The 137,012-nt window shown below is 54.2% G+C and overlaps 6 protein-coding genes, 1 long non-coding RNA gene and 2 other non-coding genes across 18 annotated transcripts; 3 read left to right on the top strand and 6 right to left on the bottom strand.

Moving 5' to 3' along the window:
- The first annotated feature begins 30,632 nt into the window (after window positions 1–30,632).
- On the top strand, window positions 30,633–49,118 carry EGFL7 (EGF like domain multiple 7). 6 transcript variants are annotated; one of them, XM_075771989.1, is made up of 11 exons: window positions 30,653–30,818; window positions 35,547–35,615; window positions 36,084–36,318; window positions 40,921–41,106; window positions 42,829–42,951; window positions 43,191–43,303; window positions 44,022–44,117; window positions 45,575–45,739; window positions 46,623–46,687; window positions 47,041–47,203; window positions 48,789–49,118. In XM_075771989.1, exons 4-11 carry the CDS (start codon window positions 41,027–41,029, stop codon window positions 48,809–48,811), a joined length of 828 nt encoding a protein of 275 aa, XP_075628104.1. In that variant the 5' UTR covers window positions 30,653–30,818; window positions 35,547–35,615; window positions 36,084–36,318; window positions 40,921–41,026; the 3' UTR covers window positions 48,812–49,118. The 6 variants fall into 6 exon arrangements, with proteins under 6 accessions (XP_075628106.1, XP_075628105.1, XP_075628104.1 ...); XM_075771990.1 differs by lacking the exon at window positions 36,084–36,318 and having other exon boundaries at window positions 30,652–30,818; XM_075771991.1 differs by lacking the exons at window positions 35,547–35,615; window positions 36,084–36,318 and having other exon boundaries at window positions 30,633–30,818.
- Window positions 49,119–50,356: 1,238 nt separating this feature from the next.
- Window positions 50,357–60,201, bottom strand: AGPAT2 (1-acylglycerol-3-phosphate O-acyltransferase 2). The gene is made up of 6 exons (XM_075771995.1): window positions 59,909–60,201; window positions 55,699–55,832; window positions 54,999–55,174; window positions 54,715–54,810; window positions 52,962–53,034; window positions 50,357–52,506 (listed from the first exon to the last, which is right to left on the bottom strand). Exons 1-6 carry the CDS (start codon window positions 60,094–60,096, stop codon window positions 52,355–52,357), a joined length of 819 nt encoding a protein of 272 aa, XP_075628110.1. The 5' UTR covers window positions 60,097–60,201; the 3' UTR covers window positions 50,357–52,354.
- A 12,045-nt stretch (window positions 60,202–72,246) lies between these two features.
- Window positions 72,247–81,779, top strand: DIPK1B (divergent protein kinase domain 1B). 2 transcript variants are annotated; one of them, XM_075772050.1, is made up of 5 exons: window positions 72,248–72,488; window positions 75,367–75,501; window positions 77,701–77,808; window positions 77,990–78,166; window positions 78,471–81,779. In XM_075772050.1, exons 1-5 carry the CDS (start codon window positions 72,426–72,428, stop codon window positions 79,281–79,283), a joined length of 1,296 nt encoding a protein of 431 aa, XP_075628165.1. In that variant the 5' UTR covers window positions 72,248–72,425; the 3' UTR covers window positions 79,284–81,779. The 2 variants fall into 2 exon arrangements, with proteins under 2 accessions (XP_075628166.1, XP_075628165.1); XM_075772051.1 differs by lacking the exon at window positions 75,367–75,501 and having other exon boundaries at window positions 72,247–72,488.
- A 58-nt stretch (window positions 81,780–81,837) lies between these two features.
- Window positions 81,838–87,141, bottom strand: LOC142604609 (uncharacterized). Its single transcript, XR_012838461.1, has 6 exons — window positions 86,866–87,141; window positions 86,596–86,651; window positions 85,734–85,783; window positions 84,520–84,565; window positions 82,129–82,265; window positions 81,838–81,923 (listed from the first exon to the last, which is right to left on the bottom strand). It is a non-coding gene; the product is annotated as an uncharacterized LOC142604609 (long non-coding RNA).
- Window positions 85,556–85,689, bottom strand: LOC142604679 (small nucleolar RNA SNORA17). Its single transcript, XR_012838528.1, has one exon. It is a non-coding gene; the product is annotated as a small nucleolar RNA SNORA17 (small nucleolar RNA).
- On the bottom strand, window positions 86,271–86,403 carry LOC142604678 (small nucleolar RNA SNORA17). Its single transcript, XR_012838527.1, has one exon. It is a non-coding gene; the product is annotated as a small nucleolar RNA SNORA17 (small nucleolar RNA).
- Window positions 87,142–87,792: 651 nt separating the features above from the next.
- On the bottom strand, window positions 87,793–89,676 carry MRPS2 (mitochondrial ribosomal protein S2). 3 transcript variants are annotated; one of them, XM_075772903.1, is made up of 4 exons: window positions 89,569–89,676; window positions 89,437–89,493; window positions 89,080–89,209; window positions 87,793–88,722 (listed from the first exon to the last, which is right to left on the bottom strand). In XM_075772903.1, exons 1-4 carry the CDS (start codon window positions 89,594–89,596, stop codon window positions 88,179–88,181), a joined length of 759 nt encoding a protein of 252 aa, XP_075629018.1. In that variant the 5' UTR covers window positions 89,597–89,676; the 3' UTR covers window positions 87,793–88,178. The 3 variants fall into 3 exon arrangements, with proteins under 3 accessions (XP_075629018.1, XP_075629019.1, XP_075629017.1); XM_075772904.1 differs by having other exon boundaries at window positions 89,437–89,490; window positions 89,569–89,655; XM_075772902.1 differs by having other exon boundaries at window positions 89,437–89,611.
- A 24-nt stretch (window positions 89,677–89,700) lies between these two features.
- PIERCE1 (piercer of microtubule wall 1) lies at window positions 89,701–91,624 on the top strand. Its single transcript, XM_075772905.1, has 3 exons — window positions 89,701–89,900; window positions 89,983–90,061; window positions 90,294–91,624. The coding sequence occupies exons 1-3, from the start codon at window positions 89,788–89,790 to the stop codon at window positions 90,477–90,479; spliced, it is 378 nt and encodes a 125-aa protein (XP_075629020.1). The 5' UTR covers window positions 89,701–89,787; the 3' UTR covers window positions 90,480–91,624.
- A 3,205-nt stretch (window positions 91,625–94,829) lies between these two features.
- Window positions 94,830–104,159, bottom strand: PPP1R26 (protein phosphatase 1 regulatory subunit 26). 2 transcript variants are annotated; one of them, XM_075772901.1, is made up of 2 exons: window positions 103,947–104,159; window positions 94,830–101,185 (listed from the first exon to the last, which is right to left on the bottom strand). In XM_075772901.1, exon 2 carries the CDS (start codon window positions 101,122–101,124, stop codon window positions 97,069–97,071), a length of 4,056 nt encoding a protein of 1,351 aa, XP_075629016.1. In that variant the 5' UTR covers window positions 101,125–101,185; window positions 103,947–104,159; the 3' UTR covers window positions 94,830–97,068. The 2 variants fall into 2 exon arrangements, with proteins under 2 accessions (XP_075629016.1, XP_075629015.1); XM_075772900.1 differs by lacking the exon at window positions 103,947–104,159 and adding an exon at window positions 103,726–103,823.
- Window positions 104,160–137,012: the final 32,853 nt, after the last annotated feature.

Here is a 137,012-nt window from a genome sequence, read left to right as displayed (position 1 = left end):
ACGGGTGATTCCTAGCCATGATCTGGAGTGTGGGAAAAGCGCAATCGCTGCAAACAATCAGAGGCAAAGCCAGCAGCAGCACGCAGCGAGCCAGCGAGGAATTCGGAGGCACATTCCAGCGGGGATGACAGAGGAGGGGCCGGGAGCTGGGCCGGGAATGCAAAAAAAGCATGCTCCGATTTGTTTGGGTTTTTCTCCCTCTCTGCAGAGCCGTCATGTCCCGCTTGGCTTTCGAGTAAAGCCACTGGGTGCTGCAAGCGGGTGGCACAGCAGGGAGCTGGGACGCCGCGAGTCCCGACTGGGCACAGCGCTACCCTGCTGCCAGCGGGGACCTGCCGGGACCGGGGTCAAGGGCAGCTCTGCCTTCCCCTCCCACCCCACAACCGGGATCTGGGCCACAGGGACCTGGCTCCACCGACGGTGTGTGGCCGTACTCTTCTGGCACCAAGTGCTGCCCGGATGGCACTAAGGGCCATGGCCAATAACCCGTGTGCCAGGAGCCGCCCACGTAGCTCAGCACCCGTGCACCAGCACGTATGGCAGTGCTGGCATGTTCTCCTCCTACCAGGGCTGCTGAATTTGGGCACGCTGCTTCCCCACTTGTGCCTCGGTCTCTCCTTAAGTGCAATGAAAAAACGCATCTCTGCACCTCCGAGACCGACAAGGCTTTGCCTTGGAAGGGGTCAGCTCTGGGCATGGGGACATGTCCGTGTGCATCCCCTGCCCGCTGCAGGCAGCGCAGGCAGGAGTGCTGGCATGCAGGAGCCATGGTGGCTGCCAGCCTGGCGTCACCACAGGCCAGGGGAGCACGTCCCCTGCACGCGCTGCCGAGGGGCTGCAGCACAGCCTGCGACCTTGCAGCTCCCTCCCTCCCCTCCCAGCGGCTCCTCCCGGCTCTTCCTGACCCACTTTCAGCATTGCACAATTAAAGCAAAAGCAAAATGGAGCAGGGGGAGGGGACACTGGCATGGCTGCCAACACAGTGTGCGGTGACCGGCAGCACACAGCCCGCAGGTGGCTGCTGCGTGGCGTGGGGCAGGGCACGGTCGTGGGGCAGGAGAGTGGGTGGTGCTGGGTGCTGCTCAGGCACAGAGACCTGGGGTGGCATGGTTTTCTCTTGCCCACCCCCTGAGTGGGACACATTCAAGGCTGCGGCTGCCCCAGAGAGCCCTGCGTGCCAGTGGTCACCCACAGCCCCACTCGTTGCTGGTGTCCACTCACTCTCCTGGAGAGGGAAGGTGTGGGGCAGAGCCAGAGGGCCAAGGGGGGGACAGGGGTTTGGTGGGAGGTCTCGGCTCCTCCAACTCACAAATTCACAGCCACCTCTGCCTCCTTGGTGCCCGTCTTCATCCCACCCCACCGGCGACCTCCTCCCTTGCACACACAAGTGCCCGGTGGGCAGAGGCTCCTTCAGAGCCACAAGCGAGGGATAATTGCTAGAGTGTGCGGGGTGCCCTGTGCCATATTTCACTCATTGCTGCAGGCAGAGCAGCCATCCGGGAGCTAAAAGCATTCAATTGTTCACTGATGCTTTTCTTTGAAGCCCTCATTCATCCTCCAAGGTCTGTATTGATTGGGGACTCCAGGAAAGCATCTGCCCTTCTCTGCCTTCATCAATGACTTTCCCACATTAATCCACCTCTTCCCTTGATAACCACACTAATTACTCTCAGCTAAGTTGACTCTGGCAGGTCACTGGAGGCTGGGAAGAGCAACCTGTTCTGAGGCCTGGCTGTGCCTTAAAGCTGCAGATCTGTCCAGTAAGGGGCCCCAGTACTGGAAAGAACTGGCCAAACTGGGAACATGAACACCCTGGCATGGGTCTGACTGCGGGGCAGCAGTTCAGTGGGGGCCATACTGGGGATGTCTGCTGCTGAGAGAGGTGTTTGCTTTCCAGTTTTGAGGCTTGCGTACCTCCCAGGGAATCACTGATGATTTTGCATGGATGGAGACCCCGGACCCTGCCCATCCGCACTCCCTGCCTGCATCTGCCCAGGCCTGGGGGTTCAGCACAGTGAAGGGCTTTCCTCTGTTGTGATGCAGGGTGTTTTAGACCCCCATGGGAGGTTCACACCCTTCAACCTGGGGTGGTCTAGGCATGAAATGAGATCTTTTCACTTCTCCACCTGGCTTTCCTTGGAAAGAACAGGAGGGACGCAGTTCTCTGACCTCCTCTCTGCTCTCAGCCATGGTCAGGCTGTGCTGCGGCTCAGGAGCAGCCCCGCAGGAAGGAGCTGTGCAGGGAGAAGCCTGGATGGGCTCTGAGGGCCTGATGGCCATAGCGCACGTGCCGAATGTCCTGCTGGAGGCCTTCCACGCTCACACCGCTCCCAGGACGGTGAGAGATGTCTCACTGTCACTGCTGCATTGCAGTAGGCAGCTCCCAAAGGCTTCCAGAAGACATGGCAGGTGCAGAGGGAAATCCACGGAAGAGATGATCCCAGTTAGGCGACCTGGTTAAGCAATGCAGAACCTGCTCTCATTGGGAATTAATGCAGGAGAGAATGGCCCGACCCATGAACCCAGAGCAGCAGAGGTCAGAAATGTGCCAAAAAGTGATCTGTTTAAGGGGGTGTGAAAGCCTGAGGACAGGAATTGGCTCAACAGCTGGCAAAATGGGAAGGACTGGGACAAACAAAACTTAGACACCTCAAGGGAGAGACCATTTTAGCCCTGACTCATCTGGGATCAGCTTGGCAGCTGTAGGACCAGCCCATACCACTTTTCAGGGTTATGTCACATATCCACTGGCTTTCTGAGGCAGGTTGACTTCACTTTCCACAACATTTTGCTTGTTTAAAATTTAGTGAATTAAAAAATATGTCAGTCTGGCAAGAGGTGGGAGGTGTTTTATCCCGCCACGTGAGTCTGCTCATGACCCAGAAGATACCAGCTTTCTGCTTTAGGGCTCCCTCAGGATCCTTCTTGTATTTTCTAACTCAGCCTGTCTTTCTGTCTCTCTCCAACTGAGAGTTCTTTGCTTGCAACTTTAATGTTGGGCAACTCAGTGGCTAGCAGATGAGCATGGCCCATGCTGGTAAGTGAGGTTATACAAATTCCCTGGGATTCGTCTAAGGAATTTGTGCTGCTTCTTACCTGGTAGCAAAAGTAGCTCTTCAGGGTGCCGGAGACTCAGATTCATGGGTAGAAGAGAGAGATCAAAAGTAAACTTACAGGAGGGAAGGTGACTCTGTATACATGGGAGGAGTGTGCTGGAACCATCCTGAAGACAACATGGTTGCTGAGGTGTTGACCAGCAGGAATGGTCCCATAAGGTGAGGATGCAGCGAGCAGAAAAAGAAGAGCCTCCAGCTTCAGTAGGTGAGGTACATCACGTCTTTATTTACTCATGGATGATTGAAACATGGACTTCTCTTCTCCATCCCTGTGTGCCATCTGCTGTCCTGAGTGATGGCGGTAACACCTCATACCTGGTTAAATACCCATGGGTGGGGTCTCATGCAGGTGGATGAGTGGTGCTGGACCACCAGGTCCCACGGACATGCTGCTGACCTGCTTTGTCCCCCACGGAGCTGCAGGAGTCAGGGGAGCCATGCCAGCTCGGCGTGCCCCAGCCCTTCTCAGTGAGGACAATGGCGGCTGATGAGGCCCCAGCCGAGCCACAGTTGCCCATGGTCTCCCTGCAAGACACTGTTAGCAAGAGCCCCTCGCTCCTGGCCCTGTGCAGGTGGCTGCGGGGCTGGGGAGTGGCGGCAGGGCCTGGGGACGGTGACCGCCCTCCTCCATGCCGCCACCTGCCATGAAGCTGCCAGCCCATGTCCCTCCCACCATGGCTTCATGCGAAGCCCTCCTTCTCTGGCACCACTTGTGCACTCAAGCTGGGCTGAGAGTGAGGAGTCTGGTGGGCAGGATGGCCCCACATGTCTTCCTCTTCCTCGGGGTGGCTGCAGTCTCTGCAGGACGCGCATCCCAGCCTCATCCCAGCCTCTTCCCCCACGGCGGGAGAGTGGCCTCCATGGCGGCCTCCAACGACGCCTGTGGGACGCGGGGTGCCAGGGGAGCACAGGGGCTGTGCTGGGGACCCTCCAGCAGCCCTGTGTGACCAGGGGTCCCCCAGGTTGGACCCCGCCAGGCACTGGCAGCCATTTCTGAGCCGGCGCCGCCATCTAGTGACATGCAGCCCGGCTGCCCCCACTCCCATGGCAGGTCCCCAGGGTGGGTGGTGGCCCCATCCCTGTCCCCACCGGCCCCTGAGGGGGGGAAATGAGGGGCTGGAGGGGCAGAGCCAGAGCTGGGTGTGGGCAAGCTGGAGCAGGCTCCCCTGCATGCTGAGCGCCTTTTTGGGGTGAGGCAGTGTAGAAACACCAAAGTGCGAAAGAGTGTTGGGTTATTTATTTACAAAATTCCTCACAGGACTTTAGAGAGGAACCTGCCCCAATCCGAGGGCCTGGCTGCAGAAACCAGCCGCAGAGCCATCGCTCTCCCCTGGGTAAACCGGGGTGTCCCCAGCCCCTGCCTGAGCCCTGTTTCCTGGGGTGCGTGGGAACCCCACGCCCCATGGTGGGGACCTGACTGGGCGCCCTGGCTGCCCCCCTCAATGCCATCTGCAACCATGACAGGACAAGCCCAGGACAATCCTGAAGGAAGGTCCTGACTACAGATGCCCAAAGCAAGGGGCTCGGCCCCGGCCCCGCACCCGGTCAGCCCAGAGCCACCTGTGGCGACCACCAAACCTTGCCTGCCTCAGCCTCGGCAGCCCAAAGCCTTCCCACCCCACACTGCTCCTTCACCGCATTCATGGCCGTCATTACATCTTAAACCCCTCCGTAGCGTCCTCTTTCTGCCTCCATCTCTGAAAAGCGAACAAAGGCACTGGCCATCCCGCTGGCTGCAGGAGGGGGCACGGGCTGGCCCGTCTCTTGTCCCTCCTCCATTTTACTCCCGCTGGCTGCTGAGAAAAGGGATTCAGCCGTGCCCACCGCATGTGAAAAGCTCCCGCCTGCCTTGTGTTTTATGAAGGAAAATCTCCTTGGGACAGCAGCCAAACGTTCCCAGCCTCCTGCTGGGTGTTTCAGACGGGCGCGCTGGAGGATGCAAGGGCATGGCGGTCCTGCGGCTGTGGGAGGAGAGCAGGGGGGACGGGGATGGGAGCTGCTGGGCTCTGCGAAAGCCACCGTCAGATTGTGCTGGAGGATGATACAAGGAGGTCACTGCCTTGGTCGGGTGGCCAGAGCCTGCTCTGTCTCTGCTGCCTCCAGAGAGGGAGTTTCACTGTCGGGCTGGGGATGCTGAGCTCCGTTTACATCCCTTGGTAAAGGACATGGAAAGATGGGGTCCGGCTGTGTCTGCTGTGACCCAGGCACCGGCTGTGCCACTGCAGGCTGGGCAGCATCCCGTGTCCCTGCCATGAGACAGTCTCTGCAGTGCAAGGAGGCTGGCTTTGCCGGTCCCTCTCCCGGCTGGATTTTCTCCTTTATTATCCGCACACCTTTCCTCTCCTTTTCCTTTCTCTTTCCTCCTGGTCTTCTCCCCACACACACCTCCAGCACCTCTCCCGGACCACACAGCCCCATGATTTAGAGACCTTTCAGACCCAGACACTATTTCAAAGGCAGCCAAGAGGCCCCCAGGGCTCCAACCCGCCAAATCAAACTCAAATTTGCAGCTTATATGCAAACATAATGTATGTGGACGCGGGGGCTCTGCTGGCACACAGAACAAATAAACAGAAACACATGGCTGAGCCTGGAAAAGCAATAACTTCAGCTGCGGCTGAGAGCTGGGGTTTGTGAGAGCTCTTTAACCAGCAGCACCCAAAGTGAATTAATTACACCCAACTGCAGCTCCAACGGGCACTGCCGGGCCGTGAGGTCCCAGGCCCGTGTCGGCAGCAGGGCTGCACTGGAGGGCTCAGGGGGAGAAATGGGGGGGAAACAGATGTTTCTACTCTGTAGCTGAACCAAAAACCGCAAGGACAAAGTCAGACAGGCTCAGGCCCAAAGAAAGCGTCTCTGCCATGTTTCCTTTCTGGTTCATTCTACAAATGTGCTCCACATGAAATTAAAACCTTCCTTTCTTTCTTGGGGGCCATTTAATATTCTTTAAAGGCTTTTTCTCTTTCTTTTTAGGCTGGGACCAATTTCTCAGGGAAAATGCCGCTACCCAAAAGCACGTTTCATATCTGAAAATGTTGAAACAAAACATTTAGCAGCTCCAGAATTAAACTTTTTATTGGCAAGCCCTGGTGCAAAGTGTTTCAATGTTTTTATTGCATCCATCCCCCTTCCCCTTTCTCTGTGAAGCTGGTGCCTCAATTTGACCCACATAAGCAGAGAGCTTCACTCATTTTCAAACTTCGAATGTCTTATTTGTAAAACCAAGGAAACCTCTGCTCTTAAACCATTCGGCTCCTGCTAGCGTGGCTCTCCCACTCCACCTTCCTGTCGCCTGGAGATGCTGCTCCTCCTTGCTTTATACATTTTCTCCTCTGAAGAAGTTTCCTGAAATGTGTTTCTGAGGTTTAAAACAATGTCAAAAAAAAAAAAAAAGCCTCTGGAGCCCCAGCAGTGTCCCTGCTGCCTTTTGCAGCCCATCTGCTGTGGGGTGCAACCCCGAGGTGGGGACCCAGCCGTGCAGCGGTGGCAGGGGCCGAGCAGCCCCGCAGCAGCTCAGGACATTCCCCGCAGAGCCATCTCCTGCCTGCCCTGTTCCCAGGGGCGATGGGATACACTGATTTTTGTGCACTAAAGCACATCCCATTTCCAGACACTTTCGTCCCTCCAAAGCAGACAGAGTGAAGGAGGGAAAACCTCCTCCCAGCAGCTATCTCCCTTCCTCCCTGCCGCCTCTCCTTCCGGAGAGCGGTGGCATGTGAAGGGTAGCTCCCAGCCCCTGCGCTCCCTCCCTCCAGGTCCCCTTGGTGGTTGGCATCGAGAGTTGAGACACGTGCTTTTCTGTTGGAGGTCTTGGATGCAAACAGCCCTAACAAGTGCGTGAGCAGCCACGGTGGGGTGTGCTTTTCCTTCCTAAGCGTGCTGGGAGAGAGCGGGTGCAGGCAGACACAGCAGCACGTACAGGCAGCTCCTTTCCGCCCAAGGAACTGCACATCTATCTCTCCTCTTCCCAACTCTTGGTCTTGCTTCCTCCTCCTCCTCATCACATCATGATCTATATTTAGTCCCAGACGCTGGAAACCCTTTTGCACGACTCCTGCGGAGCGCCTGGCAGGATCAGGGCTGGGATTTCTTATGGTAATTCTTTGGGCTGGGAACACCCTGTCCGGTATTAATAACAAATAATGAGAGCGGTTCCTGGAGCACAAGATAATTGTCCCTACCACGCTGAGGGCTTCATTAAAGGTCTGCCTCCACGTGAACAAGTAGGCTGTAGCTGGTGCAGCCGATGAGAATGATCCAAGGAAAACCTCCCATGGCCACCGGAGGAGGGCAGAAGGAGGCAGGGGGATCGGGGCCCCGCCAAGTCACTTGGGGTCTCCTCTGATCAGCCTGTGTGTCCCAGCTTCGTGTCTGAGCTCCTGCGTGGCCCTGGGGACGCAGCTGGCCTGGCGTGACAGGCGGCTCTCAGCTGTCACGTAGTGCTGTCCCGAGCACGGCTCGCAGAGGGCTGGGGCTGCAACCTCTGCCCCCTCGTCCTATGGCTTCGGGGTACCCGGCCCTCTGCCCAGCCCCTCCTTTCCAGGGATGCTTTTGGAAAGTGCCTTTTCCCACACCACTCACTCACACCAGGGACAGAAGAAAAGGGAGATAAGGAGTTGCCCGGGACGGCTCCCTTTCCCCCCTCCACATCAAAGCCCTGCGTTTATCGCCAGGTCCCGGCTGGGTGCGGGGCTGCTCGATGGCTCCTTTTGGACACGTTGGGAGGGGAAGGGTCAGGGTCTGTCTCGCCTGGCGACTTGGCCGAGGTCTGTGGTTTAACCACTGAGCAGCACTGCCTGCGGCCCTGGTTTTTTTTTAAACCGTTTTTATAACCGCTCTGCCCCCCAGGTCCCCTTGAGGGACCGCGGACAGCCAGGCACCCGCTGCTGGGGTCCCATTGCCCTGCGGCGACGAGCCAGGGCGAGAAGGGAACTGTGGCTCCAGGCAAGGCTGTGGTTATAAGCGAAGCTCTTTCCTCCTTGATGTAAGATGGGCTCGTGTGCGGACCTGGGGGCCTCCAGCTCCAGCGGCCCCTCCAGCAGCAGGGAGATGGATGGGTTCGGTGTAGAGAGGAGGCGGCAGGGGAGAGTTCAGCACATTCGGGAGGATGAAGCACAGCGGGGGTTAAAAGTCAACCTCTTTCCCCCTCCCAGCTCCTCTGGGTCAGGGGGAACTTTCCAAGGTTATCAGCTGGGGTCAGGCACTGGGAGGAAAGTGATGAGAGGCTGGGGGGACCTGGGGCACCAGGGTGGCCATGCCCGCCGGGTACGGGGGCTCAGCCCAGCTCAGCGAGAGCCACCCCTCCGACCTGGCTGCTGCCCACGATGGCGCACGGCGAGACAACAGCGAGAACTCGGGGTACAGTTACTGTAACAGACATCCTTACGCTGCTCCCCGAGAGCTGCCTGTGAGAGGGCACACACAAATTCACAGCTATAGAAATAACTGATGGGGGGAACCAAACCTCCCAGCTGGAGGAAGCAGGACAGCAAAGAAGACCCAGGGCTCTGTGCAGTCCGTGTTGCCAGTGGGCTCCCAGCACCGTTGGTGGGGACCTGGCCCCGTTGTGCACGATGCTGTACAAATGTCATCGAGGCACAACTTGTGCCTTGAGTCCTTTGCATCCTGCCCAATTTTTTGCACCACAGCCAATCAGCCGAGCTCTGGGGGAAGCTCTGTGGAGCCCTCTTGGCTTGGTGGGTGTGAGATGAGGCCCAGACTCCGCTGCAGTTGCCCTGTTTTGATGTTGTTAATGCGACAAGTTGAATTAATTAAGTGCATTTGGAGAAGGCTCTGGCGTTCCTCCCCTTTTCAAGGGTTTTTACTTCAAAGGCAGGCAAATGATGAGAGCATCTCCCTCCCTGAAGTGCCTTGGCATATCATGTCAAGGCAGCCCTTCTCTGCTGACCCCAGCCCTCGGACACGTCCTGCCCTCCCACGGCCAGAGATGAACAGCCACAGCGGAGCCATGACTTCTGTCCTCGGTGGGTGTGGGTGTGTGTGGCGGGCGGCTTGGGCCCCTTGCAGCTGACAGCCTTGGGAAGATGCTTCAGGATTTTCAGGAGCGTCAAAATTGTTTCTATGCAGGTGGCTACCAGATTTGATGTCTAGACCCCAACAGCCATGTCGGAAACATGCCTGGAGCTCATCTGCTTCCCACGTGGGTGCTCCCCATCGCCTGCTGTCCCCCCAGCTCTGTCCCAACACAGCCAGTGAAACGCAGCCCGTGAAACTTTCTCCGAAGAGCTCGACCCGCCGGCTGTAACATGCGAGCCTGGAAACTTCAGGAGAATAAACTGGCTTTTTTTAAAGCCCCCAAGAGACTGAGGAGATGTTTCACACTCCTGCTGGGTTTGTCCTCTCAATGGTTTTGAGTGTTTGGTAGCAAAATAAAGCTGTTCCAGGGCTCCCTTTGCATCTGTTTCCTTTGCCTGTATATCTTTCAGAGTCTCTTGCACCAGTTTGCTGATTTTGTGACGATGGCCTTCAAAGCCCCTCCGGAGAGGACGGCAGCAGTGAGAGGAGCACTCACTCTCATCTGCAAACAGCAAAAGGGTTTCAGAGCTGGGGGAAGCGCTACTCTTCATATCAAAATATCACCTGGGAGCATTGCCCCATGGCCATGGAGACAGCCCTGCTCCAAGGAGCCTCCAGTCTCCCCGGGGAAAAGGCAGATCATGGCTCACCCGGAGAGACGGAGGCATGCAGCAGGGACGCGTGTCCTTGCTGGCCCCTCATGCAGCCTCTTGGACATCAGGGCCAATGTGTTACCAATGCATTGCCCTCCTCCGTGCCCCAGGATGGACAAGAATTGGCTTATCCCTGACATTCAACAGCAGCCAGTGTGTTAGCAGGTCACTTTAAACTGCACAAAGGCAGTGGCAGTTATCGATGGAGGGTCCCTGGGCTGTGATGCAGCATCCCTTCACTGGGGTCTGCACCCTGGCAGCATTGTGTGGCAGATTTGATATTAAAGGTACAGAAAAGTAAAAAGCAAAAGTACGAACAGGGAGTGCACAGCTCTCCCCTCCCTTCCCTGGGGAGTTAACTCCTTATCTAGCCCCACTCCCGTTTCCTTCTGGGATAAACCAGGAACGGGCGGATTTGGTTTCCTTCACTTTGCTATTGATGTGGCCAACCCAGACCTCCCTGCAGTGCTGCCGCCATGGGCAGATGGGGAAGAGCCTCCAAATCTTCTCTCCAGGGTGGTTTGTAAATCAGCTGTACTGCGGGGCCACGGCTGCCATGCCGGCATGGGAGCGCTCTGGAAAATTCACTTACCAGGGCCTCTTCATCTAAAGAAAAGTGGAGGCACCGGGGGTCCAATTACAATGTATTTAACATTTTTGAGCTCAGTGGGGCCTCGCTGTCTCAAAACCGGGTCATGCAATCAGCCCGAAGCTGCAATGTCAAACTGGCTCAAGGATTAAGTGTGTTGTAACCGGAGCCGTGAGCCCGGCGCGCTGGGAGGGGGAGACTTTTATCTGGCTGTGATTGCAACGTGGGAGCAGGGGTGATCTCTGCCGACCTGCGCTTTGCAAAGTGCTCAGCCATGTGTGGTCGGATGGCGTTTCGGAGAGTTGGCCGGCGCATTTGTGAGGCAGCGTGTCCTCGCATCTGCTTTGTGGGAGCTGAGCCCTTTTGCAGAGCTGTTGACGATGTCTCTGAAGCACGGTCTGGTGCTGCCAGGTGGTCTGCCCGAGCACTGTTGGGTTAAGAACAGATCTGTGCTTTGGCCCCAGAATAAATGGTTGTCACAGTCTCTCTTTGCAAGAATGGTCACAAGCCCTGGGTCTGCTCGGTACGGGCCGAGGAGTGGTACCCGCTGCCCTTGTACGTCCCCCTCCCCAGAGCCCTGCGCACGTTTCTTGCTCTCTGGCTTGTCCTCATTGCAGCAATGTGTGTGTGGGGAGTTTCCTGGGCTGAAGTCAGAATTGTCTGAATTGCTTGTGGAGGGATTTCTGACTTTTGATACTCCTTTAGTAGACAGAAAATGAAACAAAACCAGCTCCGAGATGTCACGTCAACTCAAGAAAAGGAGTGAAAAAAACCATCACTTTGAGTTGACCAACATTTACCTTACACTTTGAAATCTTGAAAAGTTACGATAGCATCATTTCCTAGCAGGGATGGGAGGTGGTGCCTCTCCGAAGGAGGTGAAAGGCAGCGACCTGCCCTGGCTGGGACGTTTCCTCAGACACGTGCATCCATGAAGGTTTGCACAGCCCAGGGCGGGAGTTGGGGAGAGCTGCTTTCCTCTGCTGTCTCAGAAATCCCGCCTTTCTCTGCGCCATGTTTTGGGAAGCCGAGTCTCCTTGCCTGTGCGATGGGGGATTATGTGCTAGAAAGGGAGTTTGGAGCCAGTAGTGGAGAAAGCCCTTCCACGTGTGCAGGGAAGGCAACAAGCCCTGAGCTTTGGTGGACCTGGCTCTGTCTGCTAGAGCCAACCAGGAGATCGAGCTGCAGTCGTGGGGAAGTGCAAGTGAGAAGACAACACTGTTGTCTTGCTCGGAGAGGGAAGAAAAAAGGGTTTGAATCAAAGGCTCAGCTTTGCTTTTCTGTGCTGGGCTTTGCTTTGTTCTGTGGCTCTGCTTTTCCCCTCGGCTATCAGATCCTCTCCCCAGAGGAAGCTGGCAGCCGTGCCTGCTCCAGAGGCCTCGCGCGGCTATTGTGTCTGCGCAGATGGACAAACAAACAGGCCGCGGGCTCGGGGCGCACGGGGCAGCCCCCTAACCCAGCCCTGCACGCCTCGGGCTGGGGGGGCGGTTTGTCGCATCCTTTCTAGCACCGGTCCCCGGGGTCAAGGACTGCGGGGAAGCGTGATCCGTTGTAGCAGGAAAACAGGAAACAGCGCTGGTGGCAGGAATTTGTTTCATTTAGCGTTTCACGTCCCGGGGAGGCGTGGGGCTGAGGCTCGTTGCATCACGCTGCTGGAGGCCGGGTCTCGAGCAGCCACGCACCGGGCAGCCCTTGTCCTCCTTCATTACCTAAGGTGTCTTTGCAGGGAGTCACCCTGATGTACCTATGTCCAACTCCGCTGGGGTCGGGACACCATGGGCGCCACTGGGGAATGGGTTAGGATGTATCCAAGCCCATTGCATGTCCCGCTCCTCCACCTCCAATATAAACGTGTCCTGCTGAGGCTGATGCAGGGTGGGTGCATGATTTGGCCCTTGCCCCATTCTGTGTCCCCCATCTGCCTGGGGGTCCCCAGGTGCCCCAGCTGATCACAGGGATGAGGGGCTGCAAACTAGACCTTTGCTAGTCCAGACACCCCATGCAGTGCAGACTGGCTCCCTCATTGCGTGCTGAAGGGGGAAAGGCCAGGGATCACTCATGGCCAGTGGCCACAGTGCCGTGATGGGGAGCCGCACATGGCCGGGTCCAGTGGGATGCCCTGTGTTATCTGTACTCAAACATCTGCTCTGCACCGTTACACCAGTGTTTACTCTGTAAAGACATGCTGTGGCAGCCGCACGGTTTGCTCCAGGACGCCTTCCTGTGCCGCGGGTGCTTGAAATCCCCGTTGCTGCCGGGCCGCTGTGGTGGGAAGTGCCAGGGCTGGATTTCTGGTTCCCAGCTCTGAATCGCTACCTGTGGACGTGTCAGCCTGTTCTGTGGCTAGCTGCATCTGGAGGAGTGGTGCCCACTTGGAGAACTGCCTGGGCCCGCGTGGCCCCTCGGAGCCAAGCACTGGCCCCGCTGCTCACGCAGAGCGGCCGTGGCCTCACCGGGGCTGCTGGGCAGCCACCGCCCCGAGGTCCGGAAAGCCCTGCCTTTACCCGCTGATAATCTGCCAAACTGCCAAGTGGCCCTTGGATAAACCGTATTTGTGTTCCTGGGGAAACAATGCTGCTTGTATTGTTTAGGGCTGAAATAGTGTCCTGGAGAGCCTCGGAGTCCTTGGAAAGCTCTGTCTTTCTATAAATATAGAGGCAGCTGGGCAGGGGGACTAGAGCTTGTGACGGTCAGGAGAAGGAAGGTTTCTGCCCATCTCCAGGTTGTGTCACACGCTTGACGTCCTGGGTCATCTGGACCGCAGGGAGCCATGGCCAAGGTGCCGGTTTAGCATCCTTTGCACGTGGCCAGACCCAGGTTAGCCGAGCGAGGGCTGTGCCTGCCCGGGAGGACCGTTGTGGGGCTCCTGGTTGCGACCTGCACAGCTCTCTGTGTGCACACAACGGCGGGCACACGCACACGCGCCCCGCTCCCGGCCCCGCTCGCACCGGCTCCCGTTTCCTCCCTGAGGCGGCCACAGCAGGCGGGATTAGTGATTTATTAATGAAGCGGAGTGACTGTGCCGCTGGGGCGTGCCAGGCGGAAATGTCTGCTCGGAGAGATTGGATAACCCTCTGGCCTGTTTCCCTTCGCAGCCTTCAAACGGCTGCAGCTCCCAGAAGCACCATATCCTTTTCCTCTCGCTGCCGGCTCCCTCCCTCCCTGGGGCAGCCCGGCTGCCACGGAAGGCAGAGGGGGGGATGCAGGGACATCCTCGCTCAGCCCTGGGGGGGCAAAACCCCACGGTCGGAGCTGCTCAGGGAAAGGACAGGTTGATGAGCTGGTTCATGAAGTGATGTGCAGGGTGATGTGAGCCCTCCCTCATGTACCCGTGGGGTGTGGGGGTCCCACCGCCCCCACCAGCCTTTCTCTGGGCCCCGTGTCTGTGCCCACATCATCTGGACTCGGGTTGCTTTAGGGGATGTGGGGAACGGCTTTGCTCGTGGGCTGGGTGGCAGCTAATTCAGACTCACAGGTAAGGTTTCAAAAGGAAAGGTGCAAAGCACAGTGCTGCTTTTGATAGAGTTTCTCGGGGGGAATAATTTAATTTAGTGTGTCCTCTGCGGCATGCATCTGCTCTGGGTTCATAAGCATTTGCACAAACATCCTGAAGCCAGTCAAAACCAAACTGCATGGACAGTTTTTGCAGCCTTCCAACCTGGGAGACCTGAGCTTTGCTTTGCACCCACAAACCTCAAAACCCAGACTCTGCACAAGGGATTCAGAAGGCGGTTAAATGTTCCCTGAAGCCCTTGTCTGAGTGTACGGCCCTGGCCCATACAGAGGAGGGCAGGACCTGTGCTCAATCTTGAGTTTAGTGCCTGAGCAGTGGCACCAGTTACAGGATCATTTTTTGTTATTTGGTTGCCAAAAGATCCGTAATTGGTTTACTATAATAATTGGTGATAATAGATATTGCCATTCCAGTTGCTCTAGGAATAAAGCTGTGTTTAACTCTGGGGAACACTAAAAGTAAACAACCAGGGAAGAACTAGCTCCACGAGCAATCGCTCTTGGGCTGAAATCTTGCCTGGGAAAACTGCAGCTGAGAGCAAATATTTATGGCTGAACGGTAAACGCCTGTGAGGAAGGCTTCTATAGCGGGAGCCGCTGGTTGTCCGTGCTGTGCCAGCACATGCTCTGCCGGGTGGGCTCTGGGCTGCGTACACCAGGACCTGTCTGCAAGGTGCTTAGGCCTCCGCTTGATGATAAACATAGAAAGGTCTTGTTCTAACAAAGATCCATCACTTGGGGTTTCCAGGCGTGGAGAGCCGGTGGCCAGCAGCAATGCAGTGTGTCCCCAGCGTGGCCATAACCCTGGGCCGTGGAGCGTGGAAGGAATGTGTGTGCACCTGCACACACGCACAGAGCCCATGCATCCCGCCGCAGCTACGCTACAGCCCACAGCCGGCTCCTGCCCACCTCTGTCAGCACAAACTGCTTCCAGGAAACAGGCTGGGAGAGGAAACAAGCACTAATGAAGAATCCCTTGGTGAAAAATGTGTTTCTACAACCGTTAGATTATTTTGTCCTTGAGAGGCGGGGGAGGATGATAATAAACCAGCCTTGTTGCATTCCAGCCTTGGCTTTGGGGACGCTGCTGCTGTGCTATCCAAGGGCCCTGTCTGGGGGTGCCCCATCGCCCCCTTGTTCCTATCGAGTCCCCCCTTGCCTCATGCTGCTGTGGGAGCAAAAGCATCTGGTGCGGGACGGACTGCTCCTCTGCAACCACGTGCTGCTCCTGCAGCCTGCTCCTGGCTTTGGGGTCCGGGGCTCCCATCTCGTCCCCATCACGCAGCGTCCCCGGCAGGGTCACCCCAGCCTGGTCCTTGGCTGCAGCAAATGCGGCACCGGCTCCGCGACCAGCAGCAGCCCTGGGGCTTGGGCAGAGCTGAGCGACCAGCTGGTTGTTGTTGCACCGGGGAGGAAGGGGCATTGCCTGAGGTCTTTTCTGAACAGAAACAGAGGTGGTCGTAGGCTGAGCTGCATCCGAATAGCCAAACCTAGAGCCTTCTTTTGAGAAGGAGCCTGGGGAAAAAATATAGCCTAATTTAAGGGGTGGAAGTGCTCCCTCCTTTCAAATGAGAAGGGTCCCTCTGGGGTTTATGCCAGGGACAGCAGTCCCTGGGGCTCAGCACACACCAGGCCAGGGACAGGCAAATAGCAGGGACTGTCACAGCCATGAAATGCCCCGTGAGCACCCTCCGGCCATGGGCTAGGGGCATTTGGTGAGGCTGGCGGGGACCAGTGCTGTCCTGGGAGCCGAAGGCACATGTAGGACAGTACTCCGCACTTGGGCCACTTGCCGGGGCTCTGGGGCTGCCGTGGTTTCCCAAGAGGCAATTTCTTCTTGAGCCCCCAACTGCCTTTCATCTCCTGCACTCAGGAGTGACTCAGACCAGGAAACGGGGGGATGTGGTGGCCCGTTTCCACTGTGCTGGGATGCCGGGATGCCTCGCACATCACCCTTGGGCTCCTGTGGCAGCTCCCAGCACGGGGCTGCCGGCCGCTCTGCACGCCGGGGTTCCTGGGGCACCCACACCCCAGCTGAGCCGGCAGCAAGCCGTGGGCAGTGCGGCCACTTGGCATTTCATGGGCGGCCAGCGGCAACGACATTCCTTCGGAGATGGGACGTTTCTGCTCAGGAAGGCCTGAAAAAAGCCAGGGACAAAGGGGGGAAGTGATGGCGGCTGTGTCTGGAGTTATCTTGCCGCTGCACTTGCGGGGGCCGCTGAGTGACAGCGTTTTTCTGTTTCGCTCCTCAGGGTCAGGAAACACTCATCTCCGCCATCTCCCTTCCTGCCCTGCCTCGCCCCACACTGCGGTTCAGCGGGCGCAGGGCAGGGGGACGGGTCCTGGCCACCTCTCCCGGCAGTGCCCGGCATCGGTGGGCACCACTGAGGAAGCCTTGTGGGTCCCTGTGCCAGCACATCCTACGTCTCCTAAGCTAAAGTCCAGAAGCCTGGGGGGCTTCTCATACGTGGAGCAGCTCATCAGCCAGGGTGGCAACGGAACATAAAAGCCTTTTACCCAAACTGGCTTGCTCCAGCGGGTGGGAAATTGGTGAAACAGCTCCAGTCGGCTCGAAGAGCTCCAAACCAGATGCCTTCCACCATTTCCTCACTCCGTTAGTTCATTTAAATCAGATCATTTCTCTGACTCGGCTTCTCAGCAGAGCCCTGGGTGAGGAAAGCCGGTAGCGGCACGGCTGGCAGCTCGCTGGCTCCCGGCCCCAATCCAGCCCCCCGCGCCGTGGGGCGGCAGCGAGGGTAGGAAAGGGCAGGGCATTGTGCGTGGTCCCCTGGCTGGCAGGCACACGAGCCTGGGATGGGCACAGGAGCCTGGGATGGGCACGAACCAGCCCGGCCATGCTACTGGCACATCGCAGGGCTGCGGGAGAGAAATGCAGCCCTGCAGCCGAACTGACCGTGGGGTGACCCGGGGACGAGTGCGCAGGGAGGGGATCCCCCCGGCACAGCATTAGTGCAGGGTGCAGGACCATTGTATCAGCCTCTCTGAAATGGGAAGTGAAAGAGTAGCAGCAAAAGGATGTTTAGCTTAACCCTGTCTGCTTTGGAGTATCCTGTGCTGAAATGTTGCTTTACAGCTTCTTCCAGAGCCCGCTCCGCTCTAGATGCCAGCGATGCACCTGGGACTTCAGTAGAAACAAAGGAATCTGTTTTCTCTCCCTTTAGGAGTGGAAGAATCGCAATAATATTTTCAGTTGGAAGGACTGGTTTTTCCACCGTGAAAAAAAGTGTTTTCTTTTTGCTAATAATACTTAGCACTTCTCAAGCCAAAACCAGCCCCAAAGGTGTGGACTGGACTGAGCTGTGCCTTCTCCAGCTGCCTGTTTCAGCGAAGCACAGTCCGCCCAGCCCGGTGTCGTGGGACCCTCGGTGCCAGCGGTGGGACGGGAAGGAGGATTTCTCCAGCCCGTGTGCTCCGAGCCAGCACACAAACCCCAGGTCCTGCCTCAGAGACCTGCAGGAAGGACCTTATACGGTATAACAAAACACATCAGGTTTATCACTAGAGCAGGTTTTCAACACTCCTCCAGGCTGTCCTGGTGTTTAAGGTGCATTTCAGTATCTTTCAAACATATTTTTTCCCTAGCTCAGTTGTCAGCCGGGTTCTTTGCCAGCGCTGCCCCGGCCCGGAGCTCCCACACGGCCCCGCTGCGGTTTCAGCCCCTCTTTGGTTACTTTTACAACCCCGTTAGATCTCATTTGCTTTGCTGTTGCAAACAGCAGGTTTGACAAGGCACCATTTGCAGCAGCTCCTCCAACACGTGGGATTGAGCGGGGACGATAGCCTCAGCCCTGCCAGAGCTGAGCTGCCCACCCCGAGCGAAGGGGAAGAGCGGCAATTAAGAAGCCAGCGGGAAAGCGAGTGATTTCTGTCACTGCTGCTCCGTGTCACGGCTCAGCGTGAAATTGCAGCGGCCGCAGAGGTCAGGGAGCCGCGGGAAGCTGCGGCAGCATGTCCCCGGGCTGGGGAGGGCAGGGTGTGCTACACCGCGAGGATCTGCTCTTCCTGCAGTGATTTTTAGGGGTCCCAATTTCTGGGGCAAGTTCAACCAGGGGGCCTGTAACCAGGACCTAATTCCAGGTAGCAAAAGTACCATTGCTGGAGAATTCGGTCTCCTTTTGAGGCTTTTTAAAATTATTTGAACACAGAGGTTTCCACAATGACTTATACATTCGGAAATGTGGGCACTGTTTTTTCAGTGCCACGTTTCAGATCCGAAACAGAGACGTTTGCTCGGGCACGGGCTGGGGTGCACAGCCCACCCCTAACCCCACCGCGTCCGGAGATGGGGTTCGGTCTCCTCCACTGCTCCCACGGCCCGGACAGGGCCACCTCGCTCTGAGCTGTGATGGAAATGTCACAGCAACTGGCTGCAAACCTGTCGCAGTCTCCAGGCTGAGCAGTTCTACGCTAATAACAGATTTTTCTAGGGCCAAGTTCCTAAAGTCCCGCAAAAACAGGGCTTTGTCATGGAAATGCTGAGACGACATTAACGGCAGTGTCCTGAACGCAACTCTAATTAAAGAGAGGAAGGAGAACTGAAGCAGGATGTCCTGTTTGGCTGCCCAGGATGGAAAGCTTGTCACAAATAAAGCGCATTCTCGTACGTTGTCTCCATCCCTCTGCACGAGGCTTTCCCAGATTTTGCAGACATTCATTTTCTTATCTCTCCTGGATTCTTGTTTCTTTTCTTTTGAAATAGGTCCTCACAAGAATGTTTTCTCTCTGCTGTATTCCCCACCGAGCTCTCAAACACACCAATCAAACAAATGTCATCTCCTCGAGCACAAAGTGAATGTGCTTTTTATTCCTTGAAGAAAATCACTTGGGCACAATAGCTGGTTGGCTCCGTGCAAAGAAACTTTCCTATTAACGCTGCAGAATAAGCTCTGGCAAGCGAGCAGGGACAGGCAAATCAAAGCTGAGAGCAGGATGGCAAATGTTTCCTTTTGAAAACAGGCTTTCCACTGAATTAGCCCAGGGTATGTCACAACCCATCTCTGAGCTGCTTCCTATGATAGCAGAAAAAGAAATCAAAATCAAAACAAAGCAAAAAAGGAAAAAAAAAAAGAGGAATTCAGAAGTAACAGACAAGGGAGTTAGTTCACTGTGTGCCACAAGAATCCTGATCCAACCGATTTTTGTGCTCATATAGAACCTACTGAGTGTTGAAGGCTTTGTACCTGCGACTAAGTCTCAGTAAAGCTCAGATTTAAGGCTGATACTTGAGCTCAAAGCACCGTCTCAGCAGCGCTCTCCTGCAAATCCGGGATGCAAAATCTGGTATGTTTATGGAAAATAAGATGCACGATCCAAACCACAGTGTTCATTTGTACAGCAGGAAGAACTGGGCACGTGGTGATGTCCTGCTCCAATGACTTGATTCCTCTGCTACCAACCGGCTGATCTAGATGTTATCGCTCCCTCTGTGACATTGGCCGCGGTGCCTTTGCTGACCTGCTCGTTTGCTCGGAGCACAGACCCTCTCTGGGCTGGTGCCAGGGAGGCAGCAGCTCCAGAGCTGTTGCGCAGGGTGGATTTCTATGAATAAAGCAGCTGAAGGCTCCCTGCAGCGCGCTGGGCTGGCACGGCCTCCAGCAGCCTCACTGAGCCTGGGGTCCTCCAGGACCAGAGGGAAAGTGCCCGTTCACTGCTACGTGAAAGCTGGGTCGGTCATAGCGTTTCTGCTGGATGAGTTGTCTCCTCTCCATTGGGGCACTTGGGTGACACTCGTGTGCCCAGAGTCAGGTAGAAATCCTGGTGTCTGCTCACAGCCCTGGTTGGGACTGACTTCTGCTGCCTTCTGATGGGCAAAGCAAGGACTGGAGAGGGAATGAGCTTACTCCAGCGCCATGGGGAACTTGGCAGCCCTGCGGGTGGTGTGGAGCTCAGGGCTCCTCTCATTGCACTTCCAGCTCTGGCACTATCCCTGGCCTTGCACAAGCACTCACAACCCTGTCACAATCTGCCCTGCCTCGGCGTTCCCATGGGGTACAGCCTGGCTGGTCCCACCACGGTAGTACTTGTCCTCCCAGTCTGGTCTGGAGTCCCAAACCCAACGCCATGAGTCCACTAAACCCCTCCTTCCTGTGAGGGGAACAAAATACCTCCTGGTACCGTCTTACACATCCAACACCACTGAGGCCAGCTCCCTGCTCTTCAGAAAACCCATCGCTGGCTTTTACGCTGCAAAGCAGCAGTGCCTCTATGTCATCAGCCTGACAGTTACACAGCACTTTCTCTTGGGCGGTGGGGATTGCCCCACCGGGGAAATCCAGGAGGTACGAGCGAGGTGAACTGGGGTTTGTGTTGTCCTTTCCCTGACCGTACTCTGAGGGTAGCCTCTGGGCTCTCCTGGACTTTGCACTGTTCCCTTGTCCCTCTGGAACCCTCCCTCTCCCTGAGCCCCTGCTCGGAGGGTGCGGAGCTGTGCACACATCCCCTGCGTTGCTGGCACTGCTCCGGGAGCCTGTCCCCGACACACCGGCATGACCGTGAGCTGTTGCAGTGACTAGGGGAAAGTTTAGGCCGCCTCATTCTTGTGGGTTAATGAATTACCTTTATGCACCAAGGTGTTGACTGGGAGTTCAAGGAGAACAGAAATAAGAATAGAAAAACCACGGGGCTGGCAAACTCCTATCCACGTGTTGCACTGTAATCCTTGCCTGCTCCGTGTACCACTCACACTGCTCTTCTGCTGACATCCCAGGCTGGACGTAGGGATGGGCTCACCACTCTTGGCTCCCTTGATGCCAACAGACCCATATGCAGAACCTGAGTTACACTCGGCCTTCAGCTCTTGGGAGGCTTGGTCTGAAACTTTTGGTAGTAAAAGGTAAAAATGCGTGTTAGAGCTGGGAGCAGCGTCGGAGGTGAGGGAGCAGACCTGCTGCAGTGACACCATTTCCTCATGCAGTGAGTCATCGCAGCCACCGTGTTTCCAGATGCACCTTTGCCTAGCGCCAGGCTCTGCAGACGTATGACCTTAGCAGAGAAGATGTCCTTCTGGCTCTCTTTCGGCTCCAGATTTGTCCCTCTGAGTGCTGGCGGGGGCACCCCTCCAGCTGCACACATTGAGGCCGGACAGCTTCGGAGAAGAAAAGTGGAAACCTGCCAAGATATATTTGGAGAACCGCAGTTTTAGTATCAAGAGGTGATTTCATCCGAGCTCAGCTGTGAGGTGTCCGCAATGTGCTGTCAGGGTTGCTTTGCCCCGGCGTAAGTCACCGGAGCCAGGTGAGCCGCTGGGCGGGCAGGCTGGCTCCCGCCAAACTCCATGAGTCTGCCTGCCTGGAGAAAACTGGGATGGAGGCAACAAGAGAGCGCAAAATAATCTATTTAACCATTAGGCCACATTCATCCTTCCTGCAGTGATCGCAGAGGAGCTCCTCCCGGGAGAAATTTGGCCCATTTTGTCTAATTAGTTTCTCTCCTGCTGACACTTGCTGACATTTGCTGCTGACATTGCCCAGCCGCGGCTTCACGTTCTGAGCAAATATTTTCCTTGGATGGGAGAAAAACTGCTCCGAGGAGCTCGTGTGAGTGTGTGGGAACCCAAACTGGAGCTGGATCCCCTGTGCTCCCTCCGGCCCCTGTTTATTACCTGCGGCCCTGGAGCAAAGCGTGCCTGGGAAAGCGATGCTCTTGCTGCAGCGCGCACGGTGTAAGCTGTTAGCCTGAGCTCTGCTTTTAGGGCAGAAACCCCTTCACCGGCTCACACAGGGTTGTGCCAGGGGATTGCACAGGTCTGACCGATGCTGTGAAAAATGGTGAGAAGAAGGAAGGGCGATGAGTCCCTTTGGCCACAGCGGGTTGTAAGTTGCTCTGGCAAAGCGCTGGGTACCACGGGGAGGTCCCAGACTGCGGCATTTGCCTTGTCCGGCTCTGGGGCTGATTGCCCCAAATCTCCTAAAGTGCTTTGCGCCCTTGGAGATAGGATGCTTAAGCATCTTTTAAGATCTCAACTCCTGTGTTGTCCAGCTCTGGAGTTTCCTCGGGAATCTGGCTTGCATGGGAGGGAGAAAGAAATACAGAGAAAAATGTGGATATTCAGGGCCCACTAAAATGGAGACTAGTGGTGAGGACTAAAATGGCTAGGGCTGAGATGAGACCACACAGATAATGTTTTGATACTTAGTCAAACCCCTGAGGCCTCAGTTCAGTTCTTCTTCCCAGGGAAGCTGGGAGAGGGGTTTGTGGTTGACTGTAAAGGGACCAAAACCGGTGGGGCCTGTGTGGGGTCTTGACCACATAACAGGTTGCGTTGATGCCCTGCCTGCTCGTACAGACAGCTGTAAATAGGACTTTTGGGGAGAAAAGCAAGGGGATCCACTAAATCCCATCCACCAAATCTCCCCCGACCCACTAGCCTGGCAGCGTTGGGGAGGGACAAAGAGAAAAATGGTAAATATTTTGCAAAAAAACCCCAGGGACTGTCCCTCCTAGCCAGGAACTGTTGACAGGTTTTGGTGACGCCCTTCACCTAGGATAACTAAGAGGGGAGCACGCGGTGCAGCGTTTGCAGTCGAGCAGGACGGTGCGAGCGGCTGCGGGAGCCCTTTGTCAGGAACAAGCCTTTATGACTATATTTGTGCAGGCAGCTCTAAATGCTCAGACCTTTATTCTTTCAGGCTTTTAAACTAAAGGTCATTTTCTCTTCCCTTCCAGAAAAAAAAAAAAAAAAGAAAAAAAAAAGAAAAAAAAAATTTAATTCCTCTTGACGCAGATCCCCTTCCCCTCTGGATGGGAGTTCAATTGTTCTTGCAAGCAAACTCCAAATCTGCCCCTCGCATTCACTTCCTTTTTCCTGCCCGAAAGGAAACAGAGATTTCTGACTGTGTGAACTAGTCCTTTATTTAAGGATACAAGAAAATAGCTAAATGCTAATTCAGTGTAGCGCTATGCACTTTAGCATGCTGCATGGCAAAACAAAAGAGAGAGAAACATATCCCCGCCCTTCCCAGCTGAATTGTAAACTGCACACTGATTTGAGTATAATGGGTATTTATGAAAGTTATACTAAAACATTTACTGAAGTCCAATGCAAACCAAAACCCTTCAGTCAGGAAGTTTTTAGCTACCAAAAATAATCACCAGGCCCTGGCTAATATTTTTAACGACCATGCATTCTTGGGAATTTCCTCTTCCCTCTGTGGAGATAAGTGATTAAACAAAATAAAAGCAGTGGCCATTTCGATACACTGCAACGTGTCAGAGAAGAGACATATCAACAGTTCTTTTTTTGTATCTTTTTCCTAAGTCTTGACTTCTGCATTCACTGTCTGACTTTTAGGCTGAATTCCACTTCTCTATTATGTTGCTGAAATCCAGTGAAGTCAGCAGAAAAGCCATGAGAGTTTCCTGGGTAGGACTTTTAAGCCAAGGTATTAGATCCACTAATGGGGAGACAGTTATCTATTATACGCCTTATTAATTTTATAAAAAAGACATTGTGCTCTATTCAGCTGCGTGTTGTTTGGCTTAATCATTTCTGTGGAACACCATTAGTGTAACGTCCTGTCCATTCTTCAGGTCTTCTCCATGGAGACCTCCTCTGGACTTAGTCCCACACAATGAGATCAGGACCGGCCCTTTGAGTGCATTTTTCAATACACTTAGTATTTTTGACATAGAAAACTTTTAATCAGTTGCAAGAGTTTTGTTCTGCACCAGAGCAGTTTTAAAATGTCAATTATTGTTGTCTGTAAGAGTTGCTGGGAAAGGGAGTGTCAGCTGCAGGCAGGGAGAGAGAAGGGCTCTCTGTCCTCAGGACTTTGGTGGAGGATGGAGCAGCCCAGAAGAAATTGCCTTCCCGGGATCTAACACCATTTTGTGCCGTGCAGATAGCTCTGTTGTGGTGAGAGGGAAATGTTTCCCCTTTCGGTGCTTTCACCCAGAAGCCAGCGTTGTGTGAGCCAGCATGCAGGTACTGCTCCAGCCGCCGGCTTTAGGCGCTGGGAGGTTGGTGCCTCTGCACCACCCGAATCGCACAACTGCTCCAGTGTGGTGCACGGCTCGTTGTTGGACCCTGCAAAGCTTTTACTCCTTATCCTCTGTTTTCATGATATGCCTTTTCCTCCCAGTCATTCCTTATGGTGTTGCATAAAGATTTCATAGAAAGAAATGGTCACTGAAGGTCTCCCAAAGCAGGTCCCTTGTAGGGGAGAGCAGAGCACAAAGAGCTGAACTCCCAGATGGTGATAGATCATCCTGGACAACTCCAGCTCATCCTTTTCGCATACACGTGTATATCAGGGACATTAACGTGGCTTGTTGCAATAAGATACAGTTCTCACTGACTCCCTAAAACAAACGTTAATCTTTATTAGCTCTGAAGATGTTCACGTATCACCAAAGCTACCCATTAAGCTTTAAAGCAGGGAGAGGACATTTCCTTTTTGCATCCTCAGAATGAAGGCAGGTCTGGGGTGGTCCTTACTCGCTTGATCATTTGGTGTTACTTTGTGGGGACGATTCAAAATGCATATTTTGGATTTTTGCTAAAAGAAAAGTTCTGCATTTAGGATTTGAACTCTGTTGTCAAAGGATAGTAAAAAATAAAAGAATGATAGTAAATGTATCCATCTCTATAGATGCTCCTGCTGTAAGAAAGGGGCAGCTGGATTAACTGAGTGAAATTTTGACAGGGAAAATGTTTTCCCACCTTTCTGTGCTGGTGGGAGCTGTCTCCAAGGCAAGTACCAGGGACCACATCCCCTCACACCCTGGGGAATAGGGGGGAACATTTCCCAGCCCAGTAAGGAGCCCAGGCACTCAGGACCCTATTCGGGCTGTGCTAATCCTTTTCCGTAGGGACTTGCAATGAGAGAGGCCATCACAGCCCAGTCCTACAAGCTGAGGAAACATGCTTTGTCCTTGCACGGACAAGGAGACACTGAACCCCCCCCAGTGTCGATCTAATCCACCCTGTGTGTCTTTCCATTGCACACAGGTTTCGAAAAGATATGTTCTTGCTCAAATATTTTCTGAATGCCTGATACCTTTCTGCAGCAAGGGGAGGTATCTGTGAGCGATACAAAGCTGCTCCGGCAGGACAACACTGAAACCTTATCTCCCACCAAAGGGCAGATAAAGGAGCCCTTTACCAAGCTGGCTCAGGAAAAGAGAGGCTCTGGGCTTTTTCCTGTCTCTGTCCTCGATGCTATCACAACAGCAGCAGCAAGGCATGGCCACATCCCCGACCTTGGGGGCACTGGGTCCCAGCGGTACCCCAGACCGCACCGCTGCAGAGCAGGGGAGTTTGTCCCCCAGCCCAGGGTTTGCTGCCCGTGCTCAAGACCCCAACTTGCACAATATTTAGTCTCTGCTCCCTGTCTCACTCACTTTCTCCCCCTCTCTTATCAGGCTTTCCTTGAACTCTTTGTCGAGAGCAAGAGTGAGAGGGGAGGCTGAGCACGCGGGGTCGTTCAGATGAAGCACACCAAGGGCTGGCGTGCCCCTCAGCCTGCCTGCGTGGGAGCTGCCCACCACTGCTCCTACAGGAATGTATTTTTCCCGGGAAATCACACACAAACTCTCTCGGTAACTAGTACACAGTCCTTGGCAGCTCCGTGTGTGGGAGTGCTTCAGTGGTGTCTTGGGCCAGCCCTGATTCAGGAAAGCACAGACGTATGAGGTGCTTTACCGTAAGGTCTGGCTGAACTTTTGATGCCAGTCCTAATTTTGCTGGAGTTGATCTATGAGCTTGGACAAGCTGACCTCGATGACACAAGCTCGCTGGCGCTGAGGTTCCCCCGCGCCTCTGACACAGCACGGGAGCACGTGCAGAGCTTTCAGCATGCACTCAGGCATTGCCTGCAACAGGGACACTTCCCTGGCCGGGGGCTGTGTCTCGAGCCCTGGGCCGGTTGCTCACACACGTAGCCTTTGCTTTGGCTTATTTCCATGTTAGAGATGTCCTGGAAGAACCTGCCAGTCTTCTGTAGGAAGCACTACTTACAGTCGGCATTATAGAGGTCAACCTCCAGCTTCTGTCATCACAACCCCAACTCCTTGTGCAATGTGATGTTGAATATCTAATTAACAAATCGGTAGCAATTAGCCTTTGGTGTTAATGAGCAGCTAATAGTACCAATGGTAGGGAGGGGAAGCATTATGGGTGTCAGGACACCTTGAAAACATGTCAGCCATCTCAGCTCGTCCCCCCCAGTCACCCTGCATGGCCCCATCCCAAACCAGCCACCGTGTGCCCCGTGGGGCTCACAGCCCCCAGATACTTCACTGGCAAGGTTTTGGTTTAACAATAAGGCTTTTTTTAAACCTTAGGGAAATTTGAGCGGGAAAAATGCAATTTCAGTTAATTGTTCAAACTTCAGGGCTCTAAAGTTCAAAACTCAGTTTTTGAACTGGGAGACTTTGATAGATTCAGAGGAACTTTTCTCCTGAATTCTGATTTCTCTGAAATCTGCAACATTCTCTGCAAAACATGGATAAAATTCCTTTTCATAGAACATTTTCACCAGCAGAAGACAAATCTGTTTCCTAGCCAGGCTGCGGTTGCCTGCCAGACTCCCGAGGCTCTCCCTGCACAGCGAGAAGCGCTAATGAAGAATACAATCTCTGAACTTGATTAATTACGTCTGCACTGCGTGGGTATTCCCACGGCACCCTCAGAACTTCTCGGTCCTTCCCCGGCGAGCAGGAGGTGCACCGTAATCTCTGGGCTGGACTCTGCCCAGCGCTGTCTCCTGTTGTTTTCATCCTCACCTAAAGGACAGGCTGGAGAGCGGCCAAGTAGGGTTTAGAGGTGCCACTCTTCCCCAGGAGCTCATGAGATCTGGGCATGCAAGACTTGGTGTCTCACAAGAAATATCAGCGAGGGGATGAGTCGGCCGGGGTGCAGCTCATCCAGGGGATGGCGGGGGGTGCACAGGGCATGTAAGAAAGGTCCCCAGTGCTCAAACCTGGCTGCTGGGGGTCTTGCCTTGGCACTGGTGGCTCTGAGTACCCTGGCAATGGCACGGGAACGCTGCAGAGCAGCGCCAGGACCTGGCTCCAGGTCCCCACAGGTGCCTTGTGCATCCCATGTGCAGCATCTTCAGCGGCTGGAGAAATCTGGAGGTTGTTAAAGCAAGAGGACAGCGACCCGGGTTCAGCAGAGGATGAGCAGCAAAAGGTTTTGCTTTTCCTCCTCTGCTCCCCAAAGAGGTTCAGGCTTGAAATACTGTTTCCTCTTAACTTTCAGGCTCAAGCAAGCATCTGCTGCTTCTGCTGAGAAGAGAATTAAACCAGTGAAAATTCACAACACCTAAAATTAGGAGTTAAATTTATGTAGCAGGTTTCATGCAGGAATCTAAAAGCAGTTCATGGATGTTAGTTGAGCAAGCAGCAAAACATCCCTGTGATGGGACTGGCGCTTTTATTATCCGCCAATGAGAAAGCAGGCAAGGGATGGTAGAATCATTTTTTGATGGAGAATACAGGAAACAGGCCCCGGGCAGCCTGGATCCCATGCCCCACCTCGATGGCCAGGGACCATTCCCAGATGCTGCAGCGTGCTCCCCAAGAAGCAGTCATCACTCAAGGATTTGGAGTGGCCTGAGGCTGGAAACATTTGGCACAGTGCTCCTAGATCCAAGAAAGCTCTGGGCCAGTTCGGTGGGGGTGCAGCAGCGCTTGACGCTGGCTGAGGCTCTGACCCCGTCCCGCTGCAAGCAGCCTGCGCACCCCTGCCAGACACAGCCGGGCTGCCCTCGGCTCACTGCGCTGGCAAAAGCTGTACAAACCGAAGGTGGAGTTTTGGCCATCTGATTTTGATTGCTGCTCAGTAATTGTCTTTATTATTTAAAGTATCAAATGTTGCTGCGGGAAAGCATTTTCCCTGATACTCGCTGGTTTGCTGATTAAACCCTGACTGACTGCAGCATCACAGCGAAGAGCGGCACGCTAGCAGAGAGCAGCCCACGAGGGCCAATAAAGCAAACCAGGCAGGCCTTAGTTTCTCAGGAGCGGCTGGGACTCAGAGGGAAAGGACACACTTCAGAGAAAAGTTCCTGCCGCAAAACCGTGGAGGAAAACTGATCACAAACCAAACACGGCCCCAAACTTAAAGGGATCAGCATGGGCAGGGGGTGTTCAACGGCAGCCACATCAGCTGACAGGGGAGCAGCATGCCACACTAATTGGCTAGTGCTAATGAGGACCTAAAGCCCCCTCCATCCCCCAGCTCAATTCACGCCTGACAGGCCCTGAATGCGGCTGAGCCAGGGCAGAATGGCGGAGCGGGCTGCTTGGCCCTTGGAAAAGCACGTGTCCCGGCTCGGGGCTGCTGCCCACCTGCGTGCTCTGCCTTTGGTGGGTCCCACGGCCACGGGCCACCAGGGCTACCGAAAAGGGCACCCTGTGATGGGCTGAGGAGGCTGGCAGGGAGCCTGCGCCTCAGTGCGCAACGGAGAGGATGCCAGCAGGAGGTTTGGGGATGATGGGGAGGTGAGGCCGGGCTGTGGGCATGGCCACACAGGGCCAGGTGTGCGGCACCAACACCCTGCGGCTCCCTCCCTCCCTCTCGCACACCCCAACTGAGCCTTGGCTGACACCCAGGTTTTCCCCAACACCGACTTCCACGGGAGGGTGGCGGCAGCTCTGCAAGATGAAGCGTCATGATTTCAAATTTAAAAATACCCGTTCATATGGTCCCTGCTGACCGCTTCCCGCTCCAGCAGCTACTACTAAAGATACCAAAGACTGGGTAAACAGGAAACGTTTTCCACACATCCCGTTTCACTCCTGCAGCTCCACTGATGAGGCCAGAGCAGTCCTGCTCTGTGCTTGGCTCTGCGTGCGCGTGGAGGTGTGGGTGGCCGATGTCCCAGCCGTGCACCGTGACCTGCGTCTATCCTGGGGCAGAGGACAGGAGAGATGGCATAGGGCCGAGCTGTGGTTGCTGCAACTGATAACATTTGGGTCTAGAGTTTTCCCCAAAGTTCACAGGCTTCAGTTTTGGTGGAGGTGTGGAGGAGTGTGAGGATGCTGGGAACCTTTGTGAAGGCTCTGTACATTGCAGGATTGAGCCTGTGTGTTTGCTGACGGTGGAGAAAGCCGTTGGCTCTAGACCTGGGTTTCCAGTGTCCAGCATCTCTGATCTGAAAAGAGCACCCAGTGCTGCCTCTCCTCGCAGGCAGCGTGTGCCGTCCATGCAAGCCCTGTAAATTTCCATAGGGAGCAGCTGCTTAAAGCTCATCTCTGCGCTGAGCAGAAAACCAGACGGAGATACACCCTCCCTACAGATTAATGTAGCGTGCACACACAAACACACGCAGCGTTTCATGCACAACCGAGCTCAAACACAGTGTTTTGCCTAGGACAGACTCCCCTGGACAGCTGCGCTCCCAGGGACTCCGTCAGCTGGCAATGCTCGCAGCAAGCAGCAGGCAGTATAAAATCACCTATTGCTGGAGAGAATGATGGGCAGCAGAAAACAGCCTTTAAAAACCTGTCTGCCAAGGAAAACAAGTGGGGTCTTTCTTTAGCCGTGCATTTATATAAATAAACATGGGAATATTTTGCAGCTCCCAGGGGACTTGCCCAGAGTAATATTTTGCTGAATAAGGGTGGGAGTAATCCTCTGCTCGCCGTAAGCCTGCGCACAAGCGCTCTGCGCTGCCCAGACCGGGAGGACCCAGGCGTGTGCGGTGTGAGCTGGGGACATGGCTCTGCTCCGGGGGAGCCCCGGGTGACAGGCGTCCCCAGACCCACGCCGTGCACTCAGTCAGGACAGGAGGAAAACGCAGGGGCTTCACTGGGGGTCTCGCTGCCCACAGCAGCAGGCAGCCATGGCCTGGCAGCCACAGGGCCACTCGCTTGGCGGCCTGATTGTGTCCTCTGAGAGAGTCAAGAAATGATTACTACTGCCACAGCCTTCGTTTTCCAAAATGTCTCCTTTCCTAGCATAAAGTCTCAATCAAAGTTTCAAATTCCAATTAAAAAGTGTACTATTCCTATTGTGTACTATTGCACCAGAACGGTTTTGACAATTACGGAGCTGGGCCAGTTGTTTCCATGCCTCTCTCTGCTGCCCAACGCTGAAGACGCCATCTTTGCTGGGTGATGTCCTGTGGGTTTAGTGGCCCAAACTGCCCGTACCTCGCTCTTTCCCACCACAGGGACAATGTGATGGGGGTGACAAGGCATCCAACAAACTGACTGACCACTGCGTTGTAACCCAAATTTCAGGAGGTCATAAATACCCCAGGATGTACTCCGCTGATGCCCAACGTCAACATGGCCCCCTCTTGAGAAGATGGCTGCCAGCCCCACCATGCTTGGCACAGGATGTAAGGGAAGCCCCGACGCTGCAAGGGTTCCCACTGCCCCCCCCCGTCCATCCCCCGCCTTGGAGGAGGAATGAGGGGCGGCTGTGGTGGGGGCTGCTGAAACGTGCCCTGTGCCATTGAGGCGGGGGGGGGGGGCAGAAGCCATCATAGGCCTGGAGTGGGGTGCGGGTGGGGAGCCCAGGCAGGCGGCCATCTCCCTCCCCGGGCCTCCTCTCCATTTCAGCACCCAATGGCCGTCAACCAGTGGGCACGGTGTGGGGGTGCCGCCCCGTGGCCCCTCTCCCTCTCTGGGTGCGGGGCGGCCGTGTTTGTTCTCCTCTTGGCGCCCCTTATCAGCGCACAACACACACAGGAAGTCCTGTCTGGGATTGTCCATCCCGGCCTGATTTATACAGGAAGAAAAGCATAAAAAGCCGCCCTTCCACCTCAGCAGCCACCTCCTGCTTGTGTGCGGCCGGTGGCTGGCCATGCCGGGGGTGCAAGGCGGGCGTCCAGGCCCACCGGTCCCGGGGTGGCCAGGTGGGGATGGCCGCCGGGAGCCGTCGGGGATCACAGCGGTGGGGCTGCTCCCGGCGCGGCGGGGAACGGCGGGGCACCACAGGTACTGTACAAGCCGCAGCCGTCACGCAGCGGGGATGAGGTGGATGGGACAGGATGGGGAACTGGTGCTGAGGGCAGCGGGAGTGTGTCCTCGCCGGGCCAGACCCCGTGAGCTCCAGGTGGGGTTTTGCCCCGGCTCAGGTGGCGACGATGGCGGGAGCCTCGGGGACTGGTTGAACATAGAGTGCTGGCAAAGGGCTGCCTGAGGAAATGGGTTTTTAAAGCATCCTTCGGCAGCTCCCAGCAAGGCTGGCCCTGCTGTCAGCCGCGCACGTGCTGAGCCGAGGAGCATCTCCAGCGCTGGTTTGCTCAGAGCGGAGCCTGACCTGCAGCAGTATTATTTTTAATTCACCCCCACTGGCACTCAGGCTGCTTTCCAGGTGCGGAGAACTCAGAGGGTAAATTTTACCTCCTGCGCGCGTAGAGGAAGGCTGCAAACACTTGCGCAAATACCTGTGAGATAGCTGGAAATTCTTACCAAATCTCCTTTCTTTCCATTACTCATTCACTTTTTCCATCTGCTCTCTGGCCACCTCTGATACACCACCACGTTCATCCTTCTGACCCGCGCTCCCCCCATCTGCTCTCTCTCCCCTCTGCGCAGCACGCAGGGACCCTGGGCCCTGACGCCGTGCTGCTGATTTCAGATTGCACTGCGGCGGAATTTGGCCCCCGGGGCGCGGGCAGGACGCGGGGCTGGATGGGGCTGTGGGCAGGGACCATCCCTGCTCTCACGCAGACCTGAGGCTTGCCCTGGCTGATGGCCGAGCCCTGAGCGTGCCGGTGTTTGCATGCCAGGAGCTCAGCAAAGCCTCTCAAATTTATAACTGCGGAGCTGCGTGATTTGCATGTTATCTGTTTTCCGCTACCTGTGGACCTGGGGGTCCCACCGTCCTAATCCGTGGCATTACGCAATGCGGGCAGGAGGCTTTCAGTGAGGCACCTGGGGTGCTTTGGGATAACAGGCTGGCTGTGGGGAGCAGCTGGGGTATCCAGGCACTGCCGGGCTGTGCTGGAATACGGAGCAGGACCACGCCAGCAAATGGCTCTTGGTAGAAATAACCCGGCATACTTTTTCCCAGGGTCTAACATTCACTGGGCAGAGAATCAAACATAAGAAGAAATAACAAAGCTTTGTCAGTGATAGTAATAATTTAAAAGCAGATCGGGAAGCTCTGCCACCACTTGGGAAGCTGTGCGAGACAGAAGCCCCAGAGGTGGTGGCTGGACCCTGAGCCTCCTCGAAAATCCACCTCTCCTCTGGGTAGCAGCAGAAAACACCGAGTCTGCCCTGGCCGATTTCGAATGTTGTTCCCTGTGATCCAGCATTCGTTCTGCCGATTGAGTTAGTCCCCACTCCATGCTGTTAGACTACCAGCTCTGCACTATTTTCCCTAGAGGTAAGGAAGAGGAATTGAATCTGGGCTGCAGACTCATTTGAGCCATTTCCCAGACTCTACTGCCGCAGATGGGGCTGGCTCTGGGGAGACAGATTTACAAACTGCAACAAATTAGAGTAAACGAACCTGACTCACAGTCACACCAGCAGCAGAAGGGCATGGCGAAACACAAGGGAAGATTTAACTTGAGGTTTCAAAGCAGACAGAGGAAGAAAAGGAAAGGGTATCTGCTAACAGAAGAGGAGGATCAGAAATGTTATTTCACGCTCTGTCCTCTCTCCCAAAGTGAACGCTTGGATTCCCGTCCTGCCCATAGCCTGGGAGGTGACTGCAGAGAGGAGCTCTGCTCAGTGCAGGTTTCTGGAGCTGGAGACTCTCTCCTGACAGAGAAGGATAATGGGAGCAAAGAACAGTCTTGTGTGAAACGCTCTCCTGAGCTGCTCGCTGGGATGGCCATGATGAAGGGACCGAGCCATGCGTGCAACTCACAGCTATTCCCACCACACTTTTTGTGCGCTTCTTGGGGAGTGATTCATTGGGAAAATGCAGGGGGGGGAACAGCGGGGTGGGGGACCATTCCCTGCTGACTAACGCCACTTTTTGCCAGGGAGATTTCACAGAAAGCCGCGAAATTTAGTTTATTCCTTGGCGAGATGAATCATTTCCCAGTTTTTACGCAGCAGCCATTACTGCCTCCTCCAAATGTAAATAAGAACTCATCTGTGTGCACATAAGAGAAAATAAACCTGGTTACAGGATGTTGCCCTGTTTACTCATTTGCTTTTGCACAGCTACAGCTAAGCTGCTGTATGTCTCTATGGTCGCCCTCGGTTGTAACACACCAGTCCTGAGACACTTAATGCTTGCAAAATTCTTACTCAGGCAAAAAAATAATCACTTTGTAGGAATTAGGTCTGGGCCATAATATGCATAGCACTGGGCAACGGGTGATGACAGACCGAGAGCTACGGGCCAAGTACTTTTCTTGGTTTGACCTGCTTTGATCCCACTGACATCAATGGGCTCCTCTAGATTTCCACTGAGATAACTGATCTGCAGCTGACGCAACCGAGAACAATATGGGACATAACAGAATAGCAGGAGGTCATTTTCCTTACACAGCTCTGCAGAACAGGGGCTGCTCCAAAGCCTAAACTTAAGTGTAAAGTTTACAAACAGCCTGATGAAAAGCCTGAGCAGAAGAGTTTGTCCCAAAACAGGAAAAGCCATTCCCTCTTTTTTCAGAAGCACCAAAAATTCCTATTGCTATAGCCAGTACTTCCAGTTCTGTGCAAGACCCCTGCAGAGGCCAGTGAGAGCCCATTGTGCACAGCAGGTATGGGGACAGCCGTGGCTTGTAGTAGCTGGAAAGTTTTGCATCTGTATGTGTGTCACTCTCCTGTCCGTCCCCCCATCCATCTGTCTCCATCTGCCACTTCAGCAACTCTGGCCCCAGTTTGGGGAAGCGCTCGTGTGCTTGGGCATGTCCCATTTACTGTGAGGGGTGGGACCTTAGTGCTGGTCTCCTATTAAGTCTCCTCTGTTAATCATTCCTTTTTCATGCCGACAGACCCAGAGCAAAGTTGAGTCTCCCCACCCCAGCCCCAGACACCCTCACACCCTCCGAGCTCACCTACCGCACAGGGGACCGGCTGGAAGCCCAGCCCGCACCTCCAGCCCTCAATCCACCACGGATGCTCTCAGGGTGATGTCGGATCTGGCGTCGCTGCCCGGGCGGGTGCGGTGTGCTTGGCAGGTCTGCGGGACGGGCTCAAGGGACGGGGAGGTGGGTGAAAAATCTCACCTTCGCAGCCAGCCTGTGCTCAGCCTGAGACCCGCTCCGGGCCAGCACTCAGCGTGCCTCGTAGCTCACACTGGTGGTAAAACCAGTGGGAGACAAGGAGATTTTGACATTGTAAATCTAAGAGGGAGGTTGGGCAGAAACATTTCTTTCTTGGCTCGGAGACAAGCATTAATATTAGATGTCGTGGGAGTACACTTCTAGTGTGCAAGGGAGAAAGCTTTGGAGGAAGCATGTAAAACACCAGTCCAGGGAGGACTTCAAATTCAGACAGACTTGCAGTCGGGAGCCAAAATCCCTTACTGCCTTTGTCAGAAGCTCATCACACCGATATTAACAGAGCCAACAGATCCCATCTTCCCCCACTCTGAACTGGCATCTCTCCTCTGCTTTCAAGGGAACTTTGCCAGGCTGTGTCCTGGGGGATTTCCTCCCAGCGTAATGAATATTAGCATATAAGACACTGAACCCTCCCTAAGAGCGGAGGATTAAATGCTCTTTTAATGGGCTATATGCAGTTCCTGAGCGGCTGACGTGGGCACTTGCTTGAGCAAAGATTTGGCCCAGTAAATGGAACTGAAAAGCAAACATTTTGCAATTAAAATAATTGCAGAATTTAAAAATGCTGCAGTGCACTTAGGGAATAATTGTCTGATGGTTGAGAAGGCTCTAACGGAGACCCTGAACGTCAGAGCGTTTAGTCCTGCGCCCGGTGGTGTTGTCCCGCGAGGAGCTGAACGCTGAGTGCCATGAGGGAGGCTGCGTGTCAACGACTCTATCCCCTTCCTCACCATCACATTTACACTTGGGATCCCGCGGACTCAAGCAAAGGTTGCCTGGGCACTTAGGGGTCTTTGGCCTTAAACGTGCCTGTGCAAGTACTGCAGTGTTGGGTGACGGGATCACAAATGAGCGTAGGGGAACTTGGATGCACCCAGGATAGTGTCAGCAGGAATGGGGCACCCCGTTCTCCTGGCTTCTCGGAAAACCCCAGCCCTGGGCCCTGGGGAGACAGCTGGAGGGGATAGCTCATGTTCAGTGAAGCCCCCATGGTGTGCCCCTTCTGCTCTGCTCAGCCCTTGCTCGTATCCCTGCCTGCTCTACCCTAAAGGGTGCAAAGGCCCTGTGGGTCTGCCTGGCCTTTCCCACCGGGGTCACAGCGGTGTGACCCCCACCACAAGCTCTTGTGAGCAAGGGGAGGACCAGGACCCATAGGATGCTCCTAAAACACCCGCTGTGCAGTCTGCACCGGACAGGAGGGAAGGGATGGGGGTCCCCGTGCCCTACCACTGGTATCACAGTGTCCGTGCCTCTCCGGCACGCCAGCGAGCCTTTGCGGTGTGAGGTCAGTGCAGAGACAGGCACTCTGTGGCCACCATCCCGCATCCATCCTCCACCCCACTTCACAAGGACCTGTGGGAGCATCCAGGGAACCCCACACCAGGTCCGTCATGGGCAAGGGCTGGATCACGGATCTCTGCCTGCATGACAAGGGGAGTGTGACAGCGGGCTTTTTCTGTTCTGACAGTAAGAAACCAAGATGTTCCATAAGGAAAGGATCCCTGCCCAGGACAAATGACGGAGCACCACGGATAAGGTGAGTGTCTTGGCTGTGAAATTGGATCCTGTGCTTTCAGTATGGTCAGATGGAGAAACTTTCCACTGGCTTCCAAATGCATTTTGCAATTATTAGACAAGTTGAGTATCAGGCTCTGTTCATCTCCCCCATACACCAGAAAAGACAATAACGGTCTCTGCATAATAAGATAATTACTGTCCCTTCAAGGCTCTTGGGAAAAGTTGCCTGTGCTTCGTGCTTATGAGATTAAGTGAGCTTGAAATCATTCCCCAGAGGTAGGCTGGATCCAGACAGCGGGCAAACCTATTTGTGCCGTGTGAGGTGCTGCGTAACATGGAGCTGTGCTTCCACCAGCATCGGCTAGCCTTTCCCTTGCTGCTGGGAGGGATCCTGTCCCCTGCGCGCTCCGTCCTCCCCAGCAATGGAGCTCCATCTTCACCAGCACGTCCCAGAGCTGATTCCCCTCTGCGTTGCTCCCTTCTCCAGGGAGGATCTCACCAAAGCAGTTTGCGCTCCTTTTACACGGGTCCACCTGAAAGCCCCACGCCAGCACATCCAGCACCCACCAGCTTCACATCCAGCACCCATCAGCTTCCCTGGAGGGCGCAGCACGACCTGAGACAGCTCCAGTTCAATCAGCAGCCTCAGCGTATCCATGAGGAAATACAGGGGATGGGCCAGTGATCTCAATTGCGCTTTTGGAGCCATTATTGTTTAACTGGTAAATATTTCCTTTAAATGTCTACATACTTTCCAAAAAGTTGCAAAGCTTAATGGGAACAAATATTCCCAGGGAGTTGTATCCTGCCATTCATTTGCACATCAGACCCCTGCTATCTTTAAGGCTGGTTCTGTGTATGGGCAGGCGCCTAAGTCATTTGAAAAACAATAAGCCTCTGTGCTCTAATTTCCCAGAGAAAAATGTAGACGAAACAAGTGGCAGTTTGGCACAAACCGAACTGCAGAATTTTCTTTGATAAATAACCGGGCATTTAACACGAGAAGCCTGCAGGCAGCGGGGGGATCGGCCTGCCTGATCTGTCCCGGGGCAGGTGTCGGCAAGCCGATGGAGCGGTGCCCTGCGTGGGTCTGGGTGTGGAATTTGGGTGTCTCTCCGGGTTGGTCCTCACACCACTCCACACCTTGGGGGGCATCCAAGGAATCCCTTAAGCATCCTTTAGGGCTCGCTGGAAACCAGCCTCCCCGTCCTGGCAGTTCATCACCTGCTTCTGGGGGACTTTGCTGTTGTGATGGGCTCAGGGGGATTAACGGGGCACGGTGGGAGCCTATGGCCCAGCACCTAACCTGTGTTAGGTGTCTGGGGAGAGAATTGTTTGTCCTCTTGGGGAGTGCAGAACAGCTGCAGTACTTGTTAGCAAAGGGAAATAAATTTGCGCTGGCCGTTGCACTGGTGATGGACCATTGCCCCCGGGGAGTCTGAACGTCCCTGGCCGAGGGGCTGGGGGCTGCGCTGGGTGGGATCTCCTGCTCTTGCCATTAATCCCCTGCCCACCCAGGTGAGCTGGTCTGGGGGAGGCAGGGACCCTGTGTCCTCGTAGCGTGGGGTATGCAGAAACAGGCCGTGGGGCTCAGCCTGCCGTAGGGAGTCTGCAGTAAGCCTCCGGACCCCCTGCAACCCCGTCTCCATCGGGGTCAGTGCGATAGCAACAACATATGGGGCACAGCACCAGCATGTCCCCCCACCCGGGGCTGGGTTTCTCCGGGGGGTCCTGCCCTGTCCCGGCACGTCCCCTCCCAGGACCAGGCTTCTCCGGGGGGTCCTGCCCTGTCCCTGAATGTCCCCCGGGGAGCCGGGGCACCTCGGCGGGGACGCGGGGGCAGGTGGCGGCCGGCGGGGGCCGGCGGGGCGGGGGCAGGCGGAGGCTCCCCGGGCCCCGGCGCTTCCCCCCGGCCGGGAGGCTCCGCTTTCCTCCCCGCCGGGAGCTCATTGGGCCGGGGCGGAGGGACCGGCTCGGGCCGGGGGAGGAAATGCGCGGGGGGCCGCGGCGCGGCGGCGACTCCGCGGCTCCGGCACCGCCACCGGTGAGTCCCGGCGGGCGCCGGCCGGGGGCTCGGCACGCCCGGGGGGGGCCGCGGCTGCATCCTGCGGCGGGGAGGGACGGGCTGCGCGGGGGGAGCGGGGACGGCGGGAGCGTTTCGTGGAGCGGGACTCGCTGCCGCAGCGGGGACGCCCGGGAGGGTCCCGGTGCGGCCGGGGATGGGGGGGCGCGGCCCGGGAGGTGCCACTGGAGCGGCGGCTGCGGTAGGGGTACGGGCAGTGCCCGGGCCGGCGGGCAGGGCTCCGCCTGTCCCGGGGGTTGCGGCGCCCGGGGAAGGGGGGCTCGGCCTGCTGCGGGCCGGGGTGAGCATCCCTGCGCCGGGCGCCGCGGTACCCGCGTCCCTGCAGCCCGCTCCGCGGTACCCGCGTCCCTGCTCGGCGGTGCCCGCGACCCCGCAGCCCGCTCCGCGGCGTCCCTCTCCCCGTGCCCTGCCCCGTCGTGCCCGCATCCCTGTGCCTGTGCTCCGCGGTGCCTGCATCCCAGCCTGCGCGGAGAACAGCGGGAGGTGTTTGTAGGGGAGAATCTATCTCCCTGGTGCTGATGCTGACCCTCTCCAGGAGGGTCTGGCTCTAAGGGCACAGACCAGGTCCAGCGCACATTTGGGAGCAGCGGTTTCACCTGCAGACCCAGGCCAGGCTGTTTGAAAAAGCGCAGGTGTCGCATTCTGGTGAGGGTAATCGCATCCTCTCGAGGGACTGGATTCTCTTGCACCGCTTTGCAGACAGACCCCGATTCCTACTGCTGCCATCAGCTGGAGGTTTAGCCTTGGTTTCATGGGCAGAGCTGGACAAAGCACTGCTCACCCACACCGTGGCTTGTATTTTCCTGTTGGTTGCTGCAGCGGGTTAGGCAAGAGCAGACTTAGGAGATTTATTGGAACGTTTCTGGCCGGTGGGAGTGGGACCACTGGACTCACAGGAGCACATGGCCAGCCGAGGAGACATTGCTGCCCCCTGAAACAGCAGAAGCTCAGATGCACCCACACAGTTTCACTTGCCAGACCATGGGGCTTCACCTCTTCATTTGAGAGACTAGAAAGACAAAAAAACTCTATTTTTTTTTTCCTTAAGAATGAAAATATTTTCCTTAAGTTATATGCTTTAAAAGAGGAGTATTAGAATGCGTAGTGGCAACAGGTTGGAGGATCAGCAGCAGCTTCGAAGAGGCTGATTTTCATAAACTCATAAAAAAGACAAGCATAGACTATCATATTTTCTACTTTTGAAACTTCTTCTGGTATGAAGCAACCATAATTTTATGACCCAGAGGGATACTCTGACCACTTGAGGTATGGCAATGCTGCTCCATTTCAAAGCGAAAAAACAAACAGTTTATATTTTAGGCTTGTGCCCTGCATTTCTTGCCTTCCCCACAGGGAAAGCTCCCACAGCAGTCACGGGAATCCTGTGGGAGGACAGAGATGGTTGGCAGAGTTTGACTTACAGACTTCTGGAGAATCACCACTAGTTTTGAGATCTGTGATTGTAAGGAAAATATGTGTCCCAGTATAGCCCTGGGAAAAGCTGGCTGCACGCTAGTGTCCCTGGGATGTCTCCAGAAGGACTGGGGAGAAAGAAGCTTTCTTCACTATTTGTTTATAAACTCTCCTGCAGGTCAACCAAGATTTGATTTCCTAATGGTGGAGTTACCACATATATATCATTAGAAGATTAAATTTATTGCTATGTTTGGAGGAGAATGGAGGATTACGGGCCTTATATCGCCAAAATCCTCCCTATATCCTCAAAGCTGGGCTGGTACGGAGGTTAAGATGGGCTCGGGCACCTGCAGCTCCCTGCTGGGCTGCGGCTCCGTGGCAATAGCTCGTACCGCTGCAGGAGCAGGGTGGGCACGTTGCCATCCCTCGCTGTCCTGGAGCCAGACCCTCAGCTTCCTCAGTACCGCTGAATTCAGGGACTGAGTGAGGTCCCGCTTGTGTTTTATAGGGCTACAGTCGATTTGCCGTGACACAAAACCTCCCTGTTGCCCAGCCGTGTGCCCTGCTCATGGCCTGAGATGAGTCCCTGGCGGGGTGAGGAGGGGAAGGGGCTGCTCAGCCAGCCGTCCTCCTCCTTCAGCGCCACCGCTGCCTGGAAACACGCACAAGATGTTTGATATTAAGGGGCAGGAAGGCACCAGGGTGGTTCCTCTCCAGGTGCAGGTCTGTATGTCTCCGTGCCTCAGTTTCTTCACCTGCACAAAGGAAAAGATGATACTGAGTGCCTTGGAGAAAGGCTTTGAGACCTGCTGGGTCTATAGATTTGGGGTGGTTATGCCAGTTATCCCCAACAACTTGGCTCGGAGTTAGGAATCATCCTGAAGGAGTTTGGGGATGAACCTGCAGTCCCCAAGCCCACATCACCTGGGAATTTTAGAAAGTTTAGTTGCAGCTTACCGTATTTGCAGTTTCAGAAGGATGTTTCATTTTGTGTTGCCTCCCCATAAAGCCGCTCCTTCCTCAAGGTTTAATCAGAAAGACTGATTCTTTCTTTAGTTGGCATATTTTTAAGGTGGGTTTCTTTATTTCTTCCTCCTTTAACTGCTGCCATCCAGAGGCCAACTGTTTTGTTTAAATTAGATATTGTTTAAATTAGATATTGTTTAAATTAGATACTGTGACTGACCTTCTTCAGACTTGTTTCACATTTGTCCTCTGCCAGAAAATCAAAGCCTCTTTATTTGTTACTCGGTTAGTACTAACCCTGCAGACAGTACATGTGGCCCTTACAGCACTTTTCTCTGGCAAGAACTTGTATGTTAAGGAGAAGAAGATCAGATTTCAGTGCGTTACGTGGTGGGAAAATGCAGTTTTACAGTGCTGTATGGATTAAGAAATTACGGGCCATTGTTTTGCTCTCTCTGGCTGGAATTGGCAGCGTATTTCAGGGTGACACAGGTCCCTTCCCTGTCACTTGGCCCCCGGCGCTGCGAGAGCATCTCCTGCGTGCGGGGCCAGGCAGCCCCCCGGGGAAATCACAGCCACAGCGGTGACTCGAGTGGGGCAAAACGGGTTTGCACCTGGGGGAGCGCCCCAGGTCCCTCGTGTCCCCTCTTCCCCTGCGCTTTGGCATGTCACCCCGCTCTGTTGCCAGCAAGCGTGCTCCTGCCCCAGCCCCTCGCGCAGCCCTCGGAGGGGCTGTGCACACCCGGCACCGTTCCTCTGACCCCGGGAGCGGGGGCTGGCCCCGTCCCCAGGGCTCCGTCAGGTGTCAGCAGCTGGGGACGGACACCACATATTCTCACCGCTTTTCTCTCGGTTGCAGGGTTCCCCGTTGAAGGGCGAGACATGCGATAGGAGCCAGCGCTTCCCACCAAAGAGCGAGTCTCGGTCGTGCCGCACAGCCCAAGGCGCCGCAGGAGTGACAGGACATGTGCCGCATCGGCTGCCTCCTCTCGGGACTCCTCTTCATCCTCAGCACGACCAGCACGGACGGCTTTGCCCGGGCAGGGTAAGCCCCTTTTTTTGTCTGCATCTCCCGGGTGTGCCCATCTGCACGTCACGGCGAGATGTGTCCTCTCTGGGTGATGAAGAGCCTTGTTCAGCCAGCCGGCTGCACGTGCATAGGCAGCTTGCCGGACTGGCGAGGAGGTGGGAAAAAGGCTCAGCCGAGTCCTCCCGGGGCAGCCGGGGCTCGGCAGCCCTTTGCTGCTGTTTGTTTGCTTTGTCACTGAAGCAAAAAAACCTCTCAGAGAAAATGCCCTGACTCCGTTTAGTTCCATGCGGGGGACACAAAGACACTCTGGGCTTTTCGTCTGGGAGAGTCAAAAGCTAAACGGGCCCTGAACTGTTTGTGAATTATTATTGGCTCTTTCAGGCACATCTTTGCACAAAACCACGCGCGCAATCTCGCTATCATGCCAGTCAAGCTGTGTGTACGAACGCAAAGGAGGATGCAGCCTCCCAGCTCTGAGAGGATGCACGGTCCAGGAGACATGGGGAGCCCCGGCGGGTTGTTGCCTGCCGTGCCCTCTGCCCCCCGGGCTGCTGCAGTGGCTGCGGTCCGTGGTCCCGCAAGCCCGGAGTGAGATCTCCAGCGATTCCCCTTCCCTTTCCGGGAAATGGGTCCGACACGGTGCCCTGGATCCCAGCACAGCCTGGGCAGGCACAGCTCAGCTCCCGCTGGGTCGGAGGAAGCCCGGAGCCCGGTGCCCCAGTTTCTTTCCCAGCCAAAAGGAGCTCAACGCCTGCCTCCCAGATACAGCTCATGTTTTCTACAAAGTTTGTTTTTATATTGAAATACTCTCCTCTAGCATTAAATCTTTTGCATTCTGGTCGTGACTAAAACCACAGGCTGAATTCCTCGTTCGCACGCACAGGCTGCAGCTATAGCTTTACTCTAAATTTCGCAAAGCAAACAATTGCCATTTAAAAATTGCATCTTCTATAGCATTAATCAGTGAGGCTGAGAGGAGTTTTCTGGAGTTAATGGAAGCCATCTGATGACCATGCTAATTCCCAGGCTTTTTATCCTAGTTAGTAATTGTGCTGGGAGACTGAGACAAGTAGGTTAGTTTCTCAGTGGGGCTGACCTGCTTGGGCTGGAAAATGTTGAAAAAAATGAATTTTTAGCCAAGACCATTTTGGCTGTTAACTTTGGGAAAGTTTTTGACTGGATCACAATTATCTTAGGATGACAACTTTCATCTGGCCTTTTTACTTTTTTTTTGTGGTGAGCCTGACGCTTCCTGTGAAATCATTAATTTTGTGGTGACCACAGGGGCATCCGTTTCAGGAGTGCAAAAGTCTCAGAAAGGAAAAAAAATCCACCCAGAAAGCGAGTGATGTTAAGGGAAGGGAGGTGAGGAATGGAAGGAGAAGTGTTTTCAGTAAATCTCCCCTAAATCCGGGCCCCGACTGCTCTCCCAGGACGGAGGGACTGTGCCAGGGCGAGTGTACGAGGAGGCGTCAGCATTTTTTTACACGGGGGCTGGGGAGGAAGAGCCCGGGCAGCCCGCAGTGCTCAAGCTTTGTGTCACTGCCCCGAAACAGCTTGAAGTAGCCTCCCAGGTCATTCGGGCAATTAGCCACTGCCGTTTAAATAGCCCTCCGTAGAGAAGGACTGTCAGGCCACGTCCTGGGCTGGTGTAAATCAGGGGGAGCCCCTTTGCCCCGAAGGGAGAAGCAGCGGGTTGGTTTTTAGCCGGCGTCTGACCCGCTCCCCTCTCCGCAGCCGCAGAGTCTGTGCCGCGGTGCCGCAGAGCCGGACGGCCGCCTACACCGAGTCCCACGTCCAGCCCGTCTACCAGCCCTACCTCACCACCTGCCAGGGCCACCGCCTCTGCAGCACCTACAGGTGAGGGCAGCTGCCTGCACCACGGACCTGGGTCCTGAGAGGGAGACGGATCCGTCCCAGCGAGGCAGCGACTGGCGGGGAGGCTGCGGAAGTGCGGAGTCCTGCCTTCATCCGTGGGAAGGGGCTCCCAGCCCCCGGGCAGGGGGTGCCAGTGCAGGGGGTCTGACCCACTGGGAGCGGGACGGGGGGCTTGGGGCGGATTCTCAGTCACCCGGCTCAGCTCCATCTTCGCGTTGCAGGACCATCTACAGGGTTGCCTACCGGCAGGCGTACAGGCAGCTGCCCCAGCCTGCGGCCTCGTGCTGTCCCGGCTGGAGCAGAGCTAACAGCCACACGCTCAGCTGCAACAGAGGTAAGAGGCTGCCGTGCCACCCCGGTGCCAGCGCTCGTCCTTCCCCCAGACCCCGTGGGCCAGGTAGCTCAGGTCCCTGGATGAGGCCCCGGCAGCCAGCTCTCCCATTTACCGGCACTCTTGGTCAGGCGGATTCTCCCTGTAGAAAAGCATTTAAATTTTCAGCGTCACAACCAAATGCAGTTCAATTTCTGATTAATTCCCAGCCTTTCTCTGCTGCCTCGCAGGCCTTTTTCCTTTGGGATTGCTTATTAACTTTATAGTTACCAGAGGATAAATAAAACAAGTAAGTCCTTTCCATATAAATCAGCAGTAATGGAAGAGAAATGCTTTCAGGAGGCAATTGTGATGTGCAACACAAACCAAATGTGCATCAGCAGCTAGTCCGTCCCCAGATGAGCTCAGAGCACAGCACCAGGGGCTTCCCGGGGCCCATCGGCCCTTTTCCCTCCCGGCTGTGTTGGCTGCAGGCGTCTCAGCCTTTCCAGGCTGCAAAACCAAGGTCCGGTTCACGCCACCCACCCTGTGCACCCCGGTGAGCTCAAACCCACCGCTCCGGGGCTGTGGCGGAGCATCCCGGCCCTGGGCTGGTGCTGGTGGGTGGGGGCGTGCGCTCTGTGCGTGCACTGCGTGCGTGCATGCAGCCGGGGTGGCAGGGGAGGGAGCTCAGGACCCCCAGAGCTGCCCGGTGACGCTGTGCTCGTGTTTGGTCCCGCAGCTCTCTGCTGGGTGCCGTGCCAGAATGGCGGGAGCTGCACCTTCCCCGGCAGATGCGCCTGCCCGCCCGGCTGGATGGGGCGAGCCTGCCAGACAGGTACCGCCGCGCTGCTCCCCTCCGGGCTCCCTGCGTCGGGCCTGCCCCGCCACTGCCGGGAGAGCTTCTCCGGGAGCAGCAGGGCTGCCATGGGGCTCTGGAGGTCCTCTGCCCACAGACCAACCCCTTGGCGGGGATGGGGACCAGCACTGTGCCTCCTCACCAAGAGGGGAACCAGTGTGTTACCCCTTCACACAGACACACACACACGTGTGTTGCTCCAGGGCTGTGACGGCTGATGGTCTGGCCAGGAAAAGACGGGAATCTCGGCTTGAAGCTCGGCTCGCAGGGGAGCTCTGACCTCCCTTTGGCTGTGTCGCTGCTCCAGCCCTCCTGTGCAGCCCTGGCGCCCACTTTTTCTCCCCACTGTTGCTCCACGCTGGCTCAGCACAAGCAGAGGCCGTACTGTGCCGTGACTGCGCAGCCAGCTAAGGGCCTTCTGCAGAGCAGCCGTTACACTTGTGGGGTCTGCCAGAGAGCGTGTATTTGTAATGACCCATCTCCCAGGCTTTGTAAACTCTCGCTGTAAACTAAGATGCCCATTTACTGCAGATACTAAATCTGTAAACTGAAAATATCTGAGGGTGGAGGGGAAGCCGGGCGATCTCCAGGCACTGAGCTCCTCTCCAGCATGAGAGCAGCCCGATGCTCCTCACCAGAGCGCAGGGAGATGGAGCAGCGCAGAAGGCAGCAGCACTCTGCAGACCCCAGCACACCAGCGTGGTTCAAACCCCTGCCATGGTGTTCCCCGGCTTTCCGCCCTCCTGTAAGGCAGAAGAGGAGCGTGTGGCATTGACCCATGCTGGGCCAGGCAGAGCTGAGCACATCGCTGACAGCTCCGGCTCCAGCACGGGGGGGGAAAGGATTTTCCCACTGCCTAAAACAGATTCGCCCAGGCGTGGGAAGCGGTTCAGCTCATTTTGCTTTGTGGGAACAGCTTTAATAACTCCCCTGTGTGAGGAGAGGTTACTGGGTTTTGTACACACTTGAAAGGCTGATAGCTCCTTGCCACGGCTGGCTGGAACCAAAACCCCGGCCGTAAATCCAGGATGAGAGCTGAGCGCTGCCTGCGCCCGCCTGACCAGAGCTGGGACGTTTCTGACCACAGCTTTTGTTCCTGGCTCTTTTGTGGGGGGAGCAGGCGGAGGGGAGGAGGCCAGATCCTCCTCAGGGTTAGCCCAGGTTTACTCCAGCCGGGCGCAAGAGAAAGGGCTGTCCCAGGCGCTGGTGGGTCTCGTGCTCGCACCCTGCAGTGCTGAGAGCACCCAGAGCTGTGCCCAGCGCGCACGCCAGCTCCATCTGAGGTCCCATCGCATCCCCACCCTGTGCGAGCCCACGCGGCCCTAGTGAGGGAAGCAGGACCCCTGCTAGCGGGGCTGAGCCGTCCGTGCCTCTCGCCCTCGGTAGGCACTTCCTCACCCCCCCCCGTCCTCACCGAGCCGTACCTGTGGTTTCAGACGTGGACGAGTGTGCCGGCCAGAGCCACGGGTGCGGTCAGCTCTGCATCAACACGGCTGGGAGCTACCGCTGCACCTGCCAGGACGGCTTCAGCCTCGCTGCCGACGACAAGGCGTGCCAGCCCCTGGTGCCAGCCCCCGGGCTGGAAACCTTCAGCCAAGCAGGTAACCTGTCCCCCGCTGCAGGACAGCCCCGGCTGCTCGGGGCCTTCGATGAAAGCTGGGATTAACGCACATCACAGGGTGGCTGGAGCAGGACTGGCAAGAGCCAGGAGAGGGGACGACAGCCAGAACCTCTCAGCCTTATCCCCAGTGAGCCGGGAGTCCCTCTACCACCCAGCCAACCTCCCTGTGCACAAATCCAGCCACCTCTCCATCTGCAAGGGTGACAGAGCCCACCGGTGCTGTGTGGTGGCCGGGATGCAGCTGTTCTCTCCATCATCATCCTTCCCGCAGGGCAAGTCCGGAGCCACGAGGAGCGGTGGGCGCCGCTGGTGACGGCCCATTATTACTTTTGGTACGCGCTGTGACACTTCAAACTCGTACCGTGAGTAATAATGCGCTGTGGCCAGCACCGGCATCGCATGGGAAGCACCTGGGAGAGCAGGGCACTGTCTGCACGTGCCCCACAAGCCACCTGTATCCCCTGTCCAGGGCCCTCAGCAGGGATGATCCTTTGTGCCCACCGTGGGACAGGGCAGACCCGGGCGCTAACTAATCTGACGACAGGGACACGAGACATCTCATCCTTTAAGCATCATCCCAGTGCCTTAAAAATTCCCCACTTTGTTGCAGGTACTCCAGCAGCAAGGAGAGGCTTGTGTGCGTTAGCAGGAGGACTAGATGCCAGTGCTTGCAGCAGGCGTTGGATCCAATTGATGCTCCAGGGGCTCGTCCCAGTGGGGCAGAACTGGGGGCTCACTAGGAAGGGAGTGGAAAGCAGCAGAGCCGGGCCTGAGCCCTGCAGCAGTGTCTCTCCCCAGCACCTTCCACTTCACCTCAGGCAAGGGGCTTTTACTCACCGACCTTTTCTTGGTCACTTTTTCAGATCCTCCCAGTGAAATGAAGGAAGAAATGAAAGACCTGAAGAGCAGAGTGGAAGCGCTGGAGCAGGTGAGCTTTCAGCACACAACCCTGCCCTGCCCTCGCTGCTGTTTGAGCTCAAGGCCGTGCTCAGCCAGCTCCCACCCGGGGCTGTTCACAGCCAGGGTTTCCCTCCGCCCCAGCTCTATTTTTAACGTCACGCTGGCCTCACGCCGCAGCGATCCCAGCTGTGCTCCACGCTGCCGACAGCGCCCACACAGCAGCTCTTCCAGCCCGGCAGCCTTTTGAACGCAACCAAAGCCCTGTGAGCTGGCCGGTGTGCCGCCCCAGTGGGGTGCGCCCCGGCAGGCGACGTGCTACGTCCCACCGGGTGGTCCTCATGGCCGGGGAGGACATGCTGACGGCTCCCCTTCTCCCTGCAGAAACTCCAGTTGGTGCTAGCCCCCTTCCACAACCTCATGCCATCTGCGCCGGAGGATGTCGGCGCAGACCCCATCAGCCGGCTGTCCCACTCCCTCCAGCAACTGGACAGAATCGACTCCCTGAGCGAGCAGATCTCCTTCCTCGAGGAGCGGTTGGAGACATGTAAGTGCCTGGAAAAAGCAGGGTTTAAGTATTACGCTCCACCCACACTGACCACAGTGAGCAGATGCGGGCTAGCGAGATCAGTAACACATATGCCACTATTAATCTGTATCTCCCTCAAGCTCAGCAGCCTGTAATTAATAAAAGATGAACACAAACAGCCCCTTAGCTTCATTTCAAAGCTGTTTCTATGGCTGCACCATCTGACTGCCCTCGTAGCAGCCAAAAATCGTAAGATCTGCACATGGAAACACAGCTCTGGGGCAGAAGCAGAGGGTCATGTCTCGCAATCAGCACGTCACTGGTTGCGTTCCCTTCCTGCACCAAAGCCCAACTCTTTGGAAATTAACAGTCCAAAAAGTCAATCAGGAAAGTTTAGGTAGCGTGCAGAATTTGGCAGATTTACGAGCGTGGGAAGTTTCAGGCATTTCTTTTTGAAGTCCGCAGACCAGTCCTTTGCCAAGCATTGGACCAGAGAAAGCCTTCTAAGTAGCAAACTGATGAAGAGACACTGGTGAGAGCCGTCACGTGTGATGTGGCTGATGGCAGGGGGGTCCTGCCTCGCGTGCTCCCTTGGGTCCCCAGGGTACGTGCAGAGCTCTTTGAGGCACTGCAGCTTGACTCAGAGTAGAGTACAAACCATACACCTTGTTTTGATAGGCAGCTCTTTACAGCTCATTTTCCCATTCAATAATTCCAGTCAAACACGTCCAGAAACCAGGCATGGCTGGGCCAGCTCAGGAGCTGGCGTGCTTAAGGGAAAACTGTTTCAGGGCATATCCAGTCCCAGTTCACTGCTTGCAGTAATGGCTTAGATATAAAAGACTTCAAAGAACTTGTTTGAAGACTAAGTAGCTGCAAATAGACACTTTAAAAACATCTCAGAAAGGGGTAATCATCGGAACTGCTGAGTGTTCCAGCAGACCGAGTTTCCTAGTATTGCCCTGTACATATTATTAGTGACAGCACCAAGGACTGTGAGCAGTATCACAAGGTAACATGGATTTATTCCAAGGGATGACTCCAAAGTCCTGAAATTAAATTCTGCCAAGCCTGTTCCTGCAAGCAAAACTTGTTTTTGTCCCTCTTATGGTCTTGAAAGTCCCTGGAGGACATTAGACTGTCCTTTTGTACTTCAGCAAGCACTGGGGCTTGCAGGGCATCCCACGGAGAGTTAAGTAGCTATCCGCTTTCTGCGCCTTGCAAAGCACTTCACAACTGAATACTAAGATGCAACTGCACCCTCGAGCTATCTTCCCAGTGGGGGTGTGTGTAAGGACTAAAAATAGATTTCTCTTCCTTAACCCACCAGTGAAGGCACAAGGTCAGATCTCTAAGCCGTAACTGTTTTAGCCCCTCTAAGTCTGAATTACCCCGAATTCAGCACAGGCTGCCCATGCTTGGCTGTGACAGAGCCAGTGAGCAGCATGGCAGCCTGGGGGCGTTTGGCAAAGGGAAAGCAGCAAGAGTGGATGACATTTGTTGAGGTTGAGGTCACCCCTCATCCTTCTTGAGGAAGGGACAAGCCAAACCCAGGCTAACAACATTGCTGGATTTTTTTCTCCCCCCCTCCCCATCTTCCCAGGTTCCTGCAAGAATGAACTCTAGCCAAGCAACTGAGGAATTGGAGCAAGCCAAGGGCATCCACAGCTCTTATCTCCCTCTCCAGCCCCAGGCTGGGGATGAAGCCACATCATCTACAGGAACGCAGAGGGCAGCAGGAGAAGACTCATTCCCCACCAGCATCTCCATCATTTAGTCTTCTAACTCACCTTATCAAAGGTCACACAGTTACTTCCAAACTGGACGCTGAGCCCTCAGCATCTCGCCCCCCTCCTGCTGGAGGGGCAGAAAATAAATGCCTTACCTCATGCCACTAGTGCCTGTCTGGCTGTGCCAGAGACTGGCTGTACGTGAAGCCGTGTGGTGCTTGGCTTTTTCACATTACGCTGGAACATCATCTCCCAGGGGCAGGGGGCAAAGGGGTGGTTGTGCTGCCCGCCCAGTGCAGCACAGACCTGGCCCACGCAGGACAGCTGTCCTCCCCCTCCAAAGAAGGTGGGGGGATGTCCTGTGTTGGGAGGACTATGGCCAAAAAGGACTTGTGGCAGAAGGGGCAGCCCAAAGCCAGGCATCGCTGCAGGGGATGGGTGTGACTTGTCCCTGCAGAGGTCCTGTGCTGGCTGGGTACAGGGAGCAGGTGCCCATCCCTGCAGCTCCTGTTCTGCCCTCTGGGATCAGCCTTGCTCCACGAGCTCTGGAGGTTGGCTGGTGTCTCACCACCTCGGAGCGTGGCAGCTGCAGCAGTGGCCCTGAAATGACCTGCTCATGCTTGCAGTCCTCTGCGCCATCCCTGGGCCCTACAGAGCAGTAACAAGGATGAAGCTTTTACATGGGCCTGAAGGTGCAGAGCCTGTTTTTACTTGCTTTAATAGAAAAACTTTCCCTGCAACACTCCCGTCATTAGCACAGAGCAGACAGGGACAAACCTGTACCACTCTGTAGTGCCAACAGGGTTAGACCAAGGAGGACGGAGGGATAGTCCTCTGCAAGCCTGGATTGGGCACCGAAGCCTGGCACACCCACGGGTTTGCACTGGCATGAGCATGGGCTATTGGTGTAGCCGGTGTCTCCTGGATCTGACAGCCACTGCATACATCTACCTCCCCCCAGCCCTGTTTGCTCAAGGCCAAGGACACCGGTACAGCAGAGAAAGTGTGACCGAGCTGGTACGACGCTTTCCTACTTGCCTAGAGCGGAGCTGCAGGAAGAGCCACATGGGCAACAGGGTGCTGCAGGGGTTGTACCAAAATAAAGCTTCCTGCTGCGCACTGGGGCTGTGGGATCATTACTGGCTGGGAAGGCGTTTGCTCCAGGGCCCTGCTCCCATCCACACAGGCAGCACCTTCCTCTTCCCCTGCAACAGGTCCCTGCAGGCATTTGTCCTCCTAGTTCAGGCCAGGCTGTGACTCAGAGTGATGCTGGGGTGCAGAAACACAGCCCTTCTGCCTGTGGGACACAGGGTGGGGACAAGGACCTGCCATTCCCCCTTGATCACCAAACCCACCCCCTGCAAAAGCTGAAGGGTCAGCACCCTTCTTCCTCCCCCAGCAGCCCTCCTCCCCCAGCTCCCACACAAGACCAGGAGTCACCTTTATTTAAATAACCAAAGGTGTACTTTTTTTTTTAAAGCACATAACATTATTCTCAACCCAATTAAAAGCAAACAGCAGACAACTGCACACAGAGGCACCGCTCCCTCCACCCTGCTGGGTTTAACCTCCATGACAGCCCTTTATCTGCCGCTCTTACAAAGTGCTGATTCTGTTCCCATCCGACCCGTCCCACACCGGGTCTGACCCCTGAGTCTGTACTGTAAGGCCCCTCTGATAAAGCCCCCAGCCCCTGCCAGCACCAGCTCAGCCCAAGGGCTCCCTCTCTTGGGGTCCGCTGGCTCTAGGGGAACTCCCTGCCTGTCCCAGTTGAGGCTTTAACCCCAAAATGCCATATGACCACAATTCTACCAACACAGCCCCAGACAGGCTGTGAAAACTGGCTGCGTTGGTTACCCGAGTAGCTCCAGGCAGCTTCTGTCAAGGTTATAAACCCTGTGCCACGGAGAGCTAAAACCTCGCTGAACCAGAGTTAGAGGTGAAGGTTACACCCTGGAACCATGGACCTGACCCAGCCTTGCTCTTTGCAGAGGGCACCAACAGTTCTGCAGGTCCCAGCAAGGGATCCAGGAGCCATGCTGATCCGTCACCCCAAAGCACAGGGGGAACCCCTCTACCCAAACGTTGGAAGGAGCCCATTTCCCCCAAGGGGGAGCTGAAGCCTTCCGAGCCCCATTACAGTTGCAGCTCACCTGCCCCACAGCTCTGCAGGAGTTTTACAAGCCTTGCAGAGCAGCAGCTCCACCAAGATCTGCACAGAGACACGCGGGACAGGCACCATCTTTCGGCCACTGCTGACCATGACAAGTAGCAAAACAAGCAGGACAGAGCCCTTTGCATCTGCAACAAGTACCGTAAGCACCAGGATGTCTGCTACAAGAAGGTCAAACCACCACCATGGCAACGGTTTACCAACACCAAGGAAGCTCTGAGCCAATCCAGGTGCATGTCACACACGGTATCAAGGGGTATGCCACAAGTCACACACGAGGACAGGTTTGCCCAGGACTTTGACAGATCTGTGCAGTTTTAAAAATCAACCTGATAGCTCTGAATGGTAGAAACAAGTGTGGGGTTTTGTTGAGAGGACTGAACTGGCAAGGCTGGACAGCATTCAGCTAAACTCTGCACAAACCATATGTACTGGCTGGGCAGACTGCAGCTCCCTCTCCACTGCTGCACCCCTCCATGAGCGAGGGCACTTGTTCAGACAAGGCCATCAAGCCCAAAGAGACACTGTAAGGCTGACTGGCCCCACACATTCCCCTCTGCAGTCCAGCTGAGGTTATTTGCCCAAGGTGCCTCCTTCAAAAGGGAAGGACTTGGCTCAGGAGTACCTGGGCAATGCAAAGTCCCAGCACAAGATGCTGCTGTGACACAAGGGCATCTGTCAAGGAGATGGGCCCTGCCCCAGAGACCACCCATGAGCCCCACCATGCCGGACAGCAGCACTCCAGGCTGTCCAGGGAGGACACCACACTCCCAGTGCTGCTGAACCACCAGACTCTGGATTTTCACCCAATTCTCAGCCCTGTTTGAGCTGCATCAAGGTTGCATGGATACAAACTGCTGCCTGGCGATTTCCATCTGGGACAGCACAGGGCCAGGCCAGCACTAGGCAAGCCTGCAGGGACACTCACGTGAGTCAGAGCCCAGCCTCCAGCCAGGTTTTTGTTGTCACCCCACGCCAGCTGCGTGAGCTGGGGGAACTCACCTCTCCAGTCATTGAGCCCTTTGGTAGCACAAGTTTGATGCCTGAGAAATTCAGAAAAAGGAGATGTTTCATTGTGAGATAGTGAACCCATAAGAGAAATCCACTCAATGGGGAACCTCAGTGCTGGCTCGACACCCCACGTGTGCCAGTCCGTGGTGTTCCCAGAGTTAGAAGTCACTGCAGAGGAAGAGAAGTTCCTTCGGTATTTGGCAACAGACAGGTCCCTTCAACCACCACCACACAGTGATGCCACTGGAGAAGCATCTAGGATGAGTCCTTTGCCTCGCTTGGACGGCCTGACAGCCTGAAGAGGGTCTCCCTCATGATGCGGAAGCATCTGTCCGTGAGGTCAGTGACATCGTCTGATGTCAGGCCTTTGGTGTGTATTGGAGGTAGAACCTCAACCTTGATTTTGCCTGGGAACAAGAGAAAAGCTTATGAGAAACCCACACACCACAAGAACACCATTCCCTGCCCTCCCAGAACCCCTGCTCCCCCCACTCTTTGACCAGCTTCCTTGGTCTGCTTGCAGAAGGGTCCCTGCTTTGAAAGGCCAGGAAGTAGAGGATGCTTGCTTCTTCCAAGCCTTCACCAAATGATTTGGGCTGTGCCAGTTTGGAGGAAGAGAGGTGGTATCCAATTTTTAATGGAAACATCCCTCACCATATTTAATTACATTCTTTCCCGCATTAACCCAGCCCAGGCTCTGGTGCCAAGTGCTTTGAACTGACTCCACGCATCTCCCAGAGGGACTCCTCCTGTTCACCCCAGTTCTGCTTCCCTCCCACACCCTTGTGAGCCAGGTTCCCACATGGGTACAGCATCAACCCTATCTCTGAGTGACTGTAAAGACCCTCAGGCTGTTTGGTACCTGATGTAAATAGATTCTTCTTTGGGTTATAGAAGGTGGTGAAGGAGGAATACACCACAGGGATCACTGGGACCTTGGGGAAGAAGAGGAAAAAGAGGGGTTACTTACACTGCAGCAGCTCAGGGCAGGCCAGAGATAAGCAGCAAATCCCACACAGCAGAGCTGGCCTGGCCCTCAGACACAAAGGGCACACACAGCCCCACAAGCAAGACCCACTTCCAAAGGCTGGGACAGTCAGGGGTCAAATGGGATCAAAACCACTCCCCAGCAACTCCAGGCACAGGGACATTCGAGGCACTAGGGCCAAGTTACACTTAAGCCTCAGGTCAGCACTGGCTCTCAGTGTCTTGTCCCAAGCCAGGCTTCAAAACCCAGGCATTTTCTGACCTGCAAACATTGGAGGATGTCTGTTTTGACAGGCCTTGCCGTGCTGTACAAGCACACATTTGGGGCAGGCCAGCTGGTGTGCCTTCACCAGTTGCAATCAAGTGCTCCCAGGGAAGCTTCAGACAGGCAGAGACACAGCCATTATTTCAGTGCTGATAACACAAATGCAATCTACAGTCAGCAACTCAGGGGGAGCGTTAGCAGAGGTGGGTACCATTTCCACTGTCATCCTTTCCTTCCAGCAGCTGCCAGCCCCTGCCTTGGTTGCATCACCCTGGCAGGAATGGGGATGGTACAGCACAGGCTACACCCTGGGCTTGGCCAATCAAACCCAGCAAGAGATCTGACACCTACTCCCTTCTCCAGGATCCCTGCTGTAACACCTCTTTTAGGGAAAGCAGTTTCCCCTCAGGCCTCGAGTCATCCTAGTCCTGAGATGTGAGGCAGAGCACGCACAGGAAGGCAAGGCACCCATCTCCTCCCAGCCGCCTCTCTGGCACCTAGTCCCCAGCACCTGGGAGCCAAGCAGGGTGGCCCAGCTTCCAGCAACTGCCCAGGCGGCACAGCCAGGTCTTCAGCATCCCTGGCACACTGCCCCAGAGCTCTGCCCAGGCAAGTACCACCGCTCCTTCAGGAGTGCCGACAGCTCTAGCTGTCCAAAGTCAAGCAGCTGGTTGTCTGCTCTCCAACTAACTGCTCATGGATCTTGCCATTTCAGAGGGAGAAGGCATTTAAGACGTACCAAGAAGGACCATATGGCTGGCTGGGAGGGAGCAGCTATTTCCACACAGAGCAAGCCAGATGTTGTTCTGGAACACACTAGCATTGACAATCCTGAAGCAACACTACACTATTGCAACCTGGGGGATTGAGAAATGCAGCAGCAGCTTTGGGATTCCCCGGGAAGGCTCACGAAGTGCAGCACCCACCGGGCTTCCTGTCAGAAGCAAGCTCTGTGCTGCAGCTGTGCTCCCAGGAGCAGGGCACAGATGCTGCACTGCCACACTGCCAGGCAGCCGCCTGCAAAGCCTAGAGCTAGGGCGATCAAGTGTGCCTGCCCCCCATGCTCTGCCTGCCAGATGGGACACCGGGAATGCAGTGCTGGGGCAGGCAGGAGAGAGGACAGGGCAGCTTCTCTACCGTCTGCAGCCACCCGTCCACAAGAATCAAGTCAGGGGATGGAAGAGGCTCTCGGCTCCTGCTGGGCAGCACTTCTGACACCTAATGGTGGTTTGGCTGAGGAGCTCCACTGTGACCTGAGAACACAGCCTACTTGAGAGCAAGTCAACCATACCACTGCACGACAAGTCTGCAATGCCACCGCAAAAGCATTCAGGGTCTCCATGCAGAAGCAAAGTGCTGTTACCTGTGCCTGGACAGCAAGGTGAAATGCTCCTTTCTTGAACGGCAGCAAATCCCCGGTGCAGTTCCTTGTGCCCTCTGGGTACACCCACACTTTCACCTGCACATGGGGAGATAAGGCTCTGCTCCAGCAATCCACTTGCCACTAGCCAAGCCACCAGCCAGCCTTGCCAAGAGCTGCAGGTGGCTGTAACTCCAGGTGAGCCAGCACCAGGAGAGCCACATCCCTCCATGCCACCCCAGGATACCCAGACACATGCCACCTCACCAAGTGCCAGTCCCACTCACGTTGTCAGTTGTCATAGTCTTGGCCACCTCCGCCATCACCATCTTGGCACTGGTGGTGCTCTTCCTGTTGATGAAGATGACGCCGCCGAGGTAGATGACGAGCCCCACAGTGCCAGCATACATCAGCTCTTTCTTGCCCACCTGGACACAGTTGTCAGGCAGGACCTCCATCAGCCCTAATGTGATGGCAGAGGGTGAGAGCCAGCAGTCACCCCCCTGCCTGCACTCAGATGGGACAAGAGACATGATCTGAGGTGGGGGGGGGAGTAGCAGGGACAGGCCAGTGCCTCATTTCTCTGCTGGCTTCTGCTGCCATCAGCAGAGCAAAGAGACTTGGCACACAGCAGAATGACAGGGGCAGGGTGGCTGCAAGTCATAGCAAGACCCCTCAGAGGCAGCTCACTCCTTGCCCCCCAGGTGCCCAGCAGGACCACCTGGCACACTGCCACACAGGCTAGGCCAGGCAGGCTATCAGCAAGGCAGGGATGTACAAAGGAGCTGAGAAACACCTGAAGCTGAGCAGTACCTGGGGTGCTGCACAGGGGTGTGACTGCTCAGAGTGAGGGGAGACCCTTCCCGTAGCCAGCACTGCTAGAGACAGCTGGATTGGTTGGCTCAGTAGCCCAGATCAGCCAGGACAGGGAGCTGCTTGGCCAGGAGACGTGAGCAGGATTCCTCTGATAAGAGAGCTGCTCCTCACCCATCATGTCGAGGATGCTCTGGTGGTTGGACACAATGATAGCAGGACCCTCCACCTCGAAGTTCTCCAGTCCCTTCACCTCAAACCTTAGGCCGAAGAAATACTTGAAGGTCTTGACCACAGTTTTGATGATTCTGCAGAATAGAAAAGCAGTCAGCAGCAGGGCAGGGAGGTGACAGGGTCTGCTATACCCAGGGTGAGTGGAAGGAGACAAGAAGAGCTCTGTGACAGAGAACCTCCAGTCTCATTTGCCCTGTAGTCCACCCAGGTGTCTGTCCTGCATGGTCCCATGTGGTCAAGGTGCTTCAGTTGCATACTAAGCCCTGTCCACTCCTAGTGTGGGAATTTTACTGGAATCCTGGGGGAAGCTGATTGTAACTGAGGCCAGAACAGCCAGACTCGATGGTCCATGCTACCTTCAAGCTCACAGCATCAGCTCACAACCAGGCTCACTATAAGCTCTTTGGAAGAGCTGAGTCCAGCCCAGTGCAGTTGCAAAAGCCCTGCAAACAGAGGGCAAACTGGAAGCCCCCCAAAGTCCAGGAAGGAGAGATGCTGGTTTCAATGCTGGATCAAGGACCACTCCTCCAGCTGCCAGTCCTACCCACTCAGTGCTATTTGTTTCCCCCTGTGCCACAACTGTAGACTGCTCCAACACTACCACTGTCTTCCTCCTAAAATCAGCAGAGCCCCACAAGTTATTCAAACAGTTCTGCTAGGAGCTGCCACCCCCCAGCACCCATCACCTAAGGCAGGCTCTGCCAATACTGCTCCTTGCAGTGCTGGAAGATGCACCTAAATGATACAAACAAACATGGGGTGTTGTTACCCCAGGGAAGTCAAAGAAAGGAGGAGAATGAAGGTGAGAAACACTTCCCTGCACAATGCAAAGATGCAGCAGCAAACAGGATGCTCCCCACACAGCTTGGCAGAGGCTAGGTGCCCCTGGCAAACCCACCTTCAAGCAAATAGCTTTCGCCTGTCAGTTCACTTTCCCAGTGGATCTACAGGTTTGTCCACAAAGCTCCCAGCTTTCTTCCCCTGCACCTGAGGGCTGGGGGCCCAGCTGGCAGGAGATACCAGCAGCTCCACTCAGCCCTGCCAACGCATCAAGCAGGCTGCCATACCCTTGCTGAGCACACCCAGCTCAGCCTCGCCAGTCAAAACCCTGCCAGCCCATGGAAGCAGGGCCCATCTATGCCACCCCCAGACAGGTGGGAGCTGGGGACCCTCCAACTGGGCCAAAGGACGCAGCCAGAAGCTGGCAGCACACAGGGGCTATTTTGGGCAGGGGAGCAGCCACTTTCCAGAGCAGGAGGCAGAGAAGCTTGCACATGAACAAAGACCCCAGGAGCAGCCACCAGCTCTGCTCTCCCCAGAGCAGACTCAGGAGCTGACCTGCCCTCCAGAAAGCACCTGCATGCCCTACCTCAGGGCCCACCTTCTGCCTGGCAGACAGGGGACAGAGCTCTCTTCCCTGCAGGAGGAGACCAAAGGACAGTGTCAGCTCGTCCCCCACCACAGCGTCCAGCTGCAAGGCTGCACAGAACCATCAGTGTGAGAAGCATCCCTATCACCCAGAGTCAGGAGTATGCAGCTGGCATCTCATCCTGGCTTGGCAGCATCTCCTAGCATCTGCTCTCCAAAAGTATCCCCACCCCTGCCACCAGCTCTTCAACCACACACCCTTCTCAGGGCAGCTTTTCCTGGCGTGCCCCTACCCACACTGGGGTTTATTTCTCTGGGGGGTTCCCCATCACACAGGCCACTCAGGCACTGACTTGGACACTGGAGTTCAGGCCAGGCCAATGCTCGCAAGTGACACCGCTGAGTGACACCACTATCAATCCCCTGGCATTCAAACTCGCTGCAAAGGTTAGAGCCGCACCCAGGGAAAGGACACAGGGAGGTGCCCAGGCTGCAGAGCTCCCGAGCACCACGGGCTTGCACCGAGGTTATGTGAGTGCAGTTCAGGTGAAGAGACAAAGGGGCAGGTGAGGAGTGGCAGGGTGACATGAATCAGTGAGGTCATGGGGGATGCCATGCCACCAGACTGACCTAAATCCCAATTCTCCTCCCGTCTGACTGCCAACCAAAAAAGAGGTCATTGCTCTGGAAGTCACACTGCTCAGTAGCTGCTGGGAGAGGCTGGTTACACATTACTCAAGAGCAACCATCCAACTTCCTCCTACCAGTAAGGAGTCAGCGTCTCCTTGCACAAGATGTGGCCTGAGCCACTGAAAGAGGCAAAGGGGCAGAGCTCAGAGAAAGCTAAGAAAAAACAGGTGATCGGTTGCCCTGCTGAGCTGGCCACATCATCCATGGGGTTAAGCAGATAGGTCCTACTGCCCTTCAACTCTGCAAGCAGCTTCTCTGCTGGTATGAATGATCCTGACTTGGTACAGTCACAGCTGCAGAGAGCTGTAAATCTCATGCAGTTATTACCAGACACAAGGAGAAAGTAGAAAAATGAGAGGGAATGTGCTTTTTCAGTGCATCCGTAACAGTCCAAGTCTGAAATCCAGCAGCCCCAGCTTCACATGCTCTGCAGCCTGTGACTGAGGCCTTTTTAGGATTCTCTGATTAATGAATTGCGCCTACCAGACTGGAAGCTCTTGCAAGAGGTTTCGCGGCTAGATAAACAGCTCTATCTCTATCAGACACAGAGGGCAACCTCTTCCAAGTCACACCAGCTTGGCACTGGAGCCAGGAGCACAGCAAGGACAGGGTGTTCCATGCTGGGCAGCAACGCTGTTATCACTGTCTGTCCACCAACACGTGCTCTGCTCCAACCCCCTTCCCTGAGCCGGAATAAGCAGACTGAGATGTTGTAGAAATAAGGAGCTCACTGGATCACCTCAGCCACAGACCTGCCAGGGGCTGGGAAACATGACCAGGATCATCAGCCAGTGCCAGCACATGGAAATGATGGGCTTAAGTTACAGGAAAAGGGCAGTTCTGGCCAAAATTCAGCTCTCAGTTTCAACATGAGGAGTTGTCCAGTGCAAGGAGTTCTTGTTCCCAAAGAATTAAGTTTACAGGATTTTTACAAAGTTTTAGGGTGGGGAAGAAAAAAGACACTGTTTCCATAAACTAACATCATAAATTCTTCCAGCTGCAAAGCCAGTTGCACATCAGAAAGCTGCTCCTGAGCGAGCCAAGGCAACCAAAGCTGGAAACAGCGCTAGGCTAGATATCCCAAAGCAGACAGCTGTTTCCAGTGCCTGTGGCCACAGCACCAGAGCTGATTGCAGACCGTTGGCCTGGGTGCACAGGGCAGAGCCCGCAAGGCGGCACGTCAGTGCCCTGTGCCTGCTCCCTCTGCCTTAAGCCCTGCCTGCCAGAGCCACACCACAAACCAAAGTCCAGCTCCACCAGCTGAGATGCTGCCCAACCTTTGGTCCAAAAGGATGTATTAAGGCAATAGGGCTCCCCTTTCCCCTGCACCCATATAACTTGGCCTGGACGCAGGTGGTTAGAGTAGGTAAAAAGCTGCCTATGGGAGAGCAAAGCAAGAAGCCCAGGTTCTCCTCTGCTGCCAGCAGAAGTGCCAGCTCTGCCCTTAAAATGTGCCTTCACATGCAGAGGAGCTGCTGGAGAAGAGCAGCTCCTCCACCACTGCCCTAGGCACCCTGTCAGAGGGTACGCACAGCAAGGCCTGACAGCAACAAGCAAGGCCCAGGCAGCTGCATGGCTGCCATGCCCCTCATGCCAGGCCGAGGGCAGCACTGAACACCACCTGCCAGCAGGCAGCTCCCCCCCAGCACAGCCCCCACTTCTAGAGGGGGGAAACCCCCAAACAAACACTGCTGTCACACAGCTTTCCCCAAACCCCACACGGCCCCAGGAACACAGCCACTTCCCATCACCCTCACACCTTCCAGGGCCCCTCAAGGGGCCTCAGCCCCAGACAGGGCTCTCCAAAGGTGAGGGCACTGCTACGGGCCAGAGCTGCCCCTCACTGCAGCCCCCAGCACCCTCCATGAGCCAAGAGGCAACCACGCTGCCACCAGGGCAGCCACCCAAGGTCTGCCGTCACAGACCCGAGGTAAAGGGGGCCACCATCATCCCCCCCGGGGCCCCCACGCAGAGGCTGGGCCTGAAAGCGATCTCCCCAGTTTGTGTTTCACCACCCACACCTCGGCCCTACCATCACACCCGTCCCCCCGTGCCCGCGGGGCTCGCTCACCCCGGGCACCCCCCCACTCACCTCATGTTCTTGACGGTGCGGCCGCCGTTGACGAGGAGGCAGACGGGCACCGTCAGCGCGGAGCAGACGATACACAACACGTAGTAGAAGCCGATGCGCAGCACGAAGTTGACGGCGGGGCTGAGCTCCATCAGGACGTGGAGGAGCAGCAGCACCGCCGCGCCCCACAACAACCACCCCAGCTCCATGCCGCCGCCTTCCCCGCGCAGCCCAGCCGAGACACCGCCAACACTACCGCCTCCACCGCCGCGCTGAGCAGAGCACGCTTGCCCCCGCCTTATGTGGGCGGTGCGGACGGCCCGGCCCGCCCTGCCCCTCCCCTCAGCCGGGGCGGGACGGTCTCCTCGTGGGGAAGCTGAGGGCTTGGGCTCTCTTGAGGGTGCTGTGTGGGTCTGGGTCCCGTCATGGCGTGGTGAGGAGGGCTTTTGGTGCTCTCGTGGTGCCGCCTGGGGGCTTTCGGTCCCTCATAGTTCCGTATGGGGTCTTTGGGGGCCCCTCATGGCAGCTTTGGGGGTCCCTCATGGCAGCTTTGGGGGTCCCTCATGGTGCCGCGCGGGGTCTCTGGGTCCCTCCTGGCATGGTGTGGGGGTTTGGAGAGTTGTCATGGTGCCGTGCAGGGTCTCTGGGTCCCTCCTGGCATGGTGTGGGGGTTTGGAGTGCTGTCATGGTGCTGTGTGGGGTCTCTGGGTCCCTCCTGGCACGGTGTGGGGGTTTGGAGTGCTGTCATGGTGCTGTGCAGGGTCTCTGGGTCCCTCCTGGCACGGTGTGGGGGTTTGGAGTGCTGTCATGGTGCTGTGTGGGGTCTCTGGGTCCCTCCTGGCATGGTGTGGGGGTTTGGAGTGCTGTCATGGTGCTGTGTGGGGTCTCTGGGTCCCTCCTGGCAAACCTCCCTCCTGGTGTGGGGGTTTCACAACTGACCGAGGTCAGCACGGGCCAGTTGCAAATTTTGGTGACAGGTTCCCGCTTGCTCCCTGCCCCTTGTCTCGCCCATGGTCTCCCCTGGTGCTTGATGCTGGTTTTCCACCGGCACAAACGTGCTGAGCGGGATAGAGCTTTCTTCACTGGTGCTGGAGTTAGGTCAGGATCAGGCCCAATGGCTTTGTGGGTGCAGAGCTGGCAAGGGAGATGAAAGCGTGTCTGCTGGAACCGGCACAAACTGTTTCACTGTCCTCAGCAGGTTTTGCAACACTTTTTATAGCAAAACCCCAGTCCCACAAGTGGCAGTGACTTCACCGGGCTAAGATGTGACCCTGGAGCTGCGGTCCTGAGCATCCTCTTGGTATCCACAGCTTTGCAGCTCCTGGAAAACTCAAGGAAAAGCAATTGTCCCTCTCCAAACAACCCTTGTTCCCTCAGCTCTCAACAACAGAGGTAGCGGGCTGCTCCCAAACGAGTTGTCACCAAAACGGAGGGGAGCTCACCGTGTTTTCACTGCCCCTCAGCAGCTTTAACGCTTGAAGCAGGAGACAAGCTCCTTCTCTCTGCTGGAGAGCCCAAGGCCGGCACTCCCTACAGCTGCCAGGCAATGACATCTCAGAGCTGGTCTCATGATTCCTGCTAATGCCACAAAGAACCCTTATTGTATTAGCATCTCAACATAGCATTAGATTAATCCCTCCAGCCTGCGTCGTACAGGCTGTTCAGAGAGCCTTGCTTCAGCATCGTGCCAGCCAGCATATGCCTTGGAAGTCACCGAGACCTTTTCAGCTTGAACATACGCTGGCCCGGAGCGATTCTGCATTATCCTCGAGACTTTCAATTTTGTTGACATGGGAAGAAAGTCACTGGTGATCTGTCACTGGGGCATCGTGCGAGCCGATCCGCTTAGCTTGCAAACGCCGGCTGACGTTAGGAATCTGAAATGTGAATTCCGGCAAGGCCATGGCGCTGAGGGCAAACTACATTAGCAGATACGGTGTGGTGGGGATGGCAGTTGCATGTTTTCTTCATGTGTGGGCTCCTAAAGGAGCTTGGCTGTAATTCCCTTCTTCCCACGCTCTCCAACAGATTATCTGGAGTAATGCAAATGAAATGTTTAATATTGGTGTGTAGCTTAAGGAAGGGGAGTGATTCCTGATGCCAGATTAGAAGCCAGACATGGGCCTGCCTCCTAGCAAGCAGAGCTGTCACGCTGAGTTATTTCATAAGGCAAGCGGGTATGCTGCCAGATGACGACAGCCTGTACATTAACATTATCATAACAAACTGCCTGATAGAAGAGGGTCCGTGAGCCTCAGCGTGCTGCATAACGCAACGAGGATCACGTCATCGCCCCTGAAACGTGGCCTGTTTTGGGCAGAGGCAGAGGCAACCCCCTCCCTGCCCTCCCAAGCTTCAGCAGCCAGAATGAAGCAGTTCCAAAATCTTTTAAAAAAACCCAGCTTACTAAATTGCGCTGCGTGTTTTACATATTTAAACTACTGACTGAATTATTTAGACGCGTACCCTGCAGGTAGTCTCGCTGAGAGGGGTCAAGAAACACTGGCAGGAGCAAGCACCCAGCCAGCGCCGGGCAGGCAGTAAATACTCTGCGGCAGGCGCTGCCTGTTGAGGGTGCGTGTGGCACCCAGTGCCTTCCAGCACTGTCAGCAGGGACCTTGAAAAGCTGCCTTGAAAAACTACCTCGAGAAGGTAAAAGAGTGCTAACAGCAAAGCATGGTGAGCAGGAGGGCCCACGCAGCATCGCTGATGGTAGGATTTCTGTGGCTGGGTCCGTGAAAAGCCATAAAGCTGAGAGTGTTACCCTTGGCCTTAGTTTTCTGATGTCTTATAATAACCTGGCTGTGTTTTTTGTCTTTTATTTGCCTTAATTTATTGCTTCCCTTGGAAACAGCATCACTTTGATGACTAGCTTCTGACTAGAAAAGAAATGGAGTCAGGAAAAAGGTCTCCCACGCATGCGGGGAGAAGGTGAGCAGAGAAGGGAAGAAAGGGAAGGCACTCAGCGGGGTAGGAAGGAAGGAGAGACGTGTCCATCGCCTGGCATCACCGTGCAGCGCTGAGCAGGTTGTAGAGCAGCAGGAGGCTCGAGTCCACGCGGGTGGGTGCTTGGCGAGGACCCCCTGCAAGGCACAGGCTGTGCCGAAGGAGGGCTGGGTCTGTCTGCAGAGCGGTGTCTTGCTCCCCCCCACCTCACCACGTGTCTGCCCTTGACTTCTCATGGTGTCTTTGGCAAGTCTACTCGGCGGCCTGCTTCTCTTTGTCTCCTGCCAAGGGACATGTGTTGAAAACAGCAGCTGGGTTTGGTGACATTAAAAGCAGGGGGAGGAGGAAGTGACCAGCCCAGCTTCATTCTTGGCCGTGTCAAGGCATGCATGCTCATGGCTTGTGAGCCTTCCCAGGAAGAGCTGATAGTGTGGGCAGCACAAAGCCACAGGTTGCTCAAGCTCCAAGGCAGCAGCCCCTGCTGCTGGGTGGTGCAAAGCAGCCTCAGTTGTCAGGGACTTGGGGACAGTAAAGTGATCCATGCATCTGATCTAACTTCTTCCAGATCTCTGTCAGTCTGTCCATCCATCCTCTTTCCTCCTTACCTGTCTCAACTAGCAGCTGGCTTTGTGAGATGTCTCGGAGCCTGGTCACCGAGTCTCACCTCCGTGCAGCCCAGGGCACATAAACCAGCCCAGCATCACAACACAGATGTGGTTACGCTGCTATAGTTTGCTCCCACATAGGCAGAGGTATAGACCGGTAACCTGGACCATCTTTGCATCAGTAAGCACGGCTGCCCCAAGGGCTGACACCACTAGGATGGCATCACTGGAATCTTCTCCTGAAAGTGTTGCTCTGACAAAAACAGACAAGAGGTCTGGCCTGGCTGTGCTGTCTCTGCTGCTGTGCACGGCAGGGTCTGCTGCAGGCTGCTCAGCCAGCAGTTTGGGCTAAGGATGTGGGTGAACCCCACTTCCATCTCACTTGTTCCAGCCTAAAAGGGCACCAGTGCATGGGAGGTGAAGCCCTCCTGCCACTCCTCATGTGGGTGGCATGGAAGCCCACGGCCGAGCCCCACACAGGCAGACCTTCAGACCAACCCCAGCTGCTGCGTTGGCTCCTGCTGCCCCGTGGTCGCACTCCCTTTAGTTGCTGTGCTTGTAAGTAATAACACATCAGCGCTCTCGTGACAACAGAGTAAACACTTGGGGAGGAACCGGGCTGTTGACTCAGTGTGGTTTGCTGCTGCAGTCACCCACAGGGCTACGTAGCGATGGGGTTGCACAAAAACCAGAAGCATGAGATTGCTAAACTGCCCTGGTGCTGGGGTTCTGCATGCGCAGTCTCCGCTGGTCACTGGAAAAAGAAAGAGCCTGAGGGAGTTTGACTCTGGGAACATGCAATTAAGAGAGAAACATATTGCAAAAGTATATTAGATAATCAGAGCCTTCCTTCCTGTAACCTTTACTCACCTACACATAACTCTACCAAGAAAGTAACTGCGTTATCTGCTCGAATGTTTGCTCCAGCCAGCTGTGGTTTTATGGTCCTGGTCGTCAGGGACTGGAGCACTTTGCAGGTTTCAGGCCCCACGCAGCCCCTGCCAGCCCCACAGGAAACACCCCGTGGGGCACCCAGCCCCGCCACTCCTAACACACTTAAACCTCAGCCGTGCTTTTTAAAGCTCTGCTTTCTCTGAGCTTGTCTTACCTTTGCCTTGAACAAACTCCACTAATTATTGAAATCCGCTTACGATACATGGCTGATTTGGCACGATGCTTATCCGCATGAGGAACGCCACACAAGCAGCCCCATTGAGTGCCGGGGCACTGCTCCTCCGGCTGTCGGTGAGTCTGGAGATCGGTGTTTGCAGAGTCAGTGCACCATCAGTCAAGGACTACCGCTTGGGCTTACACCCCACCGTGCCCCCCAACACTGGGTTTTATTTTTTTTCTCCCAGCAGACTGTGCCAGAAACAGGAACCAGCAAAAACATGAGGCTGTAAGATCTTACTGTTGCGTTTGCATTTGTACACCCAGGCTGAAAATCCCCCTGCAGCTGACGTTCTCTGCAAGACATCACACCATCCGCCCCAGGCGAGGCTCTGAGTGAAATGAGAGCGTTCCAAGCACAGGGCAGCCTTGGAAACAGCATCTCATCTGGCTGTAGCACTCAAGCTCCTCCAGGCCCAAGGCTGTAAAATCGGAATTACTTCTTTTTTTTTTTTCCCCAGTTGCAATAGGATTAGGCTTTTTCCCAAATGTCATGTGTAAATAAAGGAAATCAAATTGTTTCTAATGGATTTTGTGCTGGTGGAAGCGGCTGTGTGGTTGACCTGGAGACTGATGGACAGAACAGGGAAGGCAAAGCCATTAGCCAAGGGCTTCTCCTGATGGGCAACCTGGGACTGAAGTCCGGGGGGGGGGGCGGTTCCAGGGCTGTAACTCTGTCAGGTACTTGCAGCCAACGTGTGCCTGAGTGCGCCTGCTGCGTGCACCGCCGGTGCAACCTGCTTCTGCAACAGCAAGCTCCTCATCCCCTCCTCTCCTGCTCCCTTTGATCCCTTGGCTGTGGACGTGAGCTGTAATTACAGCAAAGACAAAGATCCCGTTTCCCCACGGAGCTGCAGTAATTACCACTGCGCAGTGGCCCGTGAGAGCAGAAGCAGCGGGAGACTGGGGCTCTGGGAGTTGAAGCGGGATGCGCCCCAGAGAGGAAGGGGATGTTGATCTCCGTTGGAACCCCCAAAAGGGCATTTCCCTTAATCTGAAGCATCACTTGGTCCCTGCTCAGTGCAGGCTGAGTTAGCAGGAGCCACGCTCTCTCCCGGTGCTCCCTCCAGTACGCAGGCAGCTAGCAGTGTGCTGAGCATGGCATTCCCAGGCTGCCAGACCTGCCGGCACCGTGCCACAGGGTGTGCCAGCGCCCCGGGGACGCAGCAGTACCAAAGGTCCTTTGGGCTGAGTCTGTAAGTGCAGTAAGACATCAGCTCAGCTTCTGCGTCATGGAGCTGAGCTCAGCCCATGTGGGAGCCCGCGGCACATCCACACCCCGAGCTTGCCCCGGGGCCACCGGTTGCTCTGCCTGCAACAGCACACACTGCTCGCAGCGGGTGGCCGGTGCCCACCGCCTCTCTTTGCAGTCACCTTTGAAGGCAATCCCGCCCTCCTGCTCCTGAGCACGTCTCCGGTTCCCTTCTCTGGCTCTCCAAGGGAAAACGGGCTCCAGCACCTACACTGACACTTGCTGGGGCTGAGCACAGGAGCTGTACGAGAAGATGCCGCCGCAGAGCGATGGAAATGTACTGACACGGTTGGGGCAGGGCGGGAGGGAGCGGTGCAGCCTGGGGCGCTTTCAGCACAAAAACCGTTTCTCTTGCAAACAACTCCAGTCTTGCCACAGGAATGAACTCCAGTTTTGCCTACAGCACCAGCACCGCAGGCTGAGCCACCGGGCGGGGGCTGAGCTCAAACGTGGGGCTGGATCACTGAGCAAGCGGCTGGGACATAGTGCACCACTGCCAGGAGGTGACTGGACGTAGCAGAAGCACCACGTGAAACCAGTACCCAGCACTTTGGACATATGAAATTAGTACCCAGCTCTTCCTGGGGTACCTGTGTGGGAACAGAGGGTCTGGGAGATTTGGGGTGCTGGGTAGGATGCTAGGGTACCTGGAATCGGATGCCACGAACTCCCCAGTTGGTCCCCTCTCATTGCACAGCCTGGCCGGAGCTGCCAGCGTGTTGCAACCGGCTCAGGATCTCCTCCAAGTGCCAGAGTCCAGCACAAGGTGAATTCTTTTCCTGGCAGGCCTCCCTGGCTGCTGGAAATAAAACATGTGCACCTCAGCGGGCTAAAATCCACACAGGGAATATGTCTCCATGAAACAAACAGTTTCTCTCTCTCTGTTTCCCCTGTTATTGATTAATGCCTCTTAATGACTCCAGCTAAAAAAAATCTTGTAGTTGCCGCCTGTCACAGAAGATCAATGGAGCAGCATTAGCGAGAGATATAGAGGCAAACTGTCCCGGGTGAGTTCTCTGCAAAAGCCATCTCTGGGAGCAGCACCGCCGCCTGCTCAATCAATAGTTCATCATGACCTCTCCCTCTTGCTTGCTTTTTTTCCCCTTGAGCTAACTGGGCAGCAAAGGCTGCTCCAAGCTTTCACAAGAACTAGATTATAACTATCCCAATTGATCTGATATGTAAAGAATAAAGGGGCCTCTTAAGCCAGCTGTCTGCATTGGAAAAACTCAAGTGGCTGCGCAGACAGGGTCAGACCCTCATTAATTCCTGGATGCTCGGGACCCTGCTCACACGACGCATGAAACCTGTACCGCAGCACTGGAGGGAGTCAATTAGTCATGACAAATCCAATCCGACTCGTCCCCGGAGCTCTCCCAGCCAGCTGCCTGTGCTGCCGGGGCCTTTTTACGAGTCCATCACCATCAGAGCCAGCGTGCCCTGTCCCGCCCAGCCCCCTTTTTGTGATACCTCCTTGTTTCTCCTATTTCCCTTTCTCCAGAAATCACGGTGCTTGGTGTGTGGGGAGGAAGGGAAAGAAGTCCTTTGCTGCTTCCCGCATGCCTACCACCAGACCGTGCCGTAAGATGCCACGGCGAGCAGGTGAGTGCCCCAGGTGAAGCATGGCCATGCATGGGGGTCCTGGGCAGAGGAGGTGAGGGGGTCCCCTTTGCTCAGGCAGCCGCTGCCTTCTTGACAACCCGTGCTCTTTCTGTACATCAAGCCTCTAAACTGGAGCTTCTCTCCTGTAGCCACCTGAGGTTAATAAACAGGGAGCACCTGGAAGATGACGGCTGACTTCAAAACTCAAGAGCTGAGCTCACAGCACCACTTAGAGATGCTGCGACATTTCATGGCTCAGGCAGGCAAGTCCAGGCTGCGGGTCCAGATAAAATTTGCTTCCTGCTCCATATTAGTGCTGCTGTTTTGTACCCATGCAGTGGGTTACTTGATGTGGTTCTCAAGTCAGTTGGGAGACCCTGACCCCTTGCTAACACATCAGCACGCTGGGCACGACCCCAGGAGGCTGCAAGGGTGTCTGTGAGCATCTTAACAGCACTTGCAGGGTGAGGGACCACCAGCCTTCGCCTGGGCTGTGCCGCGCTGCGCTGCCGCTGGCTCGCGTCTGCTGGGGAGGGGAGTGCTGAACGCAGGCTTCGAGCCAGCGTGCGTTTGGGTGCCATCCTTCCCTGAGCACACTGGGCTGTGTGTGTCCACACACTACAGCCGGGGCTGCTCACACCGCCTGCACACCTCTGTCTCTGCTGTGGCCAGCTGAGCCCTCTACCTGCTTCCAAGGAACGGCCCCCCGGCCGAGCCTGACTTTGGGAGCCAAATGCCCAGGGATAAAGCCACGTCCTGGCTCTCACAGCCACGGGAGCTCTCTGGCTCAGGGTGGGGATCCATGCGGAGGGGCTGGCGGGGGCTGTCTGCGGGCACGGCGAGGGAGGAATCCCCCGGGTTGTGTCTGTTAGCGCAAGCCGTGAGGATGAATAACTGTGTAACCAGCCAAGCCTGCGCAGGGAGCTGCTTGCTCAGTCTCCTTGTCTGTGCTCCTTTGCAAGCTCCTTTTCCTCCTCAGCTGGGAAGAGCCCGTGGTTGGCACACGACAGAAATCCTAATGAGAGCGGCTCCCCTTCCAGAGCCGCAGGGCTGGCAGAACCCCACGGCTCCGGCCACAGCTACCACCCTTTGCCTTTAACCCTGGCGCTGCCTGCAGCGGAGCCCTTGGGCTGCCCAGCTTCTGCCCCACCATTCAGTGCTGGGGCTCTCGGTGAGGGGCAGGGGGGTCCTGGGGGGTGCCCAGCCCAGGGGGCTGCTGGTGAATGGAGGGTGAGACCCCCCAAACCATTCCCAGCCAGCCAGGAGCTCTGTGGGAGCTGCACGCCTGGCCCAAAGCATGCAAGGAGCCCCAGCAACCCCAGCTTTCGATCCCCCCTAATTCTGTAGTGCTTAATTACAAGTAGCAGGGATTTGGAGAGGAAGTGGAGGGGGCGAGCACAGGACAGATTGGAGGGAAGATTGTGCTGGGGGTGGCAGGGCTGTCAAGCCAGAAACACAAGAGCTGATTAGCATTTCTAATTATAACCCCGCGCTCAGCCCCGTCAGGACCCGGCAGGCAGGCAGAGGCAGCTGACCGACGGTGTTGTGCGGGGCCAGCTGTGGACGCCATGCAGGAAGCATGGGCGATCAGCCCCACGTCCTTAAAGGATGCACGGAAAAGAGCATCAGAGCCCAGATCCGTCGTCATCATCTCCTGAGCTGTGGCAGCGCCTGGGATCAGGCACCATCACAGCCCCCGGGGCAGAGATCCCTCTGGTTGGTGGCCACGGGGCAGATCCTGACAGCACTGCTTGGAGAGGGGAGAGCGTGGGCAGGGGGTGAGCACATGCCCCCCTTTCAGTTCTGGGTCCTGCACCCCCCTGCCAAGCAGCGGCTCTGGGCGCCGTGGGTGATGACATCGGGCCACGCTGTTCCTGGCTGTCACCTGCCGCTGACATCCCACCCAGAGGAAGGTGGGCAGCAAAGGGTGCTCTGGAGGGGACGAAGGGATGGGTGGGTGGAGGTCCTTGCTCGCAAGTCAGGGCTGCTCTGTACTTTGCTGTTAGCGCTAGCTGGCAAGATAATTTATTCAGTATTGAATAACATTAACATGTAATAAGGGTAAATACTGTGGGCCAGCGGATGACCGTTACAGGGCTGTGGGTGCCCTGAGGGCTCCTGTGTCCTGAGGGCACAGTGCTCTTGGGGACGTGCCCACAGAGCCACCACATGGCTGGGAAGTGATCAGAGGCGAGCGTGCCGCACGCTGCGGGTTTAGCGGAGATTAGCAGGGCTTTCATGGGCTGAGTCACCTGGGAGAAACTGAAGCGACTTAATCAAAGGACCAAAGAGAAGATTCCCAGGGAGGAGATCAGCATCGGCTGTTTTCGGCATTTTCTGGATGCTGACAGCTCCTGGGGGACCAACTTCCCCATCTCATGCCACGCAGAGCAGCTCTGGATGCCTGCCTGCTGCCAGGAGCCCAGCCTGGCAGTGCCAGGGGATTTTTAGGGAGGGGAGAGACCCCTTGCACAGGGGCAACCCAGGCTGTGGGAGCGGGGTGGCCAAACGGGCATCTCCAGTGGCAGGTCCTCCGCATGCCTGGGATGACAGGCACCGTGGGGAGAGATCCTGCTGCCCTTGCGCATTGAATATAAGATATAATCACACCTGCAGAATTTTTATTACTCTTTTGATTGGATTAATTAATCATTCAGTGATAACTGCTCATTAGGCATTCCAGCAATCAATACTAATCACTTAATTACTTGGCGTATTACAGCTTGGGAAGGCCTGCTCATTCCTAATTAGATTGTCCGGACAATCCACCCCTGAACGTTGCAGAGCCCCGCAGCAGAGATCCATGGCATTTCAAGCCTCTCTCAGCTTTGGCTCAGGCGTGTCATTTCCCATCTCTGACAAGGGATTCATTCTGCCTGCATGCACTGTGCTCAGCCCCCAAAATCAGGGCGCAGGGAGCTGCAGCAGGAAGGTGAGCCAGGGAGCGCTTGCGGGCAGCGCAGGATGCTGCTGAGCCCAGGCAGCGGGAGTGACTTCGTGCCACGGTCACAGAGGGGACTTCACGGCAGGCAGCTGCCCTGGCAGGACAAATACCAAAAGGCATCTCTGTGCTTAATCCTGTTGAGTCTCAGCGGGCAGGAGCCGGGGTGGAGGTGATGGGCCCGGGGCGGGCAGGGCAGGAAAGCTGCCGGCTGCTGCTCAGCCTCCTGAGATGGCACCCAGGGTGGTGGGAGACAAATCCCGCTGAGGAAGGCTCAGGCAAGTGGGAAAATAACCATCTTCAGGCTGGGAGGGAAGTCAGGTATTTATTGGTGCTTGAGTAGAAGAGCTATTTCCCTGTAGCTGCAAAGGAAAGCAGCGTGTCGCAGCACCGGGACCCTCCTCATCCTCACAGCTGGCTCAGCTGCCGGGCACCCAGCAATGCATCTTCCTGTCCCTACTGTTTTCTGTATTACCAACCACACCATAAAAAAAAATAAATAAAATCACAGAGGCTCGCTCTTTTACTGGGCTAATTAAAACTAAAAATAAGCTGTGTAAGCTCCAGAGAACCACCCTGGCTCCAGCAGGATGTAAAAACCTGCATGAACAAGGCAGACGAGGCGACGTTAACCCGGCCCCGTTACTGAAGCAACGCCGTGGGCAATGTTTGCTCGTTCGGAGGCGAGCGCAGAGGTCGCGGTGCCGCGCTGGCTTTGCACAGCGTGAGAGCAGCAGAGATCTCCTCGATGTTAAAAGAAGGCAGCAAGGAAGCTGCAGGATTTGGGGTGTTTTGGTTCGGGTTTGTTGTGATGCTCATTATTTATCACCACTTTAGATCAGGCCAGCAAAGGCTTTTGCTAGTTAGTCCCTGGGCACCCGGTGCTTGACACCGAGTAGGAACCACTGGGTATGAAGCGACCAGCTTGTTCTCAAAGGTCATTTTGAGCCAAATTCAAATGGAAGGAAGCCATTTGAACCATGAAAAGGGCACGAATAGATAATCTGAAGAATTAGTAATAGAGAGGAGGAATTATCTTAACGGCCTCGTGACTGACGCTGCCAGACCATTTTCCATCCTATTTTTGTCTCTCTTTCCCCTTGCGCTAGCTTGCCCGTGTACCCTGCAGCCCCCCTGGATGAGAGGCTGTCGCTGGCCTGCCTGCTCGCTGCCTGACACAAAGCAGCCCCTGTCTTGCCTTGAGGTTTCCCTGCCCAGGCGCGGTGCGAACAGGGGGGACAGCTGCTGCTGCCGCTGCTCGGGCTTCGGATTGAGAAGGGAGACAGCCAGGAGGCCGTGGCCGGTCTCAGCCCTTGGGGGGATGCACCCCCCGGGCCGTGCCGGCAGGTTACCTGCTGCAAACCGGGGGGGCTCTTCCAGGCTGCCACCCCAAGTAGCTGTAAAGAAAACCCGAGCTGCTGTGAGTGCTCAGGGGTGGGATCAGCATCTCCGGGGGGATCAGCATCTCCAGGGACCCCCCTCCGCCAGGGTCATGGACCGGCCCTGGGGCTGCCGTGGGACCCCCGGGCGGTGGGGTGAGCCTGGGGGTGTGACCCGGGTGGGATCCCCAGATGGACAGCCCCGGGCTTGGGTTTGCGACTCGCGCGGGACTCCGAGGGCTCGGGGCTGATGTGGCGGGGCCGTGCCGAACCGTGCTGTGCCAAGCCGAACCGTGCCGTGCCGAACCGCGCCGTGCCGAGCCGTGCCGTGCCGAGCCGTGCTGTGCCGAGCCAAGCCGAGCCGAGCCGAGCCGAGCCGTTGCCGTGCCGTGCCGTGTCGGGCGGCAGCCCCCCGCCTCCCCGAGCTGCGGCGGAGCTGCGTGCGCCGCCCCGCGCCGAGCCGGGCGGAGCCGAGCTGAGCCCCGCCGGGCCGGGCCGGGCGCGCTGCGGCGGTGTGAGCGGGCGGCGCGGCTCGGCCCCCCCCCCCCGCCCTCCCCCGGTCCCCGGCGGTGAGGCGGGAGCCGCGGCCGCCCCGGCCATGCCCCCCGGAGCCTGAGGCCCGCGGCCGCGGGGCGCCCGCAGCATGCGGAGGATCCGGCGGCTGGTGCATCTGGTGCTGTTCTGCCCCCTCTCCAAGGGCCTGCAGGTACCGGGGGAGGGGGGGATGCGCCGGGGGGGCGGGGGGGGGGGTCGGTGATGCCCGTCTCCGCATCCCGGCACCGGCCGTGCACAAAGGGACGCTCCGCCGCGGTCGGCCGGTGGAAGGAGCTGGGGGGGGGCGGGAACCGGCACCGGGGGGACCTGGACCGGCACCGGGGGGACCCGGACCGGCACCGGGAGCCGCAGGCGGTTGCATAACCCGCGCCGCGGTGCTGTGCTGGGGGAACCGCGCCGGCCGTGAAGCGCCGGGGCAGCCCATCCGTCAGCCCGCATCGGTGAATGAAGAAATGAAGAAGCCGATGCTGCAGTGCAGGGCAGGGGTGACTCCTTCCCTCTCTTTCTTTTCTTTTCTTCCCCCCCCCCCCCCATCCCTGAGCTGCCGTGGGGGTTGGGGACCTGTCTCAGCGCGCCGGGGGCCCGGCGGTGATGGGGCCAGGGATGCTGGCTTGGGTGTTTTCTCTGCAGCCGTGGGATGAGAAACCCTGACTCTGGCGAAGGTCCTGGACCGGAGGGGTTGTGCTGCTGGAGGGGAGAAGGGGGGACACGGGAGGGGCTGTCTGGTGGGCAGAGGATGCTGGCAGGAGGTGAGTGCAGAGCTGGCGCAAAGCCCTGGGTTCACCGGGTGCGGGAAGGGCTGCACGGCCGAGGGGAGCCTTTAGAGGGGTGGCTCTGTGGGTCCCCAGGACAGCCGAGAGCCCGACGGGTGCTGTGGCTCCGCTCCCAGGGGAGATGGGCCTTTGGGTGCTGAGCCACCCCCACAGGCTGCCTTCTTCTGAGACAAAAGGCCTGAGGAGCGGTTGCGTGGGGCCGTGTTGGTGGGCAGGGGTCTGGCAGCGTGAGGGTGGGCGGGAGCTGGGGTAGCCCTTGTGCTGGGATAGCTTGCGCAGATACCCCATGGGAAGGGGGTGACAGCCACGCCAAGCCGCCCCTGGGAGCACGCCAGCCCTGGCACGGTCCCCGCTGTCGGGCCCCGCCATGAAACAACCCCCTCTGTGTTCCCAGGGTGCGGCAAGGGAGCAGCGGGGATGGCGCAGGATTTTGTGATGCTGCATCCATTTTGCCTTTGAAGTCAGCTCCGGCTCAAAGGCACTTCCAGGTCCCCCAGAGTTGCCCTAAAACTAAACAGCAACTCACACCCTTTGGTGCAGGCTGATGGCCCAGGCGGGGCAGCGGGCAGGGAACCCCCCCCGGCAAGGAAGGCCCCGTGCCTTGAGGCTGAGCTCCTAGTGGAAACCTTAGCACCAGCTGTGAATCCAAAATATTGACAGTGGAACCTCTCGTCGTAATGCACCCCCCATCTCCACGTTTCTTTCCGTCATTTAGAGGGACGATGAAGCCAGTGGTCGCCGTGCTGTGCTCAGGTCGCAGTCCTGACCCCCCTTCTGCCCCAGGAACATGATGGATCATAGGTCTGAATAAGCTAAAAAGGACATTTTGGCCATTCCAGGGCTTTGCCACACCAAAACATGTCTCTAGCTGGAAGGTCCATGGAAGGGGCCCCTTTGCTGAGGGCAGGGGACCTCGTGGGTCACGTACCTCTCCCGCAGTTTTTGAGGGGCTGCTGTGCTGGGGAGGATCTCACGCGTCGCAGTATGTCTGACTTCAGGGACCTGAGCTGGTTTTCAGCTGACAGGAGCAGCCACACATCCTTCGTCTTTGCCAAGTCCTCGCCGTGGTCAGGCTCTCTTTAACAGGCGTTAATTAGCAGCGCTGTTGCTGGACAGGCAAACGGGGCATCGTGGCCCTCTCCATACTTCAGCATTTCGAATTACCATGCAAGATGTTGTGATCTCGAGGCAGAGCTGCCCGCTTGCACCCTTGCTTGCCAAGTCCTGCGAAGCTCGTTCATTGGGGCCGGGGTGAGCCGAGGCGCTGGCTGCAGCCGGTGCCGCAGGAGGGCAGGAGATTCCACCGCCTCTGGGTACTGCCGCGGGGCAGAGCCCTTAAGCCCTCAGCAAGGGGCCAGGGAGGAGGCGTTTTGGAGGTGGGAGCCGTTTGGGGCTACAAGACCCAAGCGAGGATCCCTGGCAGGTTGTAACGGTGCCGCATCCGCTCGGATCCAGCCCTATCCCGGCAGCAGGTCACGGTCTCACTGGCTGATGCAGTGCAAGGAGAGAGGAGGGTTTGGAGGTGGCCACTGGCCAAAAGCTCTCTTGGCCTGGCGTGAAGCAGGAATTATCTATAGAAACCGGAGGGAATGGGGCGTTTGACGTAAGGATTAATTCCCTGCCCTTAGGAACTGCCAGGGATCTGCGCCATGTTATATGGGTCAGGTAAACAACCTATATTGAGGGGAGGCCAGATGGCAGCAGCGCTGCTGTTACAGGGGGAGAGGGGAAGAAATGCAGCCAGGAAAAGAAAATCACGCTGCGAGCCTCCGAGACGTTTGCACGGAGTATTATCCATGCGCTTCCAGGTTCGTTACTCGCCTGCTCCCACGCGGGAGCTGGCAGTGGCAGCCTCCTGTGCCCGTGGGGCTTTGCAACGGGGGGTCTGCCGAGAAGGGTCTCCCCGGACAGGAGCGGAGCCTCTTGCAGCCCCGACGGTGAACCCCGGGGGTGCAGAAGGCAGCAGGCTCTGCCCTCACGCTGGCAGGAGAGCGGGCACATGCAGCCACGGCTCCCGGGCATGGGGACGCACGGCATCCAGCTCTTTGCAGCCCCGAGCTTTTTCCCTGCTTTTAGGGAATTTTAAGTGACCTACTTGCAGCAGGAGTTGCATAATAGGTTGGTGAATATATATATAAAAAAGGCTGAATGTTTCACCAATGCTGGGTTGGTTTGTATAGAAGAAGTCGTCCTTGTCCAGCCACCGCTGACCTGTGCAGAGCCCTGGCCTTCACCAGCATTTTCTTTTCCTTCCAGAGTCGCCTCCCAGGCATCAAAGTGAAATACCTGCTGGTGGTGTGGCTGGGCATCTTCGTGGGCAGCTGGGTGGCGTACATGCATTACTCGTCCTACTCCGAGCTCTGCCGCGGCCACGTCTGCCGGATGATAATCGTGAGTGGCGGCCAGCAGCCCCCGCAGCCGCGGTGGTCCCGGTTTGGGGTGCTGGGGTGAGCGGGGCTGCGGGACCCCCATTTCCAGCCCCCGTGCGGTGCTTTGCAGCCGGGCGGGCAGCGCCGGGGCAGCATCCTGCACAAGAGCTGAGCCAAGGAGCCCTCCCGGCAGCTGCTTCCCCAGCACCGTCCCCGGCATCACGCAGAGCTCAGAGAGGGAGAGGTGACCTTATCCTGCCAGGGCGACGGCGGAACAATTTAATGAGATGTCGGAGGGAAGCAGGCCAGGGCAGGCCAGGCAGACACGGGCAGATTAATGTTTGTGGAGATGAAGTCAGGGCGGTGAGCAGGATATGAGGGCAGGGAGAGCATGGTGCCAGCCCCCCCCGAGCTCTGCAGTGGCAGAGAAAAAAGGGGAGCAGCCAGTCCATGGATACCTCTGTGTAACTGCTGGCATGCCCTAAAGAAAGCACCAGGCTGCACAAAGAGCAGAGCCTTCGTGGGAGCTTGGCTTGGTGCATTTTGCCCCTGCCTGATATTTGCAGTGGGGTGCAGCCTGCTCCCCACAGCATCCCCAGGACTGGCAGCCAAGCGGGGCTCCCCCAGGACTGCTGCGTGTACCCCATGGCAGGGGGGCAGGTCGCCTGCCCAGCCCACGCGAGGAGTGGGACACCAGGCTCTGGCTGAAAACGCCTCGTTCATCAATCCTTCAGCAGAGAAGGGAGGCAGGAATTGCCATAACAACAGCGACGATCGTTTAATTTGATTTTCTGCATGACTCTGACCACGGGGTTTCAGGCACTAATTCCTGCTCTGAGCTCGGGGTTTAAGGCGCTGTGTCTGGCCGTGTCCCCTGTGAGCAGGTCCACGGGTTAATTCCCATCCACGTTGGGGAAAAAAAAAAAAAAAGAGGGAAAAGATGCAGTGAATTTCTGCAGCTCCTGTTTCCAGCCCTGAGGGTGTTGTGCCCTCGCTGTGAAGCTGCAGAGCTGCTGCCTCTCCTGCCCGGGGATGCTTCCAGCTCCCGACCAAGCTGCCCAGCTTGCGGATCAGAGCCACCGTCTGTCTCTGTCCCCACCACCGCCTGGGCTGGAGCCAGCCCGTTGCACAGCAGGCGCTGCTGAGCAGCCCGAGCCCGTGCATCCTCATCCTCGCCCAGCTCCACGCTGCCCTCTCCTCCAGCCCTGGAAGCTCCTCTAACCCCCTGGACTCGCAGCAGGAGCACCCAGGAGCAAATCCCCTGCGGTCCCTCCAGCGGCACAGGGGTCACCTTGCCCCAGACCCCGAGCGGCCCCCACGGGCCCTGCCTGCAGCCGGGAGCTCTGCCCACAGCTGCTGCCTGTTCGGCCGGGGCTCAGCCCCAGGTATGCCTACACACTCCTCCCCCTGTGTCTCCCCCATTAAAGTCCTTGCTCTAGGGACAGTAGAAATCTTTGAGCAGAAAAGATTTTGGGCTGGGATTTCTTTGGAAGAGAGAGAGTGGGGAGTTTGGGGGTGCTGGAAGGGGCCGCGCTCTGAGTAACTGGCACTGCATCTCCCCGATGAAAGTCTGAGCACAAGGCGCTCCCTTCCCTCCCAGACACCCTGAACTGCCTGAAACGGCTGCCAAGATGCAGACATCGCCCAAAGCCACCTGCGCGCCGTGCCGGCACGGCTGGGTTACCCTCTGGCTGGTGGCACCTCCAGGGCTGCCAAATCCAAGGCCAAAGTGACGCTGGGGTGGTGACCCCAAGCAGCCCCTCTGTGCTCGAGAACCTCAGAATCCCAGGAAAGAAAGAGATTGTTGGCAAGTGGAGATACCGTTCTTGCCTCCAAAGAGCCGGTGTGGCTTTGCAATCAGATGCGCCTCTTTTAAGGGGTGTTTTTCTCTTGTATGAGACACTCGCGTGAATTCAGAGGGAACAGGCTCACCGGGAACACGACGATAGTGATAATGCTGTAAGGTACACGTGGTAAATTGAAAAACCAAAGTGCTGGCCCCAGTCCTGCTGCAGGAGCGGGGATGAGGAGTTTGGGCACGGCAGGTGACGGACGTGGGGCTGGCGGCAGCGCGGGAGGCCGGGGGTTTTGCATGCCCCCACCTCATGTCCTTGGGGTGCCCCAGACCACAAGCCGTGGGACTGAGCCCGGATCTGTCGGACTTCTTCAGGCAAATGGAACTGCCCCCGCTGAGCTCCTCTCTCTGCCTTCCCCTCCCCAGTGCGACCAGTACAAGAAGGGAATAATTTCTGGCTCCACGTGCAAAGACCTGTGTGAGGAGCGCAGCCTCCTCTTCCAGCGCTGCCTCTCCTCCTCTCCCACCCAGCAGGTAGGTCTCTGCCCCGCCGGGGCACGGCCGGGGATGGGGGCAAGCGTCAAACCTGGGAAATGTCCTCCTCCACCCACCCGCATGTCTGCTCCTCACCCCAGCCCTGGTACCCGAACCGAACCAGAAACCGGTTCCCTGCACTTGCTGTTGCTTTCCTCCCGTCCCCTCTCCTTTGCTGTAGGTTTACAGTGGGCTCTGGAGGGAGAGGGAGGTGATCATCAAATGTGGCATCGAAGAAGCCTTGAAGGCAGACAGCCACCCCGACTCTGTGCCCAGGAGGGACGTGGTCCTCTTTGACAAACCGACACGAGGGACGTCAATGGATGAGTTCAAAGAAATGCTCCTGAACTTCCTAAAGGTCAGTGCGGAGGGTCCCCCCGGGATCTTGCGGGCCTGGGATGCCACTTGTGATTCAGAGAGGCTAGACATGTCTTTCCTTCCCCTGAAATGAGAGCTCCTCTGGCCCACGCTCCATCAGCTGCTGGGCGCCAGGCAGGACTGCTTACCATCTACGATGGTACGGCACCGAATTTGCTCGAGCACGGCGGCTGTTTCCTCCTCTCCCAAACTCAGTTCTTTGCTTCCCCGGTCCAGTCTCGCGATACGAAGCCCGAACACAGAGAGCTGTGAGGGTCTGATGCCGCTTCTTGTTCTGTTCACAGTCCAACCTGGGAGATCAGCCTTCTCTTGCAGCCTTGGTGAGCCGGATCATCGCCATGGCAGATGTGAACCGGGATGGGAAAGTGTCTTTAGCGGAGGCCAAATCCATCTGGGCGCTACTTCAGCTCAATGAGTTTCTTCTCATGCTCTCCTTGCATGAGAAAGAGCACACTTCCAAGCTGCTGGGGCACTGCGGGGACCTCTACGTCACTGAGAAGATCCCCCACACCTCCCTCTACGGAGTGGACGTCCCCCCCTTCCTCCAGTCGCTGCTGCCTTCAGTCATCCACCAAATCATCCACCAGTGGTTTGCACCAGCGTGGCCCCGGCGGGCAAAGATCGCCATCGGCCTTCTGGAGTTCGTGGAGGAGATATTCCACGGGACCTACGGGAACTTCTACATCTGCGAGACCAGCTTTAAGAACGTAGGCTACAATGACAAGTACGACTTCAAAATGGTCAACCTGAGGAAGGTGGCAACGGAGATGACAATCAGAGGTTTCCTCAAGGGACGTCACTGTGAGCAGAACGTGGACTGCACCTACGGGAAGGACTGTATGGCGACGTGCGACAAACTCATGAAGCAGTGCAAAAGCGACGTGGTGCAGCCCAACCTGGCAAAGGTCTGCGGGTTGCTGCAGGACTACCTGCTGTACGGAGCACCGCTGGAGCTGAAAGAAGAGCTGCAGAAACAGCTCCGAACTTGCATGACCCTCAGTGGCCTGGCCAGCCAGATGGAAGTCCACCACTCCCTTGTGCTGAACAACCTCAAGACCTTGCTCTGGAAGAAGATTTCAAACACCAAATATTCCTAACGGGGGAAGCACGGCCCTGGAGTCTAGAATCTGCAATCTTGGAATAAAGTCCAAGGGTCGAAGGCCTGTTCCTCCATCCTCTCCCCCCCAGGAAAAATACACCCTGCGCAGGGAGTTGAGCATAGCTGCAGCCCCTTCTCCTTCATGGAAAACCAAGCATCATGACTTCCACCGCCCAGCAGCATCATCGATAGTCAGCGAGAGCGTGCTGCGGAGCTGGGACGCCGGGAGCCGGGCTGAACAGGCTTGGGGGAGGAAGATGACACGGAAGGCGATAAGGGAGCGGAGCCCAGCTGGATGCATCTGACTGTTTCTTGATTAACAGGAAAGCAGTGCAGAGAGATGAGAACGAATCATTCATGCTGTACTTGTCACATCTTCTTTTGATGAACGTCTCTGATGTAAATAAATAGCTTTTACGTGAATCACACCAGTACATCAATAGCAAAACAGCAGCCTTTTAAGTACCAGCTTGCTTGTGATCTAAAAAGGAGAAAAAGGTAGATTTCCCTATCCAAAAGTCTCTCCTTACGTGTCTGAGTCATCCGCCATCAGATCCAGCTGTAACTTAGGAAGCAGATAAGCTGTCTTTTCCACAGCGGAGAATCCTGGCAATTCTTTCATTCCTTTTTTAAGTGCCTGACCCCAGACAGGGATGTGATGGCTCGTGTGAGGCTCCCACCCGGCTGCTCCTGCCCGGAATTGGCAGCACTGGCCATTCCCTCTCACGCGTCGGCTTTGGAAGGATCTAAGGCCAAGAATAGCTTAAAGGAAAAGGGCTACGACATGAACAATCCCCACCAGTTACCACTTACGCTCCGTGCGTTACTTCCCACAGTACTCAGAGCAGGGATAAGCCAACCTCTCGGTTTAATTCTCCTAAAACTAAGCTGGGCTTGCACTGCAGAGGTTAAAGATTAATACCAGAATAATCCGGTGCTTCTCTCATTATTAAAACGAATTTCCAGGCAAGCTTTCAGCAAGTTTCAAGACATTTGTTTGGCTGTGTACATACTACCAGGTCTATAGTTTTATTTCCGTTAAATGCTCAGTTACAGCATCCTTCTGAAATTACGGGTAGAGAGGAAGAGTTTATGTAAACTACCCCGAGCTTGCTCTGGTCCCAGCAGAGTCGTATTGCTGCTGATGGACCGTATGCTGGTGCTCTTGCCAACAATTGCTCAGTGAAGTGGAGCATATATCTGAAGTACAATCACAAAGGAAAAAATACATCTGACAGTATATATAGCCTGTGAAGGCAATCGGTAGTGTCATGGCTGCAAATTTATGTGCCCTTTGGAGGAGAGGTATCAGTATTTCCTTCTATTAGTTCCATAGGATCATCATTACCTCTCACTATTATTTATGGAGGAAATGTTTCAGTGTCAACAGTGCTCTAAATCTAGCAGGAGCCAGCGTAGCTCGCTTCCCGCAGAGGAGCTGGCTTCCCAACGCAATTCGTCTGCGGCAAGGCTGAGTGTTTGTGAGGTTTCTGCGTTTGAAGGGTGGCGAGTTGCTCGGCCCCTCGGACTCACCCTTCCTTCGGGATGAACACCGGGCAGGTGAACCTGCACGGGAGCATTTGGTGGAGGGCAAAGGCCAGGACTAGAATTCCGGTAACGGGATTTGGTAATGAGACTCCACCGGCTCCTCCTCTATTGTCCTGCATTCCCATGGCAACCAGCTCCACTGACAAATTAATTTTCTTCTGCTATTGGAAAATGAACCCAACAACTGTGCCAAAGCCTCTCCTCAGATCATCAGAAAAGCCATTTTTCCACCCTCCCCTCTGTGTTTGAAATTCAGTAGTAAATTTTGCCCAGAAAGCGGCATTCCTGCTACACTGAATCCCCACTGTTCCCCTCCCCAAAAGCAGTATTGGGTAAAGCAGCGGGTAAGCACCTGAAGAGGAAAACCACCCTATTCCTTGCTTATCTGTGTAACTTTAAACATCAGAATCTCTTTAAGCATTTATGGTGAAAGATGAAGTTCAACAACAGCCCCTGTACTTTAAAGAACTAGCGAAGACAGCTTTATTCAAATAAAGACGCTCCTGACAAGAGCTGTCACATTACCGTGTTATTAATCTGCACACCCCAGGAGCAGCAGGGAACACTCCCAGGAATCACTTATGACTCACCCCCCCAGAGCACCGAGTTTTGTTCATCACTAATAAAAAGCACAAGTGTTTTCAGACACGTGCTTAACAGTTTATGAGCTACACCGCAATATGGGAGAAAAATGACTAAAGGCAAAGTTATTCTACACTCATCATGCCTTCTCCAGATTTCCCATGTTAGCTGGAAAAAAAGAGGAAGAGCCAGAACACCGCAGACTGACAATCTGATCTCACAGATGCTGCTGCTTCAGCAGCGTAATAGTAGATTTGTGCTACAAAAGGATGGAGGTAAGCAGCAAGACTTCTACCTTTTGTTGTTTAAAGTAAAAAACCATCCCAGTTTTCATATCCACAAATAAAAGTCTTAAATCCTAGAATGGTTAAAAATTAATATTATTGGGGTGCTGCAAATACACAAGCATCATCATTTCCAACTTACTGTAGGTGGCATCTTTATTTAGTAATTTGTTTTTTTAATCCTTCTTAACCACGCAGAGAAAACACCAATTCAAACAGCGGTGCTTTAGAATATGGCTGTGAAAAATGTATGAGCCACGATGACTGGGCAAAGGGCAAGATTACAACTTCTATGGCTATTCAACAGGAGAACAGCAAAAGCAGAAAGGACACTTGGAGCAGAACGATTTTTTTTTTTTAAACTGACATTTGAGTACACAAATTGCAGCAAACATTCAGAACCACAAGCAGCATCACGTGCGCTTTCACCAGCTGTAGTGCGCTTTAAGCCATGTATGAGAAAAGACCAAGTTTTAGGAATCTACAGATCTTCAAACGCAGACGCTGCCAACCATTTCACTTGCTGTAGCCAGGTTTGCTAGAAATTCTAAAACTCAAGGTATGATCTGCAAATAAAAAAAGGCCGAGGATGTTAGACAACTTCAAATACAGCCAGCAAAAATTAGCAATAAATGCCAGTCATAAGCAGCTAATTAATCCATACCATCCAGGCTCCTGCTGTTCGCTATCTGAGCACTGAAGCTAGTCAGGACAGAGAATTGCTTTTAATTTCAGAGGCAACATTTTCAGCTAATTGAAGAACTACATCAGGTTTGTCTTGGGACTGTCCAAAGATTTTTCACATCCCAGAGGAAATAAAAAGCTTCATAAAATTAAACCAAATTTTAGGGAAGCCATTAGCTGGGCTGTTATCACGACTCACAGGGAAACTTCAGAAAGCAATTTACTTCAGGCCAGAATCACAGGAACACCTACCTGAACTGGCACTGGCTGTATTCACTGCACTCAGTGGAAGCTGAGTGCCTGCAAACTTACGTGGATCAGGACCTAATGTCGTGACAGAAGGCAGATGGCACTAATAAATTAGATTAACTGAGGAGAGGTTCATTGTCACTAGATCGGAAAGGTTTTGGGGGAAAAAAAAAAAAAAAAATCTTCTGGCGAGGCACAGTGCACTCTGGTGAGCCTGGGAAGGGATAATTTAAGGGCACGATAGCTGGAGCCTGCTCTTGGTTACTCTTTCACTCTTTGGCAAACTCGCCTTTGATTTTTAGGGAGCCCATCTCAATGCAGAGGCAAGCTATTAACAGTGCAAAGAAAGAAAAGCTGGGCTTATTCCAGTGCTCACAGCCATGACATAAAACAGTTCTAAATGGTGAAGGGCTAAGTTAACATGCAGAAAGACTTTTTCATTTTTCTCAAAACCACTTTAATACAAAATATTCATCTTTTCCACAGCTGAAAGCCAGACAATTCTTTCAGTAAAGCAATATTCATCGCTTGGGATTGCAGCTCAGTCTTGGGAAGATGGTTAGCAGCAAATGCTATTAGGAAAATTTTAATAGCTATCCTACGCCTCACACAGTAAAGTTCTAAAGAGAGACTCGTTAGGCACTCACTACCCCTACAGGACCCGTCATGTGAGTAAGGTCTGATGAAAAAACTAAAATATGTATTTCAGGGTTAAGAGAAGTCAGGAAATTTAAATAGGAGAGTCACATCTTAAGGCATGCCTCTTTACATAACCATATCCCCAACAACCTTATTAGCATTCTTTTCCAAAGCCAGCGCTGGTAGGCAGTGACTTTTCCCAATTAAATGGCTCATTTTGCAGCCAGCAGCTACCCGCTTGGTTAATGGCACCTTTGGCCCTCGTAATACCCGTTTAATGAGGACATTTTCCACCATTTAGCACTGCCAGATTTTGTCAAGCTATTAGTCACTGCAAAGCCTCTCGGAGTTTCACAATACTATCTACGTGTAGCCACAGCTTCTCTCACCGCTTGTTTTAATAACGGTGGCACAGCAGAGGCTCACATGCACCCAAGAAAGGACAGCAACACACGGAGCTATTAGGATACGTTGATGCCTGTGCTCCCCAGCAGCTCGCTGCCATGGAGGTCAAGTTCCTTTGCCGTTGTGCTAGCACATAAACAGAGCAGAAGACAGCTAAAAGGTCACATTGCGCTCAATTTTATTTTTGCTTTTTGTCTGCTGTGTCACCAGCTAGAACATGATGCACAAGGAACCTAAATCTTCTCTGGGGAAACAGGACAAAACGTTCCACTGCTCCACTTACTGAAAGTCAGTTTAGAAGGACTTTAAAAAACACTTCATGTTTTAGCATTAATTTTTTGCTTGGATTACTGAAATCCATCTTTTTCTTTCTTCACTATGTCTAAGACACAATCTCATTACCATGCACATCTGTGACACAAACTTGTTTTTTCAGTAGCATTGTGTCAGCCTGCAGTAGTACGAGAGCCTATTTTGATAATCTCAGGCACTGTGATATATGTAAAAGTGTAAGCTCTCAATAAGTGTCTTGTGACAGCTGCCCTTAAAAGAATGCACTTGTTAATCAGATTAAGAGTGCTTACAAAAATTACTGCACTAGCAGAATAGAGGCAGTGCTCCATCTAAAGTAGAGATTTATCAGCAAAAAAGATGAAAAAACACTGAATTTTAAGTTTTTTCTGCAAGTATGCACTAGTAGCATTTTATTTTTTTATTTATTCATGTCCCAGAAGAAGTCAGAAGGACAAGATGTACTGACCATAAGGACTTCTACCCAGACACTGACTGTTTTGGTAACACACTGAGGTTCAGTATGTTTCCGAGACATGATGCAATACCTACCTTCAACATTTGAAGCAAGTTCCAGAACTCTTGTTCTCAAAAGTAACTGTAAGAAGAAAAAAATCTTCAGTTTGGGTTTTTTTGGGGAGGGGATGGTTGGTTTACTTGCTTTTCTCCCCACTTTTCCCCACCAGCATGACGATAAAGCTGCATTTCAGAAGACTGGTGATTGCACCTTCTGGTCAAACTTATTCAGCACCCTTGGAAGTCAAGATAGTGTTGGCCAAGTGTTTTACTAATGCTGGGAACAGGGTGCAGTTTTCTCCATATGCTAAATCCACACCCAGCTACTTCTAGATCATGCCAATGCTTTGGAACCAACAAACAAATGCCTGCTTCCCCCATTTCCTCCACTCCCAGGTGCAATTCTTGATATCGACATAATGCTAAACCCTGCCACACTCAAGAGGTGCCCTTTCACCGACCAGGCAGCAAGCAAGGATGTTTTGCAGAGGCCACAAAGGATTGTTGAAGGCAAAAATAGAATTCAAGAATAAAGCTATCATTTTTTTTCTCTCCCCAAGGACAAATAGACAAGGAAGGACCTTCCCCCGCTGTTAAAATTGGCATCATTTTAATCGCTTTTCAAAGGAATTTTGCTTGGTGGAAACAATGTCAAGCTACTCATCTCTGAGCAGTTACAAGTGTCAGGCACAGGAAGCCCCTTCATCTCTGCCCCCTGATGATATTAACATGTCAGGAGAGCAAATCTCCAAGGACTCAGGACTATTAGACTAAAGAAGACTGGCGTTTGCCATTCCTCCATAACAATAAAAGATATGGTATAGAAACCTGAATTAGCTTTTAACATAGCGTGTTAGTAAAAAATAGAAGTTTTACTTCTAAAACAGAACATGACAGCAGAAAAGTCAGTCACATCTCTTTTCTGTCACATAAACAAGGTATTCATTATGAGAACGATTGTCACACTGGAGGACAGGGCTACCTCTGTACCCTGTCCCTCCACAGTTGTCCATCCTTTATGATTTAAGATTAACATTAAAGAAAAAAAAACAAACAGTAAAAGCAAGAAATAATTGTCAGGTTGCTCATCATTCCCCAGTGCTCACAGGTCTCAGAGCACTAGCGAAGACATCGCCTTTTCCTCTCTGCCACCTAATGACACAAACATGGCACTACAGCCACATCTGCAACACGAGCTGGGGCATGGAGCTATTTATTCCACAGGGGAACTCACATCCACCACTGCTCACCTCAGGTCTTTGAGGAGATCTCCTGGGTCTGCAACGTCACATCGCTATCTCTGAAAAAGAAGCAGAAAATATATATAGCATTTATTTTATATATTTAGACACATATCAAAGCTCAATTATATGGTTACCGTTTCATTGACGAGACAAATTTGAAAGGCCCAGGAACAGAGGGAAGCTAAAGAAATGAATGCATAGCGCACACGTATTTTTACTTTCAGACAGGAACAGGGTCAGTGCTGCCAGCATGTGACTCCCAGGACACGCTCCCTGTGATGTCACCAACTCGCCATGTGGCTTTAGACAGATCACCTCAACTCATTCTTCTGTAATACAAGTCTACGCGCCAACAGGATCCTCCCGTTTTCAAGGCTAAACAATCAGAAAGCCACGCACTGCCGTTCTGCTGCACATCCACTACTGGTCAAGCAGGACACCCTTCTGTTGTATTACATACACATCTCACGTTTAAGGCAATTAAAAAAAATAGGGAAAGCTTAGTTTCTTAAGAGCGTTCTATTAACTAGCCTACTTATAAATAATGTCAGGCTATCAATCACTCTGAGTGCTCACGGGTTTCAGAACAAACGAGCGTAGAACATAGCCTGTCTCTCTCTGCCACCTAATGACACAAAGATGCCACAGCAGCCACCTTTGCAACGCCTGTGGCAGGTTGGAAAAACCCCACAAAGACTGAAAAAGGTGTTAGTTACAGATATTTGCAAGAACAAGGCTACATCACCTACTTGGAAAGTAGTATTACAAAGGTATTTGGTGCGTGCGTAGATACTAAATGTAACACACCGCTTAGTTGATAAGATGCCTGAAACCTCTTTGGACAGCCTTTGTGCTAAGCACCACTTACCCATGCCTTTTCGAGACAAGCGGTCTTTTTCACGTCACCCTTTGTCTTCCGTCAGGCTGAAGAAAGACAAAAAGGAGAAAAACGTAGTTAATAGCAAACAAGCGTTTAGCTGATTGCTTAACAACCTCCTTTGTGAACAGCACCACTGAACAGAAAACCAGACGATTAAAACATTAAAAAAAAATGTTGAATAGATTCACTTTAGTTACTCAAATCTTTAAAAATGGCAACCCGGCCCCCCCCCCGGCTGGACACAGGCACCACCCGTACCTCCAGCCGCGCCACAGCGGGGTCTGCCGGGCCGCGGCCACGTCCTCACGTCGCGGCCTTCCCTTGTTCAGCGACGGGGGAGAAGAGCGGACGCGGAACCGGCCGCCGCGGCCCAAGAGCCGCCGTCAGGGCCCGCCCTGAAGAAGCTTCGCTGCAACATGGCGCGGGAAGGGGCAGCGGGGGAGAGCAGCCGGCGGTCAGGGCGGCGCGGGGCGCGCCCGACAGGACCACAGACCCTCCCTCTACCGCGCCGGGACGGAGCGGGACCGAGGAGAGGCCGAGACCGAGGAGAGGCCGAGACCGAGGAGAGGCCGGCCCCGCTCCCCGCAGCGTCCCGCCCGCCGCCGCTCCCCCCGCCGCGCCGCACGCCGAAAAGGCGGCAACGTGCCCGCGTTCCGCTTATATAGGGCGGGCGGACGGAAGCGCCGCGGGGACAATCCGCACAGCGCGTTCGCCCCCGCGGGCTCCCCCTGCTGGGCTGGAGGACGCAGAGCAGGGAAGCGGCCCGTGCCAGGGCCGGGGACTCGGGCCGGGATGGGGACACGGGCCGGGATGGGGACACGGGCCGGGGACACCTGGCCCAGACCCGGTCCCCACGCTGGGCCTGCCCCCAACGCTGCAGGACCGCCCTAAGCCCTCCCACAGAGACACACGGCGCGTCAGGGGCTGGATTTCCCTTTTCTCAGCTGCACCCTGCCGTCCCCCGCGCCCCGTGGCGGTGGCAGAGGTTGGACCCTGGGACAAAGCGGGGACACCCCCACCCTGTGCAGCACCAGCCAGCCTCACACCCCGCTCCCGGCCTGCAGCGCCCCGCGGGTTCCCAGGCTGGGAACACCCTTCACCGCTTTACCCCCCCTCCCGTGACCATAAACGCTTGGCAGAAAGTCCCCCGTACCTCCCCGTTTCACAAGGAAAGAAAGAAAAAACATCACAAGGCCCTTTATTTGCCGTGTCAGGAAGAGGTGCGAGATACAAGTGGTTTCAGGTGAGATCACGAGCTCAGGAATAGGAAGGCCACAGGACAGAGGCGCTTCCTTGCAACAGGGACAAACACAAGGACGGGAGCTGGGTCGGGTCTGGCCTGGCTCCGTCTCCCCTCGCATCACTCTGGACAAGTTGGTTTTTTGAGCTGGAGACCCACCGCAGCTGATCTCTGCGGAGCAGCAGAGCTGGAGGGGGTCCCTTCCACAGCCAGCCCAGCTCTGCCGAAAGCTGGTGCTCTGGGTGCAGGGTGAGCCCTGCAGCACCCATGGGAGCAGAGCAGGACGCCCATCACCAAGCTGCTGGGTGCGGCCAAGCCTGTCCCCGGGGCTCTAATTGCCTTCCGCTTTCCTCCGCAGCTCGTTGAAGACCTCGGTCTGCCGCCTCTTGTCCTTGGCGCGGATGATGGTCATCCTGAAGAGCTTGCAGTAGAGCTCCATGGCGGTGGGGCTGTCGTCGTTCCCGGGGATGGGGTAGGTGATCAAACAGGGGTTGCAGTTTGTGTCCACCACGCCCACCGTGGGGATGTTCATCTTGGCAGCATCCCGGATGGCCACGTGGGGCTCAAAGACGTTGTTGAGGCTGCTGAGGAAGATGAGGAGGTCGGGCAGGCGGATGCCGGACCCGAACTGGATGTGGGCGTTGGTGAGCAGGCCACCCTGCCAGTAGCGGGTGTGGGCGTACTCCCCGCAGTCCCGTGCCGTGCTCTCGACCAGGTGGCAGAACTGGCGCTTGCGGCTGACGAAGAGGATGATGCCCTTGCGGTAGGCAATGTGGGCGGTGAAGTTAAGGGCCAGCTGGAGGTGTTGCATCGTCTGATCCAAGTCGATGATGTCCTGATCCAGGCGGCAGCCAAAGATGTAGGGCTCCATGAACCTGCAGGGACAGAGGGAGGGCGACAAAAGGGGACGCGGGGACAGGGTGCATCTGTGTGGCCCCACAAAAACCTTCTCACACCCCAGCTCCCAGCTGGTACCAGAGGTGGTCTCTGCAGAGAGCCCTTGTGCACAGCGCCTGCCCCAGCCGGGCTCAGGGGGGTGCAGGTCTGACGCCCCACTCGGTGCCTGCGCTGAGTGGGGTCCCTGCACTTCTGCAGGGCAGTAACTGTGCCCAGGTGGGTCTGTGTGGGCAGTTCCAGCCCCAGACCGGTCTGGTGCAGCCTCCAAAGGCTTACAGTCTGGGGAAACACCCCTGATGTCAACAAGTGCTGGATCACGAAACGGGGTCACTCACCTGTGCCGACATCCCTTTTTGTGCCCCAGGTGCACCCGAGCATCAAAGAGATCTTTCAGGGAGAAGAGCTCCTTCACGTTGAAGAAGTCGGGGTGGCTGAGAGGCTCAGACAGCAGCTTCTCATCCTCGGCTGAGAGGAGGAAAAAAACCCATCACTGCTCCCTCCTGCTGTGTTTGGGGGATGAGCAGGACCCTGGCGTGCCCGTGTCCGCTCGTGTGCAACGAGGGCCTGGCGCTACCAGCAAGGACATTGCTCACGGCCTGCCCCAGGTGCCGGGGGGCCGGGGCCCGGCTCAGGGACACCCCCCTCCTCTCCTCCTCTCCCCGGGGAAGGGGCCGGTGCGCGGCAGCACTCACCGCGGGGCCGGACCGCCGCCGCCGGGGCCGGTACGGTGCTGTAGAGCCGCGGGGCTGCTGCGGGGAGAGAAACACGGGGGTCAGACGGGCGGGCCGGGCCGGGCCGGACACGGCTGGGCACCACCCACCCACCTGCCCGCAGGAGCCGCGGTACCGCCATGCTCCGTGCGCGGCGGCCGCAGGGCGAGCGGGAGCAGGACGAAGGTCAAGCGGCGCCTTCCGCTTCCTGCGCGGCGGAGGCCGGGCGCGGGGCGGGGCGGGGGCCGGGCTCGGGGCACGGAGCGATCGCTGCCCGCCCGCAGCGTCACGTCGCCGGGCAACGCGCGGCCCCGCGGCCCGGTCCCGTCCCCCATGTCCGGCCCGGCGGCCGCCGACGGCCCCGGCCCCCGCACCAGCGACTGGTACCGCACCAGCCCCGGCCTGCCCGGCCGCTTCCAGCAGCCGGCCTGCTTCCGCGGCTACGGGTGAGCGCGGCCCCCGGCCCCGGCCCCCCCCGAGCCCCCCGGCACCCCCTGTGCTCTCCCCACCTGTGCTCTCCCCCCGCAGGAAGCCGGAGCCTCACCCCCGGTACCGGACCACCAACCAGGCCTACGGCAGCAAAGCCCCCACGGTGCACGAGGTGCCGGTAGGTACGGACGGACGGACGGACGGGGGTGATGGTGGCACCCCCGGGCTGCAGCCGGGGGTTTCAGAGACAGGGTCTCACAGTTCTGGCCTCTGCAACATCGCCCGGCCTGAACTTCCCAAAGCAGATGAAGATAAAGTGCCCTTCTCATTGCATCCAAACTTCGGCACGTTGCAGGTGCTATTGCTGTTGGCATTTAAACCCTTTTCCTCCCCTTTTCTCGCTCTCACAGACCTCCTTCCACGTCACCTCGCACGCGTTTTCAAGCACTCTGGCAGCGTGTGGCATGTACAGAAATAACGGGCTGAACACCTCCCTGGAGAAGAGCCACGTCACCGGCCCAGACAACTTCATCACCGCCTATGACCACCTCAATTTCCATCCCAGCTACAACCCAAGCGGCCCGTCGCACTGCTAGGTCTGCAGCAGTAACCGTGACAGTATGAAATGAAACCACGATTTACTGCTGGCTACCTAGATTAAAAAAACCCAAACGTAACCCAAACAACCCATGAGCAAGCAAACAACAGCATGACCTTATCCTAAATCTGTTACTAAGCCTCACGCGAGAGCAGAGAGGAGGCACTACGCTGTGGCAGCGTAGCTGCTAAACGAGGTGAAGGGCTATTTCATGGAGCATAAGGCAGGTTTCTATTACACTCACCCCTGTGCCATCGGGCTGGGACGAGGCACGCTTACCGAGCCCCTGGCTTAAGGTCACCTTCTCCTGAACACAGACCTGGGATGCCGCAGTTGCGCTGGGGAGAGTGAAACTATATAGACCATCAGGAAAAGAATTCCCGTGGCACGCTAATCAGCAGCAGATGAAGGCATGTGCTCCACACTATTAACGACATAACTCAGGATTTAATGGGATTTTTTTTTTTTTTTTTTTCTCCTGAACACAGGAAAATAAAATCTTTCAGCTTGGTAATGTGAGACTTGCTATTACAACGTGATGAACAGCTATAAAATTAGCAGGTTAAAGGAGCAGTACATTTCTAAAAACAGCCCCCCCCAACTCCAAACTGTTGTACGTATGGGGTTTTTTAACAGGACTCCTACCTACTTAAGGCCACAAATTTAGCTTTGGGGGAAAAGCAGTTTAAAACTGTGTTATCAAAACTGAGTTCAGTAATTTGTTGGGAAAAACACATACAGCCACTTTGGTACTAGATGAAAATCACTAATTTACAGAATGAATGTTATTAGGAATAATAATTTATAAAAATTTAATGTGATAAAATATGAACCATTTTACTTAATTTATAGGCGGCATATAATTATAAATACTAGAACAATATTCATTACATATATTCCCTTAACCTTTTCTGTCACTAGTGATCCTTTGAACTCTTGGCTTATGCACGACATATAATTTAAAATTTAGATTTTTAAACTGTTTCTGTACTATTTAATGAATAACCAAACTGCATGTTTTCCACAGGTATTCATTAAGCCTTTGGATTCCTTGTAGAGAAAGCATTCTCATCTTTCTTACCTCTCAAAACTACAAGGTTTTAAGAAATTACTCAAATAAAGACAACTAATAAGAAAAAAAAAGTTTTCTTAAGTTTTATTGTAACAACTGTAGTTACACAGCCAGTGAAACGGCATCATTTAGACAGTAACTGCACTAACAGGAATACCTTAGCACGTCTGGCTTAAAAACTAGTCTTGGAGAGAAACTATTCTGCCTGGTTATAGATGAGAAACGGTCCTACCTTATAGGCATAACATACTGATAGTATATATTAAAAATATACTATTCTAGCTGTTTGCTAAAAAAAAAAAAAAAGTATAATAGTATGTCCAAGTACCACTGCAAATGATACTCTTCATGTTAGAAATATTCCCTATTTGTATAATTTTTAATAGTCCTATAAACTGCACAGGAAGCACGACAAGATGATGTATTTAAACATACTTGCAAGGTAGAGGCATTCTGTTCAGTTAATAATGTCACTAAGCACAAATCTGAAGTCCAAAACTGCGCAGGCCTGGACTTGGGCTTTTTTTAAACCTTCAAACCCCAGTGTAGCTACACGTTCCTGGACCCGCCAGCAAGATTTCAATCACGCCTACCAAACAATTCCAGTTTTCACTGCAATGCATTTGGTTATCTCAGAACAGCTGGGTAAATTCACCTTTGCTGCAAACACACCAGTACACTGGAACAACATACTAAGCAGAATCAGGCCTGAAAAGTTAACTTTTAAATATTTAACATATGAAAATAAATAAGCAACCCTCCATCATTCGCTGTTATTCTTCTATTAGACTCTAGACAATACCTTGAGCTTCTTAGAACCTCCCTTTCTTGTCCTGAAATTAAAAATAACATAAAGTGCTGAATTAATATAAACAGTTGTGACAATTTTACATATATTTTTATCCACAGATTTTCCTGTGGTGGAATAATTTAGGGATAAGACTGCCTCTTAAAAATACAAATTTAGTGGCTTTTGTCACATATTTTCCACCTGTTTTCGTAGTTCATCTAAAACCACCCAGCTCTTTTCTTCCTTGCCTTAATTTCTTCCCTTTTTATTCTTGAACTGAAACCAGTTCCTTTGAATAGTTTTGCATACAGCGTACCTTACGCCACCCTCACATAGACTGTAACCTGAGACACCACACTAATTCAAATTATCATCCTAAAAATGGTACATTTTATTGCAGAGAATCTACCCAAAAGTTTTTCTACTCTATATTTTGAAAGCAAGATTTTCACAGATAAATTTTGCAGATAAAATTATGTGAGGCTGTACTATCAAACCAAGACAAACTGCAGCTCTTAAAGGTTTGAAAAATTAAAAAGCATATACATTAATAAAAGAAATGGCAGCAGAGATGGGGTGTTCTTTCCTCGTATAAAAAGCAGCTACACGCCAAAACACATGTTCCTAAAATAGCAGCGAAGAACTGTTTATAAAAAATTAAGGTGGTCCTTGTGGTCCCCTGAGGATCCTCGAAGACGGTCCTTCCTGAAGTGCAGAAAAATAGTCACTGTGATAAAAATAGAACAATATACCTATTTGCAAAGTCCTGAGCGAGCAGATATTTGTCTGAGAACTTTGGTATTGCAGTCAGGATGCTGCAACTTACCAGTAGCCATAATATAGAGTAGTTTAATAACTTACCATCCAAATTACTAAGTTTTGTGCTCTGACTGAAAAAAAAAAAAAAAATCATTGTGCATTTTTAAAAATATATAAACCAGCGCTCATTTAAAAAAACCAAAACTTCTCTACGTGCTTGAATAGACGTGAGTTCATGGTTCCATGCATGTATCTACTGCAATAGAAAAAGGATCACGTTAATGCCTAGGAGGGTTGAAGTAACGGAAAAAGCAGCTTGTTCTGGGCACTCACCACCGCTATTGCTGGAGTGCTGGAAAGGGCCAGGAGGGGTGGCTGCCTGGTATGGTCAGTATCAATAGGAAGAAAAAATGCTTTTGGTATTGCATCTATCAAGATTCAACCTCAAGAGATTTGTACTGCAGTCCCAAACTTGGTACCACACGCGTGGGACTCTTGCTCATGAAATTATTCTCACTCAATATAATCTTTCTACTCCTCAGCTGTTCAACCTTTAATCTGTAAGAGTGATTTGTTATTGTTCCAAGGCACCGGACTTCTCTTTTTTGAATGAGTGATGAGAACTGTACCCAGAATGACGATACTGCCAGCGGAGCCATGCCACTCTTCTTATGGCTGCAGCACCAATTCCAGAGATGTTTGTTGACCCGCACACCCCGTAGGTGCTTGCTCCTCTTTGACAAGTCAGCAATTCTGCTGGGACAAACTCCAGAAAAATCCCTTGCTGAGACCAAATGTGACTCGGAGGACTTGGTGGTAGGAGGGAATACCCACAGAATATTGGTACAGAAACACCAATGGTGACAGGATGGTTTGAATATCAAAAGAGCAGGCTTCCTTCCTTCCCTCCCTCCCTGAGGACTAGCTCAGTCTCCTTGCCTTCCAGGACAACCTCTGTGCTGGGTGTCACAATGTCCCCTGTGAGCAAGAAAGCGCATTCATCCTATCCTTGCACCATCAAGGGCTCCTAGACTCACTACCACCAGCCTTCAACAGCAGGGCAGAAAGGATCATGAGCTAATCCCGGGTGCTGCAGAAGTTGTGCTACAGAGGGTGCCATTTAGGGATACACTAAGTGCTTTCCAACTGAATCATAGATTGCCCCTGCTAAACTCTGCCTCAAACCCAAGGAACCCCTTTTGCTAACCCTTTTGCTGCTAATGGAGAGGGGCAAGCAGGAGGAAAGGCTCCACTTGTTGACCACAAACACCAGGAAAGAAAATTTGCTGTTAGGGTTTTGCTAAAGTGACAAGCACTATTCTCACCACCCAGAATGTCCCCAACTTTTTTTGCCTATGTACTTTGTAGATTGTCCTTCATTTTTTGTTACTAAGAACAACATTCCCTTAAACAGCCACATCCGTAAAGATCTGGACTCTGTTTCACATTCACAAGGAAATCACACGCTGTTGTCACACAGGAGAGTACAGCCTCAGGCAGTGGGTGGCTGAAGAACACAGGAGGCAAGAATCAAGAGCAGCAGGTGAACTGAGATCCTGTTCCCAGGTTCGGCCAACGCAAAGGCTGTGGTCGTCTTCAAGAACGACATCCTTTACTCACAAACGTTACTAGCGCAGCCTAATCGCATCTTTGGACTACAGTCAGGAGGTAAAAAAGATAACAAAAATACTACCCGCTGAAGATGACGACACAAACCATAGGAGCACTCTGGTTTCATGGTCCATCGTCTGAACCCCATTTATTAAACATTATAAACTTATCAATGTGCACCATTTCCTATATACAAATCAAGTTTATCAATTTAAAAAAGTGCTGTTTGAAATTAGGTTTTATTTAAAGCACAAGGTAATGGGAATTGCATCTTAACTGAAAGTGAATCAGTTCACAAGCAGTATTGAGAACACAGACACATCGACAGGGGCACAAGACACCTTTTAAGTCTTAACGCTGATTTACTGAAAACTTTGAGGAGAAACATTCTTCTTATTTTATACAAACAGTACATAGTGCTTTCACCACCTCTATTAAAATTAAGTATACAGTTTAATCCTTTTAAAGCAAGGTACTCTGAAAACTTCTATTTTAAAATACCAGCCTAGTTACCTACTCCAAACAAAAGGCCCAAATCCTGCAACTGAATCAAGGCAGACAAAAACATACGCCTGTGTAGACTGACTGCAGGCACGTGAGCTAAGTAAAAAAACACTTTTCCAAGGTATCCTACCACAAAAATGAGATGATCTAGCATACTGATCTCTTAAACAAACCAACCCAAGGACTATAAAAAGGTGGCCGGACAGTAAGAAATGTCAAGTGACCACTATAAACATGTTTAAAACGTAACTGCACAACAGTATAAACACACAAAGGATGTTGTTTATTTCTCTACATGCCACAGTTACTTGTTCTACTCTATGCTATGTTTGCCAATATCCTGCAAATGCGATCACACCAGGGATACCATGCGATACTGGATCCATTCTTGACTGCTTTTGCTCCATTTTGGAACATTAAGGCCAGCCTCCAGGAAGACTGCTGAAGTGATTGAGAAACAAAGTGATACTGAGCGGTAGTTTGGCTGACAGAAGTTTTGTAGAAGACTAGATAAAGAGAATATCGGATCAATTCACAGGGACAAGATGCAAGAACAAACTACTCAAAGGACTTCACCACACACAAATGAAAAGAACCAGCCAACAGCTTATATTCACACTTTTTTGATTTTTCAGTGAAACCAGCGTGGGGGCACTTTTTTTTTTTTATATGAACGTGCTACTTCAATCCCATTTAAAGTTAGTACAAATAAAAAGACAGTAGTGAAAAATTGCTTTATTCTGGCTGCTGGAAACGGAGGCAGAGAAAGCACTACCAGTATGAAAGAACAGTGCTGAAGATATCCTTGGCGTTTACATTAGGGACTTCCTACAGCAAGTCTAGCTTTGTTCTATTGCACAAAAACTGTAGATGAAAATAAAAGTTCACAGAAATGTAACATTTTAGAAACCACTTTTCAAAAAGGAAAATAAGGGCACTCAATTCAACCAAGTTCATTCAGAAAACCAAAAGCCACCTCTGGGTAACTGCAGGGCATCAAAATTAGACTTGAGAAAAACAAGGAATTGTTTCAGCCTTGCAAGCCCAACAGTACGTAAATCTAGCGAAATCCACAGAAATCATGTTGTCCGAACAGACACACTCCTTCACTTTTCTTGAACTGCAATTGTGCTTGGAATCACCTGCTAGCGGGAGGCTTCCAGTATTCGAAAGGTACTTTCAGCAGCTGCCGAGATTGCTTTACACAGGCCGTGCAGACAGACTGATCTGCTTTATTTACCTGAATTTGCATTTGTGTCTCCAAGGAATGGATCTCCACACCTACAGCCGTGCTGACTTCGCTGGAGTTCTGCTTAGTGAACCTGCCCAACAGTCCTCAGGGTGTGACAGTGAGACCCCAGCATAAAACCACTACATAGGATTGTCCTAAGGCAGCTCGAATGTCCACGGATGTCAGATAATCTGCTTCAAAAGTATAGCACTGCTATCAAATGCTGTGTTTTCCTAGGATCTCTTAATTGCCAAATATATTCTGCACACAAACAGGTTTCCTTTTGATGTGTGATTAGAGGCCTCATAATTTAAAGCGTGATTAGCCAGTATCTTATCTACAGTAACTACAGCATCCTGTAGTAATGCAAGCCCTAAAAATCATTATAAAAAATATTTCCTTAGAGCACTTTAAATAATTTACAAAACTCTACAAAAACTATGTATGTTTATCCATGATATCCCTGTTAAATAGAAGCATTTTTCACATTAGTGTGTATATGATATACAGATATCAGCATCTCCCACTGTCTCTCCTTATGTCTCAAGTTTTATCAAGGTAATTACAATGATAGTTATTTTCTAAAAAGGCTGTTACTGTTAAAAAAAAAAAAAGTGTACTTACATATTTGAAACCTTTCTTTTCAAGGGGGAATCTGGGCAGTCCCCTGCAGGTACATCAGTAAATTTTGCACAGGTTTTGTTTAAAACTTCCTGCCCTTGGTCCACTTCACGAGCAGCTTCCCTATTCTGCAGAACAGGTATTTTGCCTGCCAAAGTGGAGCTGGACACCTGAATTTCTTCTTGTCTGTCACTGTCCTGGCAGATAACTTTTTCCTTCTTAATGCACATGTGCATACTGTTATTTGTACATGCTCCTCCACTAGTTTTATCCGCTGCTACTGCTGTCACATTTAGTTCCTGCAGTGGACAACCTAAACTAGGATCTGGCCTGTTGTCCTGCTGGTTATCCTCTCCCTTACTGCACGCACGTATACTATGCTGAGATGTGTCTCTGCTAACTTTATCTGCTTTTACCACTGCCGTACTGTGTTCAGGGCGTGGGGGATCTAAATTTGAATGGGCCCAGCTGTCTTTGTGGATATCTCCTTCCTTGATCCACATCTGTGTGTTCTCCGCTTTGGATAGTCCTCTGAAAACCTTATCTACTTGTTCTGCTGCTACACTCCGCTCCTGCAAGGGGAGACTCGAGCGTGAATCCGACTGGTCTCCCGAAGCATTAACCTTTCTGCAACCCTCTGCTTCCTCTTTGATACACAAAGGAGCAGCCTCCAGTCTTTCACAGGTTTCTGCTACATGGGGACTTGACACTTCCACAGTGAGCTTCTGAGAAGAACTGGATTCTTTTATTGCTGTTGTACTCTCCCCACTAAATTCACCTTTTGGCAAGGGGGCTCCTCTTCCTTGGTTAAGTATGTCTGTATCCTGGGAAGCTACCTGTGCTCCTAACGCACTGCCCTGGGTGAGCAAACGTTCTGCTTTCTGCCTTTTGTTCAAAAGCATGGATTTCTTCCTGTCCCGAGCGTATTTTAGACCTGCAATAAATTTACTTGAAATTTTTAGGTGAAAGGTACTCTTTCTTTTAGATCTAGACTTTGCATTAATTACTTTTTGTACTTTACAACCTTCATTTTTGCTGGTTTTAGTTGGAAGCATTTTCTGCACAGGCTCTGTATTAGGGACATCCTTTTTACCTGTTGCATTTCCAGGTAACTCACCACCAGCAACACCTTTAACCCCCCCCACTCTTTGCTTAGCTTTTGACTGACCAGTAGTATGAAAATTAACATTCTCTGCAGTGGAAGCAGATTTCCCGCTGCCATGTAACATTGCACTTTTCCCTTCTGTTCTCTGAGAGTTCTTCGACTCATCAGTTTGCTGAGATACCTCAGGCTTTTTACTCTGATCCAGCATGAGGTCAATCTCATTTTCAACTGGCTGTTGCTTTGCTTTTCCTTTATTAGCAGTTTGTTTGGTCGTTCTCAATAGGTCCAGTGTTGCATCATCTTTTTGTATCTCTGAATTGCTCACAGAGTCTTTAGCCTTTTCTGCCAAAAATTTCCTAATTTCTTGTTCAATGCTGTCATCACTGTCCACTGAACTGCTGTCATCAGCCTCTGACGCAGCTGTGAAAGTACATTTTCTATTTTTAGCTACCCGTAGGTTATTCTGGTTTGAAATTGGTTTCGGTTTATATCCTTTTTTAAGTTGCAAGTTAAACTCTAAGTTCTTCATGGTTTCCGGTTTTTCATTGGTAAGTTTGACATTTATGTTGTCTGGAGGATTTCTGATTGCGTTCTCTTTCACAGCTTTTCTAGGTTTTGAGAGGCAGCTTTTCGCTAGCATGGGATTTTTACATTTCCACTCATTTTGTTGGAGGCTACTAAATCCATCTAGCAGCTGACTTTCTGTCTCGCTAAATCTGACTCTCTTCTTGCACTGAGATTTCTGGTCCTTGGACTTCTTCTTTAATTTTCTTTTAGACCGTAAAAGGTCCTTGATAGCACTGTCAAGGTCCTCATCGCTATCCAGAGAACTGCTCTCATCGTCTGAGCCATCCCGCTCCTGAGTTTGGATGGTATTTTTCATAAGCTTTCTTGCACTACTCTGAACCTGCATAAAAGGGTTTACAGAGTCCAAGGCCACACATCTGCCATCAGATCCAGACAATTTGGAAGACATCATCTGCTGCTGCCTGGTCTCTTTACTACCGAGCCTTTGAGCATCAGAGAGTTCTGCGGGGCTGCTCAGGGCACACTCCTCTTGGAGCAGAGGAAATTTTGAATAGTTACCTGGCTGGAAAAGTCCCGTCTCCAGCTGTTCAGGCGGTTTTGATGCACCTTGCTTCGCTATTCTGCCTTCCCTTTTAAGTCTCCTTTTACGACTCAGTGACAGCTTCAGTGTTTTGGGAAGAGAAGGCTCAAGGGTACCGGTGAGGCTGTTTTGATCAGAAGGCAAAGGCATCTGGATTGAGTGTGACAGGCTGGGAGGCTTCGTTCCAAGGCTTTCCGACTGTGCTTTCAGAGCCAAAAAAGCTCTGATTTCTTGCTCTATACTATCATCGCTGTCCACAAGGCTGCTGTCGCTTTCACAATGGGAGGATGAGAGAAGCTGGGGAGAAAAGAAGGAGTCTGCAGCAAGCGATTTGTTGTCACTTCCCATTTGGGATGGCATGATTGTTTTGGAAATATCAAGGATAGCTTCTGCACACATGAGTTCTGCAGATGTGTCTGCTCTGCAAGAAGCCTGCAATGTGAGCTCACAAGCAGCAATCTTGTTGTCCGGAGGTGCGAAATGTCTGGCTTTTTTCAGTGGTTTAAACAGCTTGTTAAATTCATTGCTGGTGCTTTCTAACTCTGTTGACTTAGAATTAATGTCTTTTCTCTTGTTGCTTATAGGGCTTTTATGGACTTCTGGTGAGGCACTTTTTGTTGAGCTAATTGTGAGGCTTGCAGAAATATCCGCCATACCCTTTATATCAAATTGTTCCCTCTGCAAAGGGACACAGTCTGTCGCGTGACCGGCCTCTTTCCTGATTTTCTCCAGCTGATAAAGCTGAATGGCTTCTTCAATACCATCATCGCTACTTGAGTCAGATGCGTGCATGCTCTCGTTCGCAAGTGCTCCTCTCGTCTCCCAGTAATTAGCTCCACTTTCCTCATTTTGCTCCACTAACCAGGGCTGGCTGGCCGTGGCCATTTCTAGATATGCTTGGTTCACTTGGCTGAAATCACTAGGCTCTTCTTGGATTTTAGACTGCAAACACTTGGACTGCATGCTGGTTTTCTGTAGCTTGGGATGGTGTCTCAAAAGGAGCGCATTACAACCTTGCTTTATAGCACCACAGTTTGTTTTGTTTGCTGTTTCTTTGTTGCATTTTAGGACAGCTCTCACATGGGAATCTTTTTTATCCTCTCTGATTACACATTTACTAATTTCTTGCTGCTTCTTCTCATTCAAGAACTGTACTATTTCAGCTTGTATGCTCTGTTCAAAAGAGTCGTCACTACTGATGCTCTGAGGGGAAGCAGGCTGTAGCCTTTTACCAATTCCCAGGTGGTCAGACAGGTACTCTTCAGAGAGCATCTCAGCTTTAAATTTCACAGGGAGAAGGTTACTAGCCATTTTGTTCTGGGACAATTCTGTCTTAAGCCTTTTGTCTCTGTTTATATTTTCTGAACACTCTGCATTCCTTTGCAATGACTGGTCACTTTTGCTTTTTGCTTTCAAGTACTCTTGAATGGCTTCCTCTATACCTCGGTCAACGGAATCGTCGCTATCAGAATCGAGCAAGAGAGTTCCAAAGCCCACATTCTCTTCCACTTCAGTGTCATCTGAATCAGCAGGGCAACCACACTTGGTATATTGAGGATGCTTCCGTAGCAATGCGGTGCTAGATGTGACTCTGTTACTAGCACCCTTTTCTCCCTTTTGCTTCTTCTGCATAATACAATCATACTCATTGTTCATACCCAGGGGAGACTCTTGACTTTGCAGGTTGTTTATGATCATCTGAACTTTTGCACTTACAGAGGTTCTAGTGACGTCCCCTTCAGATTCAGGGAAGCAAACGGGATATCTACAATTCCTTGCTGGTCCAAAGGACTCCCATTTTGTCTGAAGAGCTACCAAAGGAGAAGCATTCATAAGGAACATTCTAGCAGACAACAGCAAAGGCCACAATGGAACAGTTTTTCAGACTGGTCTCTCTTCCATCCTACAACAAGGAAAAAAAGAGAGGAAAATAGTTTTTATTCCCCATCTACCTTCTAGAAGTTCCATGCAATAATACTGGTAACATAAATTGTAAATTATTAACACTCAGACTTACTATGCCAGATAATCACAAGAGTTACTTTAACGGGTAAATCAGTCACTACTGCCATTAAGGATAAGACAGAGCTCTCATTTGTGGTTTTCAGTATTTTCTGGCACAAACATCATCCAATTCAGGTAATTACCCTCACTTCCGAAACTCTTCCTGCACTTTCCATTGAAGGTCGCACTCTCTTTCGCATCCATTCCTAAATAACCACGTATTGTCAAGACCCACAAAGAATCACTCTGACGATACTGCAGCGCACAGGCGTGTATGATCCCCTTCTGCACTACAGCTGTCTGAATACTTTTGCAATGAACCTTGTGGCAAGAGAGAAAGAACAATTTTAAGCGAATCTTTCACAAAAAAGTGAAATTGGTGGGAGCAGAGAAACCTGCAAAATATTCTGCTCCCTGTGTTTCCTTTGGCATAATTGCCCTTTTTTAAAGAACTCCTCCCGTGCATAGCTCAGCTTTTCAGTTTTACAATGAAAACAATGTTGGCTATGTCACATATATAATGGGCGGATGTGAAGCAAGCTTGCCCATGATCTGAGATGATGGAACACAAACCAACTCTTATTCAAAGAGCAGAGTTACTGTGTTAGCATGATGCCCGAAATCACGTGCTAGTTCTGGCTTGGCATTAAGCACACACAACTGAGGGACTCGGGGCGGCTCAAAGAGACAGAAAGGGAACTTACTTCTTCCCGAAACATACTATACAGCAATAACCCTGAGACACCAATCATTCTGGCCCCACTGCAGGATAAAAGCTCCTGGTAAACACAAATCTTTAGGAGTTTGCAAAAGCGGGACGAAAATTATGAAAATGCCAGGAAACACCCCAAAGAATTCACAACTTCCACGCAATCCCATGAGGGCTGAAGGTTTCCCCCTGCAGCACCATTTGGTGGGATCAAAATAGTACCTGGCTGACACAAGGCATACAGCAACCCCAGCAAAAAGCTGCCACCCTAGAGCGGTTCTTCCAGCCCAACTCGCAGTCTCCCACGCAAACTCAGCGAGCCCCGACTGCAGTGTGGCACTGGACTCTACTGACCTCCAGAGACACGCTTCTGCCTCTCAATCCTCTCTGACCTTGTGCTTGTCAATTATTCTCTAGTTCTGGTTTCAAATTAATCAGCGACAATAAATATCTTAAAGAATTAATGATTCTCAACTCTTTAAAACTTCCAAGCATATTTATTTGCTACTGAGAATAAGAGAACAGACAACGAGCGAAGACAATTCTTTACCGCTTTTAAAAAGAGCACAGTGCTACAATGACAGACGTTATATTTAACATGACAAATGCTTTTGTCAAAATTATTCTGGGACCTGTGCTCAGGGAACAGTTTTATTGCCATCTTGTTAGTAGACTATTCTTGAAATCTTATTGACCAAAGCAGGGTCAGCCTGAGCATGCCTTACACGATGTCTGCAGAGCAGTTGGCTCTTCTGTTTTTCTTTTCCTCAGTGATAATTCATCTCAAAATATAAAGAATTAAAATTTTAAGTACAGTGATCAAGAACATCCCTCCTTGCTAGCTGGAACCTGGAGCAATCCATCACGTGCTGTTTTAACTTCCACCTTTTAGTCAACTGAAGATCGTTCAGACTGACTTCTGCTCTATGTGCGCCGATAACGCACAGCGCTCCCGATCGCTCGTGTATTTGGCCATGAACTAACCTGGGAGGCATCTCACAAGCAGCCCGGCGCGACACGGGTCAGAACCCCAACTTTCAGAAACACGTGAATGAACACACAATTTCTAAAGTAGCCTCCAACACATTCACTAGGGCAAACATAAATTAAAAACGTTTTTCCTTGTACTAAGCAGCTAAGGATCAAAAAGACAGAAATTAGAATACCTAATTATCTTGAAGAAATGCAATTAACACACTTAAGCTCCCAGCTTCATTAAAAAAAACCCAACTTATTTCCTATTAACCTATTTCTACAATTTTCAGGAAAGGGGCAGGTGCCTTCACTACAATACACCGGGATGGCAGTTGCCCTGAAAGAATTACTCAGGACGGGGATGAACTTTCCTGCCCCAGCACTGCTTCGGGCCAGGGCACCCACCCAGGGGTGCGGGCTCTGAGGGGGCACCCACGGAGGGTGTGAGGGGACACCCGGAGGCTGCGTGAGGGGAATATGAGGGGACACGAAGCAGGGGACACCCACAGAGGGGGTGAGGGGACATGAGGGGACACCCACCCGGGGGGCACCCACAGGGGCTGCGTGAGGGGACACCCACCCGGGGGGCACGTACAGAAGGTGTGAGGGGATACGAAGGGACACCCACCCCGGGGGGCACCCACAGAGAGGGGCTATGAGGGGACACCTATCCCGGGGGGGCACCCACAGAGGGTGTGCGAGGGGACACCTATCCCGGGGGGGCACCCACAGAGGGTGTGCGAGGGGACACTCACCCCGGGGGGGACGCCTGGAAGCGGCGTACGCGGGGCCACCGCCGCGGGGCGCCCCGCCAGCTGCCCGCAGCCAGCCGGGCCCTGCCCGCGCCGCCATGGCTCCCCCTTCCCGCCTTCCGCCGCTCTCGGCCGGCCGCGCCGGGCCCGGGCCCGGACCTGGGCCTCAGCCTCGGCGGGGCCCCGCCACGCCGCACCGCCCACCGCCCCCCCCCGGCGCTCACCTGCCGCCGCCGCGGGGGGAGGCCGAGAGGCGGGGGTGTTTGGGGTGGTGGTAGCGGCGCCCGGCCCGGGCTCGCCACTCCGCCGGGCTCCGCTCCGCCGCGGTCGCTGACCCGCCGCGCTGGTGCAGGGGCGGGCGGCGCTTCCTTCCCTGCCCCCGGGGAGCGGGAGGCATGCGCCGCAGGGCTCCACCGGGGAGGCGGGGGCGGCCGGCCGGCTCTCCGCGGCCGGCGGCTCTGCCCGCGGGAGCGGCGGGGCGGGGAGGGGCCGGGCCGGGCCGGGCCGGGCGGCTCTGCTGCCGGGGCACAAAGGCAGGCGCGGCCGCCGCGGGGCCCGCTCCGCCGGAGCCCGAAGAGCCGGCGCGGAGGGGAGGGAGGCTGGAGCCCGTTTAACGATTGATGGTGGAAGGTCCGCCGGGGAGGACGGTGGGCACCCCGCCGGCCCTGGGCAGCGGGGCATTTCGCAGACCCAGGGCAAGATTTGGGACCCAAACCCCCATCCTGCAAACGCCGACCAGCTCTGTCCCGGCAGAGACTTTGAAAACACACGTACCGGGTGTTTGCACCGTTTACCTTTGAGACAAGAGTAGAGTACAGTGCACAGGAGGAGAATGATCATTGCGTGGTACGATGGTGGCTGCGAAAGGTGGGGAAAAACTCAAAACACCGGCAAAACGCACCACTGGCTGTCCCAAACCCAGAGTTTGGGGATGCAAAACTAGAACTGGGGTTAGAAGAGTTGAGGCCTGTTTTTTCAGACACTGAAGCAGTTGGTGCTTTGGCTCCTGGAGTTACCAGGGCACTGGAGATTTCATGTAGAGAAATAGCAAAATTTTAGAGCTGTTTCTTCTCTGTTCTGCTGGCGAGCAGGCTTTCCCTGATGATGTGCTGCCAGCCACGTCCTACCGTCCCCGTGCTCCCCGAGCAGAGCCAAGCTACAGAATCCTTCCCTTTGGGACACACATTTCAACCTGCTCATTCACTAAAAAACGTGGAGTGAGTCATAACTCTCAGCTTGTAAATCTTCACAAGCATTTCCATTCCTAGTTTCTGGCAACCGAAAACCTGGTGCCTTAACCCAAAGTGCTACCTATTTTCACTTTGCCAGTGCTTTTTTTTTCCCCATGGTGCTTGAACACCTGTGATGCTACAGAAGAAGCCAGCATCTTTTGGCTGGGTGTTGCCAAAATCACAGGGAAAATACTCAGGGCTAGGAAACGTCAAGTGAACAGCAGCGGGGAACAGCGGGCATGAAGGGTCCCAGGATGAAAATGGGGTGACAGCTCGTGGCAGTGGACATGAGGCACGGTGCTCACACCCCACTGAGCTCCTCTGCCGTGAGCAGCATGGAAGAGGTTTGACTTGGAGTTAGAGGGCAGTTTGCTGATGCAGCATTGAATGCTGGAGTCAGGTTCTGAGGTGAATCCATTCTGTCGTTGCATAAAGAGAAGGTGATGCTGGAGCTGGCGATGACTGAACCTGCCCTGTCCCTGTCCCCAGTGTCGGTGCAGGGGAGGCGCTGGACGCTGTGGCTCTGAGCTGCAAGGCTCTTCAGATGTTTTTGTGTTCACTCTGCGGCAACGAGTCGCGAGATGTGGGGCTGACGTATGCAGAGTGCTGTGGAACAGATTTCCACCTGCCTTTGCCCCAGACGTGCTTGTTTGGGGAGCACACGTATTTTCATTCCCTGAGGAATTGTGCCCTTTCCTGGACTCCAACCTCACGTTCTAATTTTTTTCTTTTCCCAGAAGTCCGCTACCTACCAAACCAGGTCTGACCCTGGGGGTGTGGGACAGGACCGTGTTTCAAACCATCAGACACAGTTATAGACTCACATTAATTTATCTCCTGCTCTTACAATAGATAAAACAGAGCCGAAAAGACATTCGCCTGTGTGTTCTTGTCCCTGGGATATGTAATATGCTTTTATATTCTGCAATGGCTTGCTTGAACAAGACTGCTGAAAACAGCAGAGCCAGCATCTGTGTGCAGAAGGAAACAATGAACTTGCTTTTCCTTAGCTGCAGAATTGCAGCCCAGAGGTGAGGAAACTTTGCTCCTTTCACCATGTTCCTCCTAATGCCACTCCAGAGGAAAGAAAGGGCTCTTGTATTCATGTATCCTCTTGGGCCAAGTCAATTTACATGTGAATGCGCTTTAAAAATAAAATGAAAGTCAAAGCTATGGCCAGAAGCCTGATAAATGTTCTTGTGCACATGCAGTTGCTTGGAAAGGGGGAGGCTGGCTGCTGCTGGAGAGCTCTGCTGTTACCGGCGGAGGTGGCGTTTTATGGCTCTGCAGAGCAAGTTGCCTCCATGTGCAGCCTTTGACTTGACAGAAGAGCGGAGTCTCTCCCCGAGGTCCCATTAGGGATGATTTGTCTTCCTGATCCATGATCTTTGTGGAAATGAGAGCAGTGGTCCCCGTCCCTACGTCCCCGGTGGACGGATGACAAAGTCACGAGCGCTAATTGGACCCCTTGTTAGGATGGCCGAAATAGCAGGGAAACATTCATGTTTTCAAAATGAAACACCTTCCCCGACCTCGGGATCTGCTCATCCCATTTGCAGCTTATTGCAGGGGGTAGGAACAGGCGCTCATTATAGGTGGCTCTGGATACATGAGAGGCAAAAGCTGCTGTGGGTTATCAGAGGCTGAAGCCGGAACTCAGGCGATGGCTTTTTTTTTTTTCCAGCGAGAAAAAGGACAAGATTAAAACCAAAATAGTAAGAATAAAAGGACTCACCTCGCAGATCTTCCTGTTGTCAGGTAACCTGTGGCTTCGTGGCCAATTACGGTTCTCAGATGGAGCCGTGTTAAAACACCAGGCATTTCTGCCACGCTGCTGTTTCGTTGGGAATGTGAGTCATACCCGAGGGCACAGCCGTGTCTAGGGCACGAGGGAAGTCGATAACCTCAGGTTCTGCAAACCTCGTCCTCTGCTGGTGGCAGTTTTGCATTCCCCAAGCATGTCTTTGGGGCAAACCTAGTTCACAAAAGTGAAATCCTGCTGTGATCATTGAATTTTTGGTGGAAGCAGCGGCAGGGAAAGGAGGTGGATGGAGTCCAGTCTGAACCTTGAGCTCAGTCAGTATTGGGGTCCATATATCATGTGGCTCCACCAAGCTTCAGGAGGCTCAAAACCTTTCTGGAAAAAGCAGCATAAGCATGGGCTGTAAAATAAATCAAGTGAGCTGCTTGCCTCTGGTTCAAACCAGGGCTCAGGTGTGGCTTGAGCACTTGCTTCCCTCTGGCATGGATTTGCTCGTGCGACGAGCTGCAGTGAGCACAGGGCACATCCCGGGCGGCAGCGGGTCTCTTGGAGCAGCAGGTCACGGCAGTGGTCCTGGTCCTGCGTCCTCCTGCCCCTTTCAGCTCTTTCAGTCTGATCGCAGGTGGCGTATCAGATGGAATACAACTGGATCATGTAGTAACATGGTAAATTGAAGAGTTTAGTTGTTATTTAATAAATGCCAAGGAGACTCATGAGGCCTTGAAGTTGTAATAGAAAGATCTAATTTAGAAAAAAAAAAAAGGAACAGAGAAGCTTGTGAAAGCTGCCAGCAAACAGGACTGGGTATTGAACATTTCTATTTACCCTCTGAAGGGAGCAGAGATGGTGTGAGCTTCCCCACAGCAGGGCTGGGTGCTGCCCGGGGAAGCAGCGTCTGGGGCAGGAGGAGGTCCAAGAGCAGGAGCAGGTCCAAGGGCAGGAGGAGGTCCGAGGGCAGGAGCAGGTCCGAGGGCAGGAGGAGGTCCAAGAGCAGGAGCAGGTCCAAGGGCAGGAGGAGGTCCAAGAGCAGGAGCAGGTCCGAGGGCAGGAGGAGGTCCGAGGGCAGGAGCAGGTCCGAGGGCAGGAGGAGGTCCAAGAGCAGGAGCAGGTCCAAGGGCAGGAGGAGGTCCGAGGGCAGGAGCAGGTCCAAGGCCAGTTCTCGGTGCAGCTGGGTCCCAGGAAGCTCCACTGTGTCTTGCCTTAGAAAACATCATTGCTGTAAATCGCCTTTGGATGCCAGATTATTTTAAGAAAAAGAGACCCACTGGCTCCGTGAAACACGTTCAGTGGAAAGTACAGCACAGAGGCACGGTTACAGAATACACGTAATGCTTTTGAGTCAAATTTGAGACTGTTATACAAAACGGAGCTGAAGGTCTCTGTGGAGCACAACAGCCTGGTTTTGAAGGTGGCCCTTCTCACTAGTAACTCCCAGTGTACCTGGCATAAGAATACAACCTGAGAAATACAGTTTAGTGCTAAGAGGTTTGATTGCAACCCTGACCTTTCCTCGCCATCATATAGCAGAGACCTGTAAAATGTCAAAGGAAATGATGGCATCTCTCTCATATTCTGTACCTAGCACCTTTTAATAGTTTTCATACAACTCCTTCCTATCTAGGTTAAATTATAAATTTTTCATGTTTACAAACATGGAAATGTGCCGTACGGGCTCTTAAGAGTTTTCTTTACACAACTCGTCCCTTTCCATCCAGCTCCGTGGGGGTCGCTCCCAGGCTATGATGTGTTCCCACGAGGACATTTCCAGCTGGATCCTGTTCTTGTCACAATTCTGATTGTGCCCATTAGGTGTCAGACTCTTATCAGCACAGTCTCCTCCGGTTTCTGGAGCTTCGAAGAGAGGGGAGTACGAGAAGCCAAGAGCTGGAGAGGTTTGTCTAGGGTGCTGGCTGCACGCTCACCTATGGGTCCTACCCCGAAAGGACAGACTGGGTGGTGTGGTGCTCACTGGGCCACCAAACAGGGACTTTCTGGTGGCCTTGGCCCAGGCTTTACTGGCTGCGGTTCCTCCAGAGCCTCATCCCCGGGCTGCAGGCTGAGCATTCACAGGCAGCAGCTCCTGCCCCAATACTGCAGGGTTTTGCAGTGTGTTTCTATTTTAGATCACGTGTAATTGCATTCCTTGGGTCAGCTCTTCATATTGCAATAGCTCCCTCCTCCTGCTCTCGGATCTGACTTGCTCTAAGGGTCACCGAGGCGGTGGCAGAGCGGTGATGGGCGTTTTTTCACCTTGTCCATCATCCTCTTGGGGACGAGCAGTTGAAGTTGCGTGTTGAGGGTTGGTGCCAAGCCATGCCAGCAGCATGTGCGCAAGGTGCTGGGACAGCCCAGATGTTTCCTGCATCTCAGGGCTTGGGAGCACTGACGAACACACAGGGATTCATTCAGAGACAGAAAGTCAGTCTTTTTTTTTTTTTTTTTAATGAACCATGTGCAGAGTTTCCCACAGCAACACTTTGATTTCAGCCACAAGCTGGGATATAAACATGGCATTAGGTGCCATGAGCCAAGGTTGAAGGTGATGGAAATGGGTCTGTGAGCTTCAAAATGGCCTATTTAAAGGGCAAGATCAAAGATGCACAGTGGGATAGATACCTTCCCTGCTACATGAAGAAAAGCCGTAATGAAACTGAGATGCTGCGCTCGCTATATATTTCAAAAGGAAACTGTTCTGCTTTGACTTCACACTGCAATTGCTGAGAGCTTTAAGGGGGCTGGGAGAGGAAAAGAAAGCACAGTGTGGTCCAGCTCCCCTCATTACTGCTCCTCTGACTCTGCTGCTGAGAAGTCCCAGCACAACCGTGGACTTGTCTGTCCACAATTATCATATCTTGCATTTACAGAGCATCTTTCCTGACTGGCTGCTTGCTCAGGAGCATCCCTGCAGCCACCCGTGACGCAGGGAACCGCCGGACGACTTCTGTGGAGCAGCTCCCGATTCCCAGCAGAGCCGTCCGGAGCACCATCCCAGCCCCCATTAGCTCTAAGCCAATGTTTTTAAGAGGCATCTTCACATGTAGGAAAGCTTTTCAAATCACCTTCAAGGAGTACTCTATTTTTAGCATTTGTGGACTCTCTTGGCTGCAAACAAGCGAAACCTCTCTGCAATGAATTCACAACAGGGCAACTGGCAGGCGTTCAGAGTCTCCCACTGAAGCGTGGCGCAAAGGAAGCGTCTTGTCCCCGAGGTTCCTGTGGAGCAGGTTGAGTCCATGCTGTCACCACGGGATGCTGCCTGCCCGGTCCTGCCGGGGCGGGCAGCGGGGAGGTCAGGGGCCAGGGCCACGGTGCACAGCAGGTCTCATTCACCGGCGCCTTTGCAATTGCAAAATGCGCTTTGCATGAACAGGCTTTGATTAAGGATTTGCAAACAACTGTTTAGTTCAGTGGCCAAAATGCTGCCTTAAACGAGTTTTGGATGAAACCAAAGGTCACCACTGTTTAGAATTTTCATCAAACTGAAAAAACATGCTGGGCCAGAGAGTCCGTGCAATCCTTTGGCTTGGGTTCTTCTCCAGGAAACCAGCACAGGGCAAATCACCCTCAGCAGAGCAGCTCTACGGAGCGAAAGCCTCCCTGCTGCTCTGCAGGGTGAAGGGAACTCCCAGGAGCAGTTTCAGGCTGGTTGAAGCGGCATTTGGAAAACATGCTAATAGTTATTTTAAGAATTTAATTTCCCCCAGTCCTCGTTCTGCTCTCCTGTGGGCCAAAGTCACCTCCCAGCGCTCCAGCCAAGAGCGGTGGAGGGCAGCACCCCGACCACCCTTGCTTTGTGCGAGCTGCAGCTGCGCACACTCCACATTCACACTCACGTGCACTCCCGCTTTTACATGGGGCTTTTAGGGCCGTGGCATATGTCCAGTGATGGTAATTTTGGACTAAGTGCAGTGTCAGATTCACCCTCCCATTCTGCAGAGCTGTCAGGGATGGAGAAGTATTGACTGGGCTCCGCAAATGCCTTCAGTGTGACTGATCCATAACAGCTTTGGAAACGGAGGAGATCAAATCCTGTCCTTCTGGTAAGCGTTGAGAAAAACATGGTATTTAGAGAGGCACTTTCTCGTGGATGGGGCTTGTGCTGCTGGCGTTAATGGATAGCCCTTTTGAAGTGTTTGCTCTTCCTGGTTTTGTATCCCCAGCAGTGGTCTGAGCCCCTTGGAGAATGACCCAAACCCTCTCCGATCCATCCAGCACCCCTAGGGCACCAGGAGGCTGGGAGCTGCCGATCTGAGATGACAGCGTGGGGCTACAAACCCTCACCTGAAACGTGGCTCACAGAGATGGTCCAACAATGCACCGATACCTGGCACTGCCCTGATCGGCGTGGGAGAATCGGGGGAAAAAAAAAAAAGCCAGTTACCTGGTGGGCTTTGTGTTTTCTTGCTCCTTACTGAACCCTTCACAGTGGAGGGTAAGGGCTGGATTTGACCCCTGGCCAGGTTTCCCTGCCCACCACCCAGCTTGGCCGAGGCTCAGAAAACCCACGGGCATGGAAGGGAAGGAGCGGAGGCACCGCCTCGGGCGAGCTGTGCTCGCAGCCGCGCGTGGGACGGGAAAGCCGGAGCAGCTTGCAGACGTACGTGCCGCAGACTGGGAGGAAGGAACCGGCTGCGAGGAGCTCGTGGGAGGAGGAGGAGAAAACTGGGTGTCAGCAAATGAGGCAGATTGAGAGCTGAGATGTGTTAGTGGTTGTATTTGGGATATGATCAACTCTTCCTTGTGACTTGCACAATCTGCAGGGGCCGGAGTGGTACCAAAAAAAAAAAAATATCAGTGGGAATGGAGCTGCTACATCCCCTTATGGTACAGAAGGCCGCAAAGGAGGGTGAAGCCCTCACACCCTGTGTAAGGGCAATACAAATCACGGGCTCATCTGGCTGCCACAGAGCAGGAGGTGGGTGAGCTGGTGGGTGCCCGAGGGCAGCCCCCCCGGTCCTGGGAGCTGGTGCATGCACGGCTGGTGGGTGCTGCCCGCACAGCCGGCCCCATGGTGTGCAGCCTCCTTTTCCTCTGGATACCTGTGGTATGGCCCCGATGGTTTGATCCCCAGATCTCTCCCTGGGGAGATCTCCAGCACGAGGGAAGAGCTGCCGTCGGCAGAAACCTGCTGCCTGTTTGGAGCTCTGGGCAGCAGCGTGGCCTCGGCACCCTGCGGAAAGGGGAGCCCGGAGCCTGGAGAGGAGCAGTGCTGCTGCCAGGGTGGGAGGAGAGGGGGGGCCTTTTCATCACCCGCTCACATCTCCACTGTGGTAATTCATGAGTGTCACTGGCACATCTGTTCAGAGAGAGAGAAGTCATACAGGTCCAGCTGAGCGATGAAATTGCTTTCAGGGCTGTTGATTCCTGGCTCGGGGGTGTACGGTCAGCTTGACTGTAGGCTGAGGACTTTTAATTTATTTTTCTCTTTCCCTTTCCCTGTTCCTTGCAGCCAGCAGAGATCAGTCACATGTAAAGCAGGCGGTGCCAGCATCTTTGAATCCTATTCTCCCTGTTCCCATTCTCTGAGAAAGATGGGCCATCTGGGCTCATTCCTGAGACCCTGAAATTGCTCACACCGCGCCTCGCTGAAGGATTTGCATCTTGCTCATGACCAGACTGCTCTGCTCATCCTTTTCCTATAGCTCCTGTGCCTGCCTGCCTGGATTTGGCCTCTGCTCTGGGACCGGTACCCGTTTCTCCTCTAGATGGTGCAACTGCCATTGGACACCGGAAAAGCACCGAGATGCAGCCAGACCCCAGCCCCTGCAGCAGACTGTGGGGTGCAGCCAGCTCTGGGGGCTGCCCCCAGCTCCCCAGGACCCCCCTTCCAGGTCTCTCCCACCTGCAGGATATCTGTGCCAGATACCTGTGGAGCATCATCACCCCGTCAGCCCCAGGCACAGGGCTGCGTGGAACCGAGGGGATGAGAAATCCATCTCCTGCTATTATTCCTGGCATCTCTGTCCTTGGCAGAGCGCGTCCCAGCAGTGCCCGGGAGAGATGCTGGCAGAGCGAAGCGGAAGGTGGAGGAGAAGGGACAGATCCCGGGGGTGACCCCGTGCCTCGCGGCAGTCAGGCTGTTTCCGTTCACGCCGGGTGCGAAGCGGGCCAGCCGGAAGAGCCGCGATGCCATCATAGTCTTTTGTTAGAAACCTCGCTCGCCTGCCATCCCCTGACTCGTCTCCAGGCAAGGAGGGACGCGGTGCTCAAACCCGCAGGGCTGGGCAGGAGAACAGCCCCTGCAACGGGCAGCTCGAGGCTGGCGCGCACTGAACCACACCGTCCCACCCGGAGAGGCAGCCTCTCCACCCATCCCATGGCAGCAAGAAGGACGCGCACACAGCTGCCCCGCTCCTCCAGGGCCACCGCTACAGGACAGCCGTCTCCTTGCAGCAGCCGGGCATTTATGGCTTAGGGGTTGTGTCAGGGCGGAGTTTTGCCAGCCCCCGTGAGTAGGTGAGGACAGCCATCGGCGGGCCGAGCAGATTGCGTTTGGGACCTTGCAGGCGCAAGGGGAATCCTAGGCAGTTCTCCCTGCAATACTTCCCATTTGTTTAGGCTAAAAACAAATAAATACAAGCTTAATGATTTGGATGAAACAATAGGAGAGATTCCAGCATAAAGAAAGGTTTCCTCCTATTAAGCTTTGCTGGCAAGCTTTAGAGCCTGTATTTTAAATAAATGTTATGGGTGCATTTAAAAACACACCATATGTTCTCCCGCGGATCTTTCTGGTAGCTGCTATAGTGTGGCTCTCGACTGGATCTCCCCCTCCCCGCACCGTCATCTTGCCTGGGTGTGTTTTGCCCACGGTGCCGCAGCCGGAGCAGAGCCCCGCGCCCCGACTCCTCCTCGCACCGGTGAAGCCACGAGCGGGACTCCCCGTGCCCCACGACATGGGCACCGGCACGTTTCTTGAAGTCTCTGCTGTGCGGATGGGTTGCAAAATAAACTCTTAGTAAAGGTCAGGGTGTTTTTGGTGGAGAGCTGATTAACTTGCTGGGGTCCTGCCCCGCATCCCTGCTGTGATTGCCGCGGCTCTGCCATCCGCAGCCTCACCCTGTTTTTTTGGAAGCACCCCAAAACCTATCCAGGCCTTTTCTATCTCCAGTGGGGTCAGAGAGCGTGGTCCCCAGTGGGAAGGATGGGCAGAGGGAAGGAAGGTCCTGGAGCCTCAGCAGAATTTTGGATTTCTTAGTTCCCCCCGACCGCTGTAGATGGCACTCTGGCCCCGCCGCCTGCCCAGCTGCCAGCAAGCTGTAATGCATGCTGGCAAGGAGTCAGGGGATGAGCTCTGACTAAGTTTACAGCAGATTTTCCCTTCTGACAGATTACTGCTTCATTTGTAAGAGGAGAACTTCTCATTAAGTACATTTTTGACATTTTGTTGGGGGGGGGGAATAAAATCCTCGTGATGCCGAGCACGCTGGAGTGCGAGTGCGGCTGAGTCTTTGCAGGTTTGGGGGCTGGGGTTGAGTTTTATTTTCTTTTGCTTTGGCACCAAAGTCCCTTTTCGTAATTATTCAGCTCCGAGCACAATCGCTGCGGGTGGGAGGCATGTTTAAAACAACCCAGCTGAAAAGCCAGGAGGACTTCGCGGTGGAGAAGCGGCAGCTCTCCCTTCCAGCCATGCTTAGATTTCAATGCTAATCCAATAAGGTTTGATTAAAGTGTATTTTCAAGGCAAAATCAAATCTAACTGCTATTATCATTGCGCTCGGGGCTGCGCGAGTGCCTGGGCGTGCCAGGCTTTGGCTGCAGCCGGGGTTGGCGATCGCAAGGCACGAAGTCGGTCCCGGCTCTTCCGGGGACCCTCCGTGGCGGGGACCCAGGGATGTCTCCTGCGGGGACCCGGTTTGCCTTGGGTGAAGCTCTGCTCTCGCCAGGCTCCCTTTGCAAGCCATCCTAATTGTTACAACAGAACGGAGATTAATTTTAGTGTTGATTATGCAAATTGGCCTTGATGGGAAACTCTGGAGGGAGGTTGTTATCGCTCTTTTTTCCAGGGTGGGGAATAGCCCTTTTGGAAAGTCCTTCCTCTTGCACAACCACGATCCTTTCTTCCCCTTGGGTTTCTTTCAAGTGAAAAAAATGCTGAGCAAGGTTGTTAGCATAAGCTCCTAGGACATTTTCATTGATCCAAATCATACTTTTAGAGAGAGCAAGTATCAAAAAGCACTGGATGACGTTATAGATGTATTTTAATTAGGAAAAATGTTGCAAGCAGCTTAAAGAAAGCAAGTGCCTCACAAGAAAACAGCATTTCACTTCTTTTTCCTCAGAAAACACTTTTTCTCATTATCCAAGCTGCTGAAACCATGTGCTCCTCTGGGGCAAGGACCGTGCTGGCCTTTCCCAGCTCGCACTGAGCGCAACAACATCAACAACAACATTGTAATAAAGTGCCCTGAGATTTTTCTCTCCTGCACTAATTGCCTTTCCAGCCCGGACTCTCCCCACCTCCAGCACAAACACAGGTATAAATCACCTTGCTGTTGTCGCTTTGTGCAGCCCAAGCGAAAGGAGGCCGCCCCGGTGATGCCCAGCGCTCCTGCAAGGAGCCACTGTCTTGTTTAGGTCCTTTCTTTGAGGAACACTTTTTAATCAGCGTTGAAAAGCATTTGGAAACCTGGTTTCCTTGTATCAACAGCTGTGGACATGGATGCCCTGTTCCTCTCGCTGCTCCCTGCCCCGTCTGCCATTCAAAGCTGGGACAAACCCTCAGCCGCTGGCGGGTCAAACCCCTCTTCTCCTTCCCTCCGCCGGTCCCTGGGCACGTCAGCCTCGGCGGTGGCACGGCTTGGCAGAGGTGGCCGCGGCTGGATGCGGGAGCAGCCCAAAGCGGCGATGGGCTCGGGGCTGAGCTCATCTCCAGGCGAGCTGCTCTCGCCCCGGCGCTGCCAGGTTTGTAGCTGCCCTTTTGCAGAGGTTGCTCGCTCTGTGCAGAGCGCCCGTCTCAGCAAAGTTGATCAAATCTTTCTCCCCTAGCAAATGACATCCTCCTGCCTGAGAAAATCAGATTACAGTGTCTTTTATCCGTGATGGCTTGAAGTGCTGCCACTTACTTGTTTCAGGGAAGGAGTCTTGTATACGGGGACGATGCTATTGATGTTTTATCTTGGAAAATGATGTTAGGGCTGAGTGCTAAAGATACACGTGAGAAGGTGCTTTAAGCCACAGACCCTGTCACCTTCTCACCCACGGGGCCATCGCTGCGGACGTGAGGGGCGTCTGCAGGGGGGGACAAAAAGGAGCCGCTTGTTCCGCCGGGAGAAACGCAAGGACCACTTAAGTACAGATCTGTTACACCCCGAGACAGGCTGAGTGGGCCCAGGAAAGGGTTTCAGGGTTTCTCTAGCGAGGGAGGGATGCGGCTCTGCACATGGCGGCACGGCTTCCAGCAGATGGTACACCCGTCTCATTGCGCTTGACGGGATGGTGGGAGAAGTTATTATGAAAGACTGCTGTGACATTCACAGCACAGATCTGCCAAATGGTGTCTAGGGGAGATGGAAGGAGCACATTGCAATGCTGCATAAACTGGTGCAGAGATATATCTGATGCTGTATGTCATAGCAGGGTGGAATGAAGCCTTCAGCTAACGGTGGAGATGGTGCGCCCAGCCAGCGCCCTGCTCGAGGCCAGCACCGAGCCCTCAGCGGGGCAGAGCACTTGTGTTCCCGCCGATGCCTTTTGCCATCGGGACGTTCATAATTTCTAAAAACTGTTCCTTCCTGACAGCGCCCAGCCTCCTCAGAGGACTGCAACTGGGGGTCTTCCCAGTGCCCCCCCAGCTCTCGGCTGCACAGACCTTCACGGGTGCCCTGTCCCAGCCGTGGCTCAAGGTCCCGCAGAGCCACGTGGATGCTCCGTCTCGTGAGGCGGGGGAGTGAGGGCTGCCCGTCCCAGGCCAGTGTCCCTCACCACCCGCACTGCAAGCCTGGCTCAGAAGCAGGTTGTGCTGTTGCTTTCTTTCTGGTGTGGAGATAGTTTCTCCTCATGTTATCATTTCTGCTTTTTAGACAGAAAGCAACCTAAAATTCAGAAAATCCCAGCCCCAGTGAGAACACGATCCAGCTCAGCTTTAGGTGGGATTTATTTCCCTGCTTTTTCCAGTGCTTTGCTTTCAGGGTCAATTCCTCTCCACGGTTGCCCACTCCAGGCAACAGAGCAGAAGCACCACACAATCCTCCTCTTTCATTTTTCCTACTTGTTAATTACTTCATTAGCTTCCTCCAAATCTTGACAAGGGGTTTTATTTTTCCATGGCAACTGCATCTACGAGACCTCCCCACCCACGGACTCAGCTGTGCAAGGGGTGCTGGAGGCCACGCTGCGCCCGGCTCGGCTCCGAGCAGGACCTGCTCCTTGCCAAAGCACCCGCCCTACAAATCCAAGTGGTCGGGGCATCAGAAAGACCTGCCCTTGGGGGGACTTTTCCCACCAACGCAGCAGAAGCAGGAGGCTCCATCCCTGAGATGCCCTGTGCTGCTGCCTCGGTGGGCTCCGCGGTGCGGGGGGTGACTGGGGTGGTCTCTCCTGGAGAAGGTGAGGTGTTCCCAGCTGGATGTGTGCCTTTGCCGTGGCATCTCGGCAGCTGGGAGCAGAAGCTTACCCCGTTCACATGTACAGCCGACGAAAATTAACGCCCACGAGGACGACATTCATACCTACAAATTATCTCTGCTGTGGAGCCGCAATTAAACATGCCTCCGCTGCAACAGCAGTGTAACGAGAGACCCGTGCGGCTCCCACCCCGCGGTACCTCCTGTGCCTGTCCTTGTCCTCACACCCGCACCCCCGTACCCTGAGCTCCCTGGTCCTCCTCGCCCAGGGCAGGATGGGTGCTGCTGACCCCTCTGAGCCGTGCAAGGGATGGCACAGGGGGCTGTGCATGCCTCGGGCTGCTGCGTTGGGGGCGTTTTTAATTCCCCAGGGGGGTTTCCAAGGGTGATTGGGAAGAAATCTGTCCTGCAGGTTGCGATTCCCTAGATCTACAGCCACAAGAGTAAGATGTAAAAGGGCCTGATCCTGCCCTGACAGCCAGAGAGCTGCCGGCTTGAGGAAAGACACAGAGGAAAACCAACCCTGCACATGGGACCGGGGCTGATTTCTAACCCATTTTCCCCATCCCATCAGGAAAGCCCCAATTTCTTACTGTTCGCTGTCTCCCAACAAACGCCTACAGGCACCTCCCAAGCGGTGGCACCCGCTGTCCCCAGCCCAGGGTACCCAAAATGGCTCTTTGCCTCAAAACCACAAAGGAGCAGATGGGGAAGGGGGGTCTCAGTGGCAGCGAGGGACTGCGGGAGCTCAGGGGACCCCGGGACGCTGCGTGGCAAGACGCCAGCCTGGCTCCCTTGGGCTGCCCAGTGCTGGTGAGGCAGAGCCCCACCAAACTCCCCATCACCTTTTGAGGGATCCTTTTCGCCCCCTTCAAATAGCTGCTGGTGGTGGAGGACCCCCGGGATGCCCTAAATCAGCTCAGAGGGATGCTGGAGCAGAGGCGAGCGCTCCCCGGGGCATTGTGGAGAAGGGGGATTTTGGTCCAAACTCTAACATTGCTCATTGCAGGCTTTCAGGAAGAAATAATTAGTGCTCTGTTTTTCATCAGGAGCTTCTTTCCCTCCATGCCCTCTTGTGCCAGGATGATGTGTCATCACGAGAAGCTGCAGGATTATTTCCATAAGGTAAAAAAATAAAATAGCTCCTATTCATCACCGGTCTTTGTGCTAATAGCCTCTGCTCTTTAAAGAGGGAGCGTGGCCGGGGCTGTTCCCGCTTCCATCTTGTGGGATAAAGGATCTCTTTGCACTCCTATAATAACCTCTTTCATCTGACGCCCTCAAAGTGCTTTTGGACATAAATTAATTAAGCCTCACAACACCCTGTTGAGTTCAAGCTCACCCAAGGGTTTTCATCATGTGTTCAAACAATTCATCGCATCTTTGCGTCGCCAGTTTTCGGCAGCCCAAGGGTCACGTCCAGCTGGGGCGTGAGCGGGACCCGTTCAATTATTTCTGCCACGTGTCGCCTGCTCCTGCCAGGGCTCGGGCTGCCCTCGGGGTTAACGCTCCGTCCTTAGAGCCTCGTCAAAAAGCTTCTCAAAGCCACATGGGCTGAGCCCCAGGCACAGCAGCTCCCTCAGGCAGCGCAGCCTCACCCGAACCGAAATAGCCCTACATACGCAATTTCTCCATATTTCAGCATTTTGGGATTTATGACCCACGCAGTGCCCTGTTGGCATCACCGAGACTGGCTCCAGGGGACCCCTACCCCACGCAAGCTGGGGTCGCATCCTGCCCAGGGAGATGGGCTGGGCCCTGCTCTGCTGCAGCTGAGTGCAGTTTGCCAACAAACACGCCGAGGAATAACTTGCAAACCCGTGCTCCCGCTCACTGCGCCTGCCCCAGGCAAAAAAACCCCACCGCATCTCATTGCAGAAAGGAAAATGCAGATGGAGGCAGCGACGCCTCGGTGCTGGTGCCTGCAGCCGTGTGGGGCAGAGCGGGCAGGGAGATGGTCCTCCGTGCCGATGCTCCAGGTTTGCTCCTCGTTTCCTATTGCCTCTGATGAGGCTCTTGCAGGATTCAGGCTGCGGCAGGATTTGCCATGTGCCCCAGCTCTGCAGAGCGAAGGGTCCTGCGAGAGCAGAGGGGGGAGCGGGAGCTGCCTGTGCGGAGACTGCGGTGCTGGGGATGCGGAGTGGCTCATCAGTGGCTTCAGAGTCCTAATTATATCTCTTTAATGAGCACCCACACTGTTATCAGGGGTTCCTCTGGGGCTAAGCAGCGATCCAGGCTCTCCTAATTACTTCTGACTCTTAATTTTCCTGTCTGTGCTAATCCTTCGTAGTTCCCCTTCCACACTTGATGCAAAGCACTCGTTACCAGGAAATGCATCCGCCTCCTGGCCGCTCCTTCCACAAGTTCTTTTCTCCTTCTTTTTTCCCCCCGATCTTACAGAAAGGGACGGAACAGGTAGAAGCTGCCCACTCGCAGGACCTAAAGGCAGGGAGTTAGGTCGGGGGTTGCCGGAAGGGTGCAGGAAGGCAGTCGGGACGGAGAGCCCGTCTCCCGCTGCCGCAGAGGCTGCAGCCGAGAGGGAGCCAAGCCCGGAGGCACCGCTCCCTGCTGAGCGGGTGCGCTGTGCTCGCACTCCCCGGGGCTCAGCACCCCGAGCACCCGCATCAGGGGCCCTCAGGGGCCTCAGGGCCATCAGGGGCATCAGGGGCATCAGGGGCAGACGCTTCCCCGCGGGCACCGGCTGTGCTCTGCCCTGTTCCCCAGCACAGGCCAGCGAGAGATGGGAACCGGCTCCTCCTCGTGCACAAGCACACCTCGCCCAGGAGCTCCCTGTGCTGCTCCAAGCCGGGAACCCCGACAGTTTGGGATCCCGATGGTCCACAAGTGCTGGCTTTGCTGCTCAGCATCCCGTGATGCCTGAGCATCCGGGCACCCACCATTGGGGAGCGGCAAGGGCACCCCAAATGTGCCATCGTGGTGCTTTTCCCCACCCCTCCCTCTGCCGTGCAGGGACAGGCAGCCTGCAGGCAGGTCTGGCAGCTGCCAGGGCTTGGCTGGAGTCTCAGAGAGGTTTTAGTTCTGATTTTGGATTTTTCTGGCCAGTCCCGCTAGCGCAGGGAGGGGGCACTGATGGATACATGAAAGCGCGGAGGTGCTTCAGGAGGATGGAGGAGAGGAGGACGCTTGCTGGGAGAGAAAGCCCAGGCTCTTAGCGCTACCCCAGCGGTCTTTGAAAGCAGACTGGGAAGGCGTTTGATCTCCACCCAAGTCCTCGATGGTTTTGTGATCGTGGTGAGACTTCTTTTGCCTGGGACGCTTGTGAAGCCACCCGCTCGGGAAGCCCTTCTCCGGGAGTAACCCTTCGCCGGGACTCGTAGGCACTGCTGGCTTTAAAGTCCCCTTTTGCAGGCTGGCCTTCGCAGTGGGGAGGGGGCAAAACTCCGTGGGGACATTTCTGCTCCTGGCACCAGGGTGGGAGGGCAGAGGCAGCTCCAGTGCTGCCGGCGGGGCAGGAGGGACCGGGGAGGGGGGGCTCTGTGTGTCCCCCAGCCAGGGTCCCAGGTGCTTGGGGACCTGGGGGATACCTGTGTCCTCGCAGGGTGATGATTATGCTGGTGGCTGCAGTCCTGGAGAAGAGGACCAGCCCAGCCGCAGGGGCAGAGCCCGCTCTGGGTGGTCAGGGGAAACTGAGGCACGGAGATGCTCTGACCCTCACAAAGCACTTAAGTACATAAGAACATACTTAAGTTAAGCTGGTGCCCAGGGGTCTGCACCCGAGCTGGCCTCCCCCACCCTCCGATGCTTTCCATTGTTTTTTCCTTGACTGAAGCGAAATGGTTTTCAAAAGTGGGACTTAGGCCTTGAAGTGACAAATAATTGAAGGTGCTAATTAAAGGCACAGCCAAGCGCTGAGTGAAAAAAGGAAAAATAAAGGAAAAGTGCCAGTTGCAATTTTGCGATTTAATTAGGTTCGCTTTCTCTCGTAGCGGGGAGTGCGGCAGGCGAAGCCCGAAGGCACGGGACTTTCTGCTGCTGCTGGAAACGGGGGAGGTGGCAGAGTGCTCTGCAGTCAGCTTTCCCGCGGATAACCGCACAACTCCGCCACAGATTAAAGGCAGAGATTAGCAAAGGGCCGTTTTAATAGTTGTTTTTTTTTTTCCCTGAGAACGGGAGAGCTTCTTGAAGCAGAAACTTTCAATAATTAAAAAATGAAAAATTATCACTGTTGGTATGGAAAGTATATGAAAATAGGTCTCTGCTGACTTCCCCACTCCGAGATATTGTCAGCTGGCAATATTTTAAATTTCTCTAATGAGAGAGCTCCACTTGGTGGCTTTGGCAGCACTGGGAGGCAGAAACCACCGCCTTGAGGGCAGGGCTCGCAGGGACCGTGTGCCCCGCAGCCACCCGGGCAGTGGGTCGAAGCTGGGGGTTCGGTGCCAGCCTTGCTGCGGGACCCCAAGGTGGCAGCTTGGCTTTTGGGGGGCACAGCCCAGCCCGGGGGTGAGCGGGACCCTTGGCAGAGCAGCTCTGACTGCTGTGGTTTGGCATCAGAGTATTCTTACTTGTATAAATTATATAAATCATCCCCCCGGATGAGGGAGTGTGCACATAAATATGTAGATTCGGGCTCCAGCCCTCATGACTTATTCACTAGCAGCATCATATTGTTTCTAACTTCGGAGCAGTTCCTGGAAACTGTTCGTTCTTCAAATTAAAAAAAGATATATGGATGCTGCTGGCGTGGCCCGTGTGTTCTCCTGGACGTGCTGTGCTTGCTGGGGAAGGGCTGAGCAGCAGCAGTCACCTCCCACGAGCTCGGGTCGGTCTCACCCCCGCCTGGGGAAGGGAAGGGGGGAACCGTCCGGCTGCAGAGCGGAGGTTTGCAGGATCCTGCGCTGGCTGCGTTCCCCAGTTTCACAAGGCAGCGGCTCTCCTGCCGTGCCATCTGTGCAGTCAGCCCCTGCCCTAAACCTCCAGCTTGCAAATAAATGGGTGGAAATCTTCACTTTTGCAGCAGCCTCGATTCTCCTCCACCTGAAACACCTTTGGTGGTGGGTCCCAGGTGACCCAGGAGTTTTTCCACATCCCCCTGCCTGCTCGATGCTCGTGGTGCCGCGACGTCCCGGTGATGCTCGCCGCACCTCCCACCTCGCCGGCTTCCACCCCGGCCGCTCGCCACTAAACTCAGCTCCCGTTTTACTACATTTTCCTGAGATCAGGACGTGAAGACCCGGTGGTAGCAGCATCCCGCCTGCAAACAAGGCGGTTTCACCCCGGATGGATAGATGCGTGTCCTCTCCACTGGCTCCCGGCCAGCGGGGCCATTGCCCGGGAAATGAGCAGCCCAGAGAAGGCTTAACGACAGCAATTGGTGCACATCCCAAAATATCCCACTTAATAGACTCCATCAAGTAAGTATTGTCCTAAATGGTTCAGAGTGAGGAGCGGTGGAGGTAGTAACAATGCAGACATGCCATTTGTGGAGAAATTATGCTTTGCTGAGATTTATCGGAGAGCTCAAATTGCTGTTAATAAAACCCATTTTTGCTGGTGCAAGGGAAATTGGTTTTCACGGAGGCTGGAGAGGTCCAAGTAGAATATTCCGGGTATCATCTCCAGCACAGCAGGAAAATGAGCTCTCCACTTTCCTTGCCTATAACGCAGGCAAGGCCAGCGAGGCCGGATCCTTCCCCTGTTTTGCCCAGCTGGGGCTGGGGTTGGGAGCAGACCCCAAATACAGGGACTTGCCCCCCCGGCCTGCTGCTGGCTCCCAACCATCACTTAACTCCTTCATGCTCCAGTTTGCCAGCCCTTACAGCTTGTATTATATGTTTTCAATGTATTTTACATTTCTTTCCATTCCTAAAAGCTCCCTGCGAACATCCTCTGTCCGCACCCTTCCAAGCCTTCCTGGTTTCCTCCCAAATTTCTTTCCCCATGGCTGGCGGGGCTGATGCTCGTAGCACCGTGTTGCTTTCATGAGCTGGGAGAGACGGGACCCTTGTTTTAAAGCACAAATAAAGAAGCCATCCTGTAATTTCTCTGCTGCGATTGTGTTATTTTCCTTTCCTAACCGGCACGCCTTGTGTATTCAGGGGAGCGGGTGCTATAGAAAATGCCGCAATTTGATTTGGGAATTATTCTGCACTGAGGAACCGCAGAGGAGGAGAGTGGAGATCTCTGGCATCAATAAATCATGACAAGTTGGGAATTTCACAGCTCTGCACAGCACATTGTATGGCACAGGATGGATGTGGGCATCCCTCGCCCCTGGCTCGTCTGCGGCGGGACCCTCGCACAGACACGCGTGGAATGGGAGATTAATATTTATTTAGTTTGTTTGCTTAAGAGGCAAACATTTGCTGATGTATTCTTGGCACATCTAGGACATTAATTACTTGGTAGCAGAGCACTGGAGTGCCTGTAATCCACTCCACACCTCAGCAAGTCCCTGCTCTCATATCTGCTAATCCAATATTTGGAGGACAGCCCGCATCCAGAGCATCGCAGAGGAGGCTGAGAGTGAGTTTCGGGACAGCCTGCGGGGAAGCCCCGTTCCAGGAGATGCCGGGCTCCGCTGCCAGCCCCAACCCTTCGACAGGACCTTCTGCTGCCGTACGGCCCTGCAGTGGCCCTGGGAAGCCCAGGGCACTGGGTCTCCGTGGGTTTTTCTGCTCCTCTGCAAAGGGGAGGGCTCAGTCCTGGGAACAGGCACCAACCGGGGGCTGGGGACCCCCAGGACCTGCTGGCATCTCCCCTCCCGGGGGTGTTGGAGGAGACGAGCAGCCTGCGCCGACAGCAATGACCGGGAGATTGCTGGAAAATGTTAAAGCAGAGGAAAAGCCACTTTTCCCCTCCCCTCCTCGTGGAGATTAAAACGGAGATTGAGCTGCTCCGAAGAGCTGAGCCGCCCTCGCCGCTGCCACCGGAATAGCAATGACTGTGAGAGATAATTAGTTGAGCTCCTCCAATCCTGATAATGAATTGAACCCCTCCAACCCTGATAATTAACTGACCCCCTCCAATACCAATAATTAGCTGAGTCCCTCCAACCCCGATAATTAACTGAGCCCTTCCAACCCCAGTAATTAGCTGAGCGCCTCCAACCTTGATATTTAGCTGAGCCCCTCCAATCCTGCTCTGGGCTGGGCTGCCCCAGCAGCTCCTCATCCAGGGGGGATGCTGGGGGGCACAGGGGGTCCCAGGGAGCTGCTGACCAGTTCCCCCAGCTCTGCTCACCCCTGGGACCCCCCCCCCCACCAGCCAGGGCTGAGCTCCTTCCTGACAGCCCCCCAAACCATCACAGCCCAGGAGCAGCAGCCCGCTTCCCTGCGCCGTCTCCTCTCGTCTGGAGGAGACTTAGCAAAGTGCTAAGAGGATCGCGGGGAATTTTTCTCCGTGATTATTCATGTCTAACAAGAACTGGCAGCTTTTTTATTTTCTGGTCTCCCAGGCTTTTCCAGAGGCACCGTCCCCCCTCTCCCTGCAAGGGCTTTCAGCAGATTTCTTAAGTTTTATTGCTTTGATCCCATAATGTGCCGTTATGCAACAAGACAAGATCTTTCCCGTCACTTCCCTGGCTTCAGCCAGGCCTTTTGCTGTAATAAGCACAGCACTGGCTTGAAATATTAACGAGTTTTACCTTAATTACCTTTCGGGCTTCTCAGGGCTCTCTTCATTTCCCTTCTCACTCTCTTTTTAATATCAGCCGTGAGCAGAGCCAGCTGCTCGGTGAAGGTGGGATTTATCCCCCCCTCCCCTCACCCTGCGCATCCGACGCTGCCGCGGCGAAGGACGGTCCTTGGAGGTGCGGGCAGCTGGTGCTCCCCGGGCACTGCGCTGGCAAGGCGAGGGAGGGGAATTCTTTATCTTATAGTAAAACATTTCACCTTCGAAATTTGGTTACTAAAAAGAACAGGGTGCCTTTTATTTTTCCTGCATTTCAGATAAATTAACCTCTTACTGAAAGTGGAACATGGGATGCCCCAACCCACGCTGCCCAGAAACGGCTTCTCCATCCTTTCCCTTTCCCCACAGCCCTGTGCCCATCACCGTGGCCTCAGTGGCCGCCCCGGGCTGTGCGGCAGGAGGACAGAGCCAGAGCACCATCCCCAGCAGGGCCAGAACTCCTCTCGTTGAGAAATTTGAATGAATCAGGCGATTACCTTCAGCAGTGCCTCAGATATGCCATTGCTTTGCTGCTGCCCCAAAGCACTTATCTAATAAGTGTTGGCAGGAATTGAAGCGTCACCGGCAGCGGTGGCGGCGCGGGGGCGGCTGGGGAGGTGCCGCAGGACCCTCACCCTGGGTGCAGGGACCGGGAAGCTGCTGCCTCTCCCCGTGTCGCAGCCGCCCGGGTCTGTCCCCTCCTCCCAGGCGAAGGACGTGGTGAATTGATTTCTGTTACGCACCCCAGCCCTGCAAACCCAACTCCTTTTTAAGACATAAACCAGGCGGGGGGACGGGATAGTTGCTTATTTATTAAGGTGCTTTTTGGCGCCTTTGGTTTAATAACATGCATAGGATGTGTTTCTTGCCGTGAAATTCAAGCTAGACACTAATAGGTCTGAACAAGGAGGCTGATTCCTGGCTCTTTGCTGCAAAACTCCCATTTGGTTCCCCAAAGATTAACTTTACAGTCACCATGATGTTTCCTCAGCCCCACGGATGTGGGCTGGGTGTGGGGCTGGCAGGATGCGGGGGCCAGTGGGATGCTCGGTCACGGAGCAGCGCTGCACCAGCCCTGTGCAGGAGCAGCATCTCTCCTGGCCTCTCCCCAGCTCTCTGCCGTGTCCCCAGGTGTTGATGTGTTTTATTAGAGTGTTTCTCGGTGGAGCAGCACTTCCCTGCTCCGCTGGGAGCCTGGCTGGCAGGAGGGAGGGTCTGGGAAGGAGCAGCATTTCCAGGTGCCGGTGTGGGTGCAGTGCCAGGGCAGGCACCAGCCCACGAGCGTTGGCGTCCGTGACACGGGGTGCCAGCGGCTGCGTGTCCCCTGGCTGGTGACTTCAGTGCCGATGACATTGCAAGCCTTGGCTGAATGTCCCCGGGGCTTTGGTGCTGTCTAGGTGTTGAAGAAGACCTGAGCCAACAGTAGCTGTTTTATTTCCTCCCCCCCCCATTTTAAAAATCCATCCAGGACATCCCAGCCTCTTGCAACAGCCAAGAGGTGTCACCAGCCCGGCTCCCCGGCGCTTCCCAGGCAGCCGGCCAAAGAAACGCGCCGCATCGCTGCCTGCCAGGGCAGAGCCCCGCTCCGCACCGAGCCGTGCCCGGTGCCCGGTGGCAGGGGAGCCGGGGGCCGAGCGTGCCGGCTGATACCTGCTGCCGAGAGCCTCGTCTGAGCTGCACAGCTGAGGCTCCGGCTCTCGAGCCCCTCTGCAGACTCGAAGGTGCCCTGGAGAGGAAGAAAGGTTTTTATATCCTGAGCCCTGGCCCAAATCTTCCTCTCCATCATTCAAAACTCCATATTATTCCCCAAAGCTGCTCCTGCAGCCGCTGCCCCAGATGTGGCTGCACCATATTGGGCAAAGCAAACTTTTCCTACCCACCCAGCCAGCGCACCCAGCAGCGGGGAGACGGGCTGTGATTATGTTATTAACGCCACAGACAGCTGTGAACCGAAACCAGCCACTTTTAAAATGGTTTATTTTTTTCCCATACAACTTGATCATCTCTTCTGCTCAAATCTGCAGCCGCTCTAATGAGCTGTCTCACATGGCTGAGCAGTCGGCAGAAAAATGGGGAGGCAGAAAACGGTGTGTAATACTGCAGAGAGCATCAGCGCCGGCAGCATCCAGCCCCGCAGCCCAAACCCGCGCCCGGCACAGCAGGAGCCCCTCTGAGCCCCCAGGCCTTTCCCTTTTGGGCCTTTCTTGCTTTCACAGATATTTTTCTAAGTAAGTAGCAAAGTGATAGGTGAAATTCCTCGTATCCTGTCAGCGCAGTGGACTGCCACATCACTACAAAATAAATGATAGATCTTGGGATGGGGAGGTAATTTTCTAACAAAAATTTTCTAACGAACTATCTGCTTTTTCTGCTGCCATATTTTACTTGACCCTTCATTTTTGGAGTGGTGGGGGGGGGGTGAATGTGGTCTCGGTTTATCATTGAAGCTACTGGGCTAAGGGGAGCTGCCCAGGATGCGAGGTGCCCATCGGATCCGCTGTCTGTGATGCTTCGTACATAAAAGATGGGGACAGGGATGGGGATGGGGACGCAGAGCCCCGCTGCCCTGGGGATCGCTGTCCCTTGGCCCCAGGCAGGACTCTGGCAGACGGGGCTCCTGGCACTGCGTTTCGGCATCCCGGACCCGCCTCGCAGGCTGCTCTTTCTGCTGGAGCCTCTCTCCCTGCCGCCTCCTCTCCGGCAGCCCCCAGTGCTGCAGACGTCGAGAGAAGCTGCCACAATCTCAGCCTGCTTCGACTCAAAAAAATGTACAGATCAATACATTCAGCAATAGATTTCCCTTTGCTCTGTTCCTTACATGACTTCCTCGGCGAGAGCTTCTGTTGGGGCAATGTAAACCAGGTCCGAAACAGGCAGCACCGCGAGCAACAAGCAGCAGCGCTCGGAGGGACCGAGGCTAGAGATGGAGAGCACAGAACAGAAAAAACCCTGATTCTACCCCAAATCTCAGCATGTATCACTGTCCACGATACAAAGCAATGCAATCAGACAACTGGGACACAAGCATGAATTAAACATTTCCCCGTAGCTCCTGAGGAATAATTCCCTGAAGCCCAGATCTATGGGTTTTAAAACCAGGAGGGACTGTTGGCATCAGTTAATCCCACCTCAGTCACTTGTGTGGGGCTGGTGACAGCCAGGGACGCCTCTAGCACCAGGAGAGGGGAGAGCGGAGGGGACACGAGGTGTGAGGGGTGAAGGGGGACAGCCTGAGCTCGGGGGTAGCAGCCCCGATGAGACCCCCTTCTCCTGCGGTGCTGGGAGCGTCGCTCGGCGGGGCCATGCACGGGGCAGGCAGGATGGGTCCTTGTTTCGGAGCCTCCTCATGTACCAAGGTTAATTTTTCTAAGCAGCTCTGTGGAGGACAGGACACTGCATGCCAAGGACTGGTAATACATCCTCCGGCTGGCTGACTCCCTCGGCACGGCTGTCACCACCCCGCCGTGGCTGCCAGGGAGGGGACACGTGCTGCCAGTGTCCCATCGCCATACGAGGACGGCTCAAAGCGTCCCACTGCGCGGCCGTGAAATGCCCAGGGCAGCAGCAGGGGCTCGTGCCCCCGCGCCGGGGGATGCTCTGCAGAGCGGGGGGGTATGGCGGGTCCAAGAGGCACCAGCGGCGGGGTGGCAGCGGGCACCGTGCCCAGCGCCCTTCCCTTCTCCGTGGGATGCTCCACGTTTAGCACAGCCCGTTGCCAACCATTCGGGCAGCCCTGCCAGCGCGTCCCTCCAGCCCGTCCCCCCGCTGCCACCCCCCGTATGGGCACGGTGCTGCTGGGGCATCATGGGGCTATGGGGTGGAGCGGGGAGAGACACCCCCAGGCAAAACGGGGCCATGGCCTGGGGCAATAAATGGTGGGGAGAGGGGCGAGACCCCCCTTTGCAGCTTGAACATCATCAGCAAAGGTCCTGCAGTGGCACTCCGCTCTGCTTTTCCAAGGAAGGGGGTAGCAACAGTCCCTGTCGGATTTTTCCTGGATCTCTCCTGGTTTGGAGCATCTTTTCCACCAGCAAATTTTGCTGCGAATGAACGGGCAGCATCTGAGAAGGCACTGCCTGCGTGGTTCATTAATTACTCAAGTTATAGGGCTATTACAGCCAAGAAATTGCATTATTAAAAAGAAATCTCTGCAGACGCTTCAAATGCGTCAACCTATTCAATAGCTGACAGTGGGTCATAATTAAAAGTAAAAAGTATGGGCCAGAAGGGGACAAAAAATGGCAGATTTCCTGAATATGGCTAATGGAAACATTATTAACATTAGGAAATTGCATACGAGAAATCACTGGCTCCTGGCCCAGTTTAAATATGCATAAGGCTCCTGACGTGTGGCTATGGTGATTAATAACATTAACCCAAAAAAAAAATTAAATTAAATTCATCGAGCCGCCTTTAATGGCTGCGTCTGCGTGTGGCTCCTTTGTTCCCTTCATTGCAGCAGGCAGCGAGCGAGGGGGCAGGGTTTCTCGGGCACCCCCGGGGATGCTCGTGCACGGCAGCGCCGGCGCCCGCCTGGTTTCTTGCTCCTCAGCAGCTTTTGCAGCCAAACTGGGCTGGGCACGGCCGCCTGCGGACAACAGCCGGGGCTGCCCATGGTAGGGAAGGTGAGGATGGGGGAAAATCCCCAGTTTGGTCCCAGCCGGGCTCTGCTGCCCATTTGTGTCTCCGTGGGTTTGTAGATCCTCCGTGCGAACACAAGGCTCTGCCACTTTCTTGCCCCCAAAGAGCCTTTGGGTGAGGCTTTTCCTCGGCTCAAAGCTCACGGTCTTGTCGCCACTTTGCTTCGCTTTCAGGTTTGTTTGTGGTTTGGGGTTTTTTTTTTTGCTTTTTTACATTTGTTCTTCGCAAACGTTGCTGTGAATCAATCTGGCATCAGGCCCATTCGCCGCCTAATATTTCTCAATAATTTATTATCAGCGGTTTAATCCTCATGGGAGCTCCCTCCACATTAAAGCCTGTTGTTCAGTCAGGTCATGTCCCGGACTGGAAGCACTTCCAGCCCTTTGATTTGTTTGTGCTTTATGTTTTTGTTGGGAGAGCAGTAAAAGATATGAATTTCCCCCCCCCTCTTGAAATTGATTTATCTCAGTTGTTTCCTTTATTCTCTCCAATTGAACCATAACTTTCTGGTTACTCTTGTCTCCCTCGCTAGCAGCCCTGTTCCATATGGATGCTGTGGGATGCAGCGGGATGTAAATACGGAGCAGAAATCAGCCACGTGCACCCGGTGCGTCCTCGCTCCCCTGTGCTCCCCCTTATCTCTGATGTCTTCCAGGGGAGAACAGGAGTTTGTTGAACCTCCTGGTCTGGTTTGTTTACGTCGAGTCGGTTGACATCACTCACTCCTTTCAACTGAAACCCAAATTTGGGTTAAAAATGTTGAAAAAAGTGCCAAGGAGCTCAAAAGCTGGCCTGAGCAACCGAGGGTTGGGCTTGTCATTGCCTTTGAAAAGAGACTTTTCTTTTTATTTTTGGAGTAATGCAGCCATTAGAAAAATTAAAAAGTCCCCATCTGCCAGCCAGCCCTCAGGAGGGTCTGTCCCAAGGGAAACATCGTCTCAGCCCCTCTGCTCCATCCCTGCCGCTCCCTCTGGATCGGTGCTTCGCTTTGGGACCGGACCGTGCTGGTTTTTGGGGGGAGACACCAGCTCATCCCACCAGACTTCCTCACCCGGTGAAGGTCTCCATCCCGCTTTTCCTCCCAAAGTTTGAACAGAGTCAGGGCAACTCATCACTGGTAACGAGTTACACGGTGCCGCTGCCAAGTGTTTCTGCGAGGCCTGATTAAAACCATTCATGGAGAATAATATTAATCAACACTATTACCCTCTCCCTAGGAGAAATTAGGTTGTACATGCTTCTCTGTCTTGTTCCTTGGAACAGTTTTTAATCCTAGATGCAAATCAGCGTGCAGGCGCTACCTGCGGCTGTGGGCAGGCAAAGCGTCGCTGCCGGCAGCACCGGAGCCCGGCACGGTGCCCAAGATGCCGGCCAGGCTGCGGGGAGCCGGGCTGCGGCTCCTGCAAGCCCCAGAAACGCCGTGATTTTACCATCCCGCAATACAACATAAATCCCGGGCACGGATTTCTGTGCACAAAGCAAATCCTTGCAGATGTTTCAGTGCAGAAAAAGACAAAAGCTGCCTTCCATCCCCTGCGCCCACGCTGACAAGGGTCATTGCTTCGGCTCCAGGAAAGAGAGTTTCGTTACCCAAAAGAGAAGGGCCAAAGCACAGGGGGGGTTGCTATCGGATAAAACCTCCGGGCACAAGCTCGGATGGCTGCAGCCTGCTGCCGCGCCGCGGCTGTCACCCGGAGAAGCGGCTCGTGGATGAATCGCAGGCACAGAACGGGGACGGTGGCACTGGCAGGGGACCCGGTGCCATCCCGGGTTCGTCCCACGCTCTGTCACACTGCTGACGGGCTGCTGGAGAGACCGAGGGGAGGGAGAGATTCAAAAGCATCCAGAAAACTCAGAAAAACTTCAGAGCAGCAGAGGAGAGCGGCACCCATTACGTCTTTGCACCCCAGAGATGAGTGTACAAAACAAGCAGCTTTAAGCAGAAATAGGGGCAGAGAGCTGGAGATTTCCATATAAAATATTGAGATCCTGAGACTGTCAGAGTGGAAGGCAGAGCTGATGTGGCTGCTGAATAAATCATCGGAGCTAACACATGTGCTCGCTCGCAGTGACGTCTTTGAGGAAAGAAGAAAAAAAAAAAACAGTAAAACAAAATACAGGGCACTTTTCCCCCTAAGAGCTTTTGTTAGTGAAATAATTAGCTCATCTCAACCTCCTGTAACATATCAGCCTAAAACTGTTCCCTCATTTCTCTCTTCAGCCCATCCACCTCCCTCTTCCCTGCCAAAACAGGAGCACGCCCTGGCAAACCGCAGCGCTGGGTTAAAATTTCATGGTCTCTGCATAACCAGTGGCCTGTTAGGAGAAACGCTGAAGTCCCGGGACCACGGTACCTCCCCGGAGCTGGAGGACTGCTGGCAGGGGCTGTGGGCACAAACGGCACCCGGAGAACACCACGCGTCCAAAACTTTGTTCAAGGGATGCTCTAAAGCTCAACGGGCTGCCAGGCGAACCCGAAACCCGGCCCCGTTCCGTGTTTGCTTGTCTTCCAGCGCATCGGAGGGGCAGGCGGTTGTGGCAGAAGTGAATATTTAATTGCAAAATAAACCGCTTGGTTTGCTAACGTGCATCAGCATCGTAAGAGTGAAAACCGGTAACAAAACTGACCTGGGAGGGATCTGGTTTGTATTTCCCCTCTGCCTGGAGAGGCCAGTGTACTCCCCGCGGGCTGCTTGCTGGAAGAAAAATAGTTTGGGTGATTCTAAGAAAAACTCCTCATTTTTCATGCTGTGCAGTAAGGACGTAAGAAAGGCCATCCAGCTTAAGCAGATCCCACAGTCTCCCCAGCACCATCCTTTGCTTTTCTGGGGTCCTTCCCCAGCCCCAGGCACAGCCCCAGGCTGGGGGGCAGCAGGGGGGGTGCAGCAACAACCTTGCACAGGCCCCGCAGTAACCGGGCTCTCTTCACCAAAGATTCTCCCCGAGCCTCAAGTGCTCTATGTAAAGGAAAAAGGGAGGTCGAAAGCCCTAAGAAACTTCTAAGCTCTCTGAATCCCAAAACATTAAGGAAGGTGAGGAGGGAGGAAAGCAGATGTGTGTACCGGAGATATTACTGAGCTTGAGGAGTTGGGGTGATGCTAAACCCGGTGAAATGGAAACGTGCCCTTGTTAGGAATCAAATGTTTCCCAGGGTGTTAATTCTTGTCTAATTAACAGCTTCGGAGATCCACAGAGGACTGGTTTCAGCTCGTTCTCAGCCCTCCCTGGAAATGATGTTTTCCAACATCTCTAGCATCGTCCTCAGAAAATGTCTCTAGAGTTAAATTCTCAAGACAGACTTGGGTTTTTAAAAAATGCATCGTGCGTGCATCATCTTCTGCACCATCACATGAGCAGGAAAGTAGGACAGGCACGATGTGCGCCACGCGCTTTCCTACCCCCACCAGCGCTGGGTAGAGCTGGTGCTGCTTAGGAATCATGAGAGCCGTCCCGTGCCGTCAACGCCTCTCCTCAAATCCAGCCCCGTGGGGGCTCTGGCGGTTATTTGTCCTGCAAAAGGCCCAAGAGGCATTGCAGCGGGGTTACTTATTTCCTAATTTGAAAACCAGAAGCAACAGAAAACCCCGTAGCTAGCCCAGGCCACCGGCAAACGTAGTGTCAAACCCACGTCTGGGCTGGGGGATGCTGGGTCTGGTCCAGGCTGCGGCAGCGGGTGTGCGCACAGCGAGGGTTTGAGCTGCGTCGTGCAGCAGGTCTATGTAATCACACCCATTTCATGTGATTAGTGGGACGGTTTGATATGCTTTTGAAGTTAAATGATAGGGGTTTGCATGCTAAATAGGGAAAAAAAGTCTGCTGCAGAAGTGAGCTGTGTTCAGATGCTGGCAGCATGTACCCTGGGACCCTCAGGATTGATAGGTATCGATCAAAAAAAAAAAGGGGGATCCCCTGTTTTCACCTGCCTCTTTTTTTTGCTGTTCTTTCTATAATTAATACCTGCTGCCATGTCCACGTGGGCCCCTGCACTGCCACAGGACACGGCCACGGCCACGGCTCCTTGGGCATCAGAGCACTTGTCTGCTAGCACGCCCTGTACACCACCAGGTCTGATTGCTGTAATTAAGGTGGTGCATGTTGTGATAGGAAGCAATTATATGCAAATAAGAGACTGCGAAGTGTGAGTAAACATTAGGGGTTGGTTTTTTCCTGTTGAACCTCTGTGATTTAAAAGCCATTAAAGGGCCCAGCCAGTGCACTGATGTCAGCAGTTTCCCAGTGCTGCTCGTGGCTCCGAAAGCCATTTGCTCACTGCTCTGTGGCTTCACTAGCACTCAGATCCTTCGCCTCCCGCAGCTCTGTGGCGCGGGGTGGGCATCGGCTGCCTCTTGCACCATCAGGGGCTTCCAGCGTTCTGGGCTGAGCCAGCCATGCAGGGGACAGCCTGCTGCCCCGCATCCTCGGGCACACTCATCCTGCGCATCCTCAGGCACACTCATCCTGTGCATCCTCGGGCACACTCATCCTGTGCATCCTCAGGCACACTCATCCTGTGCATCCTTGGGCACGCTCATCCTGCGCATCCTTGAGCACACTCATCCTGTGCATCCTTGGGTGCATCCTTGGGCACACTCATCCTGTGCATCCTCGGGCACACTCATCCTGTGCATCCTTGGGCACGCTCATCCTGCACATCCTCGGGCACACTCATCCTGTGCATCCTTGGGCACACTCATCCTGTGCATCCTCGGGCACACTCATCCTGTGCATCCTCGGGCACACTCATCCTGTGCATCCTTGGGCACACTCATCCTGCACATCCTCGGGCACACTCATCCTGTGCATCCTCGGGCACACTCATCCTGTGCATCCTTGAGCACGCTCATCCTGCACATCCTCGGGCACACTCATCCTGTGCATCCTCGGGCACACTCATCCTATGCATCCTTGAGCACACTCATCCTGTGCATCCTTGGGCACGCTCATCCTGTGCATCCTCGGGCACACTCATCCTGCGCATCCTCGGGCACACTCATCCTGTGCATCCTTGGGCACGCTCATCCTGCGCATCCTCGGGCACCCGGGGCTGGGCTCCTGCAACAGGAGCAGCTATTTTTCCATCATACTCTGCCCCGCTGACTTCCACTCCTGCGGGGAGCATGGAGCAGGGCTTGCTAGGTGCTTTCCAAACATAAACGAAGTCTCTGCCCCTCAGTATCTCTGCTAATAAAGTGGTAATAAAACCAACAACTGCTGTTAATGGCAGGATGGACGCGTAGGGGCTGCGGGACCGGCGGGTTATTGCCTGTGTTTGTCTGGCGTTTCCTGCTGATGCTCAAGAAGCAGAGGCTGTGCTCCCCGCTGCGAGGACCTGACACGTCTGTGCAACGTGGCCGTGGGGTCCCCGGGGGTTCGCTGCTCCGGCAACGTGCTGGGAGCTTTGGGAAGGGCCAGCAAAGAGCCTGCTTGGTCCTGTCGCTGGGGGAGCGGTGGGATGGGGTCTGGGCAACCCTCCCTCCGTGGGGGAGGGAGCTCAGGGGAGCAGCAAAACGCTCTGTGAAATGCCCGTGGCTGCAACCCTGAAAGTTGCTGCTGGGAAGGAATTTTCCAATGGGATTTTTTGGGGTGAGGTACAGCAGGTGCTGCCGGTGGTCTGGGGCAGAGGGAGAGCTGCAGCTCAGGAGCAGCTCTGTCCGGGCGTGGGGGAACGGGCCTCGCTCCCCGGGGCAGCTCATCCCTGCACCCTCCGGCACCACAGAGGAGGGGGTCCCCGAGCCCCTGAGAACTGCTCCTCGGCCATCGGGTCTTCTGCTGGTGCGTGCACAGACCCTTCCCCTCCGCGTTATTAGGGATAATTATAATTTCATCTCCCCTGTAGCCTCCCTCCAAGAGGCGATGCAAGATTGATCCTCGCATCCTGTCCTAATCTGTTGGTCAAACATTTGTCTCTCCGGTAACTGGGGATGTGTGTTAGTAAAACTGCAATTTAGACCAAGGAAATCACGGAGAAAACAAATACGGAGCCCCCGTCCAGCCATTTGTAACACATCACACCCTGACAGTGCTGCCAAATAACCAAAAAAACCTTCAGCCTTGAAATTTTTCTAGCGTGAAGATAAATGAAGGAGATTCATGTCTCTGTTGGTGCTACATTGTTTTGCTCAGCTGGCTGCAGAGCAAATAAGATACGGTGGCGCATTGATTTGTAGTCTGAGAGCTGTCCTCGCAAATAGATGGGCTCGGGAAAAACTTCATTTGTGACTTAAAATGGAGAATGCAGCAAGCGCGGGGAGGGGGTGCAGTGCCCGGACCCTCGGCGTCCCCCTGCTCGTCCTCCCCGGGGGCACGTGGCGTAAGGGGGTGCAAACCCGGGGGCTGTGCCTCCAGCTCTCTCTTTTTCGGGATGTTTTTCCGTAAGGTTCTGCGGGGTCTTCCCCGGCCCCATGTGCCCTGCTCAGCGCTCGTTGGACACAATGCCAAGAGCAATAAAAAACCCCCGAACCGGCCATTTCCAGTGGGTTTGCAGGAGGGAAGGGGAACCGTCCCTTTTTCTAGGCTGAGCACGGCCCCCCCCGTGCCCCATTGCACCCCACCAGCCCTGGGCTCGTCCCGCAGGGAGGTGGCAAGAGGGAGGTGACGCCGTGAGGGCCCGATCCTGCACCAGGCCCGCGGGGCAGCGCAGCAGAGCCCGGCTGTGGGTACGGGTACGTCACCGCGGGTCGAGCCCGGGGGCACTCTGAAGGGAGCAGCGGGATCTGTCACCGCACTCACGCCTCTCCCAGCCCAGCGTGGCCGAGCACGCCGCGCGGCCATCGCGTGGGGCTAACGATACTCATTAGCATTAATAAATGCATAAAAATGTCAACTCAACTGGCGGAACCAAAAAAAAAAAAAAAAAAAAAAAGAAAATTGCAAGGCTGGTGCTTCCTCAGGTCTTCCTGTAGAGGATCGGGGTGTCCAACCTGGTGTTACACGAGGCTCCTCCGGTGCACACCTCCGCGCCACGACAAGCAGGGCAGCACCCGGGAAGAGGGCAGAGGGAGGATGAGGAGGGATGAAGAGGCTCATCACTCTGCGGCTGTTTCCCTTCGCTCCCCATCAGCCCCGATGCATCTGATGCAATCATTGCTCAAGAAAAATCCCCCGCCGCTCTCGCAAGACAGGACGCAATTTTAAAGACCCAGCGTTTCCAAATGCAAGCGGTGCTGGCTGCGTCCTAATGGAAAGACAGACAGTTTTATAGCAGAATGCAAATGAAAAGGTATAAATAAACAATCGCTCACAAATAAGTGCTCGCCTTTAATGAATATTTCATATACAAAAGAAGTCATTGACATTTTGCTGGATTGCTTCAATTAGCTCTTGAGCCTTGTGTTCATGCAAATAATAAGCTTGCTTTTCATAATGCTTTGTTAATCTGTTTCATAGTGTGAATTTATACAGTAATGTATCACACAGACCTCCTGCTGCAGCCTTTATTGGATATAAATGACTTAGTAA

Source organism: Balearica regulorum, chromosome 20 (genome assembly GCF_011004875.1).
Source record: "Balearica regulorum gibbericeps isolate bBalReg1 chromosome 20, bBalReg1.pri, whole genome shotgun sequence".
Lineage (NCBI taxonomy): Eukaryota > Metazoa > Chordata > Aves > Gruiformes > Gruidae > Balearica > Balearica regulorum.
The sequence above is the reverse complement of the archived record's forward strand: the minus strand, read 5'-3'. Positions and strand labels throughout refer to the sequence as shown.

What these genes read in the sequence shown, in the direction of transcription:
- AGPAT2 (XM_075771995.1), bottom strand. Translation starts at nt 60,096, where the DNA reads ATGGAGCTGGGGTGGTTGTTGTGGGGCGCGGCGGTGCTGCTGCTCCTC. An exon ending in GAGCATCCTCGACATGATGG is followed by an intron (nt 55,175 to 55,698) that starts GTGAGGAGCAGC and finishes CCATCACATTAG; the next exon opens with GGCTGATGGAGGTCCTGCCT. An exon ending in ACCTTGCTGTCCAGGCACAG is followed by an intron (nt 53,035 to 54,714) that starts GTAACAGCACTT and finishes TTCTTCCCCAAG; the next exon opens with GTCCCAGTGATCCCTGTGGT.
- DIPK1B (XM_075772050.1), top strand. Translation starts at nt 72,426, where the DNA reads ATGCGGAGGATCCGGCGGCTGGTGCATCTGGTGCTGTTCTGCCCCCTC. An exon ending in ACGTCTGCCGGATGATAATC is followed by an intron (nt 75,502 to 77,700) that starts GTGAGTGGCGGC and finishes TCCCCTCCCCAG; the next exon opens with TGCGACCAGTACAAGAAGGG. An exon ending in CCTCCTCTCCCACCCAGCAG is followed by an intron (nt 77,809 to 77,989) that starts GTAGGTCTCTGC and finishes CCTTTGCTGTAG; the next exon opens with GTTTACAGTGGGCTCTGGAG.
- PPP1R26 (XM_075772901.1), bottom strand. Translation starts at nt 101,124, where the DNA reads ATGTTCCTTATGAATGCTTCTCCTTTGGTAGCTCTTCAGACAAAATGG.
- MRPS2 (XM_075772902.1), bottom strand. Translation starts at nt 89,596, where the DNA reads ATGGCGGTACCGCGGCTCCTGCGGGCAGGTGGGTGGGTGGTGCCCAGC. An exon ending in GGCGGCGGTCCGGCCCCGCG is followed by an intron (nt 89,210 to 89,436) that starts GTGAGTGCTGCC and finishes TCCTCCTCTCAG; the next exon opens with CCGAGGATGAGAAGCTGCTG. An exon ending in AAAAAGGGATGTCGGCACAG is followed by an intron (nt 88,723 to 89,079) that starts GTGAGTGACCCC and finishes CTGTCCCTGCAG; the next exon opens with GTTCATGGAGCCCTACATCT.
- EGFL7 (XM_075771991.1), top strand. Translation starts at nt 41,027, where the DNA reads ATGTGCCGCATCGGCTGCCTCCTCTCGGGACTCCTCTTCATCCTCAGC. An exon ending in GACGGCTTTGCCCGGGCAGG is followed by an intron (nt 41,107 to 42,828) that starts GTAAGCCCCTTT and finishes CCCTCTCCGCAG; the next exon opens with CCGCAGAGTCTGTGCCGCGG. An exon ending in GGGGCGAGCCTGCCAGACAG is followed by an intron (nt 44,118 to 45,574) that starts GTACCGCCGCGC and finishes CTGTGGTTTCAG; the next exon opens with ACGTGGACGAGTGTGCCGGC.
- PIERCE1 (XM_075772905.1), top strand. Translation starts at nt 89,788, where the DNA reads ATGTCCGGCCCGGCGGCCGCCGACGGCCCCGGCCCCCGCACCAGCGAC. An exon ending in GCCTGCTTCCGCGGCTACGG is followed by an intron (nt 89,901 to 89,982) that starts GTGAGCGCGGCC and finishes CTCCCCCCGCAG; the next exon opens with GAAGCCGGAGCCTCACCCCC. An exon ending in CCACGGTGCACGAGGTGCCG is followed by an intron (nt 90,062 to 90,293) that starts GTAGGTACGGAC and finishes TCGCTCTCACAG; the next exon opens with ACCTCCTTCCACGTCACCTC.